The following is a 144,179-nucleotide window of genomic DNA, read 5'->3' on the forward strand; positions in this document are numbered from 1 at the left end:
AGTGTTATGACCTCTCTAACATAAATTCAGATTACCAGGTCTTTCCTGTAATGAAAACCCCATAATGATACTCAGCTTTTGCTGAGCTGCATAGTTCTCCACTTTTAAACAGTAAAAGACCCAAATTATTCTTGGGGATTGCACAGCCTGTATCTTCGGATGTTCTTTTTAAATAATGTTAACTGCACCAATAATGGACTGCCTGTTCACATCAGAAAATCATTTTACCCACATCATTTTGAATCAGAGCAAGAAATGACTCGCCGGAATGTTAACAAAAGTCTCTGAGCATATCGACGCCTTTTCTTTAAGTAGAAAGAACAACTTAGATTAGAATTTTGTGCTTCACTGGATATTGAAAGATGAGGCAATAAACTGCTAAACCTGAGTAATCACATGCTCCCGGAGGAGTGTCTAAAATGGGGACAGTCTAAAACCTTGAAATTCTATCCTTCCACACATGCCTGTGCTTTAACATTTGATGAGATTCATTATTGTCGGGGCTGAATACAAGTGTATTCTGATTACAGACCTTCCATTAGAAGTTCCCACCAGTATGCCTTTCCATTCAGTAACACCAGTGGAATTAAAACCCTCAATTCACCGCCACCCCCCCCCCCTTCCCTCTTCCCTCAGCCAATTCTCACAACAGAATTTCATCAGACGCAGTCAGTAAAGAAATGGCCTAGAAAAGCATATAGAGATAACTGTTGCAACAGCTGGTGTATAAATTATATAAAGCCCACTTTCTACTAACCAAGCACACCTTAGGCTCAGCTGCATTATTTTTTAATCATTAAAACTTAAAGTAGTTGGTTTTCTGTAATTCGTATTGTCCTTTTTGTTCCAGGGAGGCTTGGTTTCACATTTAATGTAAAGACTATGCAAACCAATTAACATATTGAAATTAGCAGTCAAAATTCTAATAAAATTTCTCCAGATGACCCATTTTTATGCTGGTGCCTTGTGCCGGTGTCAAAAGAAGGCATCTAGCCATGTGTTCATTGATTGCAATGTTCTGCATTAATCTTGCTAGAATCAAGTTATTTCAGTGCTTATTCAGAATCAGCTTTTAAGGTGTATGAGGAACTTGTGAAAGAGTGTGACAAGTTCATTCGAGCTAGTTAAGCAACACGGTGCTCTCATGTAAACAATTATATATTTACAATATGCATACTGATTAACATATCTGAAACAATAAAGCAAAGCAAAATGATTTACTTTGTGCACTTACAATGCCACCCATTATCCTTCATCACCTAAAGGCCGCTTACCTCAATCAACTTATCCTGACATGATCCTGAATTTAATTTGTTAGTCCTGACGCCCTGATGGCATGGTGGCACAGTGGCTAGCACTGCTGCCTCACAGTGCCAGGGACCCAGGTTCAATTCCTGGCTCGGGTCATTGTCTGTGCAGAGTCTGCATGTTCTCCATGGCCAGGATTTTACGACCTTGCTCGGGCGATTCCGGGGCGGGCGTACCGGTAAAATTTTGGCCCATGTGTTTGCGTGGGTTTCCTCTGAACGCTCCCCGGTTTCCTCCCACAGTCCGAATGACATGCTGTTAGGTGCATTGGCCATGCTGAATTCTCCCTAACAGGTGCCAGAATGTGGTGACTAGGGGATTTTCACAGTAACTTCATTGCAGTGTTAATGTAAGCCTACTTGTGACAATAATAAATAAATCGACTTTAAAAAAACTTTAACCTCATTCTTTATACCTCCTTCCACATCTATTATGTGCTATTTCCTCAGCCAAGTAAGTAAATAGCATTGCCCCATGCCTCTTCAAATGCCACTCTTTCAGCTACTCAATAAGTTATATATGGATACCCTGAGTGACTTGATTGCTTGGTGTCCCTCCTATCCACTGGGGAAGTGTTTTTACCAAGTTCCTGCATACCATGTGATTAATCCAATGTGCTACAGCACTCGCTGTCTAAACATTTCTTCACTACAGGGTCAAGATGGTGCTTGCTCCGGTCAGAGACAATAATTAGTCCCATGGAAAAAAAAGTCATCTAATATGCACAGCAATGCAGATATACACATTTGTATGCCTTTCTTTCATGAAGTACCATTCGTGATCATCGGATGCCTCAAAGTTTACAGCCAATTAAGTACTTTTGAAGTGTAATCACTGTTGCAACATAAGGAACATGGCAGCCATTTTGTACACAGCAAGCTCCCACATACAGCAATGTGACAGTGACCAGATAATCTGTTTTTGGGATGCTATTTGAGGGATAAATATTGCAAGGCACCAGAGATGACTTCCCTGCTCCTCTTTGAAAGAGTGTCATGGAATATTTTCCATCCACCTGACAGGACAGGTGGCTTAACAACTCGGCTAAAAGACTCTGACAGTCCAATGGTGCCTCGGTGCTACAATGGAGTATCAACCTGGAATGTTATGCTCAAGTCCTGGAGAGAGCCTTGGACCCAAAATCCTGTGACTTGGAGACTACCAAATGAACCACAGAGAGCTGGCACCCTTGTCAGTCCAGAAATGATGTTGTGGCTTTTGAGTACTATCAGCTTTTGAATGACACATTAACTTGCTTCATCTTTTATATCATTAGACCAAAGGAAAAGGTGAAGCTGGTTCAAAAAGCTAAGCATAAAAAATTCAATAAATTTGTAATCTATTCAACAATGCATACTGGTCATGTATGGAATAGGAATCAAACGATCCTTGAATGGGCAAAATTAATTTCAGAATTGGCAAACAGCAGCAGAAAGTTTGCGTGCACTCCTGCTGCTTAGTATGCACTCATTGGCAGTGGTAGTTACGAGGGCAGACTGAACAAGCAACTGTCTAAACAACCCTGCTTCTGCCCTCTCAATTAAAGTTGCATTGTGATTGACAGTGAGGTCTGTGCATTACAACAAATGAATATAATCTGGTAATCATTCTAGGCTATTCCTTGAACTCTAGAAGTTCCCCATTACATGGGTGGGCTAGTTATTGAACTCTGTCCATCTCAAATTAATTTGCACACTTCAGCTGTGGTGTCATACAATACAAATTCAGCCTTGGTTGACGAGGTTCAGTAATCGCATGACCCTTTCAGAGCTGAGTTTTCAAGACATTTAATATGAAAACCTGTGGACTCAAGTTACTCAACCTAAATAAGTTCCATCTCTATAAATATCTGACGATGGGGTGGTCCACAAACATGCCAATTGCTTTTTTATAGCAACCCTGTCTTTCCAAGTTGGTGCAGTTTTATGCAAGGAATAACATAATGTAAGCATCCACTTTTAAATTCTTAACTTCATTGAATTGCATTAAAATGATGAATTGCTAGTCATTTCTTTGAGTTTTTGATATTGATTTTTTTTTAAATGTACCCTCAAATTCTCACATTTTGTCCTGACAGTTTTTAAGGTTAATTAAAAGTTTAATTAAACTAACTTCAAGTAGTTGGAGGCAAAAAAAATAATCCATTAACCATTTTGGCCAAGGTTACAGAATGTTTCAGATGCATCTTTTAGAGGGAAACTTGTTATTTTCTTCAGGTAATATCTACCTACTAAAGGATTCTCAATGGCTTTGTCACCCTTAGTGGGTCAATGCAACACCTGGTAGAATACTGAGCCATTTGGAGCAAAAGATGCCAAGTTTAAATCCCCACTCTGAGCTGAACTAGCAGATTGGAGTCAGAGTACCAGTACGGAGCATCATAAATGGTCACAGCAAGTCACCAATCTTGATCAATATAGAGATCCTTGCTCAAGGGTTGAGAATATTGGTTGAGACAAGGTTTAAACTGGGGCACTATTCATGTTTCCCACAGTTAATAGTTTGTTGGCACATCCTTTCTGGGTTTATACCTTTAGAATAACCTCTTGGTTGAGAGAGTGGAATATTGACTGGCAACTGTGAAACTTTTCCCTTGCAAGATCTGCGTCTTCAAATTAGGTAATGGTGGGGTGGATGGTGGTGGTGAGGGGGGGAATTAAGTTTCTGTTCTAAAATATTTTTTAACTGTGAAAAGAACAAGTTAATCCATCAACGTAGCATAGGCTGTAGAATCTATTGCTCCAGGTTCAAGTACCAAGACCACTTTCCAGTTCCAATACACTCCTCTACATCGGGGAGACTAAACGCAGACTGGATGACTGTGAAGCATCTTCACTCAGTTTCCAAGCGTGTCCTCGACCTTCCTGTCACTTGCCATTTTAACTAACCATCTTGCTTTCATGTCTACATTTCTGTCCTTGGCCTGCTGCAATATTCTTGTGAAGCCCAATGCAAACTGGGAAAGCAGCACTTTATCTTCTGATTAGGCACTATACAGCCTTCTGGACTTAACATTTGAGTTCAACAACTTCAGACCACGGACTCCATCCTCCATTTTGATTTTATTTCCCCCAACTCCCTGTCCCACTGGGCCATCTGTAACTTGTTTTGCTTTCAGAGCACTAACACTTGTTCTGCTATTAACACATTGTGCTACCTTACCTTCATGTCATTATTTGCACCTTTTTTAGTCTTTAACATTCCCTTTGTCTTGTGTCTGTGACGTCTTTGTCAATCTCTCCTGAGTTTCCACCTATCCCTGACCTTCTATTCTGCTCCACCTTCTTAACTGCCTCTCCAACAAATAATCCCTCCCTTTTCAACACATCCTCAATTTTAAAGAATCATATGGATTCAAAACATTAACTCTGTTTCTTTCTCCACAGATGTTGCCAGACCTGCTGAGTCTTTCCACCTTTTACTGTTTCTGTGCCAGTTCCACTAATTGGGAAGCCTAGGGTTAAGATGCACAGTGTAAAGTTTAGAGACAGGCCCTCCAAAAGGTGAAATTAGAAAACACTTCTTCAAGCAAAGGGTGATAGATGTTTGCAACTCTCTTCCGCAAACAGCCATTGATGCTAAATCAAATGTTAACATTTCTCAATCTCCATTTTAATGTTTGTAAATCACACACGATTTCATTAAATGGCTGAACAAGCTGAAGAGGCTAAATGGCCTACTCCTGTTCTCTGTTCCGAACTGAGTCCTCGAGGAAAACTTAAATTTAAATCAAATCTCGTTGGATTTCATTCTGCAAAACTGTAGCATTCTACCTTGGCAATGGGGGAAAAATTATTTCACATTTTCTCTCGCAAGTGGTCCTTTTTATTGATGGAATTCTGAGTGCCATTGGGTATATTTTTGCCTGTCCTGCTTATCTGGATGAAAGAGCTGCCATGTGGACAAGTCACAAGTGGGGAAACAAAGCGCACATAAAATTGAAGGAGGGCAGGTTAAAATTTTGAGGCACAAAAGTACATTGATAGCTTTGTTTAGAGATTTTACATTCTCTTGGTTTCTGAAGAGGACATAAAGGGTTAACTGGGGTAGCTAGACCATTGGACTCAGAGCAAAATGACCCAAATCTGAAACCCAATTTGAACTAAAATTGCATTTGGGATTCCCCAGCAGTTGTGATTTCCAATCTCAGTTGAATTTTATGATTTATTGAGAGAGTGGTCAGAGTCTGAACCTAACACATGGAATGGTTGAGACAAATAGCATAGATGCCTCTAAGGGGAAGCTAAGCACATCAGAGAGAAAGGAATAGAAGAGTATGCAGGTGAGATAGTATGGGAAGAGACTCATGGCATAATAAACACTGGCACAGGCTGGTAGGTTGAATGGCATGGTTCTGTGCTGTAAATACCAGCTGTCCCAGCCAGAGAGGGAAAAATTACAAGGGTGAATTTTTACCCTCAAACATGTCTCATAATGGGTAGACCAAATTGCATTCATGTCCTGGCCCATCCAATCCTTCAGAGCGTGGGGTCAAAATACAATGCAAAACATCGTATTATCAAAACTACAAATATTTGAAAGAATGTTGCTAATATTGTAATGTCTTTCAATTAGAAGCTTCAGATATAGATGGCGGCACGGTGGCACAGTGGTTAGCGCTGCTGCTTCACAGTGCTAGGGGCCCGGGTTCGATTCCCGGCTTGGGCCACTGTCTGTGTGGAGTTTGCACATTCTCCCAGTGTCTGCGTGGGTTTCCTCCAGGTGCGCCGGTTTCCTCCCACAGTCCAAAGATGTGCAGGTCAGGTTGATTGGTCATGCTAAATTGCCCCTTAGTGTCAGGGGGATTAGAGTAAATACCCCCGTGGTGTTACAGGGGATAGGGCCTGTCTGGGATTGTGGTTGGCGCAGGCTCGATGGGTTAAATGGCCTCCTTCTGCACTGTAAGGGCTCTATGATTGTAACACTCCACCATTAAAGCCTTTTTGCCAGTCAAACCAGTTCTAATGTAATTCCTCAAGAAGGCTTAAACAAACACATGACAGAATAAGAAAACATTTCACAGAGGAAGTCCAACAGCAAAGTGGTGTTAGTGTTGGTGTACTGAGAAAAGGATACCTTTATTAAAGTTCTATAAACTAATGTCTTTAAGTTGATGATGCAATGGAGCAGTTGAAATACCATTTTTTGTAGTTACTGAAGCGAAAAACTAGTTGAAATGTAATTTTCTGTAAGTGTTTTTTTACTCACATGTTTTTCCTTCATCTTTTAAATTTATGAGTAGAAATTGATATGCATTCTGCCCATTTTTCAGGCACAAGGTTGACACAAAGCATACCCATGTAGCTGTAAGATAGTGTGCATTCATCTGTGCAGATTTAATCCCATCGCTAAATTTGTGAGGGGTTTTTTTTGGGTGTCCCAAACAGTTATCAAAAACCAGATATTGGACCATCTTTTTGCAAGGAAGTAAGGTGCCCGGTGCCTGTAGAAAGACCCCCATCTAGAAGTTGGTTGGCAATAAGCAGGGTAGAAAATCTTCAATGGCACCATCTAGTGCCAGCCAAAGGTAGGCAGTGATTTTTTTTTGAAGGAAACTTTTCTGTGAAACCAGAAGAGCAGTGTCAAGTCTACCCCCATGTCTTCAGGGAAACTGGTTAACACAGCTGGTCAGAATTGTCCATCCCTCTCTGTGACCTGGGTTCAAATGCAACCCAGATGGATGCAATAGAAATGTTCTTTCGTTTATCATTAAGTATCCGGAGTAAAATGATTTGGGCCAGTTTCAAACCAGCTGCCCACAGACATAACTACTCAAACAGTGGCCTAACCATCTTTAAATCTATAACACAATGGTGGCACATTAATGTAAGTGGAAAGGCTGGCTGCTGTCTGGATTTTTATCAACTTTTAAAAATTCCTTTTTTAATCGTTCATGAAATGTGGGCGTTGCTGGCTGGGCCACCATTTCTTGCCCATTCCTAATTGCCCTGGAACTGAATGGCTTGGTGGGCCATTTCAGAGGATGTACTACATGGATCTGGAGTCACATGTAGGCTAGACCAGACAAGAATGGCAGATTTCCTTCCCTAAAGGACATTAGTGGACCAAATGGACAATCGACAATGGGTTCATGGTCATCATTAGACTCTTAATTCCAGTTAGAAACATAGAAACATAGAAAAGAAAAACAGGAGTAGGCCATTTGGCCCTACGAGCCTGCTCTGTCATTCATTTTGATCATGGTTGATCACCAAATTCAATATCCTGATCCCGCCTCCCCCCATATCCCTTGATCCCTCTAGCCCCAAGAACTATATTTAATCCCTTCTTGAAATCATACAATGCTTTGGCCTCAACTACTTACTGTGGTAGTGAATTCCACAGATTCACCATTCTCTGGGGGAAGGAATTTCCCCTCACCTCAGTCCTAAAAGGTTTACCCCTTATCCTCAATCTATGACCCTATGATGTTTGGTGAATTCAATTGTCACCATCTGTCATGGTGGGATTTGAACATAGGTCTCCAGATTCTTACACTGGGTCTCTGGATTACTAGTCCAATGAGAATACCACCACCTCCCTCAATTGCTCTGAGGAAAATGACATAGTACCAATTGTACTGTTTAATCCCTACTTATTTTTTCCTATATTCTACATGTTCCTCCAAACTATCTAAACCTTTCCACATTCCACTGCAGAAAGATCCAAATTTGCCGAAATTATTTGTATGCAAAAAGGAGACCAAACCTTTAAATATATGATCATAATTTGCAATTGATGCTTGAGTTTTTATTTTCCTAAATTCCCAGGGAATTCAAATAAATGCAAGGATGAAACATAGGCAACTAACTGCTACAGACAGAATCCTAGCGCTGGCACCCATTCTTTAAAATCTGAATTTCATTAAATTCGCCTGATTACAGTATAGTCACTTTGTTGGCCAGTTCCAGATAAGCACTTAACCAACCCTAAAATGGTTCTGATTCAACTGTAGAATTTAATTTTACCAAATCATTTTCTATTCATTCCCTTTAAGTAAAGTTCTGACCCCTGTATAATTCTTGAGTTCAATTGTATTCTAATGCAATTTTTCTGATAATCATTTACTTGACTGCTATGAGTTCAAAGTTAATTACGAGATATGTTTCATAGTGAATCCAGTAGTAATCCATATTTCTAGGGAAATAGCATCACTCAGGTGATGTACCAATAGCAAATGACATTCCACTGGCTGGCTATAGGTTTTATTTCAGTTAGTACGATGTTGTAGCAACGCCTTTTGTGTGAGATTCTAGGACAATAGCTTTTTTTCTCTTCCACGTGTCTTGAAACCTCACAAGATGCCAGTGTGGGTGGTGTCACTTCATCGGTCTCCCAACCATTAAATTGAAGAAATGCTGTAAGCTTTAACAGTAGTGGAAAGATACATAGTAGAATCACAGTATTTAAACTGTAAATAACATTTATTTTTTGCATTAATCATAGCCTGCATTCCACTTAACAACTGGACAGTGATAAACCAAATGGTGCCCAATGTCAAATAGGCAGATTATTCCATGTGTGCAAAAATAGGAATAATTCATCGGTGAATATGTTATGAATGTCTTTGTCATATGGGGAATAAACCAGGGACTGTTCATACATATATAATTAATTGGGCTTTTACTAATTTAATTCTAATATGAATTATAAACTTAGAATGGTCTGATTATGTCACCTGCACTGCCTCTGACTTTTGTTTTATATGGCTGGCCACTAAATACTTTTACTTTTCTCATAATTGAATCAAGAAGCTGGTGCAAATATTAAACTCTTGGACTTCATACAAAAACTGAAATTTTTAGAAATTCACTGTTGAAAACGATATAAAAAATAAGTCATACATATTTTAGTCAGAGACAATTTAAAAAATTACAGCCTGGAATTTATATAGTAACTGATTACATCTTTCAGTGCTTCATGTAGTCAAGTATTTGGAAGTACTATTGCCATGTCACTCAGAACAGCCAGATGAGCCCAAAGTGGCCTTTTGCAGCCACTTAGCACATAACAAAATCTCAAATTAGATGATTAAATCTGGTTAATTTGCTTTTGGCAGTGTTGATGGAGGGAGGAATGTTGACCAAGACAAGCAGAAAGTTCTAAAATAAAAGATGGCTTTAAATAGTGCTAACGATCTTTAGCAGCCAGCCGAACTACTAGAACATGTAGAAACAGTCTCAGTTTAGTAATGTGTCCAAAGGACAGTACTTCTACCAGTGCAGTACTACCCTTAGTACTGCACTGGCTGAAAACCTGAATTGGGAGAGGTTGAAATCCATCTTGACTCAAGAGGTGATACTATTTCCAATAAACCAAGCTGCTCAGCCTTGTGTCTAATTCATACATAGGCCAGTAAGTGGGAGTATATCCAGTTGTCATGTTATCACACAAATTTACAGAGTTTTAGAAACACAAATATGCAATTTAAGCCAAAAAACCATTTTGATTTAAGATGATGGAATGAGGTTCATGGTATATTAAAATATGGTGTCATTGTTTGAACTAACGTTTTATAAAGTGGGGATAAACAATGGGAACCAGAGAGTAAAGGCAAAATACTGCAGATGCTGGAATCTGAAACAAAAACAGAAAATGCTGGAAAAACTCAGCAGGTCTGACAGCATCTGTGGAGAGAGAGAGAGAGAAAATAGAGCCAACGTTTGGAGTCTGGATGACCCTTTGTCAGAGCATGGAACAAACTGGTTACAGATCTCTCCTCAAATTGTTTATACCATAGATGGGGAGGTGATTTTCCTTCCAATTATTATTATTTATATTTTCTTAACATTAAGGTACTTAGTTGTTTCTTTTCCCCTTATCTCCAGATGTAAATAATTCCTACCCTCAAAATCCTGTCTTCATGGATCCCAGCTGAAATTTGCAACATTATTTCAAGCCAACACAATTACTAAATTCACCAGTTGTGCAAGATCTATTTAGCTTCCCAGCGGATCATGAAGTAAAATCGTGATATATAGCAGAATCTGCATCATGGAAAGAGTTGTGCTGCTGCAATCCTATACAACCTGAAATGGGAGGTTTACATTCCTAAGTAGAGCGGGAAGTAATACTAGTTATTTTTGATCATTCTTCATACTGGTTCATAACGTGTGATCAGAATTTAGCAGAACATCCGTTGTGTCAGGGGGAAAATAGTAGGAACAAAACATCAGTCAATGCCAGTTAATTATTCGCAATTTAGAATGCTGAGTCCACCAAATCCTAATGATCCAATTGTCAAACTAGTTGGATATTTTAGTATGAGCTGTGGGCTGCAAGGATGCGGATAAAAGTGGCTTTGTCACGAGGAGTATCTGACTTGTAGCTTTTTCGGGTAGGAGTATCTGACTTGTAGGCCGAATTCTTTCCACGTGAAAATTCATGCAGTTCCCTTCAAAGGACATCTTGAAAACTCGTGTTCGCCGGGAAAACGCAGAGCACTGCAAATGAGAATCTGGGGCTAATTAGCAGCTTAGCGTCCCACACAATGAGAAAATGAAAGTTTAATAATTCAGTCACTGTAGACCATCGGTTTCTCCATATACACACACGCAAAAAAGGGGGGGGATCATCACTTAATAATAGTTTCAATGCCTTGAATATTGCTGATAGTTTGAAACTGTTGTCCTGAATACCATTGCATTGGAGGTCATCACTTAACACAGTTTTCATGCCTTGAGTATTGGTAAGAGTTTAAACTGTTTTCATGAATACTGTTTTATTATCAGTAGTGGATAATCTACATAGAATTTTTTTGGGGGGTGGGGGGAATGTTTAGGTCTACTATACGATAGTGAAATTTACATCAAGTCACAAAAAGAAACTGCCGTACCACTTGGGACAATTTGTGGCAATTCTCCCTCCCCAGGTAATGAAGACTGTTAATTAACGTTATTTCTTTCTCACTCACTCTCTTTTTCTTTTAAAGTCATAACGAACGTAGCGGCACCGAGAAAGCGGGTTGAAGGAGAGTGTAATGATGATCAGATTTCTGGCAGCTATTAGAAGTAACACACAAAGAAGGCCCTGTCTCTTTAACTGGGAACTGTCACATTAGGGCAGTGAATTGTTGGATCCTCCCCACCTCCCAGGGCTTTTATTTCCCGTGTAAATTGTTGGCGGGGTGGCTGGGCTCATAAAAATCAGAATGCTTAGGGAACGCAGAGGGGAGCGCAGTTAGAGCAAAAGAGTTTGGGAATTAAGGTCATTAATTTCCCAGTTTCAAGGCTGCCACACAGACCGAGATAAAGTCAGCATAAATATTCAACCAGAGTTTCTCTGTTTTCCTTCTCTCCTTTTTTTTCATCGGCTGCCCATTTATCTCCATCCTGTCAATTAGAGGAAAAAGCAAAGAACTAATTAGGAACTGTGCAATTTTAATTAGCTGTTTTGATAATTAAACTAATTGGTTCCCTTGTGTTTCCGCAATGTGCACAGAGCACTTTTTTGATATCTGGGCTGCAGATTTCCCATCCGTTGGTTAATTAGTCACTTTTGCATTAAAAAAGGCTTTCTTAATAGCCTTAATTTGCAGTTGAAAAGAGAATCTGCCGTCAATAATTTGTGTAATTGGTAACCGTTTGATTGTAATTTAGAACTGCCTGGACAGCTCTGCATGCCTAATTCCTAATAGTTAGGATTAAAGTTGCATTGAGTGTAAGAAAAAGGGAGGAGGAGGAGGAGGGGGGTCATTTTGGATCTAACCACTGTTCTGTCATTTTATTAAAAGATCGATATGAATCCACAGTTTAGTGATTCTCGCCTCTTTCTACCCCCCCCCCCCCCCCAAAGTCCCGAGTGGGGTTGGGGGACACTTTCCTTCAAGGTTTAATTAAAAAATCGGGGGTGGTTTGGCGTCATTGTAGCTTTTTTTTAGAAGAAATAAGGTTACCATTTATAAATTAGTAACAAAACCCTTTCTCGCTCTTGCTCTCTCTCGATCTCCATTGCTAAATGCACGTGTGTTACAGAATGTTGCCTTTGTGAGTGAACCACGCACACTCCTTAAATGGGCTTTTGTATTTGTCAGAATTAATGAGAAAAGTTCCCTTGCCCTAGGGGTAATTAGTGTCCTTGGAGTTAAATAAGCTAAAACTTAGACACCTCTGGCACAGGCAATTATGTTTGTGTATTGAATAATTGATTCGGGGGCCGCTAATCAGATATGAGCATAATGAATTGATTTAATTAACCAGGGAACCTGAGGAATACTGGGAAATGTGTGCATTTATTCGCCAGCCAGGGACCCTAAAGGGTACAGAAGCACATAAATTGGAGGAAAAAGCTGCGAGTCGCTGTTTGCCGGCTTTTGAGATCGGTTTAGTGCGATTTTTTTTGGGTGCAAAGCCTTGAAGGTGTGTGTGTGTGTGGGGCTTGTTGTCATTTTCATTTAATCGAGAGAGAGAAGAAAAAAAAGGTCGGTTGTCGCTCTGTCTATCTTCAAAAGGCAAGAGAGAGAGAGATAGTCAGGCAGCAGTTTGAGCCAGCGACTCTCGTTGGCTGGGGAAGCCGAGGAGGGAGCGCCGTGCCCCGGACTCCGCTGTAGCCAGAGGACGATGGTGCTTGACAAGGAGGAAGGTGAGACGCGTTGCTTTATTTCCCCCCCCCCCCCCCCCCCGCCCCCCCAAAAAATACCCACCCCCTCCACCTCCCCCCGCAAGGACTCTGTCTCTCCTGATATGTGAACTGGCAAAATAACATCGGCGACTGAATGATAGAAGCTGTTTTGTGTGTGCTCACTTTTCGGCTGTGTTTACACCATGCTTTAGTATTCTACATGCTTTTCACATGTTCCTGCCGTATTTATGTCGGCCGTGTATAAGCATTGCGTCTTTTCTGTTCCCATTTGTGTGTCTGTCTCTCTCTCTCCCTCCCTCTCTCTCCCCTTTACCGGACTCGCGAACTCTAATCTGGAGCTTTTGTTAAATTATTTACCCGGCCGGCAGAAATCGCACCATTTCTTTTGTACGTGTTGGCTTGTTTTCTCCCACCTCCCCTCCCCTTTTTTTGGAAATCACTTTGTGTTGGTGGTTTAATGTTGCACCCCAACCTCCTATTTGCTACCTACCCCCCCCCCCCTTCCTTCTTTGAAAGTATGTGGTGTGGGTTTATTAAATGATGCAATTCCAAAGTTACAGTAGTGCCGGGCTGTGTAACGATGGGATTATTCAATATCGAGACGCTTGGAGCTGTTTAATTTCCTACCGTGGCTGATATATAAAGGAGTGAGTGTAGCCAGTTGTCTATGTATCTTTCACCCCCCCCCCCCCCCCATTGGCTGCTGGCGCTTGCCCCGTTGCTACGGAGATGAAATTGATACAATTAACACAATTACTTTCCCATTCGCTTCTATTTGTTTCAAATGCTTGATACTTTTTTTGTTCCCTTCTCCGCTGCATGTTACATTGAGCCTAAATACTGAAACACGTGTATTTTAGTGTAAAACACACTCCCTACATAAAATACTTCAATGAATCATCAGCTCCCCCCATTCAAATGGTTGGGTTTCAATGTTAGGAAGTCTCCTGCTTTATACTTGCCGCTGGTAGTCAGTCAAGTGAGCCGACTCTTTTTTAAAAGAAAAACACTTTTTTCCCCCCTGAAGAACTTTAGAACGTCTGAAATATTTGTCCTCGTATAAAATGCCCCTGACTTGAGCTTCAGCTGACATGAGCTTCAAGGATAACGGAGGACATGGGAGCCCCGCGTTGAAACGTGTTGGCTGTTCATTACACACCGAGGTTAATTCCACTCGGATGTTACTGTGGAAAAGTCACCATATGCAAAAGTGTGGGCAGGGTTAAACCGGCGCAAATGAATGGTGACGAGCGGCTTTGTGTTTTGATATAGTCGCAGTTCTTGATGCAAACCTTAAGTAGAAAAAAAAGACAAGTTTAGGTGGGCTACGTACCAAGTCAACTGTAAATTTCCTGCTTTGGATGTCTTGTCTTGCTAAAAGTTTTTTGTGTATGATTCATGATTTGGATTGCTTTTAGCAGATATTGGCTAAGCAATATGGTAAATGTACAAAGGCGATACAAATGGCATTAGTAAAAGAGGATACACAGGGCCATATAATGCAGTCAATACTACATTAACTACTGAAGCCCAATTACAGTACACAGAGTGGCTTTTAGTAGCATTAGGACTTCCAGAAGAGCAAGATCACCTGCTGTTTATTGCCTAAAAGCTTCACCCTTTGCTTGCTGGGTTCAACCACTCATTGTGAGTAATAGCTGAAAATTTCTTTCTGCCTGTTTTCTGCTTGTTGGACTTGGTTGTGACAGTAAAAGCTAGTCACTATGTTTGGTGGTGTAGGTTGAAGAGGCTTTTGCACTGATTTATAGCTGCAAGTCTTAACTACAAGTATTTTTTTAGGAGGAGGAATATCTACCCCTACCATTCCTCAATTTAGTGATAATTTAAATCTACTTTTGTCTGCTGCCTTTGACCTGAAATAGGCAGGTATGTTCATTTCATTTTATGGTCTTAACTAACAACCAGAGAGATGCTGAGGGTGCCACAAGTGAAATGGGCTGCATGAATTACAGCCAAGAATCTAACTTCCCCAGAAAGTCAGTATTTTAAATGGCCATTTAATTCCTCATTTCCAACCCCCCAACCCCCCCCCCCCCCCCCCCCCCCCACACACACACACCCCGGCACACATTTTCCTAACATATACCTCCATGAAAGGTGTAAATTTGGTGAACCAATCATTGGTATCAGAAAATGCACTGGAGCACCTTTCCAGCTTTTTAAACTGGATTATTTTGGTTGTGTGTTGATACATGTTTAAAAGTAGTCAATCCAAACTATTAATAGCAATTTAAATAAGTTTGAGCCAGCTGGACTTGCTTCAGTAAGGACTCGCGGGCTTAAATTGTTTGCATTTCTCAAGTCTGAGAATGTCAACTTCTGTTGGGGAGGAATAATTTGGAGCTTAAATAAGTTGCCATTGCATGCATTAAGATTGTTTATAAATTCACTTTATGTGGGCATGGAGTATTCTGCATCTGGTCATGGATTCCTGTTTTAAATCCTGCTGTACAGAAGTGATTGAAGGAATGCTTCATAGTTATGTATTTGCTTTATTTTGGAAAATGCATGCTCACGCACTGCAGAATAGCTGTTTAACTAGAAAGAGATCCTTTTTATATTATTGAAACAGTTTTTTTGTCAAGTATCAGTGCTGCTGCATATACCTATTTTAAAAGGCTGATTGTGAAGAGGGTACTGTGGACCCTCCAAAATGGAGAGTGCTTGATATGCAAGATGGTTTGCTGATGGATATGAATTGGTTCTGAAATTGATGGCAGCATCTCACTGTACAGCACATGCACCTACAGCAGATGGTGTTATTATCCAAATTCATAATCTACAGCTAATGCAGACTCCTGTTGATGGAAAGGGCTGCAAGTAAACTTGGTTTCTGAGCTATACCAAAATGTTTTATTGACACTTCATTAACCCTTTTGAGGGCTGCATTGATTGTTTGCATCCCGAAGTCCAGCGTTTGTTTGAAAAGCAGCTTACTCAGCTTTGTATAGGTTTGCTCTCTGCACATTTAAAATTTAAGCTGTTTTAAATCTATTACAGATGTTCACAAGAATTTTGAAAAGGACGTACACTCTTTGGCTTAAAAGTTGAATATTTTAATGTAAAACCTAATTCAGTTGGTAATGACTTCCAAAGAGAGAGCAAGGTACAGGAATTGTATATCAACACTTGTTTAATTTGATCAGGAACTATATTTGGTTTTCCAAAGTGGTTTGATTGATTACAGGCCTTGATTTCAAATCCGTACTGATGGGCTAACCTGTAGCTAACCAGCTAACTTGAATCCCCTTTCATTATCTTTGCACAAAATGGTGCTACTCTCTGCCATAAAGTTTGCGTTTATAGAGATTAGTGCAATGCACCTAAATCGAGCCCTTTCAGGCAAGTCGAAGACAAATTATGAGCCCATCTTACTCTGAGCTCTCTTTGATCAACAGACAGTTTGGTAATGTGTTCATAAAGTGCATGGTTGAAACCTTTGCAAATGTTAATATGCTTTGAGTTTGCTGGCAGTCATTGCAATAAAATCTAGGCTTCAGGGTGCTTTCTTGTATTTAGAAATTTAGGAATTGCTGTTTGTTTTGAGTTGCCATGGTGATTCCCTCATAAGAGTATATATCATTAAAAGTGGACAGTAATGTTCCTGTCATGTATACTGAGTTCCTACAGCTTGATTTAGGATTAGGCTGTGGCAGAAATGAGATGAATACCAGTACCTGTTTTAGCTTGAGTAATTTCCCTAAGCCAAATTTCCATTTTTCTTCCTTTGCCACTGTATTTGGTTTCCAAATTGCTTTTCACCCTGCCACCACCAGCCCTCCCACCCCTGCAAATAGTTTGACTTGTCCTTGCTGTCTTGATTAGCATTTCTAAACTTTTTAAAAGTAAGTTTACATTCTGTGCCAATAAAATCCGATCCCTATTTAATACTGATTCAACTGGTTTATTGGTCTTTTTGCTGGGCTATAAAACTAATGTCTCAATTGAATTTTGGGGTTATCTGTCTCTTCTGGGGTGTATTTGGTTTAAGAGCTTGCATATCACTCTTTTGAGCCATCGCTCCATTTTATGTAATTGAATTTTGGTTTGACATGACAAATTTCTATAAATATTTTCTAGATTGACGACACTGGATATTTGCACTAGTGCACATTATCTGATTTGCTTGACTGCAATTTTGTGCTGTCAGTACTTGTTCACTGAAAAACCAAGATTGCCATGAAGAGAACTGAGATCATTTTTATAAACTTGAATTGGATTTTCAAAGTTTGTCCGAACATGGAAGCCTTTCTTAAATGATTAAGAGCTAACTTCAGTTGTGAAACAAGACAAGGTCACTTAAGTAGATGGATTTGTCATAAGCAGAATGATTTGTGAATGTTTAAGTGGGTTGGCTTGTTGAAATCTGCATACATTTAATGTGTCGATTTCATAGATATTTTATCTATCCGCAAAGGGTCAAGTTTGTTTTTTTTACCTAGTACAATATGTATAAACGTGGAACGGGGTGCTTTCACTGTCTCAACAGAACTTCAGAGTGCTTCCAAGAATTTGAGGCGCATGGTGTCCAGGTGAGGCTGCGAGGCATGCATCACTTAATCAATAATGTACAACTTTCTTGCGGGAGGTTGATGGTGTTAGAATCTTTTGCAGAGTAGGTTTATGCAGTTCTATATAATGTCAAAAGATGTTCATTTTAAATCTTCAAAGGATTGCAGAAGCAAAGGACAGATGATAAAAGTTGAAAATGGTCTACAGCAGGCTGTCACTGAAAGGTTGATTTTTACACTTTACACTAATTATGCTCTGTCGGCTCTTCTGAACTCTTCAGAACTGGTAAGCTTGCTGAAGTACTGTAGCCACCAACTCCATCCCTTCCCCTGTGTATTGTCCAAGATTGAACCAGTCTATTAAGTGTTGTTGTATTTGACCATGAGATGAACTTCCAAATAAATCTACACCAGGGCTGCATTTTCCACCCCTAATTTTGACCCTATTTCATTTGTCTTCTGCTGAATCCTCATCATTCCTTTGCTGTTTGGTTGGTCTCCCATGTTTTGATCTCCATAAACCTGAACACCAAAACTCTGCCTGTGCTCTAACGACACGATGGCACAGTGGTTAGCACGGCTGCCTCAGCGCCAGGGACCTGGGTTCGATCCCTGGCTTGGGTCACTCTGTGGAGTCTGCACGTTCTCCGCATGTCTGCGTGGGTTTCCTCCCATAGTCCGAAAGATGCACTGGTTAGATGCATTGGCCATGCTAAATTCTCCCTCGGTGTACCTGAACAGATGCTGGAGTGTGGCGACTAGGGGATTTTCACTAACTTTATTGCGATGCTAAGGTAAGCCTACTTGTGACTAACTATGAAGTCCTGCTCACCTGCGTCTTTGTGCTTCCTATATGATGTCTAACTAAGTAATGCACTGACTCTTTAAATCCCTTTCCTATGTCTACTCTCTTTCAGCCCAACAACTCTATCTGTTCCTTTTATGCATCCTGATTTTAATTGTTCTGCCATTGGCAGCCATGTTCCTTTGACTGCCATGCCCTAATCACCTTCCATTCTTTCCTCAAAATCTAATATTGTCTAAGATTTTGGTCACTATTCTAATCATTCAGTTATCTTTGTATCTGTGAAGGACATTGGGACTAGACACTAGATATGTCGTGCTGCCAGCTTGTTGTTTTGAGCCCATGCAGGTGTATTTGGAATTTTTAGATGCATGTACAAGACAATTCCAGCCAAAATAATGTACTAAGGACTCTAAACAAAACAACTAAAAGGGGTGCAGTAACCTAGGGACCTGGGTGTATATGTGCATATGTCATTAACAGTGGCAGGACACGTTGAGGGTTGTTAAAACATACATTTGATTTAATAGGGCCATAGAGCACAAGACCAAGCAAATTGTTAAACTTGTATAAAATGCTGGTTTGGCTTGAGTATTGCATCCAGTTCTTGGTACCATACTTAAAGATGGGCTGACAATAGGAAGATTGCAGAAAAGATTGAGACTGGTTGCAGGAATGAGGAACTTTAGTTTACAAATGATTGGAGAAGTTGGGACTGTTTTCCTTAAAGGGTGAGGGGAGATCAAAATTGAGGGGTGTGGATAAGAGTACATTAGGAGAAACTTCAGCTAGTGAAGGATTCCGAATGAGGGGGCATGGATTTAAGGTAATAGAAGCAACAGAGACGTGAGAAACACTTCATGCAGTAAGTGGTTAGGATCAGAAACATGCTGCCAGTGTGTGGTGGAGGTAGGTTCAACTGAGACATTCAAGTGAATTGGATGATTGGAAAATGAATGTGCAGGGTTACAGGGAGAAGGCAATGGAATAGCACTAGGTGAATTGCTCATTTGGACAGCTGGTGCAGACAGTGGGTTGAATAGCCTCCTGTGTAACCATGCCGAACCTGGGCAATTAGAATTGTTTCCTAAGTGCCCATGCAATGCGGTATAATTAACCCTGAATGGAATCCTAGAATGTTTACAACACAGAAGGCTGTATGACTCTGCAAACACAGCTCAACTCATCTCATTCCCTCCCTTCTCCCTGTAGCCCTATAAAACTTTACCCTTTGGGTAATCATCCAATTATCTTGAAAGCAATTGCCTTCCAGGTGCTGAGGCAGTGCATTTCAGAATCTAAGCATTTGCTGTTTCATAGTCATAATGACACAGACCATTCGGCCCATTTACTCCATAACAGCTTGGTCACAATCTTATCAATCCCATTATCCTGCTCTCTCTCCCATAGCCCTGCTCTATTCTGCTGCCTTGGTTCTTTTGCCAATCACCTTAAATTGGTGTTGCCTTGGTCCTGAACTCTTGTCAATAGGAACAGTTTTTTCCCTATCTACTCTCATAATTTTATACATCTTTACCAAGCCCCAGTTTCTCTATAATCTATGTAACCAGGGATGAAGGACTTCATTCTTGTAAATTTTTTCTGCACCCTTTTTTGGAAGGTAGGGTGTGAAGATATTAGTGTGGTGCCCAGAATTGGACACCACACTCTAACTGAGGCAGTAACAATATTTTAAGGTTCACCATACCTTGCCTTTTGTACTTTATCCCTCCATAAAGGCCCATAAAGGATTGTGTGCCTTGTGTGCAATCTGTTGCTCTCTCGCCTTCACTGCCTATACTCTGCTCCAGCTCCTAAAGAACAGTACAGCACAGGAACTGGCCCTTTGGTCCACCAAGCCTGCGATGACGGTGTTCTAAACTAAAGACCTTCTGTCTCTGTGGTCCATATCCCTTTATTCTCTGCTTATTCATGTATCTGTCAAGTTGCTACTGTATCTGCTGCTACCACCTCCAGTACTGCATTCCAGGTACTTGCCACCTTTTTTTATTCCTTGTTTTTCTTTACCAAAATGTATTCCTTCAGACTTGTTTAATTTCATCTGCTGTATGTATACACATTCCACCAGCCTATGTCCTCTTGAAGTTTATCTGTCCATCTCCATTACCTCATAATTGCACATTTTGTCATCTGAAAATTTCCAAATAGAGTCCTGGCCATCCAAGTCTAGGCTTTTAATAGATCAAGAAAAGCATTGCTCCTAATACGGGGAACCCCACTATATACCTCCATACTCTGATTTGAAAAACAACTGTTCACTGTTGTTTTTCCTGTCTCTTAGCCAGCTTTGTATCCATGCTGCCACAGCCCCCTTTTATTCTATTTGCGGTTATGTGGTACTTGATCAAATGCCTTTTAAACATCCATGTATTCCACATCAAATGCATTGTCCTCATCTATCTTCAAAACTGATTTGCCCTTAAATGTGTACCGTCCTATTTATTACATCTCAGCTTGCCCTCTTTCACAATCCGTCCAGCAAAACTTTCCCTTTCAAAGACAAATGTACTTATTTAGTATCTCTGCTTTACCCTTTGCCCCTATGTTTAAATCTCCTTTTTGATCCCTCATTAGCCCTGCTCTATTCAACCATCTTTTAAGAATTATTTACCTATAGAAGACTTTTGAATTCCCTTTTGTTAGCTGTAAGTCTATCTATACTCTGCTTATTTGTTCACTTGCCTCGCTTCTCTACATTCTACCTGATTAGAAATCATAGAAACCCTACAGTGCAGAAGGAGGTCATTCGGCCCATCGAGTCTGCACCGACCACAATCCCACCCAGGCCCTACCCCCACATATTTTACCCGCTAATCCCTCTAACCTACGCATCCCTGGACTCTAAGGGGCAATTTTTTTAACCTCGCCAATCAACCTAACCCGCACATCTTTGGACTGTGGGAGGAAACCGGAGCACCCGGAGGAAACCCACGCAGACACGAGGAGAATGTGCAAACTCCACACAGACAGTGACCCGAGCCGGGAATCGAACCCGGGGGACCCTGGAGCTGTGAAGCAGCAGTGCTAACCACTGTGCTACCGTGCCGCCCCATTCTCTCATGCATTATCAATCTAACACCTATCATGTGCATCTTTTTAATCTCCTCATCCCAGAATTTTAGGCTTTGACCGACCTTCCCATGTGAAAATCTGCCTCAACTGTAACTACCCAAACTATCTTCTCTTGAAAGGCAGTCTATTGTTTCATTACAGTTTGCCTACCAATCTTTTGCAATTGGAACCAAATACTATAGATGCTGGAAATCTATACATTTAAAAAGATTGCATGGTTACTTTAAGAACTGATCACATGATTTGGTGATGTCATGAGGGTATTTGCACAGGCTGCTGTTTTACTTTGTACACCAAAGGCAAGAACTCTTAGAATAAAATCTGTTTGTGTTATTTTGAATCTACGTGTGCAAACCACATTTTCCTTTAAAACCCACAACCCCTAACATAGGACATGTGAAATAACAAAATGCTGGATAAATTCTGGTCTGGCAACATCTGTGGAGGGAAATAGTTAATGTTTTGCATCCATATGACCCTTCCTTGTAAATTCTGTTTCTCTCGCCACAGATGCTGCCAGACCTATTGAGTTTATCCAGCATTTTATTATATTTTCCAATTTACCTGTCTGTTGTCAGTCTGAAATTGATCCAGCTCTGATTATTTTTACCCCCTTGTCCTATTCCAAGCAACCTGGGACAGGCAATAAGGGCAGTTGCTATGGGGAAATGGCAGCAATGCTTTAGTGTTTCAGTGAAGGTGCCTTTTTATGTGGCAGTAATTTTGTATATTTGAAGAATATCAAGTTCCTTGTTGGAACAAGTATATCGAAATAGTAGTGACCAGCTGTGTGGGATTTTAATTGAAAGGTTTAATATGCCAGCTACATATTGCTATAGTAACCTAACTCTGTAATGTAAACCTAGAGATCTCTGAATTTTGCACCAAGATGTAATGGAATGCGACCTGAGCTGATGAGTAAGAAAGGTTGACCACAAAGCAAAGTCGCAAGTGTTTATTTTTGGCCTAGCAATATTGGGCTATTGCTAAAGAGCAAGTTCCTCATGGGTGAATGTTTGGAGATGTGGGGCATGGAACCAACTGAGTGATAGCAAGTGTATATGTGACAACCAAGTTTCTCAACTGTTGCAGGACTCTGAAATATTCAAGGTGGTTTTGGGCGGGTTCAAACAAATACCCCAGAAAGAATGGGACTCCCAAATTCAGACACCCATTTCCGATACAATGTGCAGGGAAGGGTGTAAAGTAAGAGTAAGTTCTGTCAAGAGTATTCGGTGCTCAATACTGTAAAACCTAGAGGAGTACAGAAGGGGTAGCAGTGCCATTGGAAAGTAGAGGGCATGAAGAACTTTGGCAAGTAAAATCCATGAAAACCCAAAAGGTTTTCGAAATAAAGAGCAAGAGGATAACCAAGGAAACCAAAGGATAGAGATTGGGTGGTTCTAACCACAAGTATTAAGGAGTGAAACAGTGGATAAGTTTCCAGGCCCAAATGAAATGCATCCCAGGCTGCTAACCGAGGGAGGGAAAATCCGAGACTGATTCATTTTTTAAATCCTCTTTAGCTGCAGGTGTGGTGCTGGAGGACTGCTCTCAATTTACCATTGTTTGAAAAGGGAGCAAGCTATAAGATTGAACAATTACAGGCTTGTCAGCCTAACCTCAGTGGTGGGGAAATATTATAAATGGTTCAAGGGATGGTATAAATTGTCCCTTGGATAGGCACAGATTAATCTGAGAGTCAACATGGATTTGTTATGGGAAGGTTGTGCCTAACTTGGTTGAATTTATTTGTCTACAGGGGTTTTGGCAAGATCCCACATGGCAGACTAGCCAGTATTGCAAGTCCATTGGATCCAAGGACAAGCTGTATGTAAAATGGGTGCTGACAGGAAATGGTAACATTCAACAGATACTTTTGTGACTTAAGGACTAGATCACGTGTCAATGATTTAGCCTAAATGTAGAGAGCGTAATAGAAAAAATGCAGATGATACAAAACAGGTCACTGTAGTAGCAAGCCCCTTTAAGGGGAGAGATTTTGGAGGGTCATGTGACCCATTTGGCCAATTGGGCCAGAGCACAGGAATCCTGGGGCTTAGTGCAGGTTCTCCCAGGTGGTCTGGAGTTGGAGTAATCAGTATCTCTCTCGCTGTGTACAGTAATTCCTGTAAATAGTTCCGGGGTCACCACTTGTTCCAAGATTAGTTGCATGGTTGGTGGACAGTGTCAATGGAATCTGATCTAGAGAAGTAAGATAATGCATTTAGGGAAGGTCAAGGCAAGGGAGTACAGTAAATGGTAGGATTCTGAAAAAAGTAGAGGGGGGGGCGGCAGCCTTCGTCAGTGTTCACAGATCCTTAAAGGTCACAGGATCAGGAGGTAATGTGATTAAGAAGGCATATGGGATACTTGCCTCTAGCTGAAGTGGCAAATGTAAAAGACTAATGCTAGAACTGTACAGAACGCTAGACTTCAGACGGTTCAGAGCTTGGTGATCTTGCATTGATGATCTTTGGATTTGAATCTCGAATCTTGGGACTAATTTGAAGTTTTTCTATTTTCTCTCTGGCTAATTTTCCATGCCAAACAAAATTCTTGAACTCTAATGGGGAATGAAAGAAACTGGATGGTTGGATTCCTACAAAAAGTTTAGACTTGCCTTGGTGTTTTCACAGAAGCATCCACAGGACATTTTTGCTTCTGTCTACTTAGTGAGTACATCATGAATGAGGATGAGAAAAATTAGATGGCTACAAAAGACTGTCCCTAAATTGTTGGGTGAAGTCTGAAAATGCACATCTCCTCTTGAGGGTAGAATTGTGATAGTATGACAAATATTTGGGAAAGTTGCACAGCAATGCAGTGTTATGCTGCCTGCTGATATTTTGCAAAGTGCCAATTCTACCACAAGGTGATTACAAGGAAGTTTTCCAATCACTACCCTGTTGGTCATGATACTGAACATCTAGGGGCAAGTAACCAACTGCTAGACTCTGTCTAAGAACAGAAGTAGCCCATTCAGCCCATCAAGTCTGCTCTGCCATTCGATATCACAACTCATCTGATACTATCTAATATGATCATCTTCAACTCCACTTTCCTGCTTTATCCAATAATCCTTGATTACCTTATTGATTAAACATGTCCACCTTGGCTTTGAACATGACCCAGACTCTACAACCCTCTTGAATTCCAGATTCACTACCTTCAGAGAAGGAGTTCCTCATTCTGTCTTAAATGGGTGACCCCTTGCTTTGAGATTTTGCCCTCTGGTTCCAGACTCAAGGGGGAAACAACCTCAGCATCTACTGTTAAGCTCCCTGAGAATCAGTCGCCTTGTTTTTCTAAACACCAATGAGTATTTGCCCAACCTGCTCAAAACCCCTCAAGAGATGCTGTAATAGGCAGCAAACATAAAAAAAATCAAGATGGCAGACATTGAGTATGTTCATGTAATCCTACTCAGTAGCACCACCTAGCTAGTCCAAGGTTGCATGCTAACTGGTGGCAGGCGAGCAGTCTTCAATATGATTAAAAGCCTTGGTGTCTCAATAATGTAACACAGTGCAACTGCCTGACCCCAGCTGTGCTGCAGCTTGTCCACAGCAGTGTATTCCTTCAGTTTACTATTTTTCTGTGTGCAGAGATGTTATGTAGGGGAGGCACACCAAACTGGACGCTCTTGGCATACTTCAGGAAGCCACCCTGGACAGTTCTCATTTTTGGGAGGAAGTGAAGCAACAGGTTTTATCCTTCAATTTTCTTATTCCTGCATTGGCACGTGAACGTTGCAGTGACAATTTCCGTTTGGTCTCTTGCATGCTAATGTTCTGCTTTCAGTCATGGTAGACCTGGACAAGTGCCCTCAGTATTGCAATGTTCCAGAACAATGTGGCACCCTGTACCACTCCAAACACTTAACACATTCCACTGGATGCAGTTAGTGAGCTGGAGGTAGCAGCTGGGGATCAGACAATGAAACCAGTGAGTAAAGTGTTCACAGCAGAGATTGGAAGCTGTCATCAATGATCCCTGTACTCCTGCCTGCAGCAGGACATTGAGCAGCTTTTGTCTGGTGGAAAGGATGCTGAGTGCAACCAATTGCTGCATTTGGTTAGCATCAGCCTGGAGGGGCAGAAATGACCCTGAATGGCTGCATTCCACGGGTTGCCAATTGGCTGCAGAAGTTTTAAGCTGTATTCGCCTCACTTCCAGAGAAAGTGGAAGCAATTGTCCTTGGCCACTGCTTGGGTTTGTGCCAAGGTCTCAAGATAGCTGACGGATTGTTGGTTGTGTTTCTTTTGGGTTAGCCAAATAAACTAGATCAACAAAGTGAGCGATAAATTAAAAGACAGCCCCTTAAAGGGATTCTACATCAAAGTAAATGTCAAAGGGCACTTAAAACATCGAAACGTAACATGATTAAAGGTCGATTAAAGCGGCCCAGTCCCCACCGTGCCCACCAGGCATGGAAGGCCTTGATCGTGCCAGCGAACACTTCCTTTCCAGAGACACCCAGCAGCAACTGTAGCCATGGAACAGGAGCAGATGGTTGGGAATGATGACCCCCTTGACCACCTGTTGCCTGGGCCTATTAATGACTAAATTGGCCAAGCCCATGTGGGAGGTTCCTCCCTCCCTGTCCCCCCTTTACACCGAGTTCCTGAAGATCTGGAGACTTGGTTGTGTGCATACTAAGACTTGCCTGTTGTTCTTGCTGCGCCTTTATATATCTTGCTCCAACTGGAACATACCCTGTTTGGGTCATTTCTTTGACTTGACAACTGCCTTCAGACTGGGCATAAAATGCTATGTAGCATGAAAGATTGAGTCAGAAGTATGGAGCTTAATTGGCTTTCTGGGCATAATTGGAATTCTAAAATGGTGTGAATTATGACAATGAAAATTGTACCAGAAAATAGTTTAAAATCCTATGCCCTGATGACCTTAAAGAGCATTCTTGCAGGTGGAGCTTACCAGAGTTTAATCAAAACTGTGTAATATGGCAAACTGTTAAAAGGGTTGTGTTAAAAGACCCAAAGTCCAATGCTGGGCTTCAGCTGCTTTCATTCCATGAGAAGTTTACAGTTGACTGTCTCTGGCTGTAAATGGAGAGTCAGATCAATGCTTTCACTAGGATCTTTCACTAGGATTGCCAACTCTAAATGTATTCCTGGAGGTGTCATCTTGTGTTCCTCCATTGGTCCCCCATCATGGCACCAGACTTTATTGTATAATTCCAGAACACCTTGCCCATCGCCAATACTTTTAGAAGTATAAAATGTTCAAAGGAAATGAAAAGTAAAACACTTTTATCCCTCCTGGATTACTTGTAGCAGTGGCCTAAAGGGTTGACATTTCCTGACCCTTTTTTTTACACAGACCTACAGCCTTTTGGCCACTTTGTGCTGTTACTGTGGAATGTGAGGGCCCTTGTATTCCAGGCATAGATATAACTGACTGCTGAGCAAAAGTAAACAAGTAGGCTTTATTGCATTATCAACAAATGACGATCCCATAAGTGGTGTGGCACTCAAGTTCAAATATTTAAGTTGGTTCACGACACTCCTAATCTGATGCTCATTCACTGTCCTTTATTGAAGATGGATCATGGAAGTCTCTTGGTGATCTTGGAAACATATAATCCTCCTGGCACTTAACACTACCTTTCCCTTGTACTATTTGTAAAATCAGTATTAATGAAGTGATTATAGAACTTGAGGTCAAGCATGCTATAAAATGGAATAGTGGAATGTACTTTGGGGAGTGCAAGGCATATTTGAAACTGGTAAAGCAGAACCAGCTTTCTGGCAGTAGATTTGGAAGCATGCAATAAGAGAATTATGGAAACTATTTGAGCTAATAGTTAAGATAGTTTATTTGAGCAAGGAGAATTTTGAAATGACACTTGATTAAAAACTGCCATGTGTTAATGGCACATACATATTGAGTAGATGTCAAGCAGAGAACAGCATTTTAGCAAGGTAAAAGCTAAAGTGTTCCAGTACAGCAGTCAGTGAATCATTCAGACAATAGTGCATTGTCCCTCAACTTGATATCATTTTAAAGGTCATCACCAACACATTAACCCACAAGCTGGGTTAGATGAGAAGCTTCTTGATCTGCAGTCTTTTAGTTGTATGTCTAATTTTAATGTAATCAAATAGCTCTTGGCTTAAAACTAAGAGCAGGAATAAAAATCCTGATAAAATATGCAATCCCCTCCACTCCATTGTTTTTTTAACTGTCCTAGTTTCTAATTGGATGAGTGGTAATTTGTGCTTTATCCAAAGTTGGTGTGGATTCTTAAATGCTGCAGTAGTGAAGGATAATTTTAAAAGCATATTAAATTGGATCAATTCTGTCTAATGTTCGCTACCTTTTTCTGGCTTGCACATGAAGGCACTTTAGTAATGTTTACTACTTTTGACTTGGATTTTTTTAGGAAATTCAGATGCTGATAAATGCATTGTATTAATATTAGAGCACAATTTAAGTAGATTTGTTCCTAATGATGACTCTGGTTTAATACACCAGCATGTGTGGTTTGAATAGTAGCAAGACCTTGTGGTAGCAAGATATTCTGTTTCATTGTTACAAGCAACAAAGGACCTCTAGGTGAAGAGTGACCATAATAGAACTTTGAAACCAGGGTCAAAAGTTGGGGAAACTACACAGACGTGATAGTTGAGTAATAGATCAATTGCAATGCTTTTAAAAATAGCTGTTGGAACACTTAAATCAAGATGCATAATTTGTAACAAAGATACATTAAGGCTCAAATGTCTTTAACATTGCACTAAATTCATATAGATTAAAAGAAGAGCCTTGGCATGTTACCAAGCAAAAACAGTAAAAGTGAATTGGGAGCTTGAGTTCTGGAGCAAGGAGGATCAAAAAATTGGTAATGAAAGAGAAAGGAGCAGCAACAGTCATGAAAACAAACATTTGCAATGCAAACAAAGCGATTAGCGAAGTAGTGTGGACTCATTAGGTGAAGTAATGGGGAATAAATGGGAGGCATATTGAACAAAGTTTTTCACATTCCAGGAAATATTGAAACCAAAGGATCTAGTGCAAATGAGACCTTAAAGAAATCAGTATATAATACTAGAGCAATTAATTGGGCAAAGTAGTAATAAATCCCTGGACCTGATTACCTGCTCCCTAGGATTTTAGGAGGTATCTATAGAAGTGATGAACACACTACTTTGGTTTTAATCTTCCAGAATTCCTGCAACTCTTTCCAAAGATTGGAAAGTAACCAACATATCCTCGCTCTCAAAGGGAAGAAGAAAATGGGGAAACCATAGACTAGTGAACCTAAATCAGTGGGCAAAATGCTATAAGTAGATGTGGTACAGGGCAGTTCAATTGTCAACATGGATTTATGAAAGGGGAACAAATCTTGGGTTTTGAGTATGGAGCTTGTAAGATGGATAAAGGGAAATCAGTGGGTTTTCAAAGTATTCAATAAGGTGCCAGATACCACTAGACTAAATTTGGAGCTTGTGGGACTTTTAATAGTGTGGATTGAGGATTTTCTCTCCATTAATCAGGAGTAAATGGGACATTGCAGGCTGTCTAATTAACCACACCACAAGGGTCCACATTGGTCCGAGGCAATCCACTTAATGATTTGGGAGTGCTGAGTGCATACCCAAGTTTGCTGATGAGACCAAGCTAAGCGAGAAAGTATATGGTGAGGTTGCAAAAGATGTGTGGGCAAGAACTTGGCAAATGGAATGCAGCAGAAAGTGTGAACATTTTCACTTCAGGAGGAAATATTACGCAGAATAATTTTCTAAAACAGTGGAACTGGGAAATATTTGCGTTAAAAGGGATCTGGGTGCCCTTTCTCATGAATCGCAGGTATAGCAACTAATTATAAAGCAAATGACACGTTAGTTCAATGGGATCAGAGAATAAGAATAAAAACATCTCTTAACCATCATATAGGGGCATTGTTGTGGCCACATTTGGGAAGTGCTGTGCAGTTTTGGTCTCCTTGCCTAAGAAAGGACATACTTGCCCTAGTGAGTGCAATGAAAATTCACTGCGTTTGTTCCCTAGAATGAGAGGACTGTTCTATGAACAAGAATGAGTAGACTAGGTTATTCCCTGGAGTTGAGGTGGTCTAATTGAAACAGATCTTAAGGGGCTTGATAAGGTGGATGCTGGGCATTGAACACAGGGTCTCGGCCTCTGAATACAGGGTCAGCCATTCCTTCATTTCTGTTGGGTAGAGATTGAGTTGTGGATGCTCCAGTTGTTGAGTATATTCAACACTCGGGTCAATTTTTAAGATTTTATGAATGCTACAGGATAGGGGGTTAGTGTGGCAAGAATCAGCTGAGAGCCAAAATGGCCTATTGAATCTCCAATGAAAGTGGTGCTGGAGCTTCGAATGAGGCAGAACTAGATTCCAGTTATTTCACCTCCCTTTAGCAGGGAAAGAAAATTGGAAATGTTCCTATTTTGATTAAAAATGACCTTAAAGTTTGCATAATCCAGAACTCTAACTCAACTGCCTGTTTGTCCTTACTGATGCTGCATGATATATAATTCATGGTATGCTTTGTCTGTATCGCATGCAAGAAAAAATACTTTTCACTGTATAATGTAACAAATCAAATAATTCAGTAAGATGGAAATCTGGTTATGCCAGAGTAATTTTTAGCTGAAACTAAAATATTACATTTGAAACTTTTTTAAAGGCAGCTACCATTTGATAACGGATGTACAACCTGTTCACATCAGCTGTCAACTGAGCAGTTGAATATTTAGTAGCAAGTGTTGTTTAAACATCTTGGTTTCAAACTTAATTGTAATAACTGCAAACATATTTATAGCAATATTTCAAATTGGGCTGATATCTTAAAATTGATGCACTTGTCAACATATCGCAATCCATATGTATTTCAGAATGGGGAAGAGGATGTGAAAGGAGCAAGTTAAACATGTCTGCTGCCGGACTTGGGAAATGCAAAATTGACTTGTGTAGTTGTAGCCGACCCTAGAAGAATTTGATTTTTGGGATTAATCATCTGGGAAAGGGTAGATTTTATCTAGCTTCTCTTAGACCAGTTCTTCACCTAATTTCAGAAGCCACTCCTAAATGATGTAGCAATTAATCGTGCTTAAGAAAAATACAAGACCTTATTTTGTCTCGTAGCTTCTAATACTTGCACATAAATGCTGGGAATTCTGCAGTTTGAGTCCATGGATTAGTCAGGACACAACTTGAAGCACTTAATGCTGTGAACAGTATGCATTCACTCTAGTCTATTCAGCAATATTGTTGAATCTTGTATGTAACTTTATATAGCCAGTAATATAGGATCCCACAACTAGAGTACTATGAAGCATTGAAGAAAACGCTTCCTATTCCTATAGGAGTGGAGTGCTCTACCTCCATCTGTATAAGAACTCATCTTTGCTTGAAATCTAGTTAATCACCTCAGCCTTTTCCTGGAGATGGTCAGATTTGTCTGAATCCAGTTTTTTTGTGATCAGGATCATTTTTTAACTGCTAATAATCCGTCCAATCTGTCTGCTCCTCGGAATGCCACTAACACTGGATTGGTGCAAGTTTGAAGGCATGAGGAGTATAAGAGCAGGGTAGGCAATTTGCTGCTCTGCTAGCCAATAAGATTATGGTTCATCTGATCATGGCTTCAAACTCCACCCTTACTCCCTTTGACTCCCTTTGTAAATCTTAGAGCCTTGAATATCTTAAATAACCCCAGCATCCTCTGATATCGGGATAGAGAATTCCAAAGATTCACAGCCTTCCAAAATATTCCTCATCTCAAATGGAGACCTTTGTTCTGAACCCATGCCCCATGAGGGAAGCATCCTCAACATCTACTGTCATGTCCCCTCAATCTTGTTTCGACACGATCCTCATTCTTCTAAATGTCAATGAGTATAGGCCCAAACTGGTCAACCTTCCTTCATAACGCATTGCCTTAATTTCAGGAATCAACCTTGTGAATTGCCTCCAATGATCTTTCAGTCTTTCACCTCTTGCAATGAAAGTCCTTTCTATTAATCTGTGCCAAAGGGCTGTTTGGAGTCTTGCAGGTTTATGGCATTATGCGATGATACCCTAGCTCTTCAGGGAAACTCTCCTCCTAGTTTTAACAATCTTTTTGTTACCCCCCTCTCCATGGGGAATGATCAAAACATTCTTCCCAAGGGGACAGCGATGAGGGAACTGGAGCGATGAGACTCTGAAGTGTCTCAGTAGCTGTGCTGAAGTGATTAATTTAAAACTACATTTATGGTGAGCTGGACAGTTCACTTGCCTACTTTACAAAGCTTTTGGGTAGAAGGTATTCGGATCATCTGCTTGTACATATAACTCTCTAAAAGGTACTCTTGTGCAATCATTGTAAGATGCTAAAGGCTCAACGTGGATCAAGAATATCCCTTTGACTTGGAGCAATTTTATAGTCCAAGTGTGGAATTTGAGATGAAACTGGTTGAATATTTATGTATCGATGTGTAAATATACATGCCATTGTCATCTAACACATCTACCTCTTTCTTTCCCTTAGTTAAAATTAACTGCCAAAACCGGCAACTAATAACACTCCCTACCCCTTAAACCAAACTTAACCTTTAGAAACCAAATTTTAAAATGTGGGTTGTATTATGGAAAAAGTCAAAGGCTGAAAATACAATTAAAAATATTACTTTGTCAATATATTTCAAACAAAAGGGAAGCAAGATAATTAATATGATGAATGGGGATAGTTTTTCAATTTCCCCAAAGATGCGACAAGCAATTCATTAACTTGTCTAGTTAATCAGGCAGTGGAAAAATACCTTTTTTACTATGTTGGAAAACCTTTTTGATCTTAAGGTAGAATGTGCAGAAGCTGCTGATGCAGAGGGCTTGAGGGAATGCCTGGGGGAATTACTTGTGCTGAGAGAATCTTGGAGTGCTGGAGAATAGCAAGAAGCCTTTATCAAGCAAGACAACCCATTGATGTGGGGAAGCATGATATGTTTATTTTGTATCTTGATATGAAGATAAATGGCATCAATTGAACTAAGTGAATCTGAAAGCTTCTCTGCTCACTTGCTGAGAGTTCAGGCGGCTTAACAATTTGTGTAAGTCGTGCCTCACTGTTTTTCTCAGTTTACTTGAGTGAAGAGATGTAGGTGAAAGGCATTAATATCCTGTTCAGGTTGCAAATGGCTGCTATGGATGCATCCCTGGATTTTATCTTGCAAGTAGCTATGGCAGTAGTAGTGTCTATGTAAGGCACTCTTGGCTACTTCCACATTCAGTTTTTTAACATGAGTTTGCAACAGCTGGAAATGCACCAAACAGCATCTAAAAGATGGAGCCAGAAATTCAGATCCTGTTTTTCAGGTTTCATTGTTTAGTTTTTGTTATACCAAATAAAATGAATTCCCATTCTTGTAGGTTTGACTCTTTAACCAGTATTTTGAGTGAACCTTCAACTAAACTGTTGATGACATGGGTGTGAATAACTGCATATTTTTGTGTAGGGAAAATGCTAGATACCTCGTGTTGAAATACATCAAAGAATTTTGATCACTTGCCATCTACATCCAAGCTGAAGATGAGAAAAGCAGGCCATTCAGCCACTGATCTGTGTCTCCAATCCATTTACTTGCCCTTAATTCATATCCTAAATGCCTATGCCTAATTTGTAAAATTCAGTTACAAGACTTGGGCATCGCTGGCTAGGCCAGCATTTGATGTCCATCCCTATAATGCATTTCCTCTAATGCCCTTGCCTAATAAGACCTGAATTTCAGTTGACCCTGTCTACAGCCTATTGTGGGCTTACTGCCTTTTTGTGCAAAGTGTTTCCTATTTTCCTTCCTAAAATGGCCCAGCTCTAATCTTCTCCATTTCTAGTAACTTCCACAACATAGGTTGAAGTTTGTAGTTTCCTGGTTTATCGCCCTCTCCCTTTATTGTGACACTTGCTCTCCTCCAATTCAATGGCAATGCTTGAATTTTGTATGCGCCTCCAACCACTCTAGTTTAAATGACCCACTAAACTGGCCATGTGGTTTTCTACACTGAAGCTTATTTGCCTTTTATTGTCTGAAGATTTTTGTGCCACCAATTATTTCCTAGCAGCAATTCCTACATTTTAATAATGGTAAGCAGAGTCCCGGCAGATGGTAATCTATTAAATGATTTGGATACTTGGGTGGATGGAATTATAGGAGCCTTGGTGATACCACATCTGGAATACTGTATACAGCTTTGAGAGGATATGTTTGGGAGTTCAAAGGAGGCTTAGTGATTTCTGGGTTGAAGGGATTGTATCAGGAACAGGAGATCATTTCAACTCTTTTGGACCACTGTCCTATCCCCATAGCCCCCAATCTTACCAGAGCTAATCCATCTAACCTGCACATCTTTGGACTGTGGGAGGAAACCCAGCAGACATGAGTGTGCAGACTCCAGTATCATGTTACCCCCTACACCATCTAATCTTGTATGGTAATCTTATGGCACTTTACCCAAATGAGATATCCTTTATCCAACTTGTTACTTTCTCAAACTCCAATTGTTGAAACACTATTTCATTTTCACAAACCCATGTTGACTCTGCCTGATCAAGTAGTTTTTCTAAACATCCAGCTATATCCTCAACGGATTCTAGCAATTGACAGATGTTCAGCTAACTGGTCTCCTTTTTTGGTGAAATGTGTTTTGTTAGCTATTTTCCAATCCACTGGCACCCTTCCCAAAATCTAAGGAATTTTGGAAGTTCTAGCCAGTGTCGACCATCAGTCCAAAGATGTGTAGGTTATGTGGATTAGCCATAGTAAATGCATAGGGTTACAAGGATAGGGTGGGGAGTTGGGCCTGGGTAAGATATTCTTTTATGCACACTTGATGGGCTGAATGGCCTCTTTCCACACTAGGGATTCTATATCTGCAGCCATTTCTTTAAGATCCTAGGATGCATGATTATTGTGGTACCTTTCTCTCATCCATTTATTTCTTCCTGTATTGCCCTATCCTACCATGTAAACCTAATGTTAGGGGACCTATAAACTGTTCCTGCAAATGGCCTTTTACCATTGCCAAATTGCACATCTCTTGCTCTTTTGGACAAGTCCACCTCACTACATATTCGATCTGGAGGAGGGGACCGAGTGTAGGGTAACAAAGTTTGCAGATGACAAAGATGAGTGGGAAAGCAAATTGCGTGGAGGATGCGGGAAGTCTGCAGAGAGATTTGGATAGGCTAAGTGAGTGGGTGAGGATCTGGCAGATGGAGTATAACGTTGGTAAGTGTGAGGTTATCCACTTTGGAAGGAATAATAGTAAAATGGACTATTATTTAAACGGTGAAAAATTACAACATGCTACTGTGCAGAGGGACCTGGGGGTCCTTGTGCATGAATCTCAAACTTGGTTTGCAGGTGCAGCAGGTAATCAAGAAGACAAATGGAATGTTGGCCTTTATCGCGAGGGATGGAGTATAAAAGCAGGGAGGTCATGCTGCAACTGTACAGGTACTGGTGAGGCCGCACCTAGAGTACTGTGAACAATTTTGGTCCCCTTATTTAAGAAAGGATATATTAGCTTTGGAGGGGGTACAGAGAAGGTTCACCAGGTTGATTCCGGAGATGAGGGGGTTGGCTTATGAGGAGAGATTGAGTAGACTGGGCCTGTACTCATTGGAGTTTAGAAGGTTGAGGGGAGATCTTATAGAGACATAAGATAATGAAGGGGCTAGACAGGGTAGAAGCAGCGAGGTTATTTCCACTTACAATGGAAACAAGAACTAGGGGGCATAGCCCCAAAATACGGGGGAGTCAATTTAGAACCGAGTTGAGGAGGAACTTCTCCCAGAGGGTAGTGAATCTTTGGAATTCTCCGCCCAATGAAGCAGAAGCGGCTACCTCATTAAATGTGTTTAAGTCTCAGATTTTTAACCAGTAAGGGAATTAAGGGTTATGGGGAGCGGGCGGGTAAGTGGAACTGAACCCACTATCAGATCAGCCATGATCTTATTGAATGGCGGAGCAGGTTAGAGGGGCTAGATGGCCTACTCCTGCTCCTATTATGTTAAGTACTGTAAAATGTTGCCCTTGATTAACAGAGCTACCCCACCACTAGCCAAACGTTTCTTCTGGTGGTCTTGTGTGGATAGGCCTCCGCTCAGTCTTTGGATGGACCCTCGTAAGATGTGATGCATAGTTTGTCTTCAAATATCCTTCAATATTTTGGTCCCAGCCTTGGTCACCCTCCCTAAGAGTTGAGTAGGCTTGGTGTGTATTTCCTGGAGTTTATGGGAGTGAGGTGTGATCTAATTGAAGTACTAAATTCTTAAAGCGGTTTGATAGTTGCTGGGAAGTTGCTCGCCCTGGTTAATGAGATTAGAACTAGGGCACAGACTCTTGTTGTCAACCGTTTGACACAGATGAGTATTGTCTTCACCGGGGACTCTGAATCTTGGCACTCTTCCCAGGGGGCTGTGGGTACTCGGTCACAAGACAGCACATCTAGCTTTGTAGATACTAAGGGAATCTAGAACTATTGGATAGTGCAGGTGCAGAAGGTGGAGTTGTAGATCAGCCGCAGTCTGATTAGATGGCACGGCAGATTCAAAGAGGTAAACAACCTCTTGTTTCCAATGTTGCAGCTGATTGCCCCAGTTTTAATAATAACCCAAACACTTGAATGCAGGATTTGACATTTTGTGGACAGATGGAAAATTTTCACCTCATCAAAAGTTAGGGGTTGAACTTGGCTACGGATACCATAAAGTGAAGTTGCAACAAAACTGGTCAATCTGGGCTTTGAAGGGAACAGGAGGCATGCTTGTTGTTTTATCTTGGACAATATGACAGAACCAAAAAAACATTGATCGCGTGGGAGTATGCTCATGTTTCTTGAATGTAATTTGTGCCATTGTATTGAGAAAATCCTGGTGCATTGTTCATTTCCAATTAAACACAAACTAGAATTTCCTTTCAAACAAAGTACAGATAGATCTCCAGTTCAGTGTGGATAGGTTGGGTGTGCAACTTCATTAGATGGTTAGCAGCAGAAATGGGATTCTATTTTACAGGCAACAATATTTAATTGGGCACATGCAGCTAGCTACATTAAATTGTTATACTATGCTCGTGGGATAGCTGAACCCTAAACTACTGAGCAGTTGGAAATTTCTCTCGTTCTGTGCAGCTAATCTGAGGAATGCAAGATTTCTAAAAGTAATTTCCAAAAATAATGAAATGAAGACCTCATCATGTAATTGTCAAAAGACAACTCCTGTAAGGTTTTGTTTACTGTTTCAATCTGTAATTGAATATTTATTGTACAAAAGATGAACTTGTAATTGCACATTCAATGCATCCGAATGGTATATAGATTTTGGCTTTTACTCCGTGTTCTTGGGATCCCTGCAATTGTGCATGAAATCAGGTTGAGGAACAATTGCATCTAATGGAAGTTGATAGCAGAGATCAGAAGTAGTGATCTCTCATCGTCCAGGCCCCTCAAGTCAAGTGCTTGCCTCAATCTCTTTACTGCAATTCAGGATTTCTCTGCTGCCTTGCAACACTTGGCTGTGGTTTGGTGATGCTTCCTCTCAATTAGTCAGTAGTGGGTTCAAGTCCAACTTAGATTTCAATCCAAAATCTAGGCTGACACTTGCATTGTAGTACTGAAGCAGTTCTGGATAAGAATCTATCTTTTGGGTGAGATGTTAAAATGAGGACCCACCTGCCTCCTTGGCTTGATCAAATTCCACGTTATGATGAAGAGCAGTGGAATCATGGCAATTTTTATCCCCCCATCAGCATCTCAAAAAAAAAAGGTTAATCTGGTCACTTGTGGGACCTTGTTTGCAAATTGGCTGCAATTCCTGCTTTGATTGTAACCCACAAAGCACTTGCTTTTGTGGAACTCCATGGTCATGAAAGGTCTATATAAGTTCTATCTGCAAAGTGTAATAAAATTGAATATTTTAAAGGATAATATATGGTGTTTAAAAAGTGAGATGAATAAACAGCTTGCAGGTTGTGAAAGACTGTTCTCTATAACAATTGAGTGGAACATTTTGGGACTATCCCCAGATCATAAATGTTAATTCCAGTTCTGGAATTAATCGCTCAAATTTAATCATTGAGTAAACTTCCTTATGATCTTGCCCAACAAAGCTTTGAGAGGAGGAAGAATTTATCTTTCAATTAAATGTTCCTCTTGAATTCTAGGTGTACCAATGCTTTCTGTACAGCCGAAAGGAAAGCAGAAAGGCTGTGCTGGCTGCAACCGCAAAATCAAGGATCGTTACCTGCTAAAGGCGCTGGACAAATATTGGCATGAAGACTGTCTAAAATGTGCCTGTTGTGACTGCCGCCTTGGAGAAGTTGGATCTACACTCTACACAAAAGCAAACCTAATTCTCTGTCGTAGAGACTATTTAAGGTAAAGATAATTTTAAAAAATTAATTCTGAAGCTGGTTAGCATCCATAAATGGGAATATCCTTTGTAACTAAACATGTTGATGCAGATTTGTAAAAGTCCCTTAAGATTTCTGTATATGAACATTCAAACAAGGAGTGGGTGTTTGCCTTTCAACCTCTAGGCTTCTCCACCATTGAGATCATGGCTGATAGTATCCTCATCTGCACTCCACCTACTCCTGATGATCCATCATCTCCCTGCTTACCAAGAATCTATCCACCTCTGCCTTTAAAAATATTCAAAGACTCCTGAAAAGGTTGTGGGAGTAAGAGTTCCAAAGTCTCATGACCCCGAGTTAAACATTTTCAGCTCCTCTCTTTTTAAATGGGTGACCCCAAGTTCTAGATTCTCCCACAAGAGGAAACACCTCTCCACATCCACCTTGTCAAGACCCCTCCGGATCTTGTACATTTCAATCAAGTCACCTCTTAATCTACTGCATTTCAGTGGATACAAGCCTATCCTGTCTAACCTTTCCTCCTAAAACCATTCCTATTAGTCTGGTAAACCTTCTGAGCTGCTTCCAATGCATTTACATCCTTCCTTAAATAAGGTGACCAGTACTGCACTCCAAATGTGGTCCCAGTATCCTGTACAACTGAAGCAAAACTTCTGTTTTTGTATTCGATTCTCCTTGCAATAAATAACGTTCTAACTTTCCTAATTACTTGCTGTATTTGCATTCTAGCCTTTTGTGATTCATGCACAGTTCTGTAATCTCCATTTAGGTAATGTGCTTTTTTTATTATTCCTGCCAAAATGGATAATTTCACTTTCTCTCATTCTCCATTTGTCAATCTAATGGGACCTTCCCTGAATCAAGGGATTTGGAAAATTAAAACCAATGCATCAACGATCGCATTAGCACTAAGACCCTAGGATGAAATTTGGGACCTGGTCTCATCAGCCCACAGCTCCAATTTACTCAAGTGGTGACTTCTCTGGTGACTAATTGAGTTCCACCTTCCATTCCATTTCTGGGATGTTGCTTGTATCTTCATGATGCAAAATATCTGTTCGATTCAACTGCCATCTCCTTGTTCTCCATTATCCATTCTCCAGACTTTCTATAGGATTAAGGTTCACTTTGTTAACTTCTAAAAATATCATAGAAACTTGTTTTAAAATCCCTGGCTAGCCCTCGTACTAAGTTTTCCCTCAATCTTTTAGTTAAGCTGTTCCCTGTTTTATGTCTAATCTTCTGACCTGCCACCCATCTTTACACAATTGTATGCTTTTTAAGTTTGATACTGTGGGTCTGTCCCTTTTCAAATTATTGGTTTCTTGGGTGATAATTTGACCAAGAAATACCTCTTCCTGGTTAGTTATTCGGCTGTATGGACTTGAGGTAGGGGAATTGTTATGCTAATTTTACCAGCCATTCTGCTCATTCCCGGCTTGGGTCACTGTCTGTGTGGAGTTTGCACATTCTCCTCGTGTCTGTGTGGGTTTCCTCCGGATGCTCCGGTTTCCTCCCACAGTCCAAAGATGTGCGGGTTAGGTTGATTGGCCATGCTAAAAATTGCCCTTAGTGTCCTGAAATGTGTAGGTTAGAGGGATTAGTGGGTAAATATATAGGGATATGGGGGTAGGGCCTGGGTGGGATTGTGGTCGGTGCAGACTCGATGGGCCGAATGGCCTCTTTCTGTACTGTAGGGTTTCTATGATTTCTATGATCCAAATTTTGTTTGATCAATCCTAAATGTATAAACTTCAAGGCCATTTTTTTGCAGTGCTAGTTTATGAAGCCCACCTCATAACATGAAGGAGCTGCAACTATAGAAATTAGTACTGCATGTCATAGGTAGCAGTTCATGCCATAAATTTCCATCAATCTCTAAAATGAGGCACTTTGGATCAAAAAGATTAAACTGAATCTTTTCTAAATGGTGAGATACTGAGCTTTGGAAGAGCACAAGCATTTGGCCCAGGTCTGTGATCATGAAATTAGTGCACAGATACACAATGCAATTAATGGAATGTTAGAATATCAAATGTGTTTGATTCTTTTTATTCTAAAGCCTTGGTCAGACCACATCCGGAGTATTGCTTAATTCTGGACACCCTTAGGAAGGATATTTTTCCTTTAGAAGGGATAATGCAGATTTGCTAAATGATACCAGTACTTGGGTTAAATTGCAGACACGTTGCACAAACCTGATCATGTTCCCTTGATTTTAAAAGGTTGTGGAGTGATCCTATTTAAATTTTAAAGTAAGGATTAGTTGGATACAAAAGCTATTCACTTTGTGGACAAACAATTTTAAAAACTAGCACAAGGTTAAGAAGCATGCAGGCTTAACCACTCTCTTCTTGATCATGTAGGTTCAGAAATGTTGGTGTTGCTTGGGTGTTACCCCCTTGTATTTTGTAGGTTTCACTTCATAGCACTGTTGTAAGATGCTATGTATCCTATTTTACTTGGTGGTAGCGATCTAGTATCTTTGCTCTGGGGACTGGGATGAGTGTCTCTTAGTTAGAGAAGGATGGGGATTGTATGCTATTTTTGATTCTAGACCTGTTTATAGCTGGCAGATGCATTAGTATTGAACACTTAAAATTACAATTGAATGAGATGTTTATTTAGTGTTGAGAAAGTGGAAGCACGCATCATGAAAGCATTTTTGGAATAAGTTGTTAAAGGAAAATGAAGTACTTTAGCCTCCTGCAACAGCGAATAAAATTTCTTCATTGGCTTGTAACGAGTGGTGTAATCAACATTTAGTCTTTTATCAGAGAAACACATAGAAAATAGAAGCAGGAGTAGGCTACTAGGACCTTCGAGCCTGCTCCACCATTCATTATGATCATGGCTGATATTCAAAAGGCTGATTTTCTTTACCACCCCCCCCCCCCCCCCCCCCCGCCAAAACCAATTCCTTTGATCCTGTTCGCCCCAGGAGTATATCAAATCAGATGGTAGTGAATTCCACAGATTCACCACTCTCTGGGTGAAGACATTTCTCCCCACCTCAGTCCTAAAACTTTTTGGGGAACACTCTTTCTGAATCTACCATGTCTAATCCTGTTAGAATTTTCTAAGTTTCTATGAGGACCCCCCTCTCATAAATGCCAGTGAATATATAATCCAAACTGAGTTGGCCCCTCATGACAGTCCTGCCATCCTAGGAATCAACCTGGTAAATCTTCGCTGCACTCCCTATTGCAAGAACATTCTCCCTTGAGGACACCAAAACTCTGCACACTACTCACCAACACCCTCTACAATTGCAGTAAAACATCCCACACCTTCCAATTGGGCACTTTACAGCCTTCTGGACTAAATGTTGAGTTCAACTTCCGAGTATGAACTTTCCTCCACCTTCACCCCATTTCCATTTTATTTCTTATCTTATCTTGCCCATTTTTAGATTTACTTTTTCCACTTCTGAAATCTCCTATTCCAATTTAGTTCCCTCGTCCAAATCATTAATATAAAATGTGAATGATTGGGGTCCTAGTACAGATCCCTGTGGTACCCCACTAGTCATTACCTGCCAATCAAAAGACCCATTTATTCCAACTGTGCTTCCTGTCTGCTAACCAGCTGCTTATCCCACAATCCAATGCACTTTGATTTAGTAATCTGCTGTGAGACCTAGTCGAAAGCCTTCTGAAAGTCTAAACAAATTGCATCCTCCAGTTCTTCCTGGTCAACTCTACCAGTTACATCCTCAAAGAATTCTAGTAGATTTCTCAAACATGATTTCCCTTTTGAAAATCCATGCTGACTGATTATACAACTGCATTCCAAATGCTGTGTCCGAAAATCCTTGTTAGTTGACTCTAACAACTTCCCTACTAATGATGCTGGGCCCACTGGTCTATAGTTCCCAGTTCTTGTCAAGGTTTCTGTTATCTCTTGCCCTTTTTAAGCAATTGAATGCATTATGACTACAAAATGCAAGAATAAATAATTTAAGGTCTTGTAATTTCAAATACATATCCTGAGGATCTTTGCTTCAATGTATTTTTTTAAAAAGTGGCCTGGGTGCCATCTTTGGCACATTGTGTAGCGTTCATAATTGTACTGTTTAAAAACATGGGAGTACTAAATGGACCAATCCATAACAGAATTCAAAAGACAATCAATATATGTCACAGTTACAATATGGGTTAAAATGCGAATTGCAGTAAATTTAAAATTGTGACCCATCAAGCTTGTACAGATTCCTGCAAACACGCCTGAAAACCTGTCTACAGCACAGTCTGCTGCTGACTTAACACCATTGTTAGCCATGGGCCCAGTTGGTAGCACTCAAACCCACAAATATCAGATTAACTTTGGCACCAACCTGACACTTCATTCTGCAGATTACCCAACATAACCACTTTTTAATGAAAACATGGCAAATTTGTATACACTGTTCCATTCAAATGGAGATTGCATCCAACATTCATAAACCCCCCAAAACTGGCAATGTGCATGGCAGAATTTCCTTTTCAGAAGTTTGGATCCAAAAGTAGCTGGGGTTTTGGTTTGACAATGTTTCCCTCGTCACTGCACTGAACTGTTGCGCTCATCCTGCAATAGGGCTCGAGATCTGTGCTGCCAAATGTTGGGTCAATGGCATTAAAAATATTCCTTTTTTTTCAGGAGGGTAACTTTTGTGTACAGCTGAATGATGAAGATTGGCTCCATGTGTAGCTATAGACTCATGTTGACTCATTTTTGGAAGTGCTGTTAAAATAGTTGAATATTAAAATATTTAGCTGCTGTTCAACTTGATCATGTGGAGCAGCTGGTTTGAATTGAAATCTTTCCACAACCCTGGAATACTGAATCCAACTCCTGTAAGAGGCCTCAAACATATCCCACAATTTGTCTGGGCCAGCAGCTTGCTCAGAATTTGCAGCCTTTTCCGTGACACTGTTGGCTGTGTTGTCCTGTAGGGAAGTTGGTTAGCTCAGTTGGCTGATTTGTGACAGAGAGCAATGCCAACACCGTGGGTTCAATTCCCATACCAGCTGAGGTTATTCATGAAGGCCCATTTACCCCCTGCCTGAGGTGTGCTGATCCTCTGGTTAAATTACCACCAGTCAGCTCTTCCCCCATTACTCTGAAACACAAACAAAAAAAAATGCTGGAAAATCTCAACATGTCTGAAGGCATCTGTGGAGAGATGCTCTGACGAAGGATCATCCAGACTTGATGGCTCTATTCTCTTTCCACAAATGCTGTCAGACCTGAGATTTTTCTGTTGGCGCTCTCCCTTTGGTCATCTGGAGCTCTCCCCTATGGTCTCCTGGGACTATGGTGGCTTTACCTTACCTCCACATGTAGCTTTGGGTATGGAGATAATTTCAGCCCATCATCTACATTGATCTTGCAATAGCTATCCAAAAATAAACCACCACCTTTTTTTTCCAACTCCCTCCAATAGCTGTACTTCTCCTTTGCCTTGACTATCCAATGTGTCTCCTTGATCTGCTTATTGGATGAGTTTTGTGATGTCATCACACTAGCATCTGAATTTTCACAAGTTTAACTGTACTTTCTGCATGATCTAGCGGTGGGTTTTATTCATTGGCTAGTGAACAATAGTTGACTTGTAGGAATCTTAATTTTAACTGCTCTTCCATTCACTGAGGTGCCACCCCCTTCTGTAATGCTAGCTGTCAGCTCCTAGCTTTAGTTCATTTGTTCAAATTGGCAACATCCAATCATCGCCATTAGATCAGTTGGAAGGCACCCAGGAGCAACAATTGGAGACTGTCAAAATCTGTAAGGATCAGCGGGAGGGCAAAGCTGAATGCAATTGGAACCATTTGCTTGTGTTCACAAACGCAAGTCAGAAATGTATGACCTGAAAATAGTTGAGCTGCAAGATTAATCTATTGAATGTAGCTTTTAAAAACAAAACTTGTTAGGCTCAATCTTTTGGGTTGTTCTAATGGAGGTTAGTTGCAGGCGCTTTGGGGTATGAGGACCACGATTTCCATTAAAATGACTTAGTCACCTGTTGCCACATTAGGATCGCCAGAGTTTAGGAACCTGGTCTCCTACAGCATACTGCTGCAAAGTGTAGTGTTCTGTAATTTGCCTGTTCACAATTTGCTTTGACATGGTCCTTTTACATTATGGTGGCATAACTGGGGAAAGGGAAAGTGTCCACCACTTGGCCAACAGATGTGTGGAAATATGGAGCAGTGGCAGTTCCAGCAGAATTGCAAACCTCCAGTCAGTAACTTGCACACACATCAGTCCCATGCATTTTTTTAAAAAGGAAAAAATTGCAGTGTATTTTTGACAATATTAGACCAATCCTTAAGCGTGCCATGACCTATTTGTTTGTAACATGTGGATGAAGCAGTTGGCTCAAGTCTGTACAATGGTATTCATAAAATAAATCTAACCCTGAAACTGAATTTGATTTAAACTGTGACCTGCTTTACACTATTGCATTTTCAATGCCATCCCTTGTAAACCCTGCATCTATAATGTTTTTTGGAGCTGTCAGTTTTTGCTGCTTTTCTAGGTTGGCATGTTTTCCCTTTAAAAATGACCAAATCGACCAGACAAACCAGTTTTTCTTAAAATGAAATAGTGGACTTGGATACATTTGCTGGTAAAGCTTACCATATTTATTGTAGGCCTGGTAGATGGAAGTCAGTGTATTGCTTTCTTTAGTTTCCTCCCTCCTGCCCAGTATTCCACTCAACTTGGAAGTGGGTGGTACATAAAAGATAAGCTCTCGTGAATTGAATTTAGTCCCAAGGTACTGGGTTCATAATCACAACTGTTACAGCACAGGAGGCCATTCAGCCCATTGTCTGCACCGGCTTTCTGAATAATCTCCCATTCTCCTGCCTTCCCATCTCGCTGCATGTTCTCCCTTTTCAGATAAAAATGCAATTCCTTTGTGCTTTAATTGAACGAGCCTCCCCACACACTAATGCAATGTGTCCCAGACCTTAGTCACTTGCTGCCTAAAAGCTTCTCATAACCTTTTTGCTTTGTTTGCTAATTAAATTGACACCCTCTCATTCTCAGTCCTTTGAGTGGGAGCAGTGTCTTCCGACATACCCTGTCCAGACCTTCATGATTTTGAATACCTCGATTGAATCTCCCCTCAGTTGCCCAAGGGAAAACTGTCTTAACCTCTCCAATCTATCTTAACTGAAGCTCCTCAACCCTAGAGCAGCACGGTGGCAGTGGTTAGCACTGCTGCCTCACAGCGCCAGGGACCCAGGCTCGATTCCTGACTTGGGTCACTGTCCGTGGGGAGTTTGCCACGTTCTCCGTGTCTGCTTGTGTTTCCTCTGGGCGCTCTGGTTTCCTCCCACAGTCCAAAGATGTGCAGCTTAGGTTGACTGGCTAATTGTCCCTCAGTGTCAGAGGTTAGGGTAAAAATGTGGGGTTATGGGGATAGGGCCTGGGTGGGATTGTTGGTGAGGACTCGATGGGCCAAATGGCCACCACCTTGGCGAACAGGTCATTTTCAAAAAGCTCGACTGCCCTGTGATCTTTTCTCAGATTGAAATATTTGTCACAAAGCACACTGCAAGTTGACTGATCAAAATGTTCTCCAACATAAACACGTTGAATACACAAGCCGTTTGGTCTAGGAATTAGCTTCCAATTAGCATATTAGCCACACCTTTCTTGGAGTTTAAATTTCCACATTAGCTCCCAAATTAAAAAGCTAATCCACCTAACCACATCTTTGGACTGAGGAAACTGGAACACTTGGCTGTAACCCCAAGCAGACGCTGGGAGAAGGTGTAAACTTCAGTCACCTGAGGCTGGAATTGAACCTGGGTCCCTGGCGCTGAGGCAGCAATGCTAGTCACCGCTGCCTGACTGAATGCAATACTTGAGCTGAAACCAAGTGTCTTGTACAAGTTCAGCGTTACAGTATTAACCACTCTGTCAACCTGTCCTGACGCAATAACTGGACACATCTCCCTGTTCCTGCATTTTTATTCTCAATGAATCCCTTCACACTTTTCCGCATTGAACTTCATCTGCTACCTGTGTGCCTATTCTACCAACTTCTCTGTCCTTTTGAAGTTCTACACTATCCTCCATTCACAATGTTTGAGTTTTGTATCATCCACACACTCTGAAATTGTACCATGTACACCACTGTTTAGGTCACTAATGTACCTCTGAAAAAGCAAGGGTCCCAAAACTGACCCCTGGGGAACTCCCCTATGGACCTTCCAGCCTAAAAAACCTCCATTAACAAGTACTGTGTCTTGCCATGCAGCCAATTCTGTATCCATAGTGCTATTTTCTCATTCCATGAGCTCTAACTTTGCTCACCGTTCTGTGTGGCACTGTATCAAATACCTTTAGGAAGTCCATGTATAACACATCAACAGCATTGCCCTCATCAATTCCCTGTTACCTCTTCAAAAAATCTCCCAAATTAGTTGAACATGATTTGCTTTCCTTAAGAAATCCATGCTGGCTTTCTTCCACTTTTGTCCATGTGATCCTTAATTTTACCCCAAATTATTTCTAGCTGTTTCCTTCCACTGGAATTAAACTGATCTATGGTTGGTGGATTTGTCTTTGCATCCTTTTTCAAACTGGGTATAATAACATTTCTCTGGTCCTTTGGCACCACTCCTGAGTCTAAGGAAGATTGGAAAATCATGGCCGGTACCTCTGCATTTTCTATTTTGCCCTCTATCTTTGGATGCAACTCATCCAGTCCCAGTGTCTGCCTTATCCAGTTTAAGTGCAGACAGCCTAACCAATATCTCATCAATTATAAACCCTTCAAGTGCCTGTTTCAGGCAATGATTGTGGTATGGTTTTAAATTCCCTTCTAATTTTCCAACTAATTTACAGGTATCGCTACCAATTAAAGTATAACTTTCACTTGCTACCCTTGCTGGTTTCTAGTAATTTCAGAAATGGTCATTCATCCTAGATTTCAAAACTGCTTATTTCCATGTAGAGTACAGGTTTGGCTGTTTAGCAAGTTTCTAACTTCAGTTTTCTTGATTTTTTTTTTCTGATCTGAAATAACCCACCAGGCTGAGTTTGTAGCCAGTGTTTGCAATTTTATAATGTTTGGTATTAAGATATGAAATTTAAATGGACTTTATAAACTGAACTGTGACTAATAGTAAAAGTCTACAATACAAAAGTAGAATGAAAGCATCAAGGGTAAAAGATATCAAGTCCATTAAGCATCTTTTGCATTAAATTTTCAAAGCTTGCTTTAGTGCTAACCATGCCTCCTAAACCTAATCAGTTCAATTCAAGACATAGTAGAACATATATTTAAGGAAGTGCTTGTAATGTTTACTCTGGTGCTCTTCTGGAACATTCAGCCAAAATGAAAGAAGGAAATGGGACATAGAATTCTTAAGTTGTAGGGCTGAAAAAGATTGGAGATGGCTAATGCTTCACATGATGGGATAGTGGTAGTGTCATTAGGCTACTAACAGGTTCTGAGGTCAAGGGTTCGAATCCCTCCCCTGCAGTTGATGAAATTTAAATTCAATTAGCCTCCATAATGGTGCCATGAAGCTACCAATTATTGCTTTGGGGGAAAAAAAATCAAATCTAGCTTGCCAACGAGACATAGAAACATAGAAAATAGGAGCAGGAAGCCATTCGGCCCATTTGAGCCTGCTCTGCTGTATCATATGGCTGACCGTCCAACTTAATAACCTGATCCTGCCCCCACCCCTCCAATATTCTTTGGTCCCCTTTGCCTCAAGTACTATAGTTAACTGCTTCTTAAAAACATTCAATCTTTGGCCTCAACTGTGCTCTGTGGTAGTGAATCCCACAGGCTGAGCACTCTGGGCGAAGAAATTTCTCATGTCTTGAATGGTCTGCACTGTATCCTTGGACTGTGACCCCAGGTTCTGGACACCCCCACCATCTGGAACATCCTTCTTGCATCTACCCTGTCTAGTCCTGTTAGAATTTTGTATGTTTGAGATTTCACCCCCACCCCTGCATCTGAACTCCAGCAAATACAATCCTAACCGGCTCAATCTCTTGTACGTCAGACCTGCCATTCTAGTGATTCCATTCTTGCAGCAGTGTGGATGACTACTGGTTGCCCTCCAAAATGGCCTAGCAAGCCACTCAGTTGTACTAAATAGTTATAGATACGAGATAGACTACAGTTCCAAGATATCAATGGATTGAAAAGTTAGGGGTACATGGCTAAATTGAAGTAAAAGGAATTTGTTCATGTATATGGGTTTCCAACATCTATAAGTGTCATTTTAGCCTTATGGTTGAGACATGTTGCAATCCCTCTGGGAACACTAAACCACAATTTTGCTAAATGATCCCCAAATGAAGAAATAATTAAAATTCCACTTTTGTAGCTTCTAGCCTAACAAACCGGAACCAACACATGAATTATACTTCAAATAAGGTCATTTTCACTTGCATAGATACAACAAAGATATGTCTTGCATACTCGCAAGCATTCAAAGTTGCATCACTGTCCACACTTTTGGGGGGTGTGGTGCGGGGGAACTATCTTTTACAATTTATTTCTGCTCCCTAACAATTTTATAATAGCCACCTACCTTTTAATTGTCAAATTTATTTGTACTGCAACTGGTCCAGGAATCTATGCAAGCCAAACCCATTCCATACAAAACTGACTTAATTCAGCAAGTCTGAAAAACCACTATTTACCAGAAGAGTCTGTTAGAAGCCAATTCACTGCCAGAAGTATTTCACTGAAGTGATGTCACTAAGTGGTCAAAATCAAGACAGCAACTGGCCCAGATGGTACAGCTACGAAGCTCTGGATTGTCAGATTACCATTTCAAGTTACTAGTGCTAGTCAGCTGGTTAACTGACTAATAATAGTCAGTGCTACAGTTCCATGTTAGGCTGTTCTTTATTCAGATAGTGTGGATCAGAAGCCCTATCTGACAAAAGTTGCAATGCAAACTTCTGATCACAGCAGTCCTGATGTAGCTTTCAAAGTTCCTTTTTAACTAACCAGTGATGCACTGGTACATGGTTTGCCTGCTTCTGGGGAAACACCCAGCTGTATAACATCACTGAGCAATTCGCACAGTTTTCCAGGTTTTAGACCATTTTAGCCAGCTTGCATACTGCCTCTAATAGTTCCTATAGACCAAACAAAACAAACTCGCTTCTTCCTGAGCGAAAGGTTCCTTTTTGTCTGTGTGCTTTCTTTTTATTTCTGTGCACTGATTGCTGTCACCCCAGCTCCTCTGCTTGTAGCTCTCTGTCTGTGCTTTAGCCAAATGTTCTTGTAGCTCCCTGTTGATACCAGGTTTAGTTGCCAAGTCAGGTGGACCAGTATTTCTATGCAGGAAAGGTACAATTTTATATTAATGCAAACTCTAAGTCCTTTTCAAACATTAAAAGAATTGGATTCGGGAGACTTCCTATTGTACTGCCTCTGGGTTAAATGTCAGTTACATTGAGTTCTAGGAAAGGGAAGCATCGGCAGATCTTTGTTACAACAAGAATAGTTTGTCCCAGAAGGCAGTTCTGAAACTACCTTCGTTTTTACATTGCAGGAAACAATGCATTGAATTTTGATGCTAAATTTGGTTTGGTGAATTGAAGAAATGACTCCTGAGTGGACAGTTAGTGTGCAAGTTTGAAATAGTAAAATTAGAACCTGTTATCTGGAAATATTTATTTATCTCTGGATCTGTAAACTCAGATGTTGAGTACCGGTAGAAAAGGCAATTTCAATAGAGGGTCATTATTTGTAATGTGGTTAAGTATATTGGGTATAATATTTTCCACAAGTAGATTTGTCATTAAAGAAAACCATTGAAGTTACTGGAAAAAGTATAGCTTGAGTTCACTGAAATGAGAGCTTACGGTTACGAACAGCTCAAAATTCCCCTAAGGGGGCCTATTGAAGGTTGGGAAAAGAGACAATTATTTCTGCTATTTACAGAATTGGTAGTGAGCATAAATTGACACGGAATGCTTTGAATGCTGTTGAGGCAGATGGCAAAACAGGAAAAAAATAAGCAAATGCTAGAGCGCTAAAATTTTCAGGTCAATGACTCATTCTCGAGTTGATACTCCAGTTAACCAGCTAACTAGCACTAATAACTTGTAATGGTAATCTGACAAACCCAGACCTTCCATGGCTGTACCATCTGGACAAGTTGCTGTCTTAATTGTGACCATTTAGGGGCATCACTTTAACAGTGAAATACTTCTGGGAGTGAATTGGCTTCTACCAGACTTCTCTGGTAAATAGTGATTTTTCAGACTTGCTGAATTATTTTGTACAGTGGGTGTGGCTTGCATAGATTCTTGGAACAGTTGCAGTATGAATAAAAAAATTTTGACAATTGAAAGGTAGATGGCTATTACAAAATTGTTGAAGAAATGAATAGTTGTAAAAGATAGTCTGTCTCCTGTTTTCCACCCCCCCCCCCCCCCCCCAAAAGAGGAGGATTCACACATGGTACTGTTGATTTGCTGTCCTTTGATAATTTGGAGTTGGAAAGTGAATCCAATGCCACACAAGATTTGAAACCAGAGGATGGATAACGATGGCAGGTACAATGTAGTTGAAGCTAGCGATTTGGCAAATCATTTGGGAATATGAATTGTTGGGGTTTGGGTTGAGGGGGAGGGGATGGTGGTGGAGGCAGCGGGAGACAATCTCATTTTTCAATTTTGCTCATTCAACATCTGGAGAAAAGGCTTTTTAATTTGGAAGCTAATGTGGAAATTTAAACTCCAAATAAACTGGCTAATATGCTAATTGGAAGTTAATTCCTTGACCAAACAGCTTGTTTGGGTATTCAAGGTGTTTATGTTGGAGAAAAGTTTGATTAGCTTGCGGTGTGCTTTGTGACAAATATTTCAATGTGGAAAAGGTCACGCGGGGCAGTCGAGCTTTTTGAAAACTGCCTGTTCTACGAGGCGGTGGCCATTTGGACCATCGAGCCTGCACTGTCAACAATCCCATCCAGGTCCTATTCCCATAACCCCACATTTTTACACTGCTGACCCCTTGACACTAAGGGGCATTTAGCCAATCAACCTAATCTGCACATCTTTGGGCTGTGGAGGGAAATCCACGCAGACACCAAGAACGTGCCAACTCCACACAGTCACTCCAGGCTGGAATTGAACCCAGGTCCCTGGTGCTGAGGCACCAGTGCTAGCCACTGAGGAGTTACTGAATTGGTGAACTACCACAAGCTCTTTACAAAACAGTTCAACATATTCCATCTTGCAGTGAAATAGAGCAGCATGCAATTTAAACCAAACTTTGCACCCTCTAATATTGTCCACTTTTCAGAGACTGGCGTGTATGTGACTCTTGTAATTGGTCCTAGTTAAAAGGTGATTGGTTGCATCCCAAGATTATGTATGCGATGGTTTGCATTACTTTGTGTATTATACATTTTCAAAGGAAATGGCTGCTATTAAACATAGAAATATTTGACAAATAACTGGACCTTTTAATGAAGCAGAAGGGCATTGTGCAGAAATGTAATTGTGAATGTACAGATCAACCAGATCATTTTAAAGCAAAGATCTTGAAGTCCTTTCACAACGAAAGTGTAACTGCTCTCCATTTTGTACGCATATGGGGCCGACAGTTGAGACTTTCCAATTAATCTTTTGAGGAATGATTGTTAGTTGAGGTCAGGAGACCATCTGCACTTATTCAAATAGTGCCATGGGATCTTGTGCCCAGCTGAACAGATCTATAACATCTTTAAGATGACATCACCTCTGCGCTCCGCCTATTGCACTGAATTGTTGGTTCAGATTGTGTGAAAATCATGAGTGGGCTTGAACTCATAACCACCTGATTATTGGGGTATGTGTTACTAGTTTGAAGTGGCCAAGGATTTCTAGTTGATCTAGAAATGTAGAATGTCAAAATTGGAGAGGGTTATCTTCTGTCCTGTTGTCTTGAGTTTCTAAACAGATCCCAAAGTTTGGATGACTTTGCAAATGGAATGGAAGTTTTTACTAGATCCATTTACTCTGGAATGTTTTCTTTTCAAATGGTTTGTATTGAGCTTATCAAAGGATTTTGCTTTTCATTGGCCAGGCTCTTTGGTACCACAGGGAATTGTGCAGCATGCAGTAAACTGATTCCTGCCTTTGAGATGGTGATGAGAGCCCGTGAAAATGTCTACCACTTGGACTGCTTTGCCTGTCAGCTTTGTAATCAAAGGTAAGGCAGAGAAATACATTGTCTCCAGCAAACTATTGTACAATTGAAATTTCCGGAGCTGGTTTTAAAATCTGAATAACAACCTTAAGCTGAGGAATGAGTAACTTGTGCGTTTTATTTCCTACTAAATGCACCCACTTGGCATGGTCTTTCATTTATGGGTCCAATTTAGCATAGTAAGAAGTCTCTCAACACCAGGTTAAAGTCCAATAGACTTATTTGGTAGCAAAAGCTACTAGCTTTCGGAGCGCTGCTCCTTCGTCAGGTAAGTGACTTACCTGACTAAGGAGCAGCGCTCCGAAAGCTAGTGGCTTTTGCTACCAAATAAACCTGTTTGACTTTAACCTGGTGTTGTGAGACGACTTACTGTGTTTACCCCAGTCCAACGCCGGCATCTCCACATCCAATTTAGCATGCCAGGAAAGGATATTTTACTACTTTTCTATTGATTTTTTTTTTAAAAATGTGGATATCATTTACTGTGGCACTGTGGTTATCACTGCTGTCTCAGTGCCAGGGACCCAGGTTCGATTCCTGGCTTGGGTCACTCTGGAGAGTTTGCGGGTTCTCCATGTCTGCGTGGGTTTCCTCCCACAGTCTAAAGACATGCAGGTCAGGTGGATTGGTCATGCTAAAGCGACCCTAGTTTCGGGGAATTAGCAGGGTAAATATGTGGGGTGATAGGGTGGGATTGTTGTCAGTGCAGGCTCGATGGGCCGAATGGCCTCCTGTACTGTAGGGATTCTTTGATATGCTCATTTGAGCTCACTTTTTCCAATTGATTCTGAAATGTGGGAGTACCTAAATGTATTTCTTATTGAATGTCACCACCTTAAAATGTGCCTCTGGATTGAGATTGCTTTTAAGAATGGGAAGAGAATTTTATTTGAGCTGTACTTTGAATTACTTGTTGGGGGTGTGGGCTAGGGGGGGAGGGAGAAGGGGAGGTGTGGTTTGATGTACCCGAGCAGGGCTCGCTTATCTCATTTACCAAGGGCAGTTATTCGTGAGCCATTTTGGTGTGGGACCGGCATCACTGACGAGCAGAGTAAGCAAGGTAGATTTCATTCTCTACAGGACGAGCGTGAATTCGGTTGTATTGTTAGCCCTTGCTCCCTTCAGATACTGCCAGATCTGCTGAGTTTTTCCAGCACTTGGTTTAATTCCTGGACCAGTTATATTTTTAAGGCCATTACAATTGCATGTTAGCCTTTCAGACCAATTCTGAAATAACCTGATTTCAAATTCAAGCTCCCAAATTGGGATTTGAACTCTTCTGGATATAGGCCAAAATCTTTGGATTACTAGCTCAGTAATGTAACCACGATACTACTGTATTCGTTTACTAATGCTTTAACACTCCATTAGTATGTATGAAAGCTGTTCACAAATTAATTACTCATGATCTGCGGTCACCTTGTAGACAAATGAAGCAGCAAATTTGCACACAGCAAGATCTCGATCCATAAATGAATGGATAATCCTGTTAGGTTTTTGGCTGAAGGAGGGAGAAATGTTGGAGAGAACACTCTGTTCTCCACTTGTAACCCCATGGCAGTAATCTGAAGTGCATCGCCATGCCAGCTGCCCACTTGGGTCAGCGGGATTTGTGAAGTGGCATGAGGCCATTCACCATGGGAAATTCTGCAAAACTCCCTCGTATATCTGTGACTTATCTCATTTTCCCTTTTTTAGGTTTTGTGTGGGAGACAAATTTTTTCTGAAGAATAACATGATCCTCTGCCAAATGGACTATGAGGAAGGGGCAATGAATGGAAGTTTCTCATCACAAGTTCAGTGACTTGCCCATGGCCTTCTAAAGCATTGTGGGATGTTCAACACTTAACGAAAATGGAGAGCATCTGTCAGCTTGCTTGCAACACGTCAATTAGTCCAGGATGGATTAAAGTAACTTTCTCCAACACTGAGCAATTAAGATTTTAGATGCACAGCTGTGCCTGTTTAGCTGGGCAGTGCTTTGCCTGTACGTTTTGTGATGTTGGGTCTGGGAGGGTATGTACAGTGTTTCTGTATATATAAACTGGAACATTTATTTTACATAAATGTAATGCAATTTTATTATTACTGGTGTGCATTAAAGAAAATTAAATGTTCCTACTTGTGAACATTGACTTTTTTAAAAACTTTAGCTCCTTCAAAAAGATATCAAATTGATCAGCGCTGGAAACTTACACTTGCGAAATTATAGGATTTTTCTTTCTGAGGATCTTGATCTGCTATCTTGAGTTTTGGTGTATAACTAGACCAAATTATAGTCCCACGATTGGGGGTGTAAAAGATTGGTGAGGTAATATAAGGGCAATGCTAAATGTGCAGTTTTTGTCAAATATCGAATTTATTTCTCCTTTCATCTTCAGTTGTGTTGTGACAAATTCGAGTCTTTAGGCAGCCAAGTTCTGTTGAGTAGTTGCTCATCTAAGTAACGTGTCCCTCACAGGAGTCGAATTGCTTTATCTATATACAGGTTGTTGTCCTAATTTGAAGATGGAACAATGATCAATTGCTGGAAATGTCCAGCAGCTCTGGTAGGGTCTAGAGAGAAAAGTTGACATTTGCGGTTGACTACCTTTTTTTATCAGAACTGACAATCAGAATGGAAGTTTTTAAACCGGGGATGGGAAGGTCTGTCTGTGTGATTTAGATGGAAGGCATAGGTGCCACAGCCAAAGAATGGTAATGATATAGTCAGAAAACAAAAGTTGTCCAAATGAGGTTTAATTGATGTGTGACAACCATCTGAATACAACATGAAAGGATAAAGCAGATGAGACCTCGGCTGTCAACTGATGTTCACCCGTGGACTCCACTTCCTCTCACCCTGCTTCATGTAAAGACTCCATTTCATTTTTCCAGTGTCTCTAGGTTATTTGCCTCCAACGTGGATTCCCACCTCGTATGTGAACGGGCCTTGCACAGTGTTCAATGCACTTCTCTCGTCCCTTTCCTATCTAGAACCATGATAGTGTTCACCTTGTCTTCACCTCCATATTCAATGGTCCACCATCAGCTATTTCTGCCACCACCAAACACCTTGCCCTCCACTTGGGGCCGTTCCCCTCCAACACCCTGGCCCAGGGTGGCACGGTAGCACAGTGGTTAGCAGTGCTGCTTCACAGCTCCAGGGACCTGGGTTCGATTCCCGGCTTGGGTCACTGTCTGTGTGGAGTTTGCACATTCTCCTCGTGTCTGCGTGGGTTTCCTCTGGGTGCTCCGGTTTCCTTCCACAGTCCAAAGATGTGCGAGCTAGGTTGATTGGCCATGCTAAAATTGCCCCTTAGTGTCCTGGGATGCGTAGATTAGAGGGATTAGTGGGTGGGATATGGGGGTAGGGCCTGGGTGGGATTGTGGTCGGTGCAGACTCGATGGGCCAAATGGCCTCTTTCTGTACTGTAGGGTTTCTATGATGATTTCTATGATGACCCCTCAGTCGCCTCAACACACACATTACAAGCACAGGAGATGCATGGGAATGTGCTCCTTCACCTACTCCAGTCCCCAACACACTTTGCAAATGAAAGCAATTTACTTGTACACTCCATTTGTATATTTGCTCTTCATGATATCTTTGACATTGGAGAGACCAAGTGACCACTCTGGAAAACCTACATTGCAAGCATGACAAATCTGCTTGCCTGTCAGTTCAATTCTCCACCTTGGCCCCATGGTGACCTTTGCCCATTCCTGCAACAATGTTCCAGTCAAGCTCAAGGACAACACCTTGTCTTCCGACTAGGCAGAATTCAACTTCCGACTACAACTTTGGTATTCATTTTGTTCTTTGTCCTTTTTGTTCATAGAAACATAAAAATTAGGAGCAGGAGTAGGCTATTTGGCCCTTTGAGTCTGCTTTGCCATTCATTTTGGTCATGGCTGATCATATTCAATATTCGGATCTCTTCCCCCCCCCCAATATCCCTTTAGCCCCAAGAGTTACATCAAATTTCTTGAAATCCAACTTTTTGGCCTCAACTACTTTTGTGGTAGTGAATTCCACAGATTCACCACTCCCTGGGTGAAGAAATCTCTCCTCATCTCAGTCCTAAAAGGTTTATCCCTTATCTCAAACTAATTCTGAACCCCCACCATTGGGAATAGAATTGTCTTAGAATTTTAAGTTTGAGATCCCACTCAACTCTAAATTCCATTGGATATAACCCTAACTGACTTGGTCTATCCTCCTATGACCTGCCATCCCAAGAATCAGCCTGATAAATCTTTGCTGTACTCCCCCTATAGCAAGGACATCGTCCTCAGATAAGGACACCAAAACTGCACACTATTCCAGGTATGGCTTTACCAGCGCCCTATACAATCGCAGTTCATGTTGCTTAAGATGGTTGCTATGTAGCCATTCGCACACTTCATTTCGACTCACTCTTTGGCTATTGCCTCAGGGAATCAATTTCCTCTTGCCCTTCACCTAGAACAGATCTTTTGATGTCCTTGGCCTACAGCCTGTCTTCACAGCCTTAAGCTTTCTTTAGCTCTGATAGGTCGTTGACTTGAAATGTTAATTGTTTCTCTCCGCAGCTGCTGCCTGACCTGAGCATTTCCAGCATTTTCTGTTGCTGTTTTCCAGCATCTGCAGTGCTTGTTATATTCTGAGCTGCTTTGCTCAGATTAATTTTTTTGAAAGCGCGCACCCATCTTGTGATCGCTCCAACTTGTGGAATACATAGAGCGCATGTTCACCCACAAAATGGCTTCTAACTATCCTCCAACCTTAGCTCTACAGGTGGCCCTTGCATCTTTCCACTGGCCAAACTTGACTGCCATTCCAATTTTAAAAGCCTTGGCTGTGTACTATTTTTTTTCTCTCCAGAATTATATCGGACGTTTGCAATACGATGGGTGTGAAGAATCAAGAATGCAAATTGAAGGATAGGCAGAGATATGAAATGCATCCTTTTCAAATTCAATCTTTCATACAGAAAAAATTGACATCCAAAAACATGAAGTAATGTAGAGTAGAAACATTGGCTGTGATTAGCTGGGGAGGCACGATGGCACAGTGGTTAGCACTGCTGCCTCTTGGCTGCAGGGACCTGGGTTTGATTCCTGGCTTGGGTCACTGTCTGGGTGGAGTTTGCATGTTCTCCCCGTGTCTGTATGGGTTTTCTGCAGGTGCTCCAGTTTCCTCCCACGGTCCAAGGATGTGCGGATTAGGTGCATTGACCATGCTAAATTGCCCCTTAGTGTCCTGGGATGCGTAGGTTAGAGGGATTAGCAGGGTAAATATGTGGGGTTATGGGGATAGGACCTGGGTGGGATTGTTGTCAGTGCAGACTCGATGGGCTAAATGGCCTCCTGCATTGTAGGATTCTGATTTCAACCATGCTAGGAGTGCTGAAATATGATCATATGATGCTGCTGGTGAAGCCTGCTGACATGTTTGCAAATGTCAGTTTGGTAAGGATCTTAATCTATGGTTGTATAAGATATTTGCTGTTCTGCGGAACCACATTTCCACATGAATCTGATTTTTCTCAAAGCATTTAAGGTTCTTAATATTTGGGTGCAGTTGTAACTGGGAGGATTCTAGTCAAACATTTTATGCTGGTACATTATGTATTCAGTTTTTGGTATGAATTTGACAATTCTATAAATCTGCATCTTTCACTAATGTAAATGCTCAAGTATCGAGGGAGCGGCAAGTGGGAAAACTGTAGCAGATTTACTATCTCAGCATTGATTGATACATGTAATGGGGACTCTAGGTTATAAATTCCCTTTGGTGTAAAATGGTTTTTATCGGGGGGGGGTGCATTTTAGTGTTAATGACTTAAATAAGCACTAAGCAACTTCATCTGAGTTTCTGTTTAAGGTAAGGCCCATACATTGAAATGGACAATGCAGATGGGTTTTCAGTGGTTAAGTTTTGGGGGAAATGGTTAAATGGTAAGTGGGTGGACTGGAGATTTATCAAAATTAAGTTACCAAAAATTGAATTGTTGTTGTATCCATGCTTATTGTAAAGTATTAATGCACCAAATGGAATTTGTTTTGGCAGTAGCATGAGAGTGGGGGGGAAAAGAGTTGAGGAAAAGAGTTGAGGACTGACAAGAAAACAATGTGCCATGAGCAAATGTGTAATACTTTGTCTTTCATGCACTGAGTCCCTACAGTGCAGGAGGAGGCCTTTTGTCCCATTGAGCCTGCACTGGCAACTATTCCACACAGGCCCTATCCCTGCGCTTACCCTGCTAATCCCCCTGACACTAATGGGCAATTTAGCATAGCCAATCCACCTAACCCGCACATCTTTGGATTGTGGGAGGAAACCGAAGCACCTGGAGGAAACCCACACAGACACGGGGAGAATGTGCAAACTCCACAGTCACCCGAGGTCAGAATTGAACCCAGGTCCCTGGTGCTGAGGCAGCAGTTCTAACCACTGCCACCCTCCTGTAGCATTCCCCTCATTCCCCGCCCCCTCAATGTATTCGACCGGGCACGGCGTAAATCTGCAGCTTCAGGCTAGAGGGAGATGGGGTAATTTAGGTTGGGATTCCTTTGAAACAATTTTAATTTTCAAAACTGTCAAAATTCCACTTCCTAAGATTCAGAGGTGATGGGCCAAGTGGTCTCCCTCTGCCCCTTAGCACCAATTTTGACTAATAAAACTCCCAACCAGATTCTAGTTTTCAAATGAACACGACATGTCCAGCAACTTGTACACCACTGCTTGTTACATTGGACTTACTGAGCTACTGTCCTTATGGATAAACCAGTAAGAGAAGTTGTGCATTTCACATGGCGCATTTGGGAATGTATTTAAACATCAGACCTTTTGGATTTTACTTTGGTTAATGTAGATATATTTATATTCAGAATTTTTGTGTAGCAATAATTCCATTGCCCCACTGCCTATCTAGCTTTAGATGAGGAATGTAGCAACCTAAACATCATTGTTTAGTGCAGCTGAGTGCTTGTAGATGGACACAAATGAGCAGTGCACGTTGCATTGGTGTGTGCGCCAAATTGGTTCCTTGGTCTTGGTCATGGTTTTTTAAATGTTGGCTTAATTTTTCAAATAGACATGAAGTGAGTTTCTGTGACTAAATCTGTTATTCAAAAGCATTCAATGGTTAAGGATTTCAAAATCAAACCCTTTAATGTTGGTCTGTATTTATTTAACTTGTTCATTGCAGATACTCCCTGATTTTGTTTGACTTGATGCCCATTCTTCTCTTTAGGTTCAACTCTTCTCTAAAAGGTTTAAAAGCAGTGTGAGGAGCATAATTCTACAGTCTTTAAGACCATTTGTATTTTTATTGGACACAAGTGCAGGTCAGCTGGGAAAGGAAAATTAGGTGATATTTAAAGGCATGAGTTGGGAAAGTTGGCTTATGAGGAGAGATCGAGTAGACTGGGACTATACTCATTGGCATTCTGAAGAATGAGGGGAGATCTTATGAAGAGAATATATAAGATAGAAGCAGGGAGGTTGTTTCCACTGGCAGGTGAAACTAGAACTGAGGGGCAAAGCTTCAAAATAAGGGGGAGCAGATTTAGGACTGAGTTGAGGAACTTCACCCAAAGGGTTGTGAATCTCTGGAATTCCCTGCCTAGTGAAGCACTTGAGGCTACCTCATTGAATGTTTTTAAGGCAAGGTTGAACAGTAAAGGAATTAAGGGTTATGGTGAGCAGGTGGGTAAGTGAGTCCATGAAAAGATCAGGCATGATCTTATTGAATGGCAGAGCAGGCTCGAGGGGTCAGATGGCCTACTCCTGCTCCTGGTTGAGGTTAAAGGTTGTCACAGCAAGACAAAATTCAGCAATGAAGGTGTAGACAGTGATAAAGCAAAAAGGAAAGTGCAAGTAGGTGTATATGAACACTGGAGCAACCTACACCAGATGTGAAGATGCTGTGGGACCCCGACTGCTTAAAAAGATAACTCTGTGGGGCACTGACTGGGTTATTACTTTTCCTGCACTTTCTGGGAATATGTGCAGAGTTGGGTTCTTCCAATCCTGCCCAGGATTCCCCATTCATATATTTTTCCTTCCCTGGAAAGGGGGAAAAAAAGCTTTCCTGATTCAGTCCTGCACTGGAGAATGTTGCAAACTCCTTTCTAATTTACGACCCTCAGTCGCTTTCAAGTCATCCATCGCTGGTATTTTACTTTGTGAGTTAGAGGAGTTTGGTAAAATTCTCCAATGCAGGACTAAATTAGGGAAGGGCCCTAACTTCAGGGAAGAAAAGAAAAATGAATGGGGAAACCTGGGCACGATTTGAAAAAACCAAAGTTCAGGAATGTAATAACCCAATCCCACAGCAGCATCTTTGACACATCCTAATGCTAAAATGTTCGTACCCAAAGTTCACACATTTTGTGCTTTGCAGAAGGAACACTGGGAATCAGAAACTTGCAATAGTTTTCTCAGCCCAGCACCAGTGAAAGGGAGAGGAGTTCCCACAGTGATGGTAAATGGCAGGAACTGGGCACGAGCATTCCAAATGTCCTTTCAAATTTATTAGCGGGATCTGGTTGAGGGAAATGGCCCAGACTACAGACTGCAGCTGTTTCAGGTAAGATGGAGCCACCCAGACAGAGGCTTCCGAGCTCCATATACACTATTCTACAAGAAGCAACAGGTTTTTTGATTAGCCACATGCTGCCAGTTGTAACCATGAATTCCTCAGGAATGTTTGGCAGAAGATGTATCACTCAACCAGAACCATTGGGATTAAAGCAGATGTGGTTTGATGTTTGGGTTGGTGATTTCCCCCTCTGCATAGCCAAAGGGCTACTCATCACCCAGGGATTAGCCACCTTTGTCTCTTACATGCCTGCACAATTGGAGCATTCTGCTTTTCGCAATGATCCTTGCAATCTCAGTTCCCATTAATTGTTCTGCTCCCTATATCCCACTATTACCTGATTCAATCATTCATTTAGCACTTTCAAAGTCTAATGTCCAGTTCTGATGGAAGGTTAGCCTGAAACATTTTGCTCCACGGTTTCTCGATCCACAGATGATGCTTATCCTGTTGAGTATTGGCTGATCTTATTTATCAGAATTGCATTGTATTAAGTATGTTTTTCCTCAAATTATTTGGCAATAATATTAACGGGTTCATTTACTTAAACTGGGTTGGGGTTTCGGACCATACTCTGTATCTATGCATGAAGAATGGTGTTAATTCCTCAAGGGTTCTTCATCTGACACAAATAGAGTTCTTCTATTTCTCTGACAGAAGGTTAGCCCACTCTCAGTACAGGCTTTGGGTGGGAGCAGGCTGCAGGACGAGGGTGCTCCAACACACGTCCAAGTAACGTGAGGACTCTGTCCAATTTGGAGAGTTGCCAATCTCTGACCCCAGATCAGCTAATTCCAAGTTGTGGATGTTTCCAAACAGGAGAGTTTTTCCTTGCTCCTGGTGGGAAGGCCCATGTTTCAATACCCAACCTCGAAAGTGGGGAGAGATGTAAATTCCAGTCTTGCCCAGGTGAAGTGACATTGTGCAAATCCAGATTACAGGATTCTCCCCAGATTGAGATTCCGCTCAGAGGCAGACCCAGAAGTCACATTGCCATCACTGGTTAGATGCTGCTTGCAGTACTTTATTATTGAATCTTCACATTGAGAAACGCAGACTTAAAAAAACTGGAAATAATTGAAACCTTTGCATACATTTTGAATAAAAATATTGTTTCACATGTATGTTCATAATGCTTCCATCAGTAACTAATGAAAATTGCACTCAATGGTGCTGTGATGTGGTTTTGAGGTTTTGGTGATAACAGGCTTTTGCTCCAGGGTGAATATCAATGTGTGACTCAAGATTTTTATAGGATAAAGGTGTGCTGTGAAAGGTTGGGAACCACTGTCCCAAGAGGAATTTTATCAGCATACCCATTAACTACAATGGGAGAAGAAACAAAATTAACTGAGTCTCGGCAAGAAATAAAGGTGATCTTGGAGACCAGCGATAGGAGGGCAGGGCCAAGATCTACTTTAAACCATATACCATCCTGACTCTACCGCTGTTCCTGGAGCGCTCTCCTAATGACCACATGGGCTGTTTTAAGTCTGTGTGTCACAAGTCGGCTTCCATTAACACTACAATGAAGTCACTGTGAAAATCTCCTAGTCACCACACTCCGCCATCTGTTTGGGTAAACCGAGGGAGAATTTAGCATAGCCAATGCATTTAACCAGCACATCTTTTGGACTGTGGAAGGAAACTGGAGCACCTAGAGGAAACCCATGCAGACATAGAGGACGTGCAGACTCCGCACAGACAGTGACCCAACCCAGGAATCTCACCCTGTCTGTGCAGCAGCAATGCCTACCACTGTGTGGTTCATGAGGATGGCTGACCACCACTACATTCTCGAGCAATTCAGAATGGGCAAAAAGTTGGCCTTGCCAGTAATGTTCACATTCTATGAATGAATTTTTTTTTAATAACCTTCAACACATGAGCCTTGCTGCCTGAATAAAATTGAAGGATCCCTTCTGATCTGGTTTCATACCTATGCTGGCTATTTGCTATGCAGCACTAAGCTGCAAAATAAAGCTGTACCCCATCCCACAATATTCTCTCATCTGAATAAAGCTCTCACCTGCTTCATGCATGAACTTCCCAAGCCCATCTTGCAATTGTCAGAATTAGGCAGCGACCTGGAGAAACTGTCACTTGGTTTTGCTGCCCAGTAGGTCACTGTTTACATAAACACTATTGATAGGACGTATAAGAATGTTAATGTGCTCCTTTTAAATAAAGTTCAGCACTCGTTTCCCACATGTTAATCAGAAATCAGTGTCTGCTGTCCTTGCTTCTTTCCATGACTTGAGATTATGTTGCATTGATTCTTCTTCCACAGGGGAATTAATGCTTTTCCTAATGCAACTGTGATTTTAATGGTACTATTTTTGTGGGCGACACAGTGGTTAGCACTGCTGCCTCACAGAGCCCCGGACCTGGGTTCAATTCCCCCTTGGCTGACTGTCTGCGTGGAGCTTGCACGTTCTCCTGTGTCCGTGTGGATTTCCTCCAACAGTCTGAAAGACGGTTAGATGCATTGGCCAAGCAAAATTGTCCCTTAGTGTATGCAAACAGGCGGCAGTGTGGCGACTAGGGGATTTTCACTAACTTAATTGCAGTGTTAATGTAAGCCTACTTGTGACACAAATAAATAAACTAAACCATGATCTTTGCAATAATTGCTACTTCTGCATTTGAGCTACATAAACCTCGCACATTACTATCATAAAAACCAAATATGCTAGATAAACTCAGCAGGTCTGGCAGCATCAGTGGAGAGAGAAACAAAGCCAATGGCTCAGATGCACATGATCCCTCTACTACCTATGTCCTCTGCTACGTAGAGGCCTGGATGCTGCTGCAAATCAGCCACATAGCTGCCATTGGGTAAACATTGTGCTTTATTCTATAATGACACCAGAATCCACTTTGCTACGTTAGCATCAGAATTAGCTTTGAGCTCTGGATAATCTATCTGACAAGCTACAGGAAGATTAAACTGGTGCCACTTTCCACTGCATTTTCATATTAATGCATTACTCTTTTTAAATATGATGACTCCAGCAAGTTATAGGTTTGGAAGAGGAAGTGCAAAACAAATGGCTCAAAATTAACTGGACAACAAGCGAACATGAAAATGTTAAATAAGTCAAGTATTCACTTCCTTCTCACTGCTCGTTACATTTAGAAGTATTTTATACTGCAATGTTGAGCATTGTTCCACAGAAAATGTGTACTAGTTAAGACAGGCTGAAAGAGTGGGCTTACAGTGGTAAGTACATGCTATTTAAAAGCAACTGATGCAAAATCTCACCGAAAATAGTAAGGTTGTCCACTGAACTATTTACATCTTAGCACCTGCTCTTTTCAGTCGGAACAATGAAGAGGCAAGGCCCACAGAGTAAACATTTGCAAAATTCAAACTTCTCCAGATTTGGTGGTGCTACAAAGAATGGAAATATTAAGTTTATTTATTAGTGTCATAAGTAGGCTTATATTAACACTGCAATGAAGTTACTGTGAAAATCCCCTAGTCTCCACACTCTGGCACCTGTTCGGGTACACTGAGGGAGAAGTTAGCACAGCCATTGCTCCTAACCCAGTCTTTTGGACTTTGGGAGGAAACCTGAGCACCCGGAGGAAACCCATGCAGACATGGGGAGAATGTGCAGACTCCGCACAGGCAGTCACCCCAAGCCAGGAATTGAACCTTGGTCCCTGGTGCTGTGAGGCAGCAGTGCTAATCACTGTGCCACCGTGCCACCCATTTGTACTGATATGATTATAGCCTGACACTGTGTTGTGGACTGTGAAAGTACTGTTATACTGCTGATTATCTGACTGCTAGTTACTAGAATAATTAGATCATCTTCAGTCCAATATAGTTGAATTCCAATTGCCATATAAATATAAATTCAATCCAACTCTTTGTCCACTTTTACCCCTGGTTAAAACAAAACTCAGATTTAACTGAAAATGCGTACCCAAAATTGGCAAGTTTATGCTCACTTGTATATAAACAAACCACATTAGCTTCATGGTGCGTATTTGTAAAATTGTTATACAGAGGTATAGTAGTTTTATATGCAATGTTGGCCAAAACAAAGGCTAATGTAACGAAATTACAATGGAACTAAATTTGATAAACTACCCACCAGAACTGAAATCCCAGCAGACTGTCTTTCTCCTGTGTACTACAATGCTAATACAATTAATTTATATTAAATTACTCCTTTGTTAGTGTTTTGCATCCATTTATCTTTTGATAAAAATGTCAGAAGATGTTCTCATATGAAGTCGAACTTAGTTTCCCAAGGTGCAGAGACATTAGAAATTATATAAACAACCAACACTTCTAAAGGACAAGTTGAATTCATCACTTTTGGAAGATCATTATGTTCATATTACCTTTGCTTGTGCCTCGCCCACAGCATAATCATTTTAAATTATGAGTCCCCAGTGCACCTGTACAAGTTGAAGAATGTTTGTCAAATGTAGTTGAAGCTAACTGTAGTTCAATGCAAGATAAAAGTGGTGTTTTACGTTTAAACTTTCACACTGGTTCAATACCACAGCATTTTCAGATTTACTTCCAATATGATACGGTCTATACTTGGGGCTTTTGCTTCATACAAATTCAAGAATCCTCTGCTCCTGTATTGGCAAACTGCTTATCTGATGTTCAACTGTGTATGAGCCACAATTTGATTTTGATTTTTTAATTTGATTTGATTTATTATTGTCACATGTATTAGTATACAGTGAAAAGTATTGTTTCTTGCGCGCTATACGGACAAAGCATACCGTACATAGAGAAGGAAAGGAGAGAATGAAGAATGTCGTGATACAGTCATAGCTAGGGTGCAGAGAAAGATCAACTTAATGTGAGGTAGGTCCATTTAAAGGTTTGGTGGGAGCAGGGAAGAAGCTGTTCTTGAGTCGGTTGGTGCGTGTCCTCAAACTTTTGTATATTTTTTCCCAACGGAAGAGAATATGTCTGGGATGCATGGGGTCCTTGATTATGCTGGCTGTTTTTCTGAGGCAGCAGGAAGTGTAGACAGAATTTTCTCCAGTTAACCTGTTGGAACAACTGAAGCCAATAGTCCAGCTTTTACTCTGGCAGAGAACGGCTATTGCCATTCACCTCACAGCCAATTGCCCAGAGACATCTCACTAGTGTGTCAGGGGAGATTTCTATTAATCTTTCATTTGACCCAGTGTGATTTCCTTTACAGGGGACTTGTGGCACCTGAGCAGGGAAAACAGCAACAGCAAGGCACTTCAACCAATTAGTGAAAAATTCTCACTGACATAGGCTACAAACCAGACAGTAACAAACAAAATTACACTAACCGTAATGGAAGTAAAAAACTCATCTCAGAAATTATGAAGTTAAAGTTAAAATAAAGTTTATTTATTAGTCACAAGTAGGTTTACATTAACACTGCAATGAAGTTACTGTGAAAATCCCCTAATCATCACACTCTGGTGCCTGTTCGGGTACACTGAGGGAGAATTTAGCATGGCCAATGCATCTAACCAGCATGTCTTTTGGACTGTGGGAGGAAACCAGAGCACTCGGAGGAAACCCACACAGACACGGGGACAACGTGCAGACTCTACACAGACAGTGACCCAAGCCCGGAATCAAACCCAGGTCTCTGGCAGTGTGAGGTAACCACTGTGCCACCTTGCTGCCCTGCTTGTCAGATAAACCTATTTAATTCACTTAATGTCCTTCAGGCAAGGAAACTTGCCATCCTTAACCTGTCTTGTCTACATATGACTCCAGATCCACAGCAATGTGGTTGACTCTCATCTACCCACCGAAATGGCTTAGCCTGACTGCCTGACATCAACTTAGTGCTGGAAATAAAAGTGGAAGTCACACATCGTCCTGGCTTGGTAACATATCGCCATTCCTTCACTGCTGCTGGATCAAAATCCTGGAACTCCTTCCAGTACCCACACCACATGGACTGCACCAATTCAAGAAAGTGACTCACCACCAGTTTTCCAAGGGCAATTAGGGCTGGGCAGAAAGCGTCATCCACATCTCATTATCCAATAAAGAATGAGGAAATTAAGATTGGAGTAGGGAAGAGAGAGAAGAGGAAAGCAAATGAAAAAAAGTATTTTTGAAAGACTACAAAATTACTTTTCTCAGGGAATGAAATTCTACACAATTTTTTTTCTGAACTAGAGGTGTTGTTCAGCAATTATCAATTTTTATGTCATTAAAAATTAATTTACTCCTGCATGCAAGGTCCCTGACTTTTCCAGACATTTCTAAGTTTAAGTTTATTTATTAACGTCACAAGTAGGCTTACATTAACACTGCAATGAAGTTACTGTAAAAATCCCCTAATCGCCACACTCTGGCACCTGTTCGGGTACACTGAGGGAGAATTTAGCATGGGGCCAATGCACCTAACCAGCACACCTTTTGGACTGTGGGAGAAAACTGGAGCCCTCGGAGGAAACCCACACAGACATGGGGAGAACGCACAGACTCCACACAGACAAGCCAGGAATTAAACCCGGGTCCCTGGTGCTGTGAGGCAGCAGTGCTAGCAACTGAGCCACCATGCCGCCTTAATGGGCAGATTAGTTGGTAGTTACCCTACATCTATTACAATGCCTTCAGGCCTGAGTTTGACCTCTGAGAAATGCCTTTGGACATTTTTCTACATTGGGGGCACTATATCATTGCAAGTAGTTGGTCAAGAAATCATTCTTAACCTGTTAATCTGCGGGTGTGTGTTGACTTCTTTGATCAAAAATACTGCAAATACTTGAGTCAGCAGGGATCAAGGACATGAACTGTGCGTGTTTATGTTTCTCGGCAGCCTTGATGAGCCCCTAGTTTAACATATGAGCACAAAGGAGCCAAGATAAATACATTTGTATATAAATAAAAGGTAGGAAACAAAAATTAATTGCATCGTTTATCTCAAAGGCTATAAAAAATATTTTGTGATATTTGATTTGCATTTTAATAGAAACTATCTGTAACTTCTGTATTTTGTTTTTAAAGCTGGAAGCTGAGAGAAAAAAGCAGAACACAAGCCCATTGAAATGAAGTTACTTCTCCCTAATGCTGCTATTATGCTGGTAATTCTAATTGAGAGGGGTCCAGGCTGCATACTTACACTTTGATTACACTCGTGTGAAGTGCATTGGGATATTTTACTCCATTAATGATGCTATATAAATGCAAAATGTTGTTGCTGCTGCTGAGGGAGAGCTGCATGCACACACAAAGCGTGTTTTGCTGGACTCCTCTGCCACTGGTGAATTTTCTGCTTATTGAAGGGAGCTGATGGGGCATGCAGCCCTTTCCATTCAGTTTGGATCGGAACGGCAGCCAGCTTTTCTTTTGAGCCAAATCAAGGCAGTCGTCCGCAAAAACAAAATCTGCTGAGGTGATCTGTTGAGGTAGAAAATATCAAGCTGGCACTAGTAACGAAATGCTTGGTGTGGGATCGGCTGCAATACCATAGTACAACAACAATGTTACACTGAGGTGGACTGGACACCTGTTGATATTCATAGAGCTAGGCTGATGTTTTTTTAAAAATATTATTATAAAGCAAGCCTGAGGCCCATGTTTACACCTGGGTGGCACAGTGCCACAGTGGTTAGCACTGCTGCCTCACAGCGCCAGGGTCCCGGGTTCGATTCCCAGCTTGGATCACTGTCTGTACACAGTCTGCACGTTCTCCCCATGTCTGCATGGGTTTCCTCCGCGTGCTCCAGTTTCCTCCCACAGTCTGAAAGGTGTGCTGGTTAGGTGCATTGGCCATGCTAAATTCTCCCTCAGTGTACCCGAACAGGTGCTGGAGTGTGGTGACTAGGGGATTTTCACAGTAACTTCATTGCGGTGTTAATGTAAGCCTATTTGTGACATTAATAAATAAACATAGAACATAGAACAGTACAGCACAGAACAGGCCCTTCGGCCCACGATGTTGTGCCGACCTTCATCTGAAACCAAGATCAAGCTATCCCACTCCCTACCATCCTGGTGTGCTCCATGTGCCTATCCAATAACCGCTTAAATGTTCCTAAAGTGTCTGACTCCACTATCACTGCAGGCAGTCCATTCCACACCCCAACCACTCTCTGCGTGAAGAACCTACCTCTGATATCCTTCCTATATCTCCCACCATGAACCCTATAGTTATGCCCCCTCGTAATAGCTCCATCCACCCGAGGAAATAGTCTTTGAACGTTCACTCGATCTATCCCCTTCATCATTTTATAAACCTCTATTAAGTCTCCCCTCAATCTCCTCCGCTCCAGAGAGAACAGCCCCAGCTCCCTCAACCTTTCCTCATAAGACCGACACTCCAAACCAGGTAGCATCCTGGTAAATCTCCTCTGCACTCTTTCCAGCGCTTCCACATCCTTCTTATAGTGAGGTGACCAGAACTGCACACAATATTCCAAATGTGGTCTCACCAAGGTCCTGTACAGTTGCAGCATAACCCCACGGCTCTTAAACTCCAACCCCCTGTTCATAAAAGCTAACACACTATAGGCCTTCTTCACAGCTCTATCCACTTGAGTGGCAACCTTTAGAGATCTGTGGATATGGACCCCAAGATCTCTCTGTTCCTCCACAGTCTTCAGAACCCTACCTTTGACCCTGTAATCCACATTTAAATTAGTCCTACCAAAATGAATCACCTCACATTTATCAGGGTTAAACTCCATTTGCCATTTTTCAGCCCAGCTTTGCATCCTATCTATGTTTCTTTGCAGCCTACAACACCCCTCCACCTCATCCACTACTCCACCAATCTTGGTGTCATCAGCAAATTTACTGATCCACCCTTCAGCCCCCTCCTCTAAGTCATTAATAAAAATCACAAAGAGCAGAGGACCAAGCACCGATCCCTGCAGCACTCCGCTAGCAACCTGCCTCCAGTCCGAAAATTTTCCATCCACCACCACCCTCTGTCTTCGATCAGACAGCCAGTTACCTATCCAATCAGCCAACCTTCCCTCTATCCCACACCTCCTCAGTTTCATCATAAGCCGACCATGGGGGACCTTATCAAACGCCTTACTAAAATCCATGTATATGACATCAACTGCCCTACCTTCATCAACACACCTAGTTACCTCCTCAAAAAATTCTATCAAATTTGTGAGGCACGATTTGCCCTTCACAAATCCGTGCTGACTATCCCGGATTAATCCGCATCTTTCTAAATGGTCGTAAATCCCATCCCTAAGGACCTTTTCCATCAATTTACCAACCACCGAAGTCAGACTAACCGGTCTATAATTACCAGGGTCATTTCTATTCCCTTTCTTAAACAGAGGAACAACATTTGCCACTCTCCAGTCCTCTGGCACCATCCCCGTGGACAGCGAGGACCCAAAGATCAAAGCCAAAGGCTCTGCAATCTCATCCCTCGCCTCCCAAAGAATCCTAGGATACATTTCATCAGGCCCAGGGGACTTATCGACCTTCAGTTTATTCAAAACTGCCAATACATCCTCCCTCCGACCATCTATTTCCTCCAGCCTATTAGCCTGTAACACCTTCTCTTCCTGAAAAACATGGCCCCTCTCCTTGGTGAACACTGAAGAAAAGTATTCATTCATCACCTCGCCTATCTCTACTGATTCCATACACAAGTTCCCACCACTGTCCTTGACCGGCCCTAACCTCACCCTGGTCATTCTTTTATTCCTCACATAAGAGTAAAAAGCCTTGGGGTTCTCCTTGATCCGACCCGCCAAGGACTTCTCATGTCCCCTCCTAGCTCTCCTCAGCCCCTTTTTCAGCTCGTTCCTTGCTAACTTGTAACCCTCAGTCGAGCCATCTGAACCTTGTTTCCTCATCCCTACATAAGCTTCCCTCTTCCTTTTCACAAGACATTCCACCTCTTTTGTGAACCACGGTTCCCTCACTCGGCCATTTCCTCCCTGCCTGACAGGGACATACCTATCAAGGACACCCAGTATTTGTTCCTTGAAAAAGTTCCACTTTTCATCAGTGCCTTTCCCTGACAGTTTCTGTTCCCATCTTATGCCCCCTAATTCTTGCCTAATCGCATCATAATTACCTCTCCCCCAATTGTAAGCCTTGCCCTGCCGTCCGGCCCTATCCCTCTCCATTGCAATAACAAAAGACACCGAATTGTGGTCACTATCTCCAAAGTTCTCTCCCACAACCAAATCTAACACTTGGCCCGGTTCATTTCCCAGTACCAAATCCAATGTGGCCTCACCCCTTGTCGGCCTATCCACATATTGTGTCAGGAAACCCTCCTGCACACACTGCACAAAAAGTGCCCCATCCAAACTATTGGACCTACAAAGGTTCCAATCAATATTTGGAAAGTTAAAGTCCCCCATGACAACTACCCTGTGACCCCCACACGTATCCATAATCTGCTTAGCAATTTCTTCCTCCACATCTCTATTACTATTTGGGGGCCTATAGTAAACTCCTAGCAACGTGACCGCTCCTTTCCTGTTTCTAACTGCAGCCCATATTACCTCAGTGTGCATATCCCCCTCAAAGTGCTTTTCCGCAGCCGTTAAACTATCCTTGATAAACTTAAACTTACATTTAAACTTGGGGCTGGAATGTCACTTAGAGTCATACAGGTTTACAGCATGGAAACAGGCCTTTCAGCCCAACTTGTCCATGCCGCCTTTTCTTTAAAACCCTGAAGCTAGTCCCAATTGCCTGCATTTGGCCCATATCCCTCTGTACCCATCTTACCCATATAACTGTCTAAATGCTTTTTAAAAGACAAAATTGTACCCGCTTCTACTATTACCTCTGGCAGCTTGTTCCAGACACTCACCACCCTCTGTGTGAAAAAATTGCCCCTGCGGACACTTTTGTATTTCTTCCCTCTCACCTTAAACCTATGCCCTCTACCTTTGGGAAAAGATATTGACGATCTAGCTGATCTGTGCCCCTCATTATTTTATAGACCTCTATAAGATCACCCCTCAGCCTTCTGCGCTCCAGAGAAAAAAGTCCAAGTCTATCCAGCCTCTCCTCATAATTCAAACCATCAAGTCCCGGTAGCATCCGAGTAAATCTTTTCTGCACTCTTTCTAGTTTAATAATATCCTTTCTATAATAGGCTGACCAGAACTGTACACAGTTTTCCAATTGTGGCCTTACCAATGTCTTGTACAACTTCAACAAGACGTCCCAACTCCTGTATTCAATGTTCTGACCAATGAAACCAAGCATGCCGAATGTCTTCTTCACCACTCTGTCCACCTGTGACTCCATTTTCAAGGAGCTATGAACATGTACCCCTGGATCTCTTTGTTCTGTAACTCTCCCCAAGCCCTACCATTAACTGAGTAAGTCCTGCCCTGGTTCAATCTACCAAAATGCATCACCTCGCATTAATTAAACTCCATCTGCCATTCGTCAGCCCACAGGCCCAATTGATCAAGATCCCGTTGCAATTGGAGATAACTTTCTTCACTGTCCATTATGCCATTAATCTTGGTGTCATCTGCAAACTTACTAACCATGCCTCCTATATTCTCATCCAAATCATAAATACAAATGACAAACAACAGTGGACCCACCACTGAACCCTGGGCGCACCGCTGGTCACAGGCCTCCAGTTTGAAAAACAACTCTCTACGACTACCCTCTAGCTTCTGTCATCAAGCCAATTTTGTATCCATTTAGCTACCTCACCCTGGATCCCGTGAGATTTAACTTTATGCAACAACATACCATGCGGTAACTTGTCAAAGGCCTTGTTAAAGTCCGTGTAGACAACATCAACTGCACTGTCCTCCTCTGGCTTCTTGGTTACCCCTTCAAAAAACTTGTGGGGCTTGGGACAAGTGTTGAGGGTGTAGTGAGTGACTGGGAGAGGGAGAAATTGTGCTCGAGAGGGGTTGTGGAGTGAGTGATGAGTACAGTCCCAACCTACTCAACCTCTCCTCATATGAAAATCCCTCCATACCTGGGATCAACCTGGTGAACATTCTCTGGACTGCCTCCAATGCCAGTATATCTTTCCTTCGATAAAGGGACCAAAACTGCTCACAATATTCCATTGTATAGTTCTGCATTGTATAGTTTTAACGAGACTTCGCTTTTTTTTGATCCATTCCCTTTGAAATAAAGGTCAACATTCCATTTGCTTTCTCTATTGCCTGATGAACTTACATGCAAGCTTTTTGTGATGTATGCATGCGGACCCCAATTCCCTTTGAGCTGCAGCTCTCTGCAGTCTTTCTCCATTTAAGTAGTATTCAGCTCCTTTATTCTTCCTACCAAAGTGCATGACTTCACATTTTCCTACATTATATTCCACCTGCCATGTTTTTGCCCACTCACTTAACTTACATGGACTGCAGCAGTTAAAGAAAGCGGCTCACTGCCACCTTCTCAAAGCCAATTAGGGATTGGTAACAAATGCTGATCTCATTAACAAAGCTCACATCCCATAAAAATTCCCCCTAAACCACTACCCCTCCACTGAGGACGGCCTGTGAGTTCTCTGCTTCTTCCTTGACTGCAGCCCCAACCATTCCCCATCAACCAACATCCTCCTCCTCCTGGCTTAACTTGTTCTCACATTGACAACTTCTTTGACTCCACTTGCATCCTCCAATTAAAAGCTTATCCTGTTGGATCCCATCTAGGTCCTTGATATGTCTGACTTTCTGTGGGTTATGTGGAATATTCCTTGTTCCTGACCTATTCAATTCCCCTCCCTCACCTCTTTTTTCCCCCAGTAGATTGGTGACTGTATTTATGGCATTTTCATTCTTGCAATGAAGAAAAATCAACTTCCAATTTCCACCTTTCTCTCACTTTTACCTAGCACATCTCTGATCCTTCCCTTCCTTTCCTTGACTTCTATCCCTCTATTTCTGGGATCGGCTATTAATCGAAAGGGAACATTAAGTCCGCTGATCCCTACAGTTACTATGACCATACTTCTCACTTTCTATAAAGACACTACTCCCTGCCCCCAGTTTCCCTGTCTCCATTGCAGCTATGTTCTGATTATGTCACCTCTCAGCGCCTCGAATATGTCATCTTGTTTCCTCAGCTGAGGAGGCGATAGTGGTGACAACTGAGTTGTGGTTGGCACGTCCATGGAACACCTCCATTCCGACCCTGAATCCTGCTCATCTGTCATTGTAATACTCCATCATGTTCACCCTCTGACCTCTCTGTCCTCAGCTCCTGAACAGTTCAAATGAAGCTCAGTGGAGGCTCGAGCACCAGCAACTTTTCTCTTCTAATTATGCACTTAGCGGCCCTCTAAACGCAACATTGAGTTCAACATTTTCAGATCATAACCATTTTTTTCTGACTGCAGCTGTTGCTAATGATCCTGCTAGCCTCACTTACAACTCCTCTAGACCAATCTTTCATTCTCTTACTTGTCCAATTGCCACCCATTTTCCTTGCTCCATCATCCCTTTTATTACCTAACAGGTTCTACGTTCCCAATTATCAAAGACATTGCCATTTGTCCTTTCCTTCCCCATCCTGAATCTTTACTTGATTAAAATGTGTAACATCTCTTTTTGCAGTTCTGAGGTTAACAACCTGAAACATTGAATCTATTATTTGATTTATTATTGTCACATGTGTTAGTATACAGTGAAAAATATTGTTTCTTGCACACTATACAGACAAAGCATACCGTTCATAGAGTACATGGGGAGAAGGGTAGGAGAGGATGCAGAATGAAGTGTTACAGTCATAGCTAGGGTGTAGAGAAAGATCAACTTAATACAAGGCAGGTCTATTCAAATGTATAATGGCAGCAAGGAAGTTCTTGAGTCGGTTGGTACGTGATCTCAGACTTTTGTATCTTTTTGCTGACAGAACAAGTGGAAGAGAATGTCCGGGTGCGTGGAGTCCTTGATTAGGCTGGCTGCTTTTCCGAGGCAGCGGGAAGTGTAGACAGAGTCAATGGATGGGAGGCTGGTTTGCGTGATGGACTGGGCTTCGTTCACAACCCTTTGTAGTTTCTTGCGGTCTTGGTCAGAGCAGGAGCCATGCCAAGCTGTGATAAATACGAAAGGATACTTTCTGTGGTGCATCTGTAAAAATTGGTGAGAGTTGTAGCGGACATGCCGAATTTCCTCTGGTTCTCTCTTCACAGAAGCTGTGTGAATTGTGGAGTATTTCCAGCATTTCCTGTTTGCAAGCTGGATGGAAAAGCGTACCAGATGACAAGAGAAAAATAAAAGGTTAGGTATAACCACAGAAACTGTTGGAGGTAACAATTAGATCCCTCACCATCTGCAAAGAGAAAAGGCAGATTTATATTTTGCGTGTGGATCGTTCAGCTCCGACACTTAGTTTCCATTCAAATGGTTAAGTTCACTTAATATTCACTTTTTAAGTTCTTATTTTGTGTGCTGCGCATTTCCAACATTTTCTGTTCTTAGTTTGCTAAACCTACTTTGCTAAATAGTTACATCTTTGCCTGCTTACTTTCACCTTCACTCCAACTTATCCGTCTATACAGACATCAGTCGTGGTAATAGCATGTTTTATTCTTGTATGGATTTTCTACCATTCATTTGTGTGCCACTACATTCCTGCTGTAAGAGGAAGCATTCAGTGCACTCGCAGTGATCTAAGGTGACCTTGGTTTCTTTTGTCCTGTCGTCTACCCATTAATCAGTCATTAATGACTCATAGTCACATAACAAAAGCCTCAGAATTTGCTAAAATAGCCTATTCATAAAAGATGAGAATACACTGATGTGCCATCCTACTTCAATAGCACATACACTTTCAACAAGCAACTAGTTAGGGATAAAAGGTATTCGCCTCAGGAGGGTTAACGTTCTGCAATGCCTAGAATTCTTGTTTCAAATCTTTTAGAATAAGTACGTCAATTTTTAAATTCCCAAATTATATCAAAAAGGTAAAGAATAGATTAGCCCAATTGCTCCGAATAGCTGAACCATAGAAAGCTCCATAGAGGAATACCCAGAACTGTCACTTGCTACTCATAAACAACTGAACTAAATTCAATTAAACTTCCAGTGTCCCCTTTTATTGTCCAAGATTATTTTAAAAACTAATCGGGGGGAGTTTTCCCATCCCGCCCACCACGGGAATCATAGCGGGCGGGAGGGCGGACCATGCAAAGATCCATTGACCTTGGGAGGATTTTTCTGGTTTTGGGGTGAGCGTGTCCAGAAATTCCCGCCCACTATGTTTGAACTTTTGGTTCCATTCCACCCGAGTTGATCCTGATGATTTCATTGCCAGCAGTCTATTTCCTGAACATCCTAATTCTACATCCACTGAATCTTAGAATCCCCACAGTGCAGAAGGAGGCCATTCGGCCCATCGAGCCTCTGCCGACAACAATATCACCCAGGCCCATATCCCCGTAACTCCAAGTATTTACCCTGCTAATCCCCGTGACACTAAGGGGCAATTGAGCATGGCCAATCAACCTAACTGCACATTTTTGGAGTGTGGGAGGAAACTGGATCACCTGGAGGAAACCCATGTAGACATGGGGAGAATATGCAAACTCCACGCAGACAGTCACCTGATGCCGAAATTGAACCCGGGTCCCAGTGCTAACCATTGCGCCACTTTGCTGCCCTAAGAAGATTTTGCTAACTAGCCAGTTTATAAATTAGCAAAACAAAATGAATTAGGAGAATCCAGCTTTCCAATTTAATGCTCAAAGACGAGTAACATGCTCAGAAAAACACGTCTCAACAAGTTGAGAAAGAGACGATAATAGCTAAGGCTGTGAACAATGGAGGGAGTTGGGTTGTGTAACTACACCACTGGACCTTGAACTCACTGACAAAAAGGATTTTACCTGAAATTTTTAATCACGTACAGCAAGGTGATTGCTGGAACAACAGGATTTCAATTACTGCACTTAATGTCATGGAGTTTGCTTTAATATCATTTACTCCAGGTCAAACTGGAATAACATTAAATGCTCTTATGCGCACCATAGCACACAGCAAGAGGGCTAGCAGGCTAAGACCCAAGAGGCTAAAATGGTTGCCTGCACAAAAATAGATGTAAAAGTAATCTGTATTGTTGTGTGTATTACAAAGTCCGTTGGAAGAAGCTTGTACCAATGCCTGTCTAAAATCAGGGTTTCTGTTTGTACATTGTTTGTACATTGTCTGAAAATAAGGAGAAAACAACCATGCTCGGTGGCGGCACGGTGGCACAGTGGTTAGCACTGCTGCCTCACAGAGCTAGGGACCTGGGTTCAATTCACAGCTTGGGTCACTGTCTGTGTGGAGTTTGCACGTTCTCCTCGTGTCTACATGGGTTTCCTCTGGGTGCTCCGGTTTCCTCCCACAGTCTGAAAGACGTGCTAGTTAGGCCCTGATAAATTCTCCTTCAGTGTACCCAAACAGGCGCCGGAGTGTGGCGACTAGGGGATTTTCACAGTAACTTCATTGCAGTGTTAATGTAAGCCTACTTGTGACACTGATAAAGAGGATTTGTGATTTTTTTCCAAAAACCAAGCTATTTGTTTCTGTGAAGAGAAGTCCCATTTCTTAACTCTGCAAGCTGATTTTAATTTTGGAGTCCCCTGAGGTGTGCCAGCTGTGGTGTTTTACATTGGGTGAGGCAGAGAGGCCATTCTAATGAGTTTGATAGAGAGAGACACAGCATTTGCTCCTGTACAGTATGCAGGTAAATTTGTTTTCCTTGTCTCAGGGCCTGTTCAGGTGAAAATAGAGGGTGTGGTATTTACCTTCCAGGAGCCTGACTCTGCAATTTTCTGATTAATTATGGAGCTCAAGTCTGTCCATTGTTTAACTCCACAACAGCTGAAGGAGGGCGGCCATTTTAAAGACTGTGATGGAACCCAGCATCAAGGTGCTAATCACTCAAATTCACCTCCACCGAAATGCTTTAGGAATGCCCCAGTACATCCCTGAAGATGTCAAACATCTCCACCGACACATAGTGACCAACCAACATGAAGGAAGCTTAATTTTGGAAGGTACCAAACACAGAGAGACTTTGTCGGGAACTTTGGGAAGTGAGTCAGGGCAGTGAAGGAAGTGCAAAACCCTCCAAACCATATATTTAACTGACCCTCAAGGCAATAGCGTCCCAAATGTAGCAGAGGCTGCAGATCATGCATTTGAATTCCCAGCCATCTCAGAGCCCAGCTAACTGGAATGGAAGAAATTCAACCCAAACCCAAAGGACTGTGTAGGAAGAGATACTGGTGAGTGTTCCTTCATACAAACTTATACAGTATTTGTTTATTTTGCAAGTTACGTCAGCTAGGAATCCACAATACTGCATAAGTTTGATTCAGTATTTCAACTTGTACATTGGTTTTTCTCGGTGAGAAATGTCCAAAGGAACCTATCTCTAGTTTTAACATTAATTCCTATGGGGATCTATGATTCGCATAAAGTTGTTTCACTTAAAGTTGTGATTTTCAGGGACGCACTCACAACTTGAAATGAGAATTTGCTGTACTAAGGACATACTGGCAAACATGTGCAGAAGGATGAGACATTGTGCACACTATGTGTGCGAGGTAAGGGATTCTAGGGCTGAAAATTGGAACTTTTTGATTTTATGTATGCAAACATAATTAGCTGCAGGTAAGGTCCTTCTATTTGTTTCCAATAAATGTGCCTTAACACCAGTGTGAGTGTGTGCCCTGTGGTGGACTGGCATCCTGTCCTGGGTGTATTCTGCCGAATGCCCACTGACTATTGGGATAGGCTCCTACTCCCCGTGACCCTGAATTGGAGCAAACAGTTAAGTGAAAGTGAAGTGAAATACCTTAATACCAAACTCAGAAGAGCACTCGTATTCATGTTACTTCATTTACTCCATCGATTCGCTGACCTCTCTTAAATGAGATTTCAAGCTGGCGCTTAATAAAGGGCATGTCTGCTTTAAGCACAGGATGTCCAATGCACAGTTTGTGGGCCAGATCGAACTCTTGAGCTCCCCTTAATCAGCCCTCTATTACCGAAACCAATTATTTTTCTGTTTGTGCATTTGCTCATCAGATTCTTCTCCCAGCATCACGGTGGCACAGTGGTTAGCACTGCTGCCTCACAGTGCCAGGGAACTGGGTTCAATTCTGGCCCCGGGTTACTGACTGTGTGCAGTTTGCATGTTCATTCTGTGTCTATTTGAGTTTCCTCCGGGTGCTCCGGTTTCCTCCCACACTCCAAAGATGTACGGGTTAGGTTGATTAGCCATGCTAAATTGTCCCATAATGTCAGGGGGACTAGCAGGGTAAATACGTGGGGTTACAGGGACAGGACCTGGGTGAGATTGTTGTCAGTGCAGGCTTGATGGGCCAAATAGTCTCTTTCTGCACTGTAGGGTTTCTAGTGTTTACAGCCTTTTTATTTCATAAAACGCCTACAGTGCAGAAGGAGGTCATTCAGCCCATCAAGTCTGCACTGATTCTCCGACAGAGCATCTTACCAAGACCAACCCCCACCCTACTGCCATAACCCCATGTGCTTATCCCGCTACTCCCCCAACCTACACATCTTTGGATACTAAGGCCGGACCGCCTCGCCCACCCCAGAATTGGGGCGGGCAAGGCTCGCAGAATGGCCTCCATTGGCCTTGGGCAGGATCTTACAAGCCTCAGGTGGGCGAGGTGGCATAAGGGTCAATTTAGCATGCCCAACCCATCTAACTTGCACATTTTTGTAGTGTGGGAGGAAACTGGAGCACCTGGAGGAAACCCACCCAGACACAGGGAGAACGTGCAAACTCCACACAGACAGTCACCTGAGGCTGGAATTGAATCCGGGTCCCTGGCACGGTGAGGCAGCAGTGCTAACCATTTCCTGCTCGTTAAAAACACACTCATCTCTCACTGGTGCCTTTGACTTTTTCTACCAATCAGCCAGCAGCTTTTGACCAATCTGCCAGGCCATCAAATTCAACAGCCAACTGAAGAAGGAAGGACAACTTCAATGAGTGAGGGGAAGAGGACTCAATAAGACATAAAGAGAACTAATTGGTCATTTCAGTTGTGGCAAGAAAGGCATATATAAATAATATGACAGGAGAACGTTGGAAGATTTTGTGTGTCACAGCACAGGCATGTATATACAAGTCTTTAATGTAGAGAGATCTTTCAAGGTCTTTTCAATTTTAATGGCTCAGAGTAAACTCAGCTGTATATAAGAAATGTATCAATTAAGTATTCTTCTACACTGACCGTCTTAGTAATATACAAGCATGGGGTTTATTTACCTTTCAAGATCAACTGAGATTCTATAGATCACTTTGCTTTCTTTGGCTGATAATGTTTTAAAGGGGAAGGCATCCCTTTGATTTTTCCTATCTATATAACTAGCATTTCTCTTGACAAGTGGAGACTAATCTTTATTCGAGGACCGATTTCTTGTTACTCCTCTTAATATATATCGGTTTACAGCAAGCAATCCTTCTTGCACAACTATTGATATTACAAACACCCGCATGTTGAATTTTGTTGCTTGTTGTACCTGTAGCAAAGGGAAATAGAGCCAATCAATAATAATATCACATTATTGACATTTATGTGTGACTGTCGCATAAGCAGAAATTGTTGAAACTTGAACCTCAGTCTGCCTTTATTGATCTGGTGCTTCTCAAAATGTCACCTATTTAGGTTAGATTTATTCTGGCTGTTATCAGTCTCAATTACACACATATACATAGACAAATGGACAGTGGTTTTGAGAGAGGAAGTTCTTTCAAGTAACACTAAAAACCCAATGATTATTGACAGGACTGGCCATCTGCGTGCTTCAGTGACTACAGTATTGACAAGGCAACAAATTAAAATTGTTTACTTCCATTTCATTGTCATGGCATTAGGGTTAGAGTAAAGTTTATGGCTGTAGTTAGGGTGCAGTTTTCAACTACTCAATGAACAAACCTTCTTAATTGCCATTTGACGACAAGCCAGGGCCATCTTTCCAGTAGTGTTGGAGCCAAGCTTTATTGCTCTCACAATTCCTCTTGTTGCTGGTGCTTATCAAGCCTCTTATGAAATGTCGCCCTCGAACAGTAATTCCAATGGGCTGAAATATGAGTGTACAAATTTGCTGCACATGTAACAAGCTCAGAACATTCCACTGATTTCAACAGGGAATAATAACCCAGGGTTACTAAAAAGGCGTGGGACAAAGGAATGGCACTGCCTTCCTTCTACAACTGTTACCAGGTCAAATCTCTCTGCTTTCCCATGCTCTGGGACATTGGCCTTGCATTCCAAAATGTATGCACACTATGCAAAATACATGTTTTTTTCTAATAACGTTGTTTCCTTCTCCTTGGAAGGATTCCAGAGAATGCATGAATTTCTGATGTTAATTAAATAGAAAATGGAGCAAGCAAGCTGGAGCTTCTTGTTGATTCTGAGGATATGTGAAATCGAACATTGATTTGATTTGATTTATTATTGTCATTTGTATTGGGACACAGTGAAAAGCATTGTTTCTTGCGTGCTATAAAGAGAAAAACATACCGTTCATAGAGTACATAGTGGAGAAGGAAAGGAGGGGGTGCAGAATATAGTAAAGCAGTTACAGATAGGGTGAAAAGAAAGATTAGCTTAATATATAATAGGTCCATATAGGAAATATATAAGTTAAAGTTTATTTATTTGTCACAAGTAGGTATACATTAACACTGCAATGAAGTTACTGTGAAAATTCCCTGGTCGCCACACTCTAGCGCCTGTTCAGGTACGCTGAGGGAGAATTTAGCATGGCCAATGCACCTAACCGGCACGTCTTTTGGACTCTGGGAGGAAACCGGAGCACCTGAAGGAAACCCATGCAAACACAGGGGGAACGTACAGACTCCGTACAAATTGTGACCTAAGCTGGGAATTGAACCTGTGTCCCTGGCACTGTGAGGCAGCAGTACTAACCACGGTGCCACCATGCCGCCCTAATAGAAAGAAACACGAAGGAGGTTGCCTTCACAGTTTCATTGCATTGAAACTCAGCTTTTTTTTTCAAAGAATATATGGGAACACAGCAGCAAAAGTTATGAAATTTTTCCAAATCAGGTACTTATAAGTTCTAAATATAACAGACTCTACAATCCAACAGCATGTCTGAGAAGTTACATCAAAGGCAGCTCTGCTTTAAAATAGAGAATTATACTTACTTTTGTCTCTCTGCCATCACCATCTGGGCTTTGAAACCTCCATTCAAACTACATTTACAAAGTAATATATATGAACATCTCTTTAATCTGTTGGTAGAAGATGGAACCCTTGCTGGTTGACCCCACTTTGACCAATCTAACTGATTTGTGAATGTCACCTATGGAAAGCGCTATGAATTGGGAAAAAATGTATAATTCATGCACCAATGATCATATTTTTATTTCAGATTGTTTGTTTTGTATCTACACACACTTGTTTTCCTCTTGGGGAATATTGGGGAAGCATCGGAAGGATTAGCAGGCTGATTATCAGCCTACCCTCTGAACTGCGCCATGAATGCTCCTCCCATGAGTCCTGGAGTGGGGCCTGAACCTAAGTTTAAGTTTATTTATTAGTGTCACAAGTAGGCTTACATTAACACTGCAATGAAGTTACTGTGAAAATCCCCTATCGCCACACTCTGGCGCCTGTTCAAGTGCACTGAGGGAGAATTTAGCATGACCAATGCACCTAACCAGCACGTCTTTCGCTCTGTGGGAGGAAACCGGAGCACCAGGAGGAAACCCACGCAGACATGGGGAGAACGTGCAAACTCCACACAGACAGTGATCCAAGTCGGGAATTGAACCTGGGTCCCTGGTGTTGTGAGGCAGTAGTGCTAACCACTGTGCCACTGTGCCACCTAGAATCTCTTGGGGTGGGGGTGTTTACCAGAATTTGTCAATGTCAGGCTCAGTTAGAAAACTGGCGTGTAACTCTCCAGTTGCACAGACCAGTTTTCTCTCCAAATTTTAACCTCTAAAAATAATGAATGGGCGTGAGTTTATGTATGGCGTGGAGAGACGGGTACTCTTAGAGCTGGCAACAGGCTTCACAGAGATGCCCAATCAGAAATAAAAATAAATCTACCTCCCCCCCACCCCCGTACCCCCTCTCCGCACTCCCTACTCACCTCGGAGCTATTAGAGGCTCCCTGCGCCCCCCACCCCCCCCACAATAATCACCAGCATCTCCCCCAACACCTGCCCCCCCAAAAAAAATCATGACCAGCATTTCAATTCCTCAGTGACCGCTGTCCTTCCCCTCACCGCACATAAATGCCCCCACCCCATTGGGCTCCCAACCACCCACCCCCCCTCCATGGCACTGCCCCTGGAACAAATTGGCACTGCCAGGGCACTGCCTGGCCATGTCCCTTTCCCCCAGGGGCTATATTTACCTCTGTACCCCTGGAGGGATCGATCCCCTTGACAGGTTGACAGCTAGCCAGACTGGTCACATCGACGAGGTATGAATATTTAGTGAGGAGGGAATCATGTTGTGGGAAGGCCTGTTAATAATATCTACATTTATCAAAATGAGTTAAAATCAGGTTCACGCCCATCATCTGATTAAGTTGCCGGTGAGGGGTGGGGAAAATCGGATTAGGTTCTCTCTGGATTCTGCACCCCCGCCAGTGCGCCTGCACACGGAGAGTCTGGGCTCAAGATTCAGCCCAATAATTCAGAGGCAGGGGGACTATCCACTAACCCACAAGACCTTCACTTCAGATTGTGGGTCACTTACAATCAATTGGGGAAGGAGTGATGCTATTAGGTCTCTGTGACCCCTTTCTCACCCAATAAAATGCTGTGATATTACCTTCCATCTGAACTACAAAGACGCAGATAGCTAAAGATTAATTATGGCACATTTTGAGTGACTGACTGACCCAATATGCACTCAAACTAGGAGGTCTGAGACTCAACAGAAATTGGGCTTTGGTCATCATTGTAATAATACTGGCGAGCTTCTGGTGCCTGTTATACTTCAAACACAGTAAGAAGTTTAACAACACCAGGTTAAAGTCCAACAGGTTTATTTGGTAGCAAAAGCCACACAAGCTTTCGGAGCTGCAAGCCCCTTCTTCAGGTGAGTGGGAATTCTGTTCACAAACAGAGCATATAAAGACACAAACTCAATTTACATGAATAATGGTTGGAATGCGAATACTTACAACTAATCAAGTCTTTAAGAAACAAAACAACGTGAGTAGAGAGAGCATCAAGACAGGCTAAAAAGATGTGTATTGTCTCCAGACAAGACAGCCAGTGAAACTCTGTGGGGGTTACAAATAGTGGGACATGAACCCAATATCCCGGTTGAGGCCGTCCTCGTGTGTGCGGAACTTGGCTATCAGTTTCTGCTCAGCGACTCTGCGCCGTCGTGTGTCGCGAAGGCCGCCTTGGAGAACGCTTACCCGAATATCAGAGGCCGAATGCCCGTGACCGCTGAAGTGCTCCCCAACAGGAAGAGAACAGTCTTGCCTGGTGATTGTCGAGCGGTGTTCATTCATCCGTTGTCACAGCGTCTGCATAGTTTCCCCAATGTACCATGCCTCGGGACATCCTTTCTTGCAGCGTATCAGGTAGACAACGTTGGCCGAGTTGCAAGAGTATGTACCGTGTACCTGGTGGATGGTGTTCTCACGTGAGATGATGGCATCTGTGTCGATGATCCGGCACGTCTTGCAGAGGTTGCTGTGGCAGGGTTGTGTGGTGTCATGGTCACTGTTCTCCTGAAGGCTGGGTAGTTTGCTGCGGACAATGGTCTGTTTGAGGTTGTGCGGTTGTTTGAAGGCAAGAAGTGGGGGTGTGGGGATGGCCTTGGCGAGACTTCAAACATACTTCAAACATGCAGTCCACCCATTTGCCGGGACCAATTTGGGTAGGCCATCTCACCAGCAGCATATAAACCCTGGGGAAGGGTGGGACCATGTTTGTTTGAACCAGCAGAGGCTCACAGTGGTGCTGTGGAACTGAAGGAGCCAAGCCTTCCCTTCCCAGCAAACAGAAGCCAAAAAAAAATTTGTGAAGGCCTCCAACAGTCTCTTCAATGAAGGGCCGCTGGTTAGATTGCATGTAAACCAGGAAGTGTAGAGGCAGCTAAGTGCCGGATTTACTGAAAGGCTCTTGAAATAGGTGTTAGACTCCTCATTTACATATGGAAAGACCCTACATGTTCATTTCAGGCAGGGATCCTGAATTCCAGGGAAGCTGCCTTTACTAATAAGGCATTGCCCAGAACCCAGACATAGATTAGGGGAATTGGTTTTCCAATAAATCTAATAAATTTTATAAGTTTACCGTTTATTTATTAATGTCACAAGTAGGCTTGCATTAACACTGCAATGAAGTCACTTTGAAAATCCTCTAGTCGCCACACTCTGGCATCTGTGTACATTAAGGGAGAATTTAGCACAGCCAATGCACTTAACCAGCACATCTTTCGGACTGTGGGAGGAAACCAGAGCACCCGGAGGAAACCCACGCAGACAAAGGGAGAACGGGCAGACCCAGGCCGGGAAACAAACTCCAGGTCCTGGTGCTGTGAGGCAGCAGTGCTAACCATTGTGCCACTGTGCTGCCCATCTGTTCTTATTTATCATATTTTTGCACCTGGAAAGCAAGGGCTAATTTCACCCACACCCTGACACTGTTTTGCTAGTCAAAAGAGCCTAGTCACAAAGCAATGCCTTTTACTTGTTTTGGAAAGGGAACCACATTTCATGCCCTTAATCGTGACACCTTGGTACATTGTATCTTCATTGTCACAGCTGTTAAGGCAGCAGTATCTCCCACACTACGGCCTGGATTTTCTAGCTCTCCAGCCAGGGACAGGTTGGCAGGCCTGGTGGTCGGGCCATAAAATTGGGTGACATGCCTTGGTGCTGCTACCACCGCCTACCTAACCCCTGCCCTGCACCCACCACCACTTAATCAGTGGTAGAGGAGGCATCAGGAGGTCAGTCCTCCTGTGGGTAATTGAGGCCCTTAAGTGGGCAATTGGTTCACTTAAAGACCTCCTCCTGCTGCCACTCAGTTTTATTCTGGGGTAGGGATGACCAAAACCAACGGCAGCTTTCATTGCTCATCTGGTGGCTGGTCGAGTGTTATAGAACCAAGAACAATACAGCACAGGAACAGGCCCTTTGGCCTTCCAAGCCTGCACCGATCATGTGTTCCTAACTAGACCATCTGTTTGTATCCCTCTATTCCCAGTCTGTTCATGTGGCTATCTAGATAAGTCTTAAATGATCCTAGTGTGTCTGCCTCAACCACCTTGCTTGGTAGTGCATTCCAGGCCCCCACCACCCTCTGTGTAAAATATGTCCCCCTCATGTCTGTATTGAACCTTGCCCCCCTTACCTTGAACTTGTGACCTCTTGTGTTTGTCATTTCCAACCTGGGAAAAAGCTTCCAACTGTTCACCCTATCTATACCCTTCATAATTTTATAAACTTCTATTAGGTCGCCCCTCAACCTCCGTCTTTCCAGGGAGAACAACCCTAGTTTACTCAATCTCACCTCATAGTTAATACCCTCCATATCAGGCAACATCCTGGTAAACCTTTTCTGATGTGGAGATGCCGGCGTTGGACTGGGGTAAACACAGTAAGAAGTTTAACAACACCAGAGAAACCTTTTCTGCACTTTCTCCAAAGCCTCCACGTCCTTCTGGTAGTGTGGCGACCAGAACTGGACGCAGTATTCCAAATGTGGCCTAACCAACGTTCTATATAACTGCAACATCATATGCCAACTTTTATACTCTATGCCCCGTCCAATAAAGGCAAGCATGCCATATGCCTTCTTCACCACCTTTTCCACCTGTGTTGCCACCTTTAAGGATCTGTGGACTTGCACACCCAGATCCCTCTGTGTGTCTATACTCCTGATGGTTCTGCCATTTATTGTATAGCTCCCCCCTGCATTAGATCTACCAAAATGCATCACTTCGCATTTATCTGGATTAAATTCCATCTGCCATTTCTCCGCCCAATTTTCCAGCCTATCTATATCCTGCTGTATTCTCTGACAATGTTCATCACTATCCGCAACTCCAGCAATCTTTGTATCGTCCACAAACTTACTAATCAGACCAGCTACCTCTTCTTCCAAATCATTTATATATATCACAAACAGCAGAGATCCCAGTACAGAGCCCTGCGGAACACCACTAGTCACAGACCTCCAATCAGAAAAGGACCCCTCCACTGCTACCCTCTGTCTTCTATGGCCAAGCCAGTTCTGTACCCATCTAGCTAGTTCACCCTTGATCCCGTGAGATTTAACCTTTTGCACCAGCCTGCCATGAGGGACCTTGTCAAATGCTTTACTAAAATCCATGTAGACGACATCCACGGCCCTTCCCTCGTCAATCATTTTTGTCACCTCCTCAAAAAACTCAAGCAAATTTGTGAGTCATGACCTCCCTCGTACAAAACCATGTTGTCTATCGCTAATGAGACTATTCAGTTCTAAATGTGTATAGATCCTATCTCTAAGAATCTTCTCCAACAATTTCCCTACCACGGACGTCAAGTTCACTGGCCTATAATTATCCGGGTATCCTTGCTACTCTTCTTAAATAGCAGGACCACATTTGCTATCCTCCAATCCTCTGGGACCTCACCTGTGTCCAATGAAGAAACAAAGATTTCTGTTAGAGCCCCAGCAATTTCATCTCTTGTCTCTCTCAGTAATCTATTATGGGGGAGAGGGTACCTCCTGTGCCTACCTGAAGTTCTTCACCCTCTGGAATTCTGATCCCTATATTTCACAACCCCTCTTCCTCCTGCTGGAGGCTGCCACTCAACCCTGCCGAGACCATGGACTTGCCTTAAAACCCCGATTCCATTACACTGAGGGTAGCACGCTGGCACAGTGGTTAGCACTGCTTCACAGCGCCAGGGACCTGGGTCCGATTCCTGGCTTGGGTCACTGTCTGTGTGGGGTTTGCACATTCTCCCCGTGTCTGCGTGGGTTTCCTCCGGGTGCTCTGGTTTCCTCCCACAGTCCAAAGATGTGCAGGTTAGGTGGATTGGTCATGGTAAATTGTCCCTTAGAGTCTCAAGAAGTGTTGGTTAGAGGGATTAGCAGGTTAAATACATGGAGTACAGGATAAGGCCTGGATAAGATGCTCTGCAGGAGAGTTGCTGCAGACCCAATGGGTCGAATGAGCTCCTTCTGCACTGTAGGGATTCTATGATTCGTTGCTTCCCGGTTTCTTTGGGACCGGCTGTGGTCCCAGAAATGGCTATCGTTCCCGGTGGCGCTTGAGGGACCAGCGAGCTGCCAGCCATTTGATTGGCCGGCAGTTCTTAGTGACAGGACTTCCTTCCCAGATGGTTATTAAATGGCTGCAGGGCGAGTCAGCCCGTGCTGAAGTTTAGGCCGGGTAGCAGGGACTCACCCCCTATAAAACCTGCACTAGGGCGGCACGGTAGCGCAGTGGTTAGCACTGCTGCTTCACAGCTCCAGGGTCCTGGGTTCGATTCCCGGCTCGGGTCACTGTCTGTGTGGAGTTTACACATTCTCCTCGTGTCTGCGTGGGTTTCCTCCGGGTGCTCCAGTTTCCTCTCACAGTCCAAAGATGTGCGGGTTAGGTTGATTGGCCAGGTTAAAAATTGCCCCTTAGAGTCCTAAAATGCGTAGGTTAGAGGGATTAGCGGGTAAATATGTGGGGGTAGGGCCTGGGTGGGATTGTGGTCGGTGCAGACTCGATGGGCCGAATGGCCTCCTTCTGCATTGTAGGGTTTCTATGACTCTATGATCTATGAAAACCCAACCCTCTGTCTCTGAAAACTATGGGAAAGAAATGTCCAGACATTGCTGCACATTTGCAATATACCAAATTTGCAATTTGAAACCAAAATGTGCTTGTTCAATGAAACATGAATCACTTGCTGCTAAAAGAGTGGTAATACTTTAATCTTTATTAGTGATGGTAAATGCCCCAATTGTAAACAATTGTGGTGATTGGTGCATTAATATCCTTATTGGGTCGAGGAGGAAGGAAGAGTTGATATTTTGCTTTCATATAATTAAGATAATAAAAACAGCTTTTATATTTAATAAGATTCTACTTATTGCAACATGTTGCATAATATAACGTGGAGAGGTGTGTGTTATAATGACCTCCTTCCTCTTGCTTCATTCCTCCCAGCCCGGCTGCTGGATTATTACTGTATTGAGAATTATGTGTTGAGCAACGTGAGAAATGGAACATATTCACACCTTTCCCACCTGTGAACATCATGCACATCTGGATACATTGCAGGACAAATGTAAAATTCCCTCTATTCTGCTCCAGCCATGCAACTTTACCTCCACTTCAGAACAGCACCACCTACTGCACTAATATAACATTTCCCTGCATTGGCGTGAGTTTTCACTGGTTACACCAACACATTTCGTTTTGGTCCCTTATAAGCAAGATTCATAGAATCCCTACAGTACAGAAGGAGACCATTCGGCCCATCGAGTCTGTACCGACCACAATCCTTATCCCCGTAACCCCACACATTTATTCTGCTAATCTCCTTGACACTAGGATCAATTTAGCATGGTCAATCAACCTATTCCTCACATCTTGGGACTGCGGGAGGAAACCGGAGCACCCGGAGGAAACCCACGCAGACATGGGGAGAATGTGCAAACTCCACACAGACAGTGACCCAAGGCAGGAATTGAACCTGGGTCCCTGGTGCTGTGAGGTAGCAGTGCTAACCACTGTGAGAGAGCGAGAAAACTGTAATCCAACAGTTCGGGTTGGGTTCAAACCAAGGTAAAGCACACGGTTGCAAATCTTGCATGTGGCAATGACATATTTGAATATAATATTTGCCTGCCTTCTGGTGGAATATGTGGAATGCAAATTAGTTTCTGCAGTATGTACACTATAATACTCTATTGTGTGAACTGAATGAGGCTTACTGTAAGAAGCTGGCATTTTTACATTTCGCAAATGGACCTAAGTGCCATAAAACTTGATCAATGTTTTATTCACCACCTTAAACATTCACGCCCTCCACCATCAACGCACCACAGCTGCAGTGCGTACTATCTACAGGATGCACTGCAGCAACTCACAAATGTTTTGATGGCATCTCCCAAGTCAGACAAAGGTAGCAGATGCGTGGAGACAACATCAGCTCCACCAACTCACCAACCATCCCTACTTAGAAAGATATTGCTTTATTTCATGGTTGTTAAGTTAAAATCCTTGAACTCCCTCCATAACAACAGTGAGGAGGAACTTCACGTATGGATCGGTTCAAGACCACCACTTTCTGGAGGAGGACTATGGATGAGTAATAAATGGTGGTCTTGCTAGCAACTCCCATTAATCCCACAATTAATTTTGAAAATGCCACGGGTGAGCAACGCTTGACATTTCCAGAAGCAAAAATTACAGAAGTTCTGAGGTATTTAGCCAATAATTGAGTAATTGAGAAATAATGTAAATTGAAAGCAATAATAATTGATTAAATACATCTCTCTTCACCAAGACAGCTGTGTGTGAGTTTGGAATTAAAACGCTTGGTATTCCCAGCTGGAGTTCATCCCTCCAGTATAATTGTGTGATATTTTTATGATCTTACATAACAGTGGGTTCCAGCGTATGATGCCGACATGAACTAGTAATCATAGAAGTACTGAGATACTAGAACAGCTTTATTGAATCAATTAATTCTACAAAGGTATCTTTAACCACAATCAAATTGTTTTGACATCCGATGCAAAGATTTCATCAGGTTCGGTCTGAGGCACTTTGGCTGCGGCACAATCGTGAGGATCCCATTCTGGAGCAGATTTGGTGCTTTTGGTTTCAGAATCACCCCTCCACAACAAATCACCTTCCTCTCTATCCATTCAGTTGGACTTTTTGAAAGATCTGATGACATTTTGTGCATTAATAACATCCCACGATGCAATGACAAACACCACATGTGATTAGGATTTGGCACTTTTACTGCCGCGATCCGGGTTCGATTCCCAGTCAGGGAATGAAGACTTACTTATGGGTGGCACGGTGGCACAGTGGTTAGCACTGCTGCCTCACAGCGCCAGGGTCCTGGGCTCGATTCCCAGTCAGGAACTGAAGACTTATGGGTGGCATGGTGGCATAGTGGTTAGCACTGTTGCCTCACAGTGCCAGGGTCCCGGATTCGATTCCTGACTTGTGTCATTGTCTGTGTGGAGTCTGCACATCCTCCCCATGACTGCGTGGGTTTCCTCCCACAGTCTGAAAGATGTGCTGGTTAGGTGCATTGGCGATGCTAAATTCTCCCTCAGTGTACCCGAACAGGCACTGGAGTGTGGCGACTAGGGGATTTTCACAGTAACTTCATTTCAGTGTTAATGTAAGCCTACTTGTGACACGAAAAAGTTAACTTAAAACTTAAACTTAACAGTGTGAAAGATGTACTGGTTTCATGTTTGAAAGTTACCACAGGTTTTAATTTTGATCTGTTGGCCATTGTGAATCATCTCTTCTCATGTATTACGATCAGGTGAGGAGGGGGTCAAATGGCTCCCCTTTTTTCCCACACCTCATTTGCCACCTACAGGTTTTTTTTAAAAGGATATGCTTGTCAGTTCAGTGAGTGTTAACTGTTTACATACCGTGACTCTAAAAGACACAAACAGACAGGTTTCCTTGAGTTTTTAAGAAAGTGAATAGTATTTATTAAACTTAAAACTAGTCTAAAAACACTAATAAAAATGCCCAACTTTCTCACACAGACACCCACACACTCGAAATTCACACCCACAAAAATAGATTAGAGAGTGGGAGGATAGCAAAATAAGGACCAAGAAAGTTAAAGGAGTATGCAATCCTTGAAGGCTGGTGATTCGGTTGGTTTAAGGCTGAACTTGGTGTTCATTCTGGGTTGGCACCAAGGTGGTTCAAAGATGTAGATGGATGATTTATCTCATCTGAAGATAACAGCTGTGGGGTGGAGTTCTTTATAAAATCTCTCTGTGGTACATGGACAGTTAAAATCAGCAGACAGGGCTCAAAATTTGCAAATTGGATGAAGAGAGAGAGAAGGAACCCAGTCAGGGTTTTGTTCCTTTCAGTTGCTTTTCCTGGTCTGCAGAGAAAACAAGTGTATAACCGCTTAAAGGAGTGTCACATGATCCTCCAAATGGTCAATGATCCATATCTGGTCATGGACAATGTAATCCAGTTGTAACTTAAACAGATCATGACTGGGAATTCCTTTCTCAGCCAGGGTGCCATTATCCAAGTAATTATGTCTCATGGTTTGTCTCCACTCAGTTGAGTATCCAGAAGATTATCTGAATGCTTTGTTAATGGAATAGAAGATGACTCCCATTCATACTCTTACGAGACAATCGTTCCTAGTGAGGCTTTGCAGACAGGATGGCCCTACTTAATGGCCTTGCAATGTGGAAGGTACAGTGATACATATGTGCAGCCATCTTTGACTGTGAACTCAAATCCTTTGAATGTGGCTGCAGCCTTCTCAAAAAATCAATTTGGAGTTTTCAGTCAGTAAATTCATGAAGTCATTTTTCATAAAACATGTTTTCACAACAATGTCCAATATCCTCCACAGTTTGGATGTTAGACATATTGAAATTCATGGACATTTGATCCACGTCGTTGATGTAACATAATAGGTGCTACTCCCTAATGATAAATCATTGTACACTGGTAATTTTGGCATCTTTTTGGTACTGTCTGAGTGATCTTGAATTTCTGCCACAGCACTAGATATTTTAGTTCTATAAAGAAACTCTGCCAGACAGTTGTTGCTCTGAAATCTTTGCTGGACTCAGGGTTTGATTTGGGCACTTACATGCGTATATATGCATTGCATTTCAAGTGATGATGGAGTCATTGCGACGGTTTCCAAAGACCCATTACAACACATGCTTCTCAAGATCAGGCCAATGGCTGCTTCCTGTCCTCAAGACACAATTGGTCTTGGGCATTTTCTTCAGGGTGGGCTCCTTCTTTTACCATTCTCATAGAATCATCAAATCATAGAATTCTACAGTGCAGAAGGAGGCCATTTGGCCCCTCGGGTCTGCACCGAGCACAATCCCACCCAGGCCCTATCCCCATAACCCCATGCATTTACCTTAGCTAGTCTCCTTGACACTAAGGGGCAATTTAGCATGGCCAATCCACCTAACCCGCACACCTTTGGACTGTGGGAGGAAACTGGAGGAAACCCACGCAGACACAGGGAGAATGTGCAAACTCCACACAGACAGTGACCCAAGCCAGGAACCGAACCCGGGTCCCAGGTACTGTGTGGCAGCAGTGCTAACCATTGTGCCACCATGCTGCCCCATTCTCACACTAGTTTTTTCACTAACACAGAATTCCCTTCCTCTGGCACAGTTATTTGACAAATTAGCAGAAGTTATGACTCTTAACTTGAAAGCAGTTTCATACTTCATGCATTTTGTTAGAAGACTAATTTCTCTTCATTATTTTCCATACATAATCTGCTCTTTGTGGGCGTGTAATAATCTCCCATGCATCTTTGCAGCACATCCGGTATTGCCTCTTGTGCCCAGTTATGTGGTACCAGCAATAAAACATGCATTTATGGGATGAAACATCGAGGCTGACTATTAATGCAAATACAGCATGTCAGGGGTGGGTAGTCGACTTATACACCAGGCATATACAAAACCGTGATTTTTGGGCCCTGGAAAAATGGGGTTGCCTAATATACTGGGTTGACCTACGTGCCATGGTAGCCAATTTAAGTGACTGCAAAATAAATTATACTCCATTACAAATCAAGCCAGAAATAAATCTAATTTTATCTAAATCAGCAGACGGCACAGTGGTTAGCACTGCTACCTCACAGCGCCGGGTTCAGTTCTGCCCTTAGGTCACTGTCTGCGTGGAGTCTGCACATTCTCCCCTTGTCTGCCTGGGTTTTCTCCGGCTGCTCCAGTTTCCTCTCACACTCCAAAGATGTGCGGGTTAGGTGGGTTGGCCATGCTAAATTGACCCTTAGTGTCCAAAGATGTGTGATTTAAGTGGATTGGCCGTGCTACTTTGTCCCTTAATGTTTAAAGATGTGCAGGTTAGGTTGATTGGCCATGCTAAATTGCCCCTTAATATCAGGGGGATTAGCAGGGTAAATACGTGAGGTTACAGGGTTAGGGCCTGAGTGGGATTGCTGTTGGTGCAGGCTCGATGGGCTGAATAGCCTCCTTCTGCACTGTAAGGATTCTATGATTCTATGAATTAGACTAGCTATGTCCGTTAATGATGCCAGATCATTCTGCTTGGATGAGAGAGTGTGGTGGGGCAGGTGACGATAGTGTCTTCAAAAAGCAAGTGGGGTAAATCTAATGCCCAGTTAAATAGGTAGAGAGCAAAAAATATTGATTACTAATATCTATACACAGAAATTGCAGAAACGTTATCCTATTTCCAATGGGAAAGAGGGAGAGGACTCTTTACTGCTTAAAGTAGATTTCAGTTACTTGAATGTAGCCAGTCCCTTTCAATAGCAAGTTCAGATATTGTGCTAAACATAGTTGTGATACCTAAAATAGATTTACTTTAATATGGAGAAGAGCACTTAAACATGATATAATGGACAGAATTTAAGTGCCAGCCTCACAGATGCAGCAGTGCTGGGCTTCCTTTCAACATTACACATTTCCAAGACAATTTCTTGAGTGAACATTTTTCTAAGTGGGTTTTAAGATACCACAATTATGTACACTCCTCACTGTTGATACTCCAGAGTCCAAATTTTTGGTTATCTTTATGGGCTAGTATTAAACATTAAAATAGTAACAGCTGACAACCATAATAATGAGACCTCACAGAATAACATCTTGCATGGGCTCTCCCCCCCCCCCCCCCCACCCCCTGCCCCCCCCCCGGTGCATTTCTTGGGGCAAGGATGATTGTGACCACAGAAACTGGTTTACTTTACATAAAGTCCAAGACAAAGCAGAATGTTATTTTCAGAGAAATTCAACCTATTTTAGAGCATTCTAGATGACATGAAAAAATAATAAAGTATGCCACATTACTCATGTTAAGATCTCAATTCACTTTACAGGATAGCAATCCATAAAACGAGCTAGCATTATGAATAAGAAGAGTTTCTTTAGATAGATGGTTGTCAGAAGGAAGCTTTTGTATTAGATTATGTTACATCATGCTTTTACTTCTTTTTGAAAGAAACAGTGTTTTAAAAACTTGACTTTGTCTTACCATTGCAAGTCTCATCTGTGGCAAATAGTGCATAATATGTTAAAAGCGAAATATTGTGGATGCTGGAATCTGAAATAAAAACAGAAAATGCTGGAAAATCTCATCAGATCTGACAGCATCCGTGGGGAGCGATTAGAGCCATTTTGAGTCTGGATGACCATTCGTCAGAGCGTTATTCAGCTCTGATGAAGGGTCATCCAGACTCGAAACGTTGGCTCTATTCTCTCTCCACAGATGCTATCAGACCTGCTGAGATTTCTTCTGAAAAAGTGGCACATGTTCTAGCTTTTTGTTGTAGTGCATAATAGTGCCTGGCTGGCAGATGAGACTGCCACAAACTTGGAAGATTGGCCTCTCTAGTGTTTAGATTTTGAGTATTTTTCATACTCAAAAATTGTACGCCTCGATGACAGATAGGTGAGAAACTTAATTTTCTTTTCCATTCATTCCTAGGACGTGGGCATTGCTGGCAAGGCCAGCATTTATTGCCAATCCTTAAATGTCCATGAAATTAAATGGGGCGACCCTTGGGCAGAGCTTTCTCATTATGCCATCGCAATCCTGTTAGGGCTATGTCACGGCATGCTGCAAGGAATATAAATGTTTTTTTTCTCTATTTTCAATTAGATTGTTATCTGTCTTCAAGCACACTGAAGAAATTACAAATGTGAAGATGATCAGCATTTAAATTTAGTTTAGTTATTCGTGTCACAAGTCGGCTTACATTGACACCGCAATGAAGTTACGCAAAGAAAATCTCCTAGCCGCTGCACTCCGGTGCCTGTTCGGGTACACTGAGGGAGAATTTAGCATGGCCAATGCGCCTAACCAGCACGTCTTTCGGACTGTGGGAGGAAACTGGAGCACCCGGAGGAAACTCACGCAAACACAGGGAGAACATGCAGACTCCACACAGACAGTGACCTGAGCCGGGAATAGAACCCAGATCCCTGGCACTGTGAGGCAGTTATGCTAACCACTGTGCCACCTTAACTGTACAAATAAGATTTTGAGTAGAAATATCATAATACTTCTTTATTAGCTGGTATTTAGTACTAACAGATACTCTACCAGTAAAATAAATTACTAGTTTTTCACAAATCAAATGTTTCAGTGACAATTACCTATCGAGTAAAAAGATGAAATCATTGCACAATGAAGTTCAGAAATGTTCAAACTTGATAACGATACAGAAGAACATAAGAACATAAGAAATAGGAGCAGTAATAGGCCATTAGCCCCTCAAGCCTGCTCCGCCATTCAATAAGATCATGGCTGATCTGATAGTGGGTTCAGTTCCACTTACCCGCCCGCTCCCCATAACCCTTAATTCCCTTAATGGTTAAAAATCTATCTACCTGTGACTTAAACACATTTAACGAGGTAGCCTCTACTGCTTCATTGGGCAGAGAATTCCAAAGATTCCAAACCAAGCCAGTTCCGAAGTAATACCCACTCCAGCTGAACATATGTGTCGAAGAACTCATGGGAGAAATACAGGTTTGACTGAACATTTGCACTGTAACTCTGTCCACTCATAAATAAAAGAATCTAGTAAGATGGATCACATGCAATGGAAACTTATCCACAGGAGCAACGTTTAATCTCCTAGTATGTGTTTGTGTGGCAGCAACTCTGCAGTGAATGGACCCTGAATTGGTTGCAGTTAAACGTCACAATGCTTTGTTTCAAGATTATGTAGTTAACAGGAATATATGTTGAAATATTAATATGTATGGCTTAAGCTTTCCCAGAGACTGAGTGGCTAACAACACCTGACTGCAGAGAGGAAAAAGTGGCACATGTTCTAGCTTTTTGTTGTTACCTTTGCTGAAAATCACATGTGTGATTTACATGGGCTACCTGTGATAACCTCCTAATGCATAGATTTTCTTCTAATGATATTGTTTAGACACAAATGGTTAGATCTTTGAGTTTAAGACAGATTCAAGTGGAGATGTGCTTTTTGTACCCAATTTGATTTTGATTTATTATTGTCACATGTATTAACATACAGTGAAAAGTATTGTTACTTGTGCGCTATGCGCACAGAGCATACCGTTCATGGAGAAGGAAATGAGAGAGTGCAGAATGTGGTCTTACAGTCATAGCTAGGATGTAGAGAAAGATCAACTTAATGCGAGGTAGGTCCATTCAAAAATCTGACAACAGCAGAGAAGAAGTTCTTGAGTCGATTGGTACGTGACCTCAGACTTTTCTATCTTTTTCCCGACGGAAGAAGGTGGAAGAGAGAATGTCCGGGGTGCGTGGGGTCCTTAATTATGCTGGCCACTTTGCCGAGGCAGTGGGAAGTGTAGACAATTCACCATATTAGTTCACTTGCATTGCATCAGCTGCAGCATTGTATGGATGCAGGGAGCACACTAATAGTTTGTAGAAACACATGTAATTGCAACTGGCCAATATGGGGATTAAACCCATGTTCTTGCCGTTATTAGCACCACACTCTAACTAACTGAGCTAATCGGCCATCAGCAAGAACTCAGCCTTGACACAACTTCCAAGCTCCCCGTCGGGGAATTGAACCCCTGCTCTCCTGCGTGCCAGGTGGAGATACTAAGCACTATACTGACGAGGAACTTGTGGCTACAAAATTGCATGGTCATGAAATTTAATGGGAGGGAAACAGTTAAAGGGAGTCAAAGCCAAAATAGGGGTGCACAATTCTCAAAATATTTTAGAAAGGTTCAGCACGCACCCCAGCCCATTAGCACTTTGTCAAGGCTAAAGTGTAAAAGCATTAAGAACTGCTAGTCAGACATGTAGCGATTGCAAGATCAAGGCCCAAGGGAAATGAGAGAGAGCACATTAACATCCTTTACCTTGTTTGATGGCTGAAGTTGAAGTAATGTTGCATAAGGTACTTGCAAGGAGGGCTGCCTCTGCCCCACTCCACAGCACCATCCCTAAAGAGTAACCCAAATGGAAAGCACATAATTGTCCTAGAGTGATGACCCCTCCAATTCTTTTCTCCATGTGCCTGAAGAAGGGCCTGGAGTGGTGAAAACGCAGCAGCTGCGGAACAATGTGCACAAATCCCATATCTCACTACTCGCTCCCACTAAGTGTTCTAATAAACACAAAGAAAGTGGGGTCAACGTTCCTGCAAACAGGCATAAAAAGTTTGGAATTTTGGTTTGTAATTTTCTTCCAAAAATATTACATACACTCAAACTTAGAAATGTTTTATTTGTTCCCCCTCCACCACCGCACCCCCCTCCCCCCCCACCCCCAGCCCCCACCGCCCCCCACTCCCCTTATCCTGTTCTTCTATATTGCAGTCAGCGTTTAGGTTTTATAAACTATTATTAAAAATATTAGGTGATGAAACATTCTCACATGCTGGAAGCTATGAAAAGAATTCAGTTTATTGAAATTGTGGAGATGAAATCTGCCAGTTTTTCTGCCTTGCTAAAACACGCAATAAGTTTAAAACTTTTTGTGCCTTATTGCTTCAATATTGTATCTTAATATAATAACCCCATAATATTGAGATTATGATAAAAACTCAATTTATGGTAATAACACTGCTCTGTATATATTGCTCAGATTACATTAAGACCATCCCCCTCAGGATACAAACAGATTAATGTGCCATCAGCAATACAGGGATTAGATTCATAATCAAAGGCAAACCCTTCTTATTGTCTTGCTATAACGTATAAGGTGCAGGTAAATGTCTGTCTTATCCTTAAAGTGATATTCACACTGTTGTTGCCCCTTGTAAAACGCAATCACAAAGAATTATAACTGTTCTTCTATATCTACTGATTATTTTCAATTATACACATCATCAGTGTGAAAGTGCTGAAATTACCTGTACATCATGTATTAATGGTCAGAGCTCTAATTCTTTGAGTTCGAAAGTTAAAGACAATTTTATAGGAAGGAGACGCTTGAGTTTTCCTTTTTCTGATCTTGTAAGTCATGCAAAACTTGATTGTAATTTATCATTTTAATCCTTAGCAACTACAACGAATATACTTATTTGGTTGCAGTTCTGGTCTGTTACTGGCAATAACCTATCCTACTTTGAATGTTTCATTTGTCGGAGATTAAACTTGATGATAGCTCTGATACAATGGGCAGGATTTTATGGCTTTGCTCGTCCCGAAACCGTAAAATCCCATCTGAGGTCAACAGATCTTTCTATTGTCTGTCCCTCGCCCGCTCCGATTCCCATGATGGGTGGGGCGGTAAAATTCTGTCGAAATAAGTCAAAACTTGAGCTGAAAAGGCAGCCATTCCCAACTCTAAAATAGAGGATGGGAGCCCGACAGAAAAAAGCAAACTAGTAAAAAAATAATTTTTCAAAAACAAATGAAGGGAACAAAAAGCAAGACTAGGGAAAGAAAAATAAAAATAGAGAAAAAGGAACCAACAGTTATTAATGGAGTATGTGCAAAACGTTTAGCTATTGTAAATGTGACATCAGTGGTTGCAAATTGTGCCTGTCTTTTTCTTTTCATTAAAGTCTGTAAAATATCACATACGCTGTCTCATAACTCTCCATTACATCCTTCACCAAAGATTCATCCAGTTTTCGCTTGAATTTACCAACATAATCCTTCTCCACTGCCTTCCCAGGCAGTTCAGTCACCATTCAGCATGTCAAGAAATTGAATCTAAGCTGCCTTTTCTCAGTCATAGCAAACTCAAATACTGTGGATGCTGGGAATCTGAAACAAAAGCAGAAAATGCTGCAAGTACCCAGAAAATTTGGATTTGTTGCAGTTGATCACAGGAATTTCAACATTGAGGGAATCCGTTCCAATTCAGGAAATTCAACAAGTCTACATTAGGAGTGGCAGTGTGGCACAAGTGCTGTTTATTGCCCTCTGAACTTAGTGGAAAGCAATGACAAACCCTTGACAACAAGGCAGCAATTGACCATGTGTGGCACCAAGTTGCCCTAACAAAACCAAGGTCAATGGAAATCAGGGGGGAAAATGCTCCAATGGTTGGAATCACATTGAGCACAAAGGAAAATGGTTTTGGATGTTGGACGTCAATCACCTCAGTCATGGCACATCACTGCAGGAGTTCCTCAGGGAGTGTCCTAGGTCCAACCATCTTCAGTTGCTTCATCAATGACCTTCCTTCCATCATAAGGTCAGAAATGGGGATGTTCATGATGATTGTACAATGTTCAGCACTATTCACAACTCCTCAGACACTGAAGCAGTCCATGTCCAAATGCAGCAAGGCCTCGACAGTATTGAGGTGTAGACTGATAAGTGACAAGTAACCATCGCACCACACAGGTGCCAGGCAATGATCATCTCCCACAAGAGAGAATCTAACCATCTCCCCTTGACATTCAATGGCATTACCATTGCTGAATTCCCCACTAGCAACATTCCTGGGAGTTACCATTGACCAGAAACTGAAGTGGACCTGCCATATAAATACTGTGGAAACAATAGAAAAAACTGGGAATTCTGCCAGGAATAACTCACCTCCTGATCCCCTAAGCCTGTCCACCATCTACAAGGCACAAGTCAGGAGTGTGATGGAATATTCCCCACTTGCCTGGATGAGTGCAGCTTCAACAATGCGCAAGAAGATTGACACTATCCAGGAGACTTTGAATGTGTTTTGATTAAAAGCATGTCAATTCAGTCATTGAAACATGGGTCTAAACGTTCCACATGGTGGGGTCTCGAGTGAGTGTTAAGTGGCTGCAGGCAGGACTTCTGCCCCTCACTCGGGAGGAAGTCCCACATTAGAAAGCTGCCGGACAATCGGATTGGCTCGCAGCTCTCTAGTCACTGCAGGAACAGTGCTGCAGTGGACAGAAATGGATGTTTGGGGGGATGTCAGAGACTAAATCTGGACACCAGAGATCCAGTTAAGTCCAAGGGACCCCAGGGCAGGGAAGGTAGGGAACGTCTTGAGTGGGTGTTGGAGGCGGCGGGGGGGGGGGGGACAATGGAGTCTCAGGGGAATGGTGGCAGGGGGTGGGCACAAAGGAGATCCGGAGGCCACCAGACTTCAGAAGGGAGCTCCTGATAGAAGCTACCCTCCACCCTTCTTGTCCAAGATCTAACTCTAGCTCCTTATTCTACACCCCACCCCAGCCCCCCCCCCCCCCCCCCCCCCCCGTCCCATGGAAGATCAATCCTCTCGCTAACCTTAAAATTGAGGTTGTGTGGGAAATGGCCCTTGGCCATGTAAGGCCTCAATTGGGGCAAGGGTGGATTTCCTGTCCCAGTTCTTGCCTGCCCCAACATAAAATCACTGTGTGGTCGGACGGGATGTGGACCCAGAGGAAAACCTATCCCTTCATTTTCACGTTTTCCCACCACCTAAAATCCTGCCAGCGGGGGAGTGTAAAATCCTGGCTGCGATCGGTGAGCTATAAGAAATGCTGATTTATTGTTAAAATTGATACAGAATGTGGATTAATTATTAAAGTGGTATATATGGAAATACTCAATTTGCTATCCAATACCTTAAAATATCTCCATCTGTATGTTAACATGTACAGAATCAGAAACTTCAATTCACTATTGCGTAACTAAGTGGAATTACTGCTCAAGTACCGGCCACATTGCTTTTGCATTCAATTGTCTAAAGACAGATTGCACAAACTACGTGGCAATATTAAAACTACAAATGCTAATCGTCAAATTAACGTGCCCCCTCCCCTTCTGAGTTACAGAATGGGAAACAAATGGATAACTGCAAGGAGCACACTGGGTGATAGTTGCTGACTGATATCAGCGCTACCCAATAGACAGAGTTCACAAAACGTCAATATTTTTAACTTTAACAAAATAGGTGAGACTAAAATCCTGCAGGACATTCCCAGACATTAGTGTTGGACTGCCCCTCCCCCCATTCCATCTATCACCATTAATCTCATCTGTGCTCCTGTCAACAACCAGTTCAACTGATTGGGAGGGGGATCGGGACCCGGGTGTCCTTGTGCACCAGTCACTGAAGGTAAACATGCAGGTGCAGCAGGTGGTAAAGACGGCAAATGGCATATTAGCCTTCATTGCGAGAGGTTTCAATTACAGGAGCAGGGATGTGTTGTTGCAATTATACAGGCCTTGGTGAGCCACACCGAGAGTATTGTTTGTTCTTTATTGTGTGCAGTTTTGGTCTCCTTTTCTGAGGGAGGATGTTCTTGCTCTCGAGGGAGTGCATCGAAGGTTTACCAGGCTGATTCTGGGGATGACAGGACTGATGTATGAGGAGAGACTGACTAGGTAAGGATTGTTTTCGCTGGAGTTCATAGAAATCATAGTACAGAAAGAGGTCCTTCGGCCCATCGAGTCTGCACCGACCACAATCCCACCCAGGCCCTACCCCCATATCCCTACATATTTACCCACTAATCCCTCTAATCTACACATCTCAGGACACTAAGGGCAATTTTAGCATGGCCAATCAACCTGACCCGCACATCTTTGGACTGTGGGAGGAAACTGGAGCACCCGGAGGAAACCCACGCAGACACAAGAGAATGTGCAAACTCCACACAGACAGTGACCCAAGCCGGGAATCGAACCCAGGTCCCTGGAGCTGTGAAGCAGCAGTGCTAACCACTGTGCTACCGTGCCGCCCAGATGAATGAGGGGGGGATCTCATAGAGACTTATAAAATTCTAACAGGACTAGACAGGGTAGATGCAGGGAGGACATTCCCAATGGTGGGGGAGTCCAGAACGGGGGCCACAGTCTGAGGATTCAGGGTAGACCATTTAGGATGGAGGTGAGGAGACATTTCTTCACCCAAAGAGTGGTGAGCCTGTGGAATTCATTACCACAGGAAGTAGTTGATGCCAAAACACTGAATGTATTCAAGAGGTGGCTGGATATAGCACTTGGGGTGAATGGGATCAAAGCTTATGGGGAGAAAGCAGGATTAGGCTATTGAGTTGGATGATCAGCCATGATCATAGTAAATGGCGGAGCAGGCTCGAAGGGCCAAATGGCCTCTTGCTGCTCCTATCTTCTATGTTTCTATGTCTGTTTCTATGATGTCATAGGTCAGCAGCCAAACTAAGCAAAAAGTTCACTTAAGTGAGGAAAACAGTAAAATATACGATATAAACCCAGAAGATTTCACTTTTAAACATTATGGGGGCAATTCGTCCAGCCCGCTGCACTACTCCAGCAGTGAAACAGGCTAGGAGACATCAGCGGAGGCCATTTAGCGAGCTCTCCACTGGGCCCCGGGCCTCTGTGTGTCTCTACCGTTAAGTCTTTTGGAGCTATTTGGGATTTAAATGTTAAAATCCCAATTTGCATCCCATTAACAGGCACAGGACTGAAGTCTCCGGACCTGCTAGCATCTCTCCCCCACCCAACCAGGAATGGTTCACTCCAGCATGATTTACAACTGCTCCCCACTAATGAGGAACAGATGACCCAAACAGAGGCCATTGAGGTCCCCCCAGGAGGTTGGGGTAAGGGGGGGTGCCCACTGGGCAGTGCCAGTCTGGCACCTTGACACTGCCCACTGGTCATTGGGCAGTGCCAACGTGGCGGGGCCAGAGGGGGCAGGGTGATTGTTGGGGGTTCCTGCTGCCACTTTGCCAGAAGATCACTGGGGGGCGGGGGGAGGAAAGAGGGTGATCAGGGCTGGCCATCCAGGTGGTAGGGGAGGGGCTGCTGGAGGGTCAGGCTGCTGGGGCAGTCAGGTCTGCGGCAGAGGGATGTTGGGACTGTCAGTGGGGAGGGAGGGGGGTCGAGACTGCCAGGGGAGAGGGTCCGGGGAGATTGAGGCTAGAAAGATCCGGGAGATCTGCAATCAGGAGGTAGGAGGGTTAGAGGGGCAGTGATGGGGGATTGTTAGAGGAGGCCTGCGGTCAGGCTGGCTAGCGATTGGGAGGCCAGCAGTGGGGGGCCACTGTCCATGCGCAGTGGCCCGTTCAGCGCTATGCTGCCGGCCTCTCCAGTGGGAATAGACCCCATCCACTGATTTTCAGAGAGAATTTCATTAGGGCACTCTGCAGTGTTCAGAGTATGGGAGATTCATTCTGAAAATCACGCTAAAAAATCGACAGGACTTACTCCAGTTTTCACGCAGGTTTGGCACTCAGAATATTTTTGGGAGAATCGCCCCCTATATTTTTAAAAGTTTATTTGTTAGAGTCACAAGTAGGCTTACATTAACACTGCGATGAGGTTACTGTGAAAATCCCTAGTTGCCACACTCCGGCACCTGTTCGGGTACACTGAGGGAGAATTTAGCATGGCTAAACCAGCACATTTTTCAGAATGTGGAAGGAAACCGGAGCACCCGGAGGAAACCCACGCAGACACGGGGAGAATGTGCAGACTCTGCACAGACAGTGACCCAAGCCAGGAATCGAACCCAGGTCCCTGACATTGTGAGGCAGCAGTGCTAATCACTGCGACACCGTGCCACCCTTATATGGGTGCACTATGAAAGCCATTTGATGTGCAGATGTGAAAAACTGGTCTTGGGCATGCATACTAAATTAATAGTTCTGAAATAGGTGCTCCTGTTTACAGTATCATTTTACCAAACAAGTTTTTAAGTGAGTAAAGATTATTTTAAAATGTCCTTTGCACACAGCCTTGGCGATAAACATCAGGAACAGGAAGATAGCAAAAAGACGTCTCATGGTTGGTAGACTCTGAAACTGTCTTTACAATTTTAGAGCTATTTATTCAGGTTTGACAACCAGAGCAACATCTGGAAGAATTGTGAGGGGAAGAATAAAAAGTTCAAAACCGATAGGCCTTTTTGAAAACTTCCAATCCAGAAGTGATTTGCACAACATTAACAGACAGATGCTTAACACAACCAAATGAAATTAAATTATCTATTATTTTAAAGAAAAACATTAATTTGTTTAAGCTACCAAACAAAATCATTCTAGACAAGTATGGCAAAGCTTTCTAACTCCTATGAAAATTGTCTATCATAGGTATGTTCTTTATGTTTCTTGTACCTAGGAAAACCAATTACTGTGTTATGATAAGGTGAGGAGGGATAGAATGGTTCCCCTCTTTTCCCATTCCTCGCTTCACCACAACTGTTTAAAAAAAGGTATGCTTGCCAATTCTGTGAATGTTTAACTGTTTCTGTGCTGTGGCTGTTAAAGACACAAACAGGCAGGTTTTTTTGAAAAGAGGATAGTTTTATAACCCAGCCTGAGGAAATAATGAAAGCATCCCAACTCCCATGTAAACTCAGGTTCACACACACCATAAAACACACAAAAGAAAATCAGATTACAAAATGGAAGGATAGATAAGGGGTAAATTTAAAGTCCAAGAAAGATTAAAGTAATCTGGTTCCCATAGGTCCATGACTTGGATGGATCCAGGCTGAGCTCAATGGTCCTTCTGGTTTTGACATCAAGGTGGTGTAAAGTTTAGACTGATGATTTATCTGTTTTTCTGGATTCAACAGATGCTGTTGAGTTCTTTAAAAATATATCTGCCTGGGCATATGGATAGTCAAAACTAGCAGCCAGGGTTCAAGCTTGTAAATCGGTGGACAAGAGAGAGACCCACACAGAGATGTTGTTTGTTTCCAGACTGGCTTCTTTATCCCAGCTGCTTGCAAATAAGTAAGGTTGGTTATCTGACGTCAGTTTCAATCAGCGGATCACCTGATCCAATAATTCCATAGCCCACATAAATGAGGTGAAAGTATAGGCCATTTCTACACACTGGGGATAGATGGTGCCTATTCACACCCACTTATCATGAACTGGTTTCTCTACATCTCGCGTTATGTTTTGATTCAGGGGCAATAAATCTGGGAGTCCAAGGCCACCGTTCACGCCAGCAGGATTTTCCCATCCTGCCACAGTGAATAGAGATTTGGTTCGCCACCAAATTCTCCGACTTCACTGCAGCGGGAGCGTGGCATGAACCGCAGCTAAGATTGCGCCCCATGGGTTTTGGTAAATCCATAGACAATAGAAAGTGTGAATTTCACAGATGGTTTTGTCTCATGCTGTTCATGCAAAGCCTGTTGATGAAGTATGATTTTGTAACAATTGCTTCTATTGTATAAAAAATGGCTCCAATTTTCCAGCCACATCGCACCCGACACAGAACGTGGCAGAACCGACCTGGGTCAGTGAATCATGGGTGAGTGGTTTAGCGCATTCTGCGCTGGTACAAAGCCTTGTCGGTATCTTCCCCCCACCACTACTGGAAGTAATCTGGTTTCCACTGTTGTACCTGTTAATTCTCAGATACTTTCAACCAGTTTACTTACTCCAAGGTTTTACCCCTTATTTGCAAGGTGGACAAAGGACAAACACAAGTAAAAGTTCAACAAGTTTATTAAATAACACTATTTAACCCTTAAATTACCCACATAAAACAAGAGGATACCCCAGGTTCAAGTATACTACCCGTAAAAATGGCTTGGTTAAACTGCAGGCCCGATTCTCTGAGTCCCTCTGGTCTGTCGTCACGAAGGTGAGTCTCGATGGCCGCTTCTTCCTTCCTTCCTTCTCTGGTCAGTCTTCCGAATGGTCACGGCTGTCTCCCCTGTCGAGTCTTCACTGCAGTGTGCCTCTGAGTGTGTCCCTTTATCCCCAGCCTGCTTGCCTTTCCAGAAACTTCTCTGGCTTCTGGCCAATGAGGTCCCAGGAGGGGGTTCCAATACCCAGTGGGTTTCTTGATGTCTGCCTGACAGGACACCAGGGTCCGCCCCCCAGGTGTCCATCTCCATGTTGTTGAACTTGTTAAGAAGTTTAACAACACCAGGTTAAAGTCCAACAGGTTTATTTGGCAGCAAAAGCCGCACAAGCTTTCGGAGCTCTAAGCCCCTTCTTCAGGTGAGTGGGAATTCTGTTCACAAACAGAGCATATAAAGACACAAACTCAATTTACATGAATAATGGTTGGAATGCGAATACTTACAACCAATCAAGTCTCTAAGAAACAAAACAATGTGAGTGGAGAGAGCATCAAGACAGGCTAAAAAGATGTGTATTGTCTCCAGACAAGACAGCCAGTGAAACTCTGCAGGTCCACGCAACTGTGGGAGTTACAAATAGTGTGACATGAACCCAATATTGTGACATGACATAAATCCCAACAGTGTGACATGAACTTGTTATCAGGTAAGGTTTCTACAAGATCTCTTGGGCCAGAAAGTCTGGCCCAATCTGGGCTTCTAACAATAGACCGATGCATTTCAATGAGGTGCCATGATCTCCTGCCAAGTCTCAAGTAGAGTGTAACGACCTTTGATGGGTGGTTGATGGGTCAGGCCCTGACACATTTGTGTATTGTACAATTGGCCTGCCTGAGGTTTGACTGTGTTTGATTTCAATGTGCCCAATTCTTTAATTTAGGATATCCAATTTTATCAGCCTTAAAACTAGGCCCTGTTTATATCACCACGCCACCCTTACTGGGTGGGAATAAGATCAGCATATTTAAATGAGCATTTAAATATGCAAAATCCATTCGAGGTTGGGTCTTCCTTGCTCCTGAGAGCTTCTGACCCCTCAGGCCCAGCGGTAGCTTGGTGGGAATCATTATTGGTCTCCACAAATAGAGACCAGAAGCGATGGCCATGCCAGGGGAGAGGGGCTTGGAGACCATTGAAATCTCTGGGTGGTCAGGGATATGGCTGGGCATTGCCCATCCGGGGTGCCAGGGGCCAGTGCCAATGGGGTTGGGGCATGATCTGGGGGTCATAAAGAGGGATCCATTGAGAGGGTCCCAATGTCCCAATGCTGGCGGTACCTTGATTGAGGAAGAGTGTGGGTAAACATCCACTCAATTTCAATTTGAGATTGGGGCGTCGTTTTAAAATCACACCGGTTTTGTCACGTGAAATGATACTGCCCCCACTGGGCAGTGCCAAAGGGGTGGGGCCTAGGGGTTGGGAGGGTGGGACATGAGGGGGCAGGGTCTGAGAGAGTGGGGCCATGACATGGGAGGCAGGGGACGAGCACCATAGGTGGGCAGGGAAGGGGGGGAACAATAGAGGGGGGGATTGATCGGTAGGGCAGCCAACAGTGGGGTGGGGGGCAATGTCCAGTGCGGTGGGGGGGGGGGGGTGGGGGGGGGGGGGGGGAGCCCGGCATAGGAAGTGATCGGCGGTGGGTCCTGATGTCTGTGAAAGGCGTGGGGTGGGAGTGACGGGAGATCTACACAGTACATTGGGAGATTGAGCCACCTGCACCAATGGTGCCACCAGAACTCAGCAGTTTCACCGATGAGATTCAGCTTTGACCTGCGCCCCCCCCTACCGGGGAGAAACACATCCTGCCATTTTTATTTGACTAAGTGCCGTGAGATTACTTTTTTTTCACTTGCCTGTTTTCACGTTCGTTCAGCACTTCAAATATTTTTGGCAAGTTTGTCCCCTTTTCGGGGAAACTGCCCCATGTTTTCGAATGAACTACAACGTGAGGATATTTGTACAAGCACATTACACTGGCAGGGAAGCCTTGAAATGCTTCTGAATTAGAAGTTGAAGGAAGGCTTTCAAATAGGTGCGGTCTTCCTAATGTTTGTGGCAAAGCTTTTCCGTGTTTGAGAAGGGAGAAGAAAGTGAATCACGATAGCAACGTATTCAAGTGGTGGAATGTGATTTAGTGTGATTCATGCTGTCATGTATCATAACAACATAAGAACAACAAACTGAAAAGTGAAGCACAAAGTGCACTTTAAAGGAGAATTTTAATAATGGGGAGCTATCTTTTTGAAGAATGCATATAACCTGCAGTCAAAGAATGCTGTCTGAAAGGTTAAGTGATGGGTAATGGTTCTTCAGTTATTTTTTTTTCTGTTTCCTTTTCTTTTGACAAGCATTTAACAAGCACTTATCTTGAGACTGCTTTTACTTAATTAAAGAGGCTTCTCTCTCAGCTTCCTCGCTTATGCTCTGAATTTTCTCTGGAATTCGGTGGGCGGAGCTATACGGATTTAATTCCCGTCCTGTACTGCAGTAGCTGATCTGACCCAGGGAGGTGGCCTCTCAGCCTCATCATTACTGGGTTAGCGAGGGATGAATGGGTGAGTGTTTCCACTCCCCACCACTATACAGTGACCTTTGTTACAAATACACACCGATGGACATTGGGAAGGAAAGATCAGTTTCAGCTGTGCTCACCAACAGCCAAAGAGTTTGCAGATTCTCAGTGTCTAGATAAGTGATGGACAACCTACACTGCTGAGTGGCCCTCCTTCATCTCAGTGGGCTGCCAGATTGAAATTGGGTATGTTCACTGTGGCACAGTGGTTAGGATTGCTGCCTCTCAGTGCCAGGGGCCTGGGTTCGATTCTGGCCTTGGGTGCTTTTCTGTGTGGTGTCTGCACGTTCTCTTCGTGTCTGTGTGGGTTTCCTCCGGGTGCTCTGGCTAATCCAGTTTAGGTAGATTAGCCATGGTACATGCACAAGACTATGGAAATAGCTTCGATCACTGATGCGCGTTATCATACACGAGGCTTGATGCTCAGGAAATAAAGGCTTTTATTTGCAGTAACAAGGCAGCTACCAATTATATACACGATCCCAGACTGAGGGGTCCCAGCCAGAGCAGGGACCTTTATACCTCTCCCAGGAGGCGGAGCCCAACTGGGATGTACCACAATACTAACAACCCCACCCTAACCCCCAACAGCAACAAGTAGAACAACCCATCCCTAACCCAACAGCAACATATATACATACTTGTAGTACTGGCCAGACCCTGGCTCAGTACTATCTAGTGGGAACCAACAATGGTTCACCACATTCACCCCTCCTTTGAAAACAAAGGCCGGCGGGGTACAAAAACAGAATAATTTGTCATCAGTCTATAAGTTCAGACGGTCAGGGGGACCGCACCATCGTTGTGACCTCCTCAATACCGGCGATGACACCGGAGTAGGCACTTGCGGTGGCGTTCTCCCCAAGGCGATGTCCAACTGTTCCTCCACGGACTCACAGGCCGGTTGACCCTGAGGTGACGGTAATCCATGGAGTTCCGACACGCCCTGAAGTGGCGACCATCTCCTGGACTCAGGCAAGCTGTACACGGGAGTAAAAGGGTTAAGTAATGGTCCCGATGCTGCCCGCGCCGTGTCCGGAGGGGAAACAAGAGTTATGGGGTTTGTAACAGGGGGTATGGGAGCGACAGGGGTTGCTACGTCCCCTGCTGGCGCCAGGTCTCGGATCGAGACCGTGTCCTCTCGCCCGTCAGGGTATGCCACACAGGCATACTGAGGGTTGGCGTGGAGGAGATGGACCCGTTCGACCAACAGGTCGAACTTGCGGGCCCTTACATGTCGCAGCAGGAGGACAGGTCCTGAGTACGTCAACCAAGACGGTAATGAGGTCCCCGAGGAAGACTTCCGAGGGAATGAAAACATCCTCTCATGGGGAGTCGCGTTGGTTGCCGTACACAGGAGTGAGCGTATAGAATGGAGCGCATCAGGGAGCACCTCTTGCCAACGGGAGACTGGAAGGCATTTTGACTTCAACGCCAGTAAGACAGCCTTCCAGACTGTAGCATTCTCACGTTCCACCTGTCCATTACCCCTAGGGTTGTAGCTCGTGGTTCTACTAGAGGCAATCCCGTATGAGAGCAGATATTGCCTCAAGTCATCGCTCATGAACGACGAGCCCCTGTCGCTGTGAATGTAGCCGGGGTACCCGAACAGGGTAAAAAGATCACGGAATGCCTTGATAACCGTGGCAGCGGATGTATCAGAGCAGGGAACAACAAAAGGGAATCTAGAGAACTCGTCAATGATGTTGAGGAAGTACACATTCCGATCTGTTGAGGGAAGGGGGCCCTTAAAATCGACACTCAGTCTCTCGAAGGGACGAGTGGCCTTGACTAAATGTGCCCGGTCAGGTCGGTAAAAGTGCGGTTTGCATTCCGCGCAAACCCGACAGCTTCTTGTTACGAACCTGACGTCCTCCACTGAGTAGGGCAGATTGCGGGCTTTTATAAAGTGGTAGAGCCGAGTGACCCCAGGATGGCATAGGTCATTATGGAGAGCCTGCAAACGGTCCTCCTGTATACTGGCGCATGTTCCACGCGAGAGGGCATCCGAGGGCTCATTGAGTTTCCCTGGACGATACATGATGTCATAGTTATAGGTGGAGAGTTCAATTCTCCACCGCAAGATCTTGTCGTTCTTGATCTTGCCCCTCTGCATGTTATTAAACATGAACGCCACGGACTGCTGGTCCGTGATCAGGGTGAACCGTTTTCCCGCCAAGTAATGGCGCCAGTGCCTGACGGCCTCCACAATGGCCTGGGCCTCCTTTTCCACCGCTGAATGCCGGATTTCGGGGCCTTGGAGGGTGCGGGAAAAAAAGGCGACGGGCCTGCCCGCCTGGTTAAGTGTGGCGGCCAGGGCGAAATCAGATGCATCGCTCTCCACCTGAAAGGGGATGGACTCATCAACCGCGTGCATCGTAGCTTTCGCGATGTCGGCTTTTAATTTATCAAAGGCCAATCGGGCCTCTGGTGTTAGGGGAAAAGTAGTGGACTTAATGAGCGGACGGGCTTTGTCCGCGTAATTGGGAACCCACTGCGCATAATAAGAGAAGAAGCCTAAGCATCTTCTCAGTGCTTTTGCACTAGTGGGCAGGGGAAGTTCAGAAAGGGGGCGCATACGGTCTGGATCAGGGCCAATGACCCCGTTTTCCACCACGTATCCTAGGATGGCTAAACGGCGCGTACGAAACACACACTTCTCCCTGTTGTAGGTCAGGTTCAGGCGAGATGCAGTGCGTAGGAAATTCAGGAGATTTGTGTCGTGGTCCTGCTGGTCATGGCCGCAGATGGTGACATTATCCAGGTACGGGAAGGTAGCCCGCAGCCCGTTCTGGTCCACCATTTGGTCCATAGCACGCTGGAAGACCGAGACCCCATTGGTGACACCAAAGGGAACCCTGAGAAAGTGATACAAGCGACCATCAGCCTCAAAAGCCGTGTATTGTCGGTCCTCTGGGCGAATGGGGAGTTGGTGGTAGGCAGACTTGAGGTCTATGGTGGAGAACACCCGGTACTGCGCAATCTGATTGACCATGTCAGATATGCGCGGGAGGGGAAACGCATCCAGCTGCGTGTATCGATTAATGGTCTGACTATAGTCAATGACCATCCGGGGTTTGTTCCCGCTCTTGACCACCACGACCTGCGCTCTCCACGGACTAGCGCTGGGTTGTTTGATCCTTTCTTTGAGGAGCCGCTGAACCTCAGATCGAATGAAGATCCGATCCTCAGCGCTGTAACGCCTACTCTTAGTCGCAATGGGCTTGCAGCCTGGCACAAGATTCTGGAACAGGGAGGGTGTGGTAATCTTCAGCGTCGAGAGGCTACAGGCGGGGCAATTTGGAGGCTGCTGTTCTCCCACTGAAAGCGAAGGGAGTGGTCCACCGTACTGTAGGGTTACACTCCTCAAGTGGACCATGAAGTTTAGTCCGAGAAGTATTGGCGCGCAAAGGTGCGGCAACACTAGGAGCTTGAAACGCTCGTAAACTGTGCCTTGCACCGTTAAAGTTACCACGCAACTCCCTAGCACGGTGACAGACCGGGACGTTGATGCCATAGAAATTGTCTGTTTGACAGGTTGAATCCGGAGTCCACACCGCTTCACAGCGTCTGGGTGGATAAAGCTCTCAGTGCTCCTGCTGTCAAACAGACAATAAATCAAGTGGTCATTTACCTGAATGTCCATCATAGATTTGTCAAGCCTATGAGGCTTGGCCTGGTCCAGGATGATCGACGCCACCGTTGGTTCATGAGCACCACTGCAGGCAGCTGAAATTGACGAGGATGACCCCTGCTGGTCGTTCGCGGTCAGTGCCGACCAACATGGCCGCTCCCATAGCTCGCACGTGGGTGATGGCGCCAAACTCAGCGACCCCTGGTGGTCACACATCTCCGACTCCGTCGACCGTAATGGCGTCGTCCTGGCCTCGCACGTGGACGAAACCCTCGACGATTTCGACGACGAAGAACTGGGCTCTGAGGAATCGCAGGCCGCACTGCTGTTCCTAGAAGCAGATTTAGATCGGCACACTTTCGAATATTGCCCCTTCTTACTGCAGGCGGAGCACAACACAGCCTTAGCGGGACACCGTTGCCGAGTATGCTTCGCTCCCCCACAGAAGTAACACCGCGGGCCGCCCGGAGCTGCTGCCGTCGTCTGGCCCGAGTGTGAGCACGCCATTACGCAGCATTTCGAACCCGAGGGACGAGGAGGGATTGGCGACTGCTCCTGCCACGTTGTCTCCACGTGGTCTTCCGGATACAATACTAGGCTTTTGGAGGCCGTCTCCAGCATCTCCGCTAGTTCTATTGCCTGGGTAAGGTCAAGGTTACCTTTCTCCAGTAGTTTGAGTCGAATGTACGACGATCCGACTCCCGCCACAAACGCATCTCGGGCGAGATCGTTCATACTCTGCTCAGCCGACACAGCTTTGCAGTTACAGCCCCTGGCTAGCTGTAGGAGCTCGTTCGCGTATTCCTCCATCGTTTCGCCAGACTGCCGTCGTCGAGTGGCTAAGAGGTAACGAGCGTGTATTTCGTTGGGCGGTTTAATATAACGCTTCTTCAGAAGCTCGAGGGCCTTTGTGTAATCGGTGGCCGCACGGATCGCGAGGTAGACAGTGTCGCTTACCCTCGCATGGAGGACCCGGAGTCTGTCATCATCTGTGGTGACCGCTGCGGAGGCTGCCAGGTAGTCCTCGAAACACTTCAGCCAGTGGTCGAAGGTGTTAGAGGCGCCCACCGCACGTGGATCTAGTGTAAGGCGTTCAGGCTTCAGTATCTGCTCCATACTCTTTTTTTCTTCGACGAGAGTTTATTTACAGCAAATAAAATTGATGCGCGTTATCATACACGAGGCTTGATGCTCAGGAAATAAAGGCTTTTATTTGCTGTAACAAGGCAGCTACCAATTATATACACAATCACAGACTGAGGGGTCCCAGCCAGAGCAGGGACCTTTATACCTCTCGCAGGAGGCGGAGCCCGACTGGGATGTACCACAACACTACAATACAAAGGTGTAACAACCCCACCCTAACCCCCAACAGCAACAAGTAGAACAACCCATCCCTAACCCAACAGCAACATATATACATACTTGTAGTACTGGCCAGACCCTGGCTCAGTACTATCTAGTGGGAACCAACAATGGTTCACCACAATCACCTGGGTAATATGCTCTGTCACAGGATCGGTATAGACTCGATGGACTGAATGGACTACTTCTGCACGATAGGGATTCTATAAAATATATTAAGTACATTTGATACATATTTCATCACGAGTTATAAAAAATGCTTAATCATTTATATATTAATATAACTGTAATCAACTTCAAATGGCAAAAACAAAAGAAATATTTACGCTTTGTGCACAGAGGGAGCACACAGTTCTCACAGTCAATGTTTCGCAATCAGCACACACCTCACTTCACTTGCCCTTGCTTCATGTGCGTATCACTTCCATCATACCAGTCGGAAAACCATGCGATTGGAAACCAGCGGAACGTGGCAACCCTGCACATGGGCAACCGTCAACAAAATGTCTCATGGTTCACTCTCAGAAGCCACATGGGCTGCATGTGGCCCCCAGGCTGCAGGTTGCCCACCAATGGTCTAGATTCACACATGAAGAGTAGCTCAGAAGTATTAGAGGACAACCGGCAACTGTGACACAGCATAGCGTCCACACTCTCCCAAAGGAAAGACTTATATAATGTCTTTCAAAGTCTCAGGATTGGAAGCAAGGAAAAAAAAGAACATTCTTTTTGAATAAGGACATGGGATTTGATGCAATTTACTTCTGAATCCAACACCTTAGTGCCTTTTTCTTTATTCATTCATGGAACACGGGCGTCGCTGGCTGGCCATCATTTATTGCCCATCCCTAGTTGCCCTTGCACTGAGTGGCTAGCTAGGCCATTTCAGAGGGTATTTGAGAGCCAACAACATGCTGTGTCTCTGGAGTCACATGTAGGCCAGATTAGGTAAGGATGGCAGATTTCCTTCCCTAAAGGCCATTAATGAACCAGTTGGGGTTTTCCAACACTCGATAATGGTTTCCTGGTCATCAGTAGATTCTTAATTACAGATATCTTTTATTCAATTTCCACCACCTGCTGTGGCAGGATTTGAACCCGGGTTCCCAGAACATTAGCTGAGTTTCTGGATTAATAGTCTATTAATAATACCACTAGGCCATCGTCTCCCCTGAAGACACCATTCTGTTTTTGTCCAGCGCAGCAACAATGGAACATACTTGCCACCTCCAATTCTCATTCACACTCACTCATGAACAACCTGCATCCCACATGAACAATTTTGCAGGAAATTTACAATTCCCTTTGTAATACTAAACACATTGGAAACTCTTGTCTGGGAACGCAACCCGGTTAAGTTATAAACTCCCATCAATCATTTAAAATTAGGATAGCAATCAAATAGAAAGTGGATGAGATTTAATGTTAATCGAGATAAGGCCAGTAAGTGCACTTAGCTGTAAAATGTAAACATTGGAGGCACCAGTTCAGCTTTTCACCCCTCTGCGCTCCTGCCACACAAAGAGATGGCCGTGGCAAATGCTCAAAGCATGAACATAGAGCTCTGAATAAGCAGGATAAATGAAGCAAGATAAATGAAGGCTGCCTTCCAAAACATTTTTAATGTAACTACAATAACAAGGAAGGTACTGCCTCAGGAATAAGTGCATTGGATACAGGAAGTAAGGGCTGCAGCTGAAAGGAAAATCAATGGAATGAAGGTCTGCATAGGTCCACAGAGGTCAGGGTTTCTTTAAGAATATGTATATTAAATCCATAACTCTTTTCTATATAGTGAAATCAGCAGTTACCCACCCAGCAGTTTAAAAATAAAACAGAAATGCACTATGTGTTGGAGCAATGAGTAATGCAGAGCAGGAACTTCCCAAGTTCAGTCTCTGGTCTGTGCTAAATTAGCTGACCTATAGCAAAGACAGTCATAAGGGAGCTAGAATTGACCTTAGCATTCCTGGTGCTCGGGAAGGAAGAATTCAGTAAGGGTTTTTCATTTCTTGGCTCAGTAACTCCTGCTGCCAGCTTCACATTTGTCTAATGACAATAGATCAGATTCTCGCCGCATGTGTTCACACAAGTAAAAATAAATGCAAGCTCACTTGAGCAAGTAACTGGAAGACCACTTGCACACATGGAACTCAAATAGCATGGCCAAGCATCCAAGACTGGCCCGGGAGTCTCCAGGAATTGGAGAGACACTATTGTGAACAACCAGGGTGCAAAATCATTAGTGTTAAAATCAATTGTTCTTTTATAAAAATATTGGAGATGGTGATAAAATCTGTGTGACGAAGAGTCAAGAATCATTCAATAAGGTAAATGAAGAGGCTGTCTGCTCTATAATTGGCATGGATGGCAGTGTTCCACAGAGATGGATGTGCTGGGTGATGCAAGTTGCATGTCTGAGAGGTCTTGTTCTTTTCTGTATGTCAGCTCACAGTTTTGTATCATCATATGCAGGCCAGTCACTAAGTTTGACATGTGTATCTGAACATTGATGGACCTATACTACAGGCCTTGGCCTTGATTTCTCAAGAGTAAAAGTTTTTTGTGTCTTCTTTAGGACAAGTTATTCTCAGCGACTACATGGAATCTTGCCTCTAACTTTTAGAGTAGTCCACTGTTAACTCCTTCAGGACCTGAGCCCGAATGAAAATAAAATCATGCTGCCCTGTAAGCCATCACGTTAGTCATTGTTACAATTGCTCACCAGGTGAGGTTCCCTCGGATTAACTTCCCAAACAGGACCCCAGTTTTCTTGTACTCACAGGTGAGGAGGAATTAGCTGGCCACCCCATCGCCACCCTTAGTTGGTTGCAACAAAGTTCATTTGAAAGAATCATAAAATCATAGAATCCCTACAGTACAGAAGTAGGCCATTTGACCCATTGAGACAACAATTCCACGCAGCTCCTGTCCCCGTAACCCCACATATTTACCCACCTATTCCCCCTGACATAAAGGGGCAATTTATCATGGCCAATCAACCTAACCTGCACATCTTTGGACTGTGGGAGGAAACCGGGGCACCCGGAGGAAACCCACACAGGCACGGGGAGAATGTGCAAACTCCACACAGCCACCCGAGGCTGGAATTGAACACGGGGGTCCCTGGCACTGTGAGGCAGCAGTGCTAACCACTGTGCCACCGTGCTGCCTGTGTGCCACCGTGCTGCCCTTCCCTTCCCTTCCCTCGTGAATATCTTTTCCCAGTGCAAATATATTTTCTTTTTGGAAGGAACCAATTTAACCAGGCTTTCTTGAGTCAAAGGTAGAGTAAGTTTATTAGTTCCAAAAAAAATTGAGAAAATAATAACAAACACAACACACCCATTCGCAGACTGATCAGGTGAGATGTTAAAAGGCCAGAAAACTATACGAATCAGTCTTTGGCTTGTCCGTGAATGTAGATGATGGCACATTCCTGGCACACAGGAAGGATGTGGAAAAGATTGAAAGGGTGCAGAGGCGATTTACAAGGATGTTGCCTGGATTGAGTGGCATGCCTTATGAGGATAGGCTGAGGGAGCTCGGTCTTTTCTCCTTGGAGAGACGTAGGATGAGAGGAGACCTAATAGAGGTATATAAGATGTTGAGAGGCATAGATCGGGTGGACTCTCAGAGGCTTTTTCCCAGGGTGGAAATGGCTGCTACGAGAGGACACAGGTTTAAGGTGCTGGGGGGTAGGTACAGGGGGAATGTTAGGGGGAAGTTTTTCACACAGAGGGTGGTGGGCAAGTGGAATCGGCTGCCGTCAGTGGTGGTGGAGGCAAACTCAATAGGGTCTTTTAAGAAACTCCTGGATGAGTACATGGGACTTAATAGGATGGAGGGTTGTAGGTAGGCCTAAAAGGGAGGGATATGTTCGGCACAACTTGTGGGGCCGAAGGGCCTGTTTTGTGCTGTAGTTTTCTATGTTTCTATTGTGGCTGTTAAGGTGGGTGATTCCAATTGCTGACTTTGGCAGGTTAGCAGTTAGATTGGATACACTGGATTCTGCAAGATGGGTGAAAGGCTGTCTAATTTCCTTTAGATTGTGGCTTTTGAGGAGCTTTCCTGCAACGAGAGAGAGAGAGCAATCTTTCTCCCACAAAGTATTTGCAGGGGTGACTGAGTGTTGTCTCATTTTGTTTCTGTGTCACAAATACTGACACTCCAACAGCACTCTGACTACACCTACAGCTACCTTTCTATCCCTATGTTTTCCTGAAAGGGAACAGACGACATCTTTCCCTCCAGAGTCAGTTTTCTTTGACCTCCAACCATGTCCACATTGAGATATCGATCAGCAGGAGATGGGTTTTGGATGTCTGTTAAAATGTGAAATGTCCGTCTTCATCATCCCTTTTGGTGGTTCTCACCTTGCATTTTTTAAAGTGAATTTATTAATGTCACAAGTAGACTGACATTAAAACAGCAATGAAGTTACTAAGAGTAAAGTAGTGTTTATTTATTAGTCACAAGTCAGGCTTACATTAACACTGCAATGAAGTTACAGTGAAATTCCCCTAGTCGCCACACTCCGGCGCCTGTTTAGGTCAATGCACTTAACCAGCATGTCTTTCGGACTGTGGGAGGAAACCGGAGCACCCGGAGGAAATCCACGCAGACACAGGGAGAAAGTGCAGACTCTGCACAGACAGTGACCCAAGCCAGGAATTGAAGCCGGGTCCCTGGCGCTGTGAGGCAGCAGTGCTGACCACTGTGCCACTGTGCTGCCCTTTTTAAAGCAGTTTGTAATGTCTCATTTTAAATTGCCAAAATTTCAGTTAAAGATTTTGAAAAGAGAAAGAGCTGTCACTTCCTGACACCATTCTTGGTATGTAAGCCATATAATGGTAAAACTTACATTGTCTGTCATGCCTGGGGAATGGGTGGTTCCAGTTCATCAGAAATGCCGGTTACATAGAAACATAGAAGATAGGAGCAGGAGAAGGCTATTTTGCCCTTCGAGCCTGCTCTGCCATTCATTAAGATCATGGCTGATCATCCAACTCACTAGCCTAATCCTGCTTTTTCCCCATAACCTTTGATCCCATTCACCCCAAGTGCTATATCCAGCCGCCTCTTGAATACATTCAATGTTTTGGCATCAACTACTTCCTGTGGTAATGAATTCCACAGGCTCACCACTCTTTGGGTGAAGAACTGTCTCCTCACCTCCGTCCTAAATGGTCTACCCTGAATCCTCAGACTGTGGCCCCGGTTCTGGACTCCCCCACCCCCCCATCGGGAACATCCTCTCTGCGTCTATCCTGTCTAGATCTGTTAGAATTTTATAAGTCTCTCTGAGATCCCCCCTCATTTGTCTGAACTCCAGTGAAAACAATCCTAACCTAGTTAATTTCTCCTCATACATCAGTCCCACCATTCCCGGAATCAGCCTGGTAAACCTTCGCTACCCTCCCTCAAGAGCAAGAATATCCTTCCTCAGAAAAGGAGACCAAAACTGCACACAATACTCTAAGTGTGGCCTCACCAAGGCCCTGTATAGTTGCAACAACACATGCCTGTACCTGTACTCGAAACCTCTCGCAATGAAGGCCAACATGCCATTTACCTTCTTTACTGCCTGCTGCACCTGCATGCTTACCTTCAGTGACTGGTGCACAAGGACACCCAGGCCCCGCTGCACACTCCCCTCTCCCAATTTACAGCCATTCAGGTAGTAATCTGCCTTTTTGTTTTTGCTTCCAAAGTGAATAACCTCACATTTATCAAAATTATATTGCATCAGCTATTGATTAACCCACTCACCCAACCTGTTCAGATCATTCTGAAGGATCTCTGCATCCTCGTCACAGTTCACTCTCCCACCCAACTTGGTATCATCTGCAAACTTTGAGATGTTATATTTTGTTCCCTCATCCAAACTATTAATATATATTGTGAATATCTGGGATCCCAGCACCGATCCCTGTGGCACCCCAGTAGTTACTGCCTGCCAATTTGAAAAGCACCCATTAATTCCTGTTCTTTGTTTCCTCTCTGCCAACCAGTTTTCTATCCATCTCAATACACTTCCTCCAATCCCATGCACTTTAATCTTGCATGATAATCTCTTGTGCGGGACTTTGTCAAATGCTTTCTAAAAGTCCAAATATCCCACATCTACTGGTTCCCCCTTGTCAACTCTACGAGTTACATCTTCAAAGAATTCCAACAGATTTGTCAAGCATGATTTCCCCTTCATAAATCAATGCTGACTCTGTCTGATCCTGCCACTGCTTTCTAAATGCTCTGCTATAAAGTCCTTGATAATGGATTCGAGAATTTTCCCCATACCGATGTTAAGCTTACTGGTCTATAGTTCCCTGTTTTCTCTCTACCTCCCTTTTTGAATATTGGAGTGACATTTGCTACCCTCCAATCTGCAGGGACTGTTCCAGAGTCTATAGAATCCTGGAAGATGACCACCAATGCATCCACTATTTCTACAGCCACTTCCTTAAGTACTCTGGGATGTAGATTATCAGGTCCTGGGGATTTATCCGCCTTCAATCCCATCAACTTTCCCAGCACTATTTCTCTACTAATATTGATCTCCCTCAGTTCTTCCCTCTCACTAAATCTTGCATTCTCCAACATTTCTGGCATCTGATTTGTGTCCTCTTTGTGAAGACAGAAGCAAAGTATGTATTCAGTTGCTCAGCCATTTCTTTGTCCCTTATTATACATTCCCCCATTTCTGTCTGTAGGGGACCTACATTTGTCTTCACCAACCTCTTTCTCTTCACGTATCTATAGAAACTCTTAGTGTCAGTCTTTATGTTCCCTGCAAGCTTACTTTCATATTGTATTTTCCCCTTCTTAATCAATCCCTTGGTCCTTCTTTGCTGAATTCCAAACTGCTCCCAATCCTCACACCTATTATTTTTCTTGGCCAATCTGTATGCTTCTTCCTTAGATCGGATACTCTCTCTAATTTCCTTTGTAAGCCATGGATTGGCCCTCTTATCCATTTTGCTTTTGTGCCAGACAGGAATAAACAGTTGCTGCAGTTCTCCCATGCGTTCCTTGAATCTTTGCCATTGTCTATCCACTATCATCCCTTTAAGTAACTCTCCCCAATCAATCAAGGCCAACTCACGCCTCATATCCTCATAGTTTCCTTTATTAAGATTCAGCACCCTAGTCTCCAAATCGACTACTTCACTCTCCATCTTGATAAAAAATTCTTATCATGTTATGGTTGCTCATCCCCAAGGGGTCTTGTACAGCTAGATTGGCAATGATTCCCTTCTCATTAAACAGTACCCAGTCTATGATGGCCTGCTCTCTGGTTGGTTCCTCCACATATTGTTCAAGAAAACTCCCGTATACACTCCAAGAATTCATCCTCTATGGCATTGTGGCTAATTTGATTTGCCCAATCTATGTGCAGATGAAAATCACCCATGGTCACCGATATTCCCTGATCACATGCATCACTAATTTCATGTTTAATGCCATTCCCAACATCACCACTGCAGTTTGGGGGTCTATATATGACACCCACTAATGTTTTTTGCCCCTTGGTATTTCTCAACTCTACCCATATAGACTCCACGTTGTCAGAGCTAATATCCTTTCTCACTATTGTGTTAATTTCCTCTTTAACCAGCAGTGCCACTCCACCATCTTTTCCTTTATGCCTGTCCTTCCTAAATATTGAATACCCTGGGACATTCAATTCCCACCCCTGGTCACCCTGCAGCCATATCTCCATAATCCTAATTATATCGTACCAGTTTATATCTATCTGCATGATTAGTTCATTCACTTTATTGCAAATGTTCTGTGTATTAAGGTACAGAGCCTTTAAGCTTGTCTTTTTAACATTGTTTGTCTTGCTCCTAATATTTTACTCTATAGCCCTGTTTGAACTTTGTCCTTGGTTTTTCTGCCTATCACTTTTCTTATTCTCTTTTCTACCTTTTGTTTTTGTCCTTGCTCCCTCCTTCTATGACTCCTTACATATGTTCCCATCTCCCCGCATATTAATTTAAACCCTCCCCACCCGCTTTAGCAAACAGTCCCCCAAGGACATCAGTCCCAGTCCTGCCCAGGTGTGACCCTTCCGATTTGTACAAGTCCCACCTCAGAACCGGTCCCAATGCCCCAGGAATTTGAAACCCTCCCCTTGACACCATGGGCCCGATTTTACCAAAACTTTGCGCCCGTTTTCGGGTGCGAATTTGCGGTAAAGTTGGACGTCGGGCCTATACCACGATCTGCACCCGATTCCGAGCAGATCGTGGCTTTACCGACACCCGATTCGGGCACGGGTCCGGCCCGCATCCAAATCTTAATGAACCGCTCGCCCAACTCTACCGCCAAATCCCACTTTACCGTCTTCTGGTCCGATGCGGATCCGCACTCTAATTGACCTGCCGAATAAAAATCCGAAGTCGCCGCTGCAGCCTCCGAAGAGTGGGGACAGAGACTGCAACGGCTCTCTGACCCAGCTCCTCCTCTGGGTGGGGGGGGGGGGGGGGGGGGGGGGGGGTGGGAGGAAGAGAGGGGGTGTGACCGATCATCCTCTGGGGGCGGGGGGGGGGGGGGGATGGGAGGAGAGGGGGTGTGACCGTTCCTACTCTGGGGGGGGGGGGCGCCACTGCCACTCTGCGGCCGATCGGTGGGGAGCGAAGGGGCAGGCGGTTCCACTGCCACTCTGCGGCTGATCCCTCCTCCCCACCGGAGGAACGAATCCCTCCTCCCGGAGTGGCCGCATACTTCAAACACCACGACTGTCATTATTCACCTCAGCGGAACGCTGCCTCTTCCCTTCCCACCGATCAGCCGCAGAGTGGCAGCGGTACCCCCTGCAGAGGATGATACGTCACACCCCCTCTCCTCCCCCCCCCCCCCCAGCCCCAGTTGGTCTGGGTCAGAGAGCCGCTCTCTCTGCTTTTTTCTCCCCGCCCGGGCGTGCTGCTTCAGATTCTTTTTGAACTGCGTGTGCGCAGTTCAGAGCTCCGATCGTTCCACAGCGCGGATCGGACCAGAGCCGGCAAAACGCATTTGGGCGCGCTGGGAAGAGGATTCCGGGCTCGGATCCGTATTACGCCCAGATCCTGCCCTTCGGCTCCGATTGGTAAAATCGGGCCCCATCTCTTCAGCCACATATTTATCCGATATACCCTCTCATTTCTACTCTGACTAGTACGTGGCACTGGTAGTAATCCTGAGATCACTACCTTTGAGGTCTGATTTCTTAACTTTCTTCCTAGCTCCCTGTATTCTGCTTTTAGGACCTCATCCCCTTTTTTACCTATGTCATTTGTACCAATGTGTACTAGGACCACTGGCTGTTCACCCTCCCCCTTCAGAATGTCCTGCAGCCGCTCCAAAACATCCTCGACCCTAGCACCAGGGAGGCAACATACTATGCTGGAGTCTTGTTTGCGGCCACAGAAACGCCTGTCTACTCCCCTTACAATTGAATCCCCTATAACTATTGCACTGGCACACTTTTTACCCCTCACCTCTGCAGCAGAACCAACTGTGGTGCAACGGGTTTGGCTGCTGCTGCTTTCTCCAGAGTTCATTCCCCTCAACAGTATCCAAAGCGGTATATCTGTTTTGCAGGGGAATGGCCACAGGAGATTCCTGAACTACCTGACTATCCCTCTTGCTCTGTCTGGTGGTCACCCATTCCCTTCCTGCAGAGTCTGAGCCTGCGGTGTGACCACCTCTCTATACGTGCTATCCACGATACTCTGACCTGCGGATGCTCCACAGTGTCTCCAGCCACCAATCCAACTCTGGAACTCGAGCTTCCAGGAGCTGCAGCTGGAGACACTTCCTGCACACATGCTGACCCAGGGGACTGGAACTGTCCCCAGCCTGCCACATGGAGCAAGAGGAGCAAATTACGGCCTGGAGCTCTCCTGTCATTCTTACCCCTTTAAATTAAACTTTTGAAAGATGTTTTGTTTCAGATTATATCCAATTCTCTGGACCCCTTCTTTCCTGCTCCTCATCATTACTGAATATAACCTTTACAAATTATAAACCACAGCAATTACACAGAAACACTGTTGTAGTGGACAACAACAACAACAACAACTACAATGCCAAGAGTAAAAAAGAAAAATGTTACTTACCAGTCACCAAAAAATCACTTACCTGCTGGCTGTGACGGCACGGTTCGATTTCCTTCTACCTCTCACTTGCCCTCGAGCCCCCCTCGCAGATCCGCCTCTCCTGAGGATGAGCACCTCTTTCCCCTCGGCACCGAATTCCCACTCAGCTCCAAATTCCCGAAGCCCTCACTCTGGCTGAAACTCACTCCGGCTGCAGTCTCTCTCCCACTGGCGTGCGCTGGCTCACTTACCTCAGAGCTCCACATCGAACCAGGAAGCTATGGGCTGATGTGGGTGTTGCAATCTTGCGGGAGGTAGGGGGGGGAGCACGTGAATCTAGTGAGTGGCACCAATGGGACACGGTGCTGCAGAACAGTGGGAGGCTGAGACCAGAGTGAGGGTAGGCCGCAAATAACGTATTTGACAATTTTTAGCAGTTGATTTGATTTGATTTATTATTGTCACATTTATTAGCATGCAGTGAAAAGTATTGTTTCTTGCGTGCTATACAGACAAAGCATACCATTCATAGAGAAGGAAAGGAGAGAATGCAGAATGTAGTGTTACAGTCATAGCTGGGGTGTAGAGAAAGATCAACTTAGTGCGAGATAGGTCCATTCAAAAATCTGATGGCAGCAGGGAAGAAGCTGTTCTTGAGTCGGTTGATACGTGACCTGAGACTTTTGTATTTTTTTCCCGATGGAAGAAGGTGGAAGAGAGAATGTCCGGGGTGCGTGGGGTCCTTAATTATGCTGGCTATTCTTCCGAGCGGGAAGTGTAGACAGAGTCAATGGATGGGAGGCTGGTTTGCGTGATGGACTGGGCTACGTTCACAACCCTTTGTAGTTTCTTGCGGTCTTGGGCAGAGCAGGAGCCATAAAAAGCTGTGATACAACCAGAAAGAATGCTTTCTATGGTGCATCTGTAAAAGTTGGTGAGAGTCGTAGTTACCAAATTTCCTTAGTCTTCTGAGAAAGTAGAGGCATTGTGTGAGAGTGCGACTGATGGCGAATAAGTTAGCATCAGCTTCTGAGGAATGAATGACATCACCGATCAAAAAACAAGACCCGACAGAAAATCCGGTTACTAGAGTTACCAGGTTATCGGTTGGTAGCCTGCCGGAGAAGAGAAATGATTGATCCATGATTGATCACGATTTTACCTCTATTTGCGCAACTTGGTGTCACTCCTGGAAGAGCAGGGCACATAAATTAAAGTGTTTGAGTGTTGTGCGTAACTGAAATGTTTTAATTATTTACACAAGGTGGATTAATTAAAATGTTTAGATGTAACTGTTCAGCACTTTAATTATTAATGCAAAGAGTTCCCATATCAGCTGCGGTGGCAAACACACTTGCTCATTATGTGCTATGAAACATTGCTATGCTTATTGAAAAAATGGCTGAGTAATTTTGCGGAGAAAACCTCGTGAATTAATTATTTTAAAAGGTAACATTAAGGGATAATTGTAATACAGTAAAGCATACGCAGCTCCCAGGACAATTCCTTAGAACAAGGAACAGCACCAATTAGTGCTGAATTGGCCAGTGCCAGTTAAGGTGGCAGTATGAGTGACAATATGGGTCCTATATTTACCCGCAACACCCAAAGGTGAGCCAGGATTTCTGTTTCCAATCACCATTCAAGGTGGATGTCGGCTAATGTCTTATGGTCTTATGGTCTAATGATAGGATTGGATGCTGCTGTAATATCTCAGAGACCCTGACTACAACAAGAATAAAAATTTGGCTGGTGCACTGGGGGGAGGCTGTTGGCTGTAGAAATCTGATCCAGTGACTTCAGGAGCAGGCCAGGAAAGTGAAGAGCCAAAGAAACCCCTCATGATATGCAATCTAATGAATCTCCCACAACCCGCTTCATAGCAAGCTAATAGTCTGTTTTACAACAACACGAGTATTTAGCAAGCAACCCATACACATGATACATTATCACTTTTGCATGAAATGCCATTATCTACTTTACGCACAGCCAGATTGTTAAAACAGGTGCCTGTAAACTCAGTCACTGCTACTGTAGATATTAACAACACTGGAGGTGGCCATTCAGCTGTAAATGGGGAAAAATGGATGCTGTGAGGGAGCAAAGGAATTTGGACGTTTGGTTCACAAGGCATTAAAAGTTGCATTTTAAATGCATAAGCCCATTATAAAAGTTAATGGGATGTTGGATTTAAATCAAGAAATACAGGATATAATAGGAAAATATGAATTATGAGTAGGAATAGGCCATTTGGCCCCTCAAGCTTACTCCACCATTCAATAAGATCATTTGATTTGATTTATTATTGTCACATGTATTAGTATACAGTGAAAAGTATTGTTTCTTGCGCACTATACAGACAAAGCATACAGTACAGACAGAAGGAAAGGAGAGGGTGCAGAGTGTAGTATTACAGTCATGGCCAGGGTGTAGAGAAAGATCAACTTAATATGAGGTCCATTTGATGGCAGCAGGGAAGAAACTGTTCTTGAGTCGGTTGGTACATGTCCTCAGACTTTTGTACCTTTTTCCTGACAGAAGAAGGTGAAAGAGAGTATGTCCAGGGTGCGTGGGGTCCTTAATTATGCTGGCTGCTTTCCCGAGGCAGCGGGAAGTGTAGACAGAGTCAATTGATGGGAGGCTGGTTTGCATGATGGACTGGCCTTCGTACATGACCTTTTGTAGTTTCTTGTGGTCTTGGTCAGAGCAGGAGCCATACCAAGCTGTGATACAACCGGAAAGGATGCTTTCTATGCTGCATCTATAAAGGTTGGTAAGAGTCATAGCGGATATGCCAAATTTCCTTAGTCTCCTGAGAAAGTAGAGGCATTGATGGGCTTTCTTAATTATATATCATTGGCGTGGAGAGACCAGGACAGGTTGTTGGTGATCTGGACACATAGAAACTTGAAGCTCTCGACCATTTCCACTTCATCTCCATTGAGGATGGGAGGACCACAAGCAAGGGAGAGGTGAGTTGCAATTCTTTTATCCCTTTATCTGTATAAGGGCAATATGGCAGTTAGGGCAGTGGCATGCTCCTCCTGCCAAATGTGGGCAATTAGGGAGCAATCTAGTCTCCCTGACAACTTTGTCTGCAGGAAGTGTGTCCAGTTGCAGCTCCTCACAGACCGCATTGTTCGGTTGGAGCGGCAGGTGGATGCACTGCGGAGCATACAGGAGGCAGAGAGTGTGATAGACACTAGTTATAGGGAGGTTGTCACACCACAGGTTCAGACAGGTAGATGGGTGGTGGCCAGGACAGGCAGGCAGGTAGTGCAGAAGTCTCCTGTGTCTATTCCCCTTTCAAACAGGTATACCATTTTGGATGCTGTTGAGGGGGATAGCCTGTCAGGGGGAGATACCAGCAGTAGTCAGGCCTGTGACACCACAGCTGGTTCTGTTGTGGGACAGGGTCGGGCAAAGAGCAAGCGAGCAGTAGTAATAGGGGACTCGTTAGTTAGAGGCACGGACAGGCGTTTCTGTGGCCGCAATCAAGACTCCAGGATGGTGTGTTGCCTCCCTGGTGCCAGGGTCAAGGACGCCTCTGAGCGATTGCAGGACATTCTTAAGGGGGAGGGTGAGCAGCTAGAGGTCGTTGTACCTTTGGTACCAACGACATAGGTAGGAAAAGGGATGAGGTCCTGAAATATGAATATAGAGAGTTAGGCAGAAGGCTTACGTGCAGAACCTCGAAGGTAATAATTTCAGGACTATTACCGGTACCACATGCTCGTGAGAGTAGGAATAGGAAGGTGAGGCAGATGAATGCCTGGCTTGAGAGCTGGTGCAGGGGGCAGGGATTTAGATATTTGGATCATTGGGATCTTTTCTGGGGAAGGGCTGATCTGTTCAAGAGGGATGAGTTACATTTGAACTGGAGAGGGACTAACATCCTGGCGGGGAGATTTGCCAGAGCCACCCGGGAGGGTTTAAACTAGTTTGGCAGGGGGGTGGGATCCAAAGCAGTAGGGAGACAGAAGAGAAGTTTGAGGACAGCACGGAAGTTGAAGAGAGCACATTAATTAGTAAAGGCAGTCTCAGTAATCCGAGTACCAGACAGATCAGACAGAAGCAAGAAAGAGAGCAAGGGAAGTCCAGATTAAACTGCATTTATTTCAATGCAAGAGACCTGACGGGGAAGGCAGATGAACTCAGGGCATTGATGGGTACATGGGACTGGGATATTGTAGCAATTACTGAAACATGGCTAAGGGAGGGACAGGACTGGCAGCTCAATGTTCCAGGGTACGGATGCTATAGGAAAGAAAGAACAGGAGGTAAGAGAGGAGGGGGAGTTGCACTTTTGATTAGGGAAAGCATCACGGCCGTACTGACAGGGGATATATCTGAGGATTCGGCCACTGAGTCTATATGGGTAGAACTGAGAAATAAGAAGGGGGAAATCACTTTGATAGGGTTGTACTATAGGCCCCCAAATACTCAGCGGGAAATTGAGGAGCAAATATGTAAGGAGATTATAGATAGCTCCAAGAAAAGTAGGGTGGTAATAGTCGGAGATTTTAATTTTCCCAACATTGAATGGGACAGCCATAGTATTAGAGGGTTGGATAGAGAGAAATTTGTTGAGTGTATTCAGGAGGAATTTCTCATTCCGTATGTGGATGGCCCGACAAGAGAGGGGGCAAAACTTGACCTCCTCTTGGGAAATAAGGAAGGGCAGGTGACAGAAGTGTTAGTGAGGGATCATTTTGGGACCAGTGACCATAAATCTATTAGTTTTGAGTTAGCTATGGAGAATGAAAGGTCTGTCCCAAAAGTTAATATTCTAAATTGGGGCAAGGCCAATTTTGATGGTATCAGGTAGGAACTTTCAAAAGTTAATTGGGGGAGTCTGTGGGAAAGCAAAGGGACATCTGGTAAGTGGCACGCTTTCAAAAATGTGTTAACCAGATTCAGGGTAAACACATCCCTCTTAGAGTGAAGGGCAAGGTTGGCAGAAGTCAGGAACCCTGGATGACTCGGGATATTGAGGCCCTGGTCAAGAAGAAGAAAGAGGCACATGACATGCATAGGCAGCTGGGATCAAGTGAATCTCTTGAAGAGTATAGGGGGTGTAGGAGTAGAGTTAAGAGAGAAATTAGGAGGGCAAAAAGGGACACGAGATTGTTTTGGCAGATAAGGCAAAGCAGAATCCAAAGAGCTTCTACAAATACATAAAGGGCAAAAGAGTTACAAGGGAGAGAATAGGGCCTCTTAAGAACAAAGAACAAAGAACAAAGAACAATACAGCACAGGAACAGGCCCTTCGGCCCTCCAAGCCCGCGCCGCTCCCCGGTCCAGGATTGAATCCTGAATCCAGGATCCCCGCCCAATTTTCCAGCCTATCTACATACCAATATCCTATCCACCGAGCTGTCCCTCACAGCTACGATGCTTTGTTCATTACAACCTATTAACTTACCCCCACCCCCCCATTCCAGACCATGTGATCTCCAGGGAGAGGCGAAAACCCAGAGTGAAAAACCCCAGGGCCAATATGGGGAAAAAAAAATCTGGGAAATTCCTCTCCGACCCCCTGAGGCGATCGAAACGAGTCCAGGAGATCACAATGGCCCCGATCGGAAAATGCTTCCCAACCCTAGTCATTTCCACTTCCACGAACACCATATGAATCCCCTGCCCCCGAGACAGGTTCCCAACTATCCGCAGTCTCACTCTGTACTGGCACCAGCAAGATGATCGTAGAATGAAGCCTTGAAACGAGAAACCAGGAACAATTAGCCCGCGCCGCTCCCTGGTCCAAACTAGATCACTCTTTTGTATCCCTCCATTCCCACTCCGTTCATATAGCTGTCTAGATAAGTCTTAAACGTTCCCAGTGTGTCCGCCTCCACCACCTTGCCCGGCAACACATTCCAGGCCCCCACGACCCTCTGTGTGAAATATGTCCTTCTGATATCTGTGTTAAACCTCCCCCCCTTCACCTTGAACCTATGACCCCTCGTGAACGTCACCACCGACCCGGGGAAAAGCTTCCCACCGTTCACCCTATCTATGCCTTTCATAATTTTATACACCTCTATTAAGTCTCCCCTCATCCTCCGTCTTTCCAAGGAGAACAACCCCAGTTTCCCCAATCTCTCCTCATAACCAAGCCCCTCCATACCAGGCAACATCCTGGTAAACCTCCTCTGTACTCTCTCCAAAGCCTCCACGTCCTTCTGGTAGTGTGGCGACCAGAACTGGACGCAGTATTCCAAATGCGGCCGAACCAACGTTCTATACATCTGCAACATCAGACCCCAACTTTTATACTCTATGCCCCGTCCTATAAAGGCAAGCATGCCATATGCCTTCTTCACCACCTTCTCCACCTGTGACGTCACCTTCAAAGATCTGTGGACTTGCACACCCAGGTCCCTCTGCGTCTCTACACCCTTTATGGTTCTTCCATTTATCGTGTAGCTCCTCCCTACATTATTCCCACCAAAATGCATCACTTCGCATTTATCAGGATTGAACTCCATCTGCCATTTCCTTGCCCAAATTTCCAGCCTATCTATATCCTTCTGTAGCCTCTGACAATGTTCCTCACTATCTGCAAGTCCTGCCAGTTTTGTGTCGTCCGCAAACTTACTGATCACCCCAGTTACTCCTTCTTCCAGATCATTTATATAAATCACAAACAGCAGAGGTCCCAATACAGAGCCCTGCGGTACACCACTAGTCACAGGCCTCCAGCCGGAAAAAGACCCTTCCACTACCACCCTCTGTCTTCTATGACCAAGCCAGTTCTCCACCCATCTAGCCACCTCCCCCTTTATCCCATGGGATCCAACCTTTTTCACTAGCCTACCATGAGGGACTTTGTCAAACGCTTTACTAAAGTCCATATAGACAACATCCACGGCCCTTCCTTCGTCAACCATTTTGGTCACTTCTTCAAAAAACACCACCAGGTTCGTGAGGCATGACCTCCCTCTCACAAAACCATGTTGACTATCGTTAATGAGTTTATTCCTTTCTAAATGCGCATACATCCTATCTTTAAGAATCTTCTCCAACAACTTCCCCACCACGGACGTCAAGCTCACCGGCCTATAATTACCCGGGTTATCCTTCCTACCCTTCTTAAATAACGGGACCACATTGGCTATCCTCCAATCCTCTGGGACCTCACCTGTGTCCAGTGACGAGACAAAGATTTGCGTCAGAGGCCCAACGATTTCACCTCTCGTCTCCCTGAGCAGCCTTGGATAGATTCCATCAGGCCCTGGGGATTTGTCAGTCTTTATATTCTCTAACAAACCTAACACTTCCTCCCTTGTAATGGAGATTTTCTCCAACGGTTCAACACTCCCCTCCGAGACACTCCCAGTCAACACATCCCTCTCCTTAGTGAATACCGACGCAAAGTATTCATTTAGGATCTCCCCTACCTCTTTGGGCTCCAAGCATAAGTCCCCACTTTTGTCCCTGAGAGGTCCGATTTTTTCCCTTACAACCCTTTTGTTCCTAACGTATGAATAAAATGCCTTGGGATTCTCCTTAATCCTGTCTGCCAAGAACATTTCGTGACCCCTTTTTGCTCTTCTAATTCCCCGTTTGAGTATTTTCCTACTTTCATTATACTCCTCCAGAGCTCCCTCCGTTTTTAGCTGCTTGGACCTAACATACGCCTCTCTTTTCCTTTTGACCAGTCCCTCAATTTCCCTGGTTATCCACGGTTCTCTAATCCTACCCTTCCTATCCTTCTTTTTTACAGGCACATGCTTGTCCTGTAGCCCTAACAACCGTTCCTGAAAAGACTGCCACATACCAGATGTGGATTTACCCTCAAACAGCCTCTCCCAATCAAGAGCTGCCAATTTCTGCCTGATCCCAATAAAGTTAGCCTTCCCCCAATCCAACACCTGACCCTTGGGACACCACTCATCCTTTTCCATCACTATCCTAAAGCTAACAGAATTGTGGTCACTATTTGCCACATGTTCCCCGACCAAAACTTTGAAGACCTGACCGGGTTCATTCCCCAGCACCAGGTCCAGTATAGCCCCCTCTCTAGTTGGGCTGTCCACATATTGTTCCAACGAACCCTCCTGTACACATTTTACAAATGCCTCACCATCCAGAGTCCCTGCCCTCAGCGATTTCCAGTCTATACCAGGGAAATTGAAGTCTCCCACTACAACAACCCTATATTTCCTGCACCTATCCAGTATCTCCTGACATATCCATTCTTCCACTTCCCTTGGGCTGTTGGGGGGCCTGTAGTACACCCCCAACATAGTGACTGCGCCTTTCCTGTTTCTAAGCTCCACCCAGAGTGACTCGCTACACGACTCCTCCGAATTGTCCTCCCTCTGCACCGCTGTAATATGCTCTCCAACCAATACCGCTACTCCCCCACCTCTTTTGGCCCCTCCTCTGTCTCGCCTAAAACACTTGTACCCTGGAATATTCAGCTGCCAGTCCTGTCCCTCTTTCAACCAAGTTAAGGATCAAGAAGGTCATCTATGTGCAGATCCACAAGAGATGGGTGAGATCCTAAATGAATATTTCTCATCAGAATTTACTGTTGAGAAAAGCATGGGTGTTAGGGAACTTGGGGAAATAAATAGTGATGTCTTGAAGAGTGTACATATTACAGAGCAGGAGGTGCTGGAGGTGTTAAAGCACATCAAGGCAGATAAATCTGCGAGACGTGATGAGGTATATTCCAGGACGCTGTGGGAGGCTAGGGAGGAAATTGCAGGTCCCCTAGCCGAGATATTTGAATCATCGATAGTCACGGGTGAGGTGCCAGAAGATTGGAGAGTGGCAAATGTTGTGCCTTTGTTAAAAAAGGGCTGCAGGGAAAAGCCTGGGAACTATAGGCCAGTGAACCTCACATCTGTGGCGGGTAAATTGTTGGAAGGTATTTTGAGAGACAGGATCTACAGGCATTTAGAGATGCAAGGACTGATTAGGGACAGTCAGCATGGCTTTGTGAGTGGAAAATCATGTCTCACAAATTTAGTTGAGTTTTTTGAAGGGGTAACCAAGAAGGTAGATGAGGGCAGTGCAGTTGATGTTGTCTACATGGACTTTAGCAAGGCCTTTGACAAGGTACCGCATGGTAGGTTGTTGCATAAGGTCAAATCTCACGGGATCCAAGGTGAGGTATCTAAATGATACAAAATTGGCTTCTTGACAGAATAAGAAGTTTAACAACACCAGGTTAAAGTCCAACAGGTTTATTTGGTAGCAAAAGCCACACAAGCTTTCGAAGCTCTAAGCCCCTTCTTCAGGTGAGTGAGAATTCTGTTCACAAACAGAACTTATAAAGACACAGACTCAATTTACATGAATAATGGTTGGAATGCGAATACTTACAACTAATCCAGTCTTTAAGAAACAAAACAATGGGAGTGGAGAGAGCATCAAGACAGGCTAAAAAGATGTGTATTGACAGAAACCAGAGGGTCGTTGTAGAGAGTTGTTTTTCAAACTGGAGGCCTGTGACCAGAGGTGTGCCTCAGGGATCAGTGCTGGGCCCACTGTTATTTGTCATTTATATTAATGATTTGGATGAGAATATAGGGGGCATGGTTAGGAAGTTTGAGATGACACCACGATTTGTGGCATAGTGGACAGTGAAGAAAGTTATCTCCAATTGCAATGGGATCTTGATCAATTGGGCCAGTGGGCTGACGAATGGCAGATGGAGTTTAATTTAGACAAATGCGAGGTGATGCATTTTGGTAGATTGAACCAGGGCAGGACTTACTCAGTTAATGGTAGGGCATTGGGGAGAGTTACAGAACAAAGAGATCTAGGGATACATGTTCATAGCTCCTTGAAAGTGGAGTCACAGGTGGACAGAGTGGTGAAGAAGGCATTCGGCATGCTTGGTTTCATAGGTCAGAACATTGAATACAGGAGTTGGGACGTCTTGTTGAAGTTGTACAAGACATTGGTAAGGCCACACTTGGAATACTGTGTGCAATTCTGGTCACCCTATTATAGAAAGGATATTATTAAACTAGAAAGAGTGCAGAAAAGATTTACTAGGATGCTACCGGGACTTGATGAATTGAGTTATAAGGAGAGGCTGAATAGACTGGGACTTTTTTTCTGGAGCGTAGGAGGCTGAAGGGTGACCTTATAGAGGTCTATAAAATAATGAGGGGCATAGACAAGGTAGATCGTCAACGTCTTTTCCCAAGTCTAAAACTAGAGGGCATAGTTTTAAGGTGAGAGGGGAGAGATACAAAAGTGTCCAGAGGGCACTTTTTAAAAAAAAGGGTGGTGAGTGTCTGGAACCAGCTGCCAGAGGTAGTAGTAGAGGCGGGTACAATTTTATCTTTTAAAAAGCATTTAGATAGTTACATGGGTACGATGGGTATAGAGGGATATGGGCCAAATGCGGGCAATTGGGATTAGCTTTAGGGTTTTTTTTTTTAAAAGGGCGGCATGGATGAGTTGGGCCGAAGGGCCTGTTTCCATGCTGTAAACCTCTGACTCTATGACTCTATGATGTAGACAGGGACATGTCCTCCACTATGTTCCTGAAGTCCATGACGATCTCCTCCGTTTTACTGACATTGAGGGAGAGATTATTGTCATCACACCAGTTCACCAGAATCTCTATCTCTTTCCTGTACTCTGTCTCATCATTGTTTGAGATCTGACCCACTATGGTGGTGTCGTCAGCAAACTTGAAAATCGAGGTGGAGAGAAATTTGGCCACATAGTCATTAGTGTATAAGGAGTATAGTTAGGCGCTGAGAACACAGCCTTGTGGGGCACCGGTGTTGAGGATAATCGTGGAGAAGGTGGTGTTGCTTATTCTTACTGATTGCGGATTATCTGAACAAAGAACAAAGAACAAAGAAAATTACAGCACACGAACAAGCCCTTCAGCCCTCCAAGCCTGCACCGACCATGCTGCCCGACTTAACTAAAACCCCCTACCCTTCCGGGGACCATATCCCTTTATTCCCATCCTATTCATGTATTTGTCAAGACGCCCCTTAAAAACCACTACCGTACCCGCTTCCGCTACCTCCCCTGGCAGCGAGCTCTAGGCACCCACCCACCCACCCACCCAACTTCTGACCCTGAGTAAGGCCTCAGTTGGTATATTCTCTGTGGTTCTGGGTTCCAAGAATGGATGTTGACAGTTTCTGCTGCAGATTCAAAAGGATGCTGCTGTCTGGTGTGAGGTGATACAAATATGAAGGAAGATTTGTTAGACTAGGGCTGATTTCATTACAAAAAAAGTGATTATGTGGTAACTTGATAGAAACATTGAAAATTATGAACAGTAGATAGAAGCAGATTGCACTACCTGAGATAGTGATTGAAGCATAGATCATTCTGACATTTAGGAATAGGTTAGATAAGATTTTTGAAGGATAAAGGAATAAAGAGATAGAGGAACACATGGGATTAGGACTAGTTCTCCCGTGGTGCATGAACACAGAACAAATTATTTGGACTGAATGACTGATTATATGTTATAATTCCCATGTAACTAAATTAGACATAAAAAAACACTCAATATAAATCATACAGAAATGCATCATGAAAGGTAGTGACTCTGAATCCCCATATCAGGGTTTTTCAATTAAAAGATTTTAATTTAATGTGAGTGGTTGACAGTTATCTGTCAGTCACTATCAACTGGTGCATTATTCATGACAAAGCCTCTACCAATCAGAGTCCACTTGCCAACCAATCAGAATTCTCTTCTCATACAGTTTAAATTGTTTTCTCCTCATACGGGTATTCATGCGAAGTGTTCTGATGAGTGCAAGATGGAAAACTGCGACATGTCTAATTTTTCAGCAATACTTATTTATCATGGCAGTTACTCTCATTCACCCTTAAACCCCTGCTCCTCGTTTTGCCCTGATCATATAATCTGCAAATTGTCACTGTCCTTCAGGTGATCGAGAATCCAGCTGGGCAGGTGAGAATCTTCTCTGCAGCCTGTCCATGCCCAGCAAGTTTCAGAATGATGGAACTGTAATTTTGCTGGAAGTTTAACGTTGTTTGAAAATGTCTCAATTTGTCAACGTCATGGCCGGAATTCTCCAGTCGTTCGCCCCGCCACCATTGCCAGTGAGAATGGCAAATTTGGCGCTCAGCCGAATTTCCGTTCACAGCAGCGGGACTGGAGAATCCCAGCTGCGGGGGAAGTCGGAGAATCCCAGCCTATGTAACAAATAGCAGAACACAAGAGAGTACTCAGGGAAACCACAAACGCAGTCTCCTCCAAATGTCAGCTGATATCATAAGCTTAGGCAGTTTACATAGTAACAATTGTCTGAATAAAATGGTGAGGTTGCTACCTGGTGATCCCTTCTATGAAGTCAAGTGTTTTGCCTTCTCAAATATGCCCCTCCCCTGAGGTGTGGTGATCCTCAGGCTAAATCACCACGAGTCATCTCCCCCTCTCAAAGGAGAGAGCAGCCTATGGTCATCTGGGCTATGGCAACTTTACTAGTTGCAAATAAGTGGTTTGTCCCATTGCATTCATTTTACTTGATATTTAGTACATTTAATGATGATCAAAACAACAGCACGGCACAGTGGCACAGTGGTTAGCACTGCTGCCTCACAGCACCAGAGACCCGGGTTCAATTCCAGTCTCGGCTGACTGTGTGGAGTTTGCACCTTCGCCCTGTGTCTGCGTGGGTTTCCTCCGGGTGCTCCAGTTTCCTCCCACACTCCAAAGATGTGTGGGTTAGGTTGATTGGCCTTGCTAAATTGACCCTTAGTGTCAGGGGGATTAGCAGGGTAAATACGTGGGGTTACGGGAATGGGGCCTGGTTGGGTTTGTTGTCAGTGCAGGCTCATTGGGCTGAATGGCCTCCTGTATGGATTCTATGAACAGCAATTGTATTGCAATCACTGTCACTGCAGTTTACAAGAATGTAATGCACAGTTTCTTCCAGGGGCCCAGAAGTAGCAAAGGTACACTTATCGTGTGCTTCTAATTGGCAGAATCTATACACGGTAATATCTGCTTCAAGAATCTCACCTAAAGTGTGTCTTTGTACTCATAACAGAATAGCGTTCTACACAAATAACTGTGATTAGGGCAAAGGGGGAATATTGGCTCTTCTACTTGCTACACCTATATGTGGAGTTGGGTTTATTATTCATACAGATGGTACCAGCCCTGTGGGATTATACTTATCAGGAAAGATTGGAGCTTTCTTCTCTTGAAAAGAAGATGATCTGATAGAGATCTTCTAGAATCATGCAATGGTTAGGGTAGACACAGAGAAGATGGTTCCACTGGTGGGCAAAATTAGGGGTCATAAATGTAAACAGTAACTAAATTAAATCCAAAAGGGAATTCGGGGCTTTTTTATCCAGCGAGTGATTAGAATGTGAAAATCTCAATCACTTTGCATAGATGCAATAAAGGGAAACAAGATGAATACATGATGCAGAAAGGAATAGGAAGTGTTGCTGATGGAGTTAAATGAAGCTGGGTAGACGGAAGCTAGAGTGCAGCATAGACCAATAGGGTTGAATGGCTTGTTTGTGTGCTGTATGTTTTTGTACTTTTCTGGATGAATGGCTGTCTGAACTGAAGAAAGTGTCAAATTCACAGCACGTCCCATAAAAGTCAACAGCAGAATTACCTCTGCTCCCAAATTATACAGCGCTGCTGCTGGCTAGACAACTTTCCACTTTTATCATTGCCAAAAACAAAATGGCTTTCAGAAAAGATGATTCACTAATGCACCCTGTGCTCGGAAAGTATGATACACCCAATATTAAACTCAGCAAATGCTTTTATGGGGACATAGGAACATAAGACATCGAGGTCCTCAAGGGTTTCAGATTATGCCGATCTGTACCTCACAGAATTGTTATTGTGCCAAAAGAGGCCATTCGGCCCATTGTGTCTACACCAGATGGATTAGGCACGTTACAGCCCTCAGGACTCAACATTGAGTTTAACAACTTCAGAAATGACCTTCCTCCTCCATCTTAACTCCCTTTTAAAATATGCCAAACATTGTTGTCTCAATGAAAATGGACTCCTTCCTGCTCTCCAGCACCTCGTCATTAATCTCTTGTTCTTAAGTTTGCTATGCTTTTGTTCCAATCTCTTCCAGCTACAGTACAGTATGTAACCGATTTTCCCCCTCTCTTTGTTCTGACGAAGAACTAAACAGACTTGAAACGTTAACTTTGTTTGCTCTCCTTCTGCCAGACCTGCTGAGTTTCTCCAGCATTCTCTTTTCTTTCTAATGTATCTAATCTATCTTCATAGCTGAAGTTCCTCATCCCTGCAACCATTCAAGTGAATCTTTTCTGCACTCTCTCCAATACCTTCACACCATTCCTAAAATGTGATGTCTAGAGGGTCACAATACCCCAACTGAGGCTGAATTTCAACAACAACCTCCTTGTTCTTATATTCTGTGCCCCTATTAATAAAGACTGAGATGCTGTATGTTTTATTAACCACTCTCTCGACCTGTCTTGCCACCTTCAATCAAATTGCGCATACACATCCAGGTCCCTCTGCTCCTGTGCCCCCTTCAGAATTTTATCCTTTCTTTTATACTGTCTCTCCATGTTCTTCCTACCAAAATTCCCACATTTCCCCACTTTGAACTTCATCTACCACTTTCCATCCATTCAACCAACTCGTTAATGTCCTTTTGAAAGTCTACATTTTCCTCCTCACAGTTTGCAAGTTTCGTCTCATCCACAAATTGCAAAGTTGTACCCTGTACATCAAGATCTTAGTCACTAATTTATCTGGAAGAACAAAGCTCCCAGCACTGACCCCCGAGGAACCCTGCTACAAACCTGAATTAAAAATGATTTTCACTGAACAAATCTTTAACTCTATTTTTCTTATTCCATACCCCTAATATATGATACAAAATTTAAATGTTTCCCTGTTGTGGCTGTTCACTTAATCATATGTAAAGAATCATAGAATCTCTCCAGTGCAGAAGAGGCCGTTTGACCCATCAGTTCTTCTCCAACTCTCTGACACAGCATCTTACCCAGGCCCTCTCCCCTGCCCTATCCCCATAACCCCACCCAATTCCCATGGCTAATCTACACACCTTGGGACCCTAAGAGCCAATCCACCTAACCCACACATCTTTGGAGTGTGGGAGGAAACCGGAGCACCTCGAGGGAACCCACGCAGAGACAGGGAGAAGGTGCAAACAGACGGTCACCCAAGGCTGGGATCGAACCCAGGTCCCTGGCGCTGTGAGGCGGCAGTACTAACCACTGTGCCACCATGCCATCCTAAGAGTTTTTAACTTGAGATACTTATTCCTCCAGTAGTTCCGCTGTCCAAAGCCAGGGGCATGGGGTTAGGGGGATGATACAAAGATGAGTGGGAAAGCGAATTGCGTGGAGGATGCGGAAAGTCTGCAGAGAGATTTGGATAGGCTAAGTGAGTGGGCGAGGATCTGGCAGATGGAGTATAACGTTGACAAGTGTGAGGTTATCCACTTTGGGAGGAATAATAGTAACATGGACTATTATTTAAATGGTGAAAAATTACAACATGCTACTGTGCAGAGGGACCTGGGGGTCCTTGTGCATGAATCGCAAAAACTCAGTTTGCAGGTGCAGCAGGTGATCAAGAAGGCAAATGGAATGTTGGCCTTTATCGCGAAGGGGATGGAGTATAAAAGCAGGGAGGTCTTGCTGCAATTGCACAAGGTACTGGTGAGGCCGCAACTGGAGTACTGTGTGCAATTTTGGTCCCCTTATTTGCGGAAGGATGTATTGGCCTTGGAGGGAGTACAGAGAAGGTTCACCAGGTTGATACCGGAGATGAGGGGGTTAGCTTATGAGGAGAGATTGAGTAGATTGGGCCTGTACTCGTTGGAGTTTAGAAGGCTGAGGGGAGATCTTATAGAGACATATAAGATAATGAAGGGGCTCAACAGGGTAGAGGCAGAGAGATTCTTTCCACTTAGAAAGGAAACAAGAACTAGAGGACACAGCCTCAAAATAATGGGGAGTCAGTTTAGGACAGAGTTGAGGAGGAACTTCTTCTCTCAGAGGGTAGTGAATCTCTGGAATTCTCTGCCCATTAAAGCAGTGGAGGCTACCTTGTTAAATATGTTTAAGTCACAGGTACATAGATTTCTGATCAATAAGGGAATTAAGGGTTATGGGGAGCGGGCGGGTAAGTGGAACTAAACCACTATCAGATCAGCCATGATCTTATTGAATGGCGGGGCAGGCTCGAGGGGCTAGACGGCCTACTCCTGCTCCTATTTCTTATGTTCTTATGTTCTTAGTTCTTAGGGCGAGGATCAATTTCATCAATGCAAGTTGTGCACCCATATGTCACTGTGTATTGTGACTGTATGAACGATAAGAACATAGAACAATTATGTGATTCACCCTGAAGGTATATGATTGTCAATTAACATCCACGTTTACTTCAAATGAATTTCAGCTACTTTCATTCACCCAACAGGGAGGAGAGTTTGACATGATGGGGTATAATATCTTATGGATGAGATAGGCAGTGTTGTCTAGCTCCAATGAACTGTGCCAAGGAGCAGTAATGATCCCTCAAATTATGGCTTACAGTGCTGGTTGGAGGGCAGAAAGATGGAAATGAATGAGAAGAATGGCAGAGAGCAGATGCTGCTTGGAATGCTTATGCCAGGCTACAGTACTTGGGTAGCTGCTAACTGCTGGATCAAGAGCAGCATTTTCAGAGGCTTTGGAGCAGAAGCCATCTCTGTTGCTTTGGATAGGAAATTTTGTGTGAAACAAAGGAAGGAAGGAAGGGGGAATACAAATAAATTATAAATTAGTATCAGATGGCAAGGATACTTTTAATAGAGGCCAACAGAAAATTCACAAAGAAATGGAGATATTTTAATGGCAAAGTTCTCAGAAATGAGAGTAGGCCAATAATTCATCAGTCACCAGTGCAAATGAATTCTAATACTCTCTGGCATGACTGAGAGAATGTCAGTAATGCACCATTAACATTGCCGCATCTATCTGTTTTCAAGGTGATTCATGGTTTCATCTTAACATATTCTGGAATTTGACTATTAAGTTATAATTTACTGCTACATAAGATCACATCACTGGGCAGTGAAATTATCATTCACACTCTTGGAGCAAAGTAGAAATAAAAAGTGAGCTTATCCCGATCTGTCCAAGATATCCCTTAAATCTAGTCCATTCCCTATGCCCCCGGTTTCCTTTTCGACACAGCTACTGCCTGTGAATTCTCCCCTCCCAAATAATACTTAACCATTCCCAAGAGCGTTATCCTTTCATTCACAGAAATTGGCATAAATAACTCTCTAATCCTCTGCAATTCCTATTCGGTTATACATGAATAGATGTCACATGACATTCTTGATGCATCACCATGTTGCCGACGTGCATCTTTTAATACAAGCAAGTCACTCTCTTGCCTGACTTCTAATTCTGCTAACCTGATTCTAAACGCCCAAATATGCGCTAGAATGTTTATAATGGCTCATTTTCTCTCCATCCCTTCTGAAAGCAATGACACTTTCTGAGGTTAGGTTCCATGCACGTCAGAAACCTCCAGCTATCTACCAGGTGACAATTTCCATACATGAATTGTAATCAGGAGTACTGACAGACTACCTGCATTCTATCGTATATCCATACTGAGGCCTGCAAGAGGCTCCACCTACACTTTACAGCACAACCCAACTTTAAATCACCAGGAGGATTATAACATCATATCTGTCATGACCTCGATGAATGGTGGGGCAGACTCGATGGGCCGAATGGCCTACTTCTGCTTTTATGTATTATAGTCTTATAGGAGTTCTGGATGATTTTCATACATTCCCTACAGTGCAGAAGGAAGACATTCAGCCCAATGACTCTCTGACAGAGCAACCCACCCAGGCCGAGCCCCATCTAACCCTATGTATTTACTCCTCTAATCCTCCTAACCTACACATCCTGGGACAATAAAGGGCAATTTAGTATCTTTGGACTTTGTGAGGAACACAAGGAGGAAACCCACACAGACACGAAGAGAACAACCAGTCACCCAAGGTTGGAATTGAATCCAGGTGCTGGCACTGTGAGGCAGCAGTGCTAATCACTGTGCCACCTTTCTACCCCAGGCACATTCTGACCAATTGTCACTCCAGCTGAGAAACTGTGTAAAATGTACACTAAGGGCCTGATTTTATCCTCGCGTTGTGTCCGTTTTCGGGCGCGAAAATTTGGTTAGGTTGGGCGTGAGGCCTCTGCGCCGGTTCCCCCTTTACCAAGGCCCGAAAATGAACACAATCGAGACCACGCCCGAAACGGGGCACGATGGCCATTTGCATGCATTTGCATGCATTTAAATTGACTTAATGGGCTGCACGCCCAACTTTACCGACACTTCCTCCTTTACCACCGCGTTTGCCCGTCCAGAATCAGTACGAAACGGATATGCTCCATAGAAGTCCAATTCGGGCCCTCCAGTTAGTGAGGAGGTAGGTGCCTCGCGTCCGGCGACTGGGGGCAGTGGGGCGGGGGGGGGGGGGGGGGGGGGGAGGTGAGTCCGCTGCCACTCTGCTTGAGATCAGTGGAGGGAAAGGGGGGTCCGCTGCTACTCTGATATTGGTGGGGGGGGGGAGAGGCGGTTCCACTGCCACTCCGCCTGAGATCAGTGGGGGGAAGGGGGGGAGGGGCCCTCAATCGGTCTGGGTGGCGGAGGGGGTGGAGGGTCAGTGATGTTGTAGGGGTGGGGCAATGTCTGTGGGGGCCAGGGGGAGGCATTACCAACCCGGGGGAAGTGCAGGGAGAAACATTCCATCATTTGTTTTTCTGCACATGCGCAGTTGGAGGCGCCGATCAGTGCTGCAGGGTTTTGGGCGCGTTAAGCCCCGCCCACAGGCTTCTGATTCGGAATCGCTGATATTTTTGCAGGCGGAGTGCGTATGGGGTCGCCTGAGAACGGGTCTAAAAGTTGGCTCCTGACTTTCCTAGTTTCAAGTTTCAAATCTGCCCAGCACTTAGAATCAGAATGGTAAAATAGGGCCCTAAGTGTTCTGAGATATCTTAACAAGTAGAAAACTGATAAGTAAAGTAATGATTGGAGGCAAATCTTTTCTTGTGGTGCGGGAGGGGGAAATCAGAATGAAAGAGTGAATCGCACAGGCATTCTACTGACTTGCCAATGTTACATGTTGACTGGTGCCTGACAGCCAGAGGCCAAAACGTTGTCTGATTTCAAGGAAAAATTACATATAACTCCTGGAGCTAAAGGAATCAAAGAGTAGGGGGAAGGAGGGGGGGATCAAAATGAATGGAGGGGCAGGCTCGAAGGGCCAAATGGCCTACTCCTGCTTCCAGTTTCTATGTTTCTATACACCTGCTCAAGCTATAAAAAGCCATGGACCAGGAGAAAAGGATCATGAAAAGCAGAACGATGTATCCCAGATTCACATTCTCACTTGTCATCCTTTCATATGGTAACGGAGTTATTATGTTCAAGAAAGAAGAACTTGCATATACATATAGCAACTATCACATCTCTCAGAAATATTACAAAAGCAATTCTCACAGACAACAACGGGGTAATCATCAGTTATCCGACTCATGAAGGTGTTGGCTGAAGAAACAATGTCAACTGGGATAAAGAGGGAACTCACTACTCTGTGTCAAATAAGGTATGAAAGCTTTACTGGCATCTGAACAGGTCTCTGTATGCCCTGTTTGAGAGCAGATATCCACTCCATCTGACGAAGGAGCAGCGCTCTGAAAGCTAATGGCATTTGCTACCAAGTAAACCTGTTGGACTTTAACCTGGTGTTGTTAAAACTCTTACTATCTGAACAGGCAGACAGGAGTTCCATTTAATGTCTCATCCAAACGCTGGAATCTCTAACATTGCAGCATTCCCTCAGTACTGCAGAAAGTGGTAGCTTACATGAGGCTAAATGCAAATGACCACCTTCAACAAGGGAGGTCCTAACCACTTATCCTTTAACATTCAAATGACATATCATCGCTGAATCTACTAGTTGAGAGTCAATTGTTGGCTAAAAGCTTAACTGAGCATAAATACAGTAGTCACACAAGCAAATGTTAGGAATTCTGCAATGTGTGGCACAGTGGTTGCACTGTTGCTTCACAGACCAGGGATCTGGGTTCGACTCCAGCCTTGGGTGATTGTGTGGAGTTTTCACATTCTCACATTCTGTGTGAGTTTCCTCCGGGTGCTCCGGTTTCCTTCCACAGTCCAAAGGTGTGCAGATTAGGTGGACTGGCCATGCTAAATTGCCTCTTAATGTCCAAAGATGCATGGGTTGATGGATTAGCCATGGTAAATGCGGGGGGTTACGGGAATAGGGCAGAGGGAGGGCCTGGGTGGGATGTTCTTTCAGAGAGTTGGTGCAGACTCTATGGGCCACATAGCCTCTTTCAGCATTGTAGGGATTCAATGATTCTGTGGAGTGGTTCACCTCGAGTCTCCAAAA

At 43.4% G+C, this 144,179-nt stretch overlaps 1 protein-coding gene and 1 non-coding gene across 4 annotated transcripts; one reads left to right on the forward strand and one right to left on the reverse strand.

Annotated features, from left to right (window-relative positions):
* The first annotated feature begins 12,368 nt into the window (after positions 1-12,368).
* On the forward strand, positions 12,369-54,024 carry lmo1 (LIM domain only 1). 3 transcript variants are annotated; one of them, XM_078221273.1, is made up of 4 exons: positions 12,369-12,888; positions 37,516-37,729; positions 51,785-51,910; positions 53,606-54,024. In XM_078221273.1, the coding sequence occupies exons 1-4, from the start codon at positions 12,867-12,869 to the stop codon at positions 53,709-53,711; spliced, it is 468 nt and encodes a 155-aa protein (XP_078077399.1). In that variant the 5' UTR covers positions 12,369-12,866; the 3' UTR covers positions 53,712-54,024. The 3 variants fall into 3 exon arrangements, with proteins under 3 accessions (XP_078077399.1, XP_078077400.1, XP_078077401.1); XM_078221274.1 differs by lacking the exon at positions 12,369-12,888 and adding an exon at positions 13,450-13,535; XM_078221275.1 differs by lacking the exon at positions 12,369-12,888 and adding an exon at positions 14,071-14,535.
* Positions 54,025-97,051: 43,027 nt separating this feature from the next.
* Positions 97,052-97,125, reverse strand: trnai-aau (transfer RNA isoleucine (anticodon AAU)). The gene has a single exon. It is a non-coding gene; the product is annotated as a tRNA-Ile (tRNA).
* Between the last annotated feature and the right edge of the window lie 47,054 nt (positions 97,126-144,179).

This window comes from Mustelus asterias, chromosome 9, assembly GCF_964213995.1.
Source record: "Mustelus asterias chromosome 9, sMusAst1.hap1.1, whole genome shotgun sequence".
Classification (NCBI taxonomy): Eukaryota; Metazoa; Chordata; class Chondrichthyes; order Carcharhiniformes; family Triakidae; genus Mustelus; species Mustelus asterias.

What these genes read in the sequence shown, in the direction of transcription:
- lmo1 (XM_078221273.1), top strand. Translation starts at nt 12,867, where the DNA reads ATGGTGCTTGACAAGGAGGAAG. An exon ending in GGTGCTTGACAAGGAGGAAG is followed by an intron (nt 12,889 to 37,515) that starts GTGAGACGCGTT and finishes CTTGAATTCTAG; the next exon opens with GTGTACCAATGCTTTCTGTA. An exon ending in TGTCAGCTTTGTAATCAAAG is followed by an intron (nt 51,911 to 53,605) that starts GTAAGGCAGAGA and finishes TCCCTTTTTTAG; the next exon opens with GTTTTGTGTGGGAGACAAAT.